This window comes from Sturnus vulgaris, chromosome 17 (assembly GCF_052056855.1).
Source record: "Sturnus vulgaris isolate bStuVul1 chromosome 17, bStuVul1.hap1, whole genome shotgun sequence".
NCBI classification, from domain to species: Eukaryota; Metazoa; Chordata; class Aves; order Passeriformes; family Sturnidae; genus Sturnus; species Sturnus vulgaris.
Window position 1 is genome coordinate 8,838,775 of NC_142259.1, and position 122,460 is coordinate 8,961,234.

Below are 122,460 nucleotides of genomic sequence, written 5' to 3' on the forward strand. Positions count from 1 at the left end.
AATCATAAAGCCCAAGTCCAGATGTCCAGGTCACTGTATTCAGCTGCCTACACACCAGTGCCTGCAAAGCTCTGGATGATGCCAGTAGGGCTGGGAGAGCAGCAGCAGCTCCAGAAGCCCCAATGCTCTCTTAGTCTCCCGGCGGGTTTGTAATTGTGACACACCTTGCTAATTCTGGAAGTGACCCCCAGCTGTGTCTACTTTGTCCTGTTTGGGCAGGTACCCCAGGCTCTGGTACACACCAAAGGCTCCTGGGCTCTGCCCTTGTATGGGATGCATAACACCCAATAGGCAGAAATTAATTTGTGCTCTCCAAAAATAATTGAATACCTTTAAAGAGCTATTGCTGCTTCTTTCCGTGAAGGTTGCAAGGCAGGCACGACACCTGCTAGGCATTTTAAAGCCAGTGTCCATCACTGTGGCTATTTATTACACATCCGCCATATCTAAAGCAGTCAAAAAAAAAAAAAAATCTTAATCTCTGCTGAAAAATGTTCTCAAGGAGCCGCAGGGGTTGGAGCTGTCCCGGATTGCCGAGCTGGCAGGCAGCAGGCAGGCAGGATCCTCCGCTGCTGACTCCTCTATTGAAGCGATGCCTGCACGTTTCCGTGGGAGCCCCGCCACGAGCGGGGCCGGGCTGCGAGCCCATCCCCAGCCCCAGCCCCAGCCCCGTCCCCATCCCCGTCCCCATCCCCAGCCCGTGCTGTGACCCCGCGCCCACCGCCCCGCGCTGCCCGCCCCGGAGCGAGCCGAGCTGCCCGGAGTGATGGGCTGGCAGGAGCCCATGTGATGCTGGGCTAGCGCCGCTCGCTCCCCGTGCCTCTCCCGCTCGCTCGCTCGCTGTCATGGCGACTCCCAATAATGTTACTCCCACCAACTGCAGCTGGTGGCCCATCTCGGCGCTGGAGAACAACGCGGGGAAATCCACGGAGGGGGAGGAAAATCACGACCCGACAGACCCCGCTCTCAAATCCCAGGACAGATTGGTTTTGTACCACTGGACCCAGTCTTTCAGCTCACAAAAGGTAAAGAAAATCGCTCGGCCGGGCTCCCGGGCGAGAATCACGTCCAGGTCCCAGGGCATCCCTTTGCCTCGGGAGGATGGATGCACTCGGGGGAGAGCGAGGGGCTCAGCCCCGTGGCTGGCCGGGGCAGCAACGCGCGGCCAGGCAGATCTTTGTACCTTTTAACAGCATCTGCCTGGGGAGGGGATGGGGATGGCGGCGGGGGGCTCAGCCAAATCTTGTCTTTGCTTTGGGATCACGGCTCGCACCGGGAGCCGCCTCGGCTTTTGTGCTCGCTGCCAGCCCCACACTGGCGTGGCCGGGAGCGCAGACAAAGGCAGAGCCGGGCCCCGGGACCACCCTGGGGCTGCCAGAGGAGAGGCAGCCCCGAGCCAGGCTGGTGCCCAGGACAGGATCCCGGACCCCGGCACGCAGCGATGATTCACCCCTCACACTGCAGCAGTGCCCTGGAAATCTATTCCCGGGGTGCCCCAGCTAGAAATCCCGTTTTCCAGACGATAGTAAATGCTCATTTCTCAGCACCGCAGCTGTGTAGCAAACCCAACCTTCTCCCCCGGCCCCAAACCCCCATCATCCCTAAGCCATTAATACCGTATGGAGAATGGGCTATTGGCAGGGGTGGGTGGTGGAACACCAAGTTCCCCGGTGCCAGGGCTCGCCGAGCTCCAGAGCCCAGCGGGAAGGCCGGGGCAGAGGTGCCCGTTCCTGCGTGCAGACACAAAGGAGGGAGGATGCCCAATGCAGCAGGGTGGCTGCACATGGCCCCGCCACCGCCGGCAGCACGGGACTGCCGGGCTCGGGATCCGCACTGCCGGGGGATGCTCGTGCCCGGCTCCCCGCGGAATTCCTCAGGAATGATTTGTCACCCCTGCCTGGGATCCCCCTTTGGGGTGCTGGCAGGGCCCTCCTTGCCCTCAAACGCTGGGGGAGCCTGGGCTGCCTCATGCCCAGCAGCTGCCTCCTTCCTGCCAGGCCTTCAGCTCCTGAACAGGGAAGCACAGGGAGCTTGGGGCTGGATACCCCAGGTGGTACTGGCTGAGGTTTATTTATCAGCCAAGAGGAAAAGGCCAGGAGTGGGTTGCAGTTGAGGAACCCAGCCTTTCTCTTGTTTGACTTTAAAAGAAAAAATTAACTTGCCAGTCCTGTGAATAATTAATGACTAATTCCCTGGGAACTCTGAAGTACTAGCAGAAATGCTTATATACGTTAAATTATATTTTTAGCTGCTGCTAGTTGTATGAAAACAAGTACTTTTCCCTTATTCAGTGGTTCTGTAAATCATGGCTTTCTCACATCCCCCGTGGGCTTTTTTTTTTTTTTTTTTTTGTGTTTGACATACTTAGTTCATAATAGTCAGGTTTTATAACCCAGAAGCCTAAAATTCCATCTCTGAGTGCATATTCAACACCATCTCACGGCACAGAGCAGAGCAGCAGGATCAGCCCTGAGAGCTGGTGATTGGGGTGGGAATGGGGATGGTGTCCCACATCCAGCCTCACTCCTGCCTCCTCCTGCCCCCCTGCAAGGCTGGACTCACCTTTCCCACCCCTGAGATGTGTGGGTGCCACCCCTGCCATGCTGTTGGCAGGCCCAGGGCTGGAGGAGGGCAGTGGCAGGGGAAGGGGGAGGCAGCAGGTTTGACACAAGAGGTGTGGAGGTGCTGGGTGATGCTCTCAAGATAATGTCAGCATGGAGGAGGAGGAGGAGGAATGCAGGGTCACAGGAGCTGCCTGGAACTTCCCATGGAACAGAGCCTTTACCTGCTCAAAATGTGCTGGTAAAGCCAGAGTCCACTCCTGAGAGCAGGACATACCTGAGTCAGCATCCAGGTCTCCTTCAGCCAGACTCACTGGGTACATGTGCAAGGCATAACACTGCTGCAGCCTCTGCTTCGTCCTCTTCCTCCTCCTTTCCTTCCTCAGGTACGTGCTGGGATGCACAGCAGCATCACTTATTCTCCCCCAGCTGGGGAGCTCCTGCCTCCCTTCACGCACTGCTGAGGGATTGGCCCTCAGCCCTCCAGCTCCTCTACCTGTCACACCGGCCACCAGGACCAGGGAGGACGGGCTGTGATTCTGAGAAGACAGGATGGGTTTGGGTATCCCCTCTTTGCCAGGAAAACAAATTCTTTCGTGGCTGCCTGGATTTTGCAGCTGTCCCGTGGCAACAGCTGCTTGGCTTCTGGCAGGGCAAGCAGGTGATCCTGGCATGGCACTGTGTTTGAGTTTGAGGGAAGGGTCTGGGGGTGTGATGGGGTAGGGGGGAGTGCAGACCAGCTCGGTGTGTGCGGCTGAGCCCTTTCTCCCTGGCTGCTTGCCCCAGGTGCGGTTGGTGATCGCAGAGAAGGGGCTGCCCTGCGAGGAGCGGGACGTCAGCATGCCCCTGATGGAGCACAAGGAGCCCTGGTTCATGCGGCTCAACCTGGGCGAGGAGGTGCCTGTCATCATCCACAGGGACAACATCATCAGCGACTACAACCAGATCATCGACTACATGGAGAAGAACTTCACGGGAGGTAATGCAAGGCTGGGCTGTGCCTCAGACGAAATTCGTGTCCAGTCCAGATTCTGTTTGCTAAATGAATCCACTTTTTCCTCTAAAGTTTCATCTTAACCCCAGAAGATCAGCAAGCCACCTCTCTCCAGACTTCTATGCTTTCCCATAAAATTGAAGAATTTCCAGCAGAAATCCCCTGCTGAATGGCTTTGAGGGGTGTGGTACCTGAGTCCCCTTTTTTCTGTCCTGGAAGTCACACTTCCAAACCAGACAATTTCTCGCAGTCCTCATGGTGCATGGTGGCATTTCACCAGAGTCCCCACTGGGGCACAGCCCATGGGAACACTTCTGGCTTCGGGCACATTTGTGCTTTGGTAATTGTATAAAGGGGCATAAGGGCCTCTGCAGAGAAGGTGGGTTTAAGGCGTGTGCTGCCCCTCTCCCTGCTTCCTCAAGGACTCCTGGGCCATGGGCAGGGGACCCTGCTGTCCCTGCTGCTGCTGTGCCTCAGAGAAAACAGTCTCCTTAAAGCCAAAAACAGTGAGCAGTGCTGAGGACCATGGGAGGATGATGTGACACAAACCCAGAGGAAGGGACAGCCAGGAGACGGAAGCTCATATTCCCCCTGGAGCAGGGCTGCAGGCAATGGCCTGCTGAGCCCAGCACCCCGGGATGCTGAGACAGAGCTCAAAGTCAGCTTTGCTCAGCAGCTGCGATGAGCAGCCTCTCCCTGGCACCTCACATCCCTTCACCCTCATTCCCCCATTCCTGGGGGCTGCTGGGCTGGGACACCCACTGGGCAGGCTTCAAAGCTGAGCAGGGATCTTGGGCTTTGCCATCACGATGTTCACCCCAGCATCCATTCCCTTGCCACAGAGATATCAAAAACATCTCAAAATAGCTCCCAAAGCAAGGGCGCCTTGCCAGCTCAGCTGCTGTCCTCTCCCGGCCCCGCCACTGTGCTGCTGCTCCGTGCAGGCACACAGCTCCCGCACCACTGGGGCAGCACGGAGAATCCCACACCAGCAGCAGGTCCTGGGGAATAGCAGCTGCTTTCCTGCCTGGCAGCAGCCCCAGCACCAAGGGACATCAGGGAGTGTCAGTCTCTGCACCACTTCACCTGGTCTCTGCGAAGGGCAGGTGGTCTGACATATGTGACAACAGGCTGTCCCCAGCAGGAGGGGGACACAGAGCTGTCCGAGCACTGGGAAACTCCTGCCGTTGAGATTTTCCAGCCAGGTGCAGTTTCTTACCTCTTTGCTGAGAAATGGAGAGGGGAAGTTCCAGGAAAGAGGGCCCAGAGCATCACTCCCTGCTCCATGCTCTGCTCCATCCTATCACCCAGCCATGCAGCTGCCAAAAGCATTACCAGGATGTGGCAGCCCTGGTCTGAGGGGGAATCAGCCTCCCTGCAGAAATGTGTAGAGTTTGAAAAGGCCTTTACAAGGTATTTTTACTGAGCTATGTTTTCCCCTAGGCTAAGAGCATGGTCTTTATCAGCTGCTTACACACACTGGGGGCCAGCTATCAGTAAAGGGTGGTGTGTGGAGAAATGTTTTCCTTCCTCCAAAATAGCAGTGAATAATGCCAATAAGCCACATTTGAGGGTGTTTCTCACTAGGACACTGCCCAGCAATGCCCAGAAACCACTGATGAGTTGACCAGGGCAATATTTCTTCCAGACAAGAGTGTCCTCCCATGTCTGCACCCCCTTGCACAGCCATAGAGTTTAACTGCAGCCCTTCTGTGCAGGTTGCTGTGGCATGTAAAGACAAGTCAAGCCATCCCAATGAAAAACTTCCCTGGAACGTGCTGAAGAACGTGGGCTGGTGGCCAGCACTCCACTATTTCATTTGGTTGCTCCATCTTCCTGTGGGATGGGGCAGTCCCTCTGGGTGTGCTGTTCCCAGTCTCAGCCCCAGCCTGTCAGGTGCTGGCCAGGAGCCCTGTGGAAGGAGCACACAAACTATAGGACCGTTGTTGTTTCATTCATCTGGTCACTTTTCTCGGGTGGAAAATCCCCACTTGGAGAGCTGGAGCCCAGGCAGCGACCAGCCCAAGGCAGGGAGGAGCCACCAAAAGCTCCCTTTTCTCAGGGGACAGTGCCACTGATGCCTCTCAGTGAGAACAACCCTGTGGAGTCTTCCAGGAGGGACAGTCCAGGTCAGAGCCATGAAATTTCCAGTATAGGAGGTACCAAAATTTGGCTGTTTCTCATCCAGCCATGGGCATCAGCAGACGTGACAATGGCAAGGCAAGATCCCTGCCAGGTGGGCATTGCCATGCCTGCAGCCCAGCTCCTGCCACCAGCAGCAGGGCTGGGCACAGCACAGCTGTCACTTCAGGCCCTGAAACAAGGGCCTGCACTGGTCACATCTGCCAAAGCCCTTCTGCCAACTGACCTAACTCAGGTGAGGCACTGGCACACAGAGAGCCCAGTGCTGCAGACAGGATGTGGACAACAGTGGTGGATTTACTCACTACCTGTGAGCTGCTTTCTGCAGTCACTATAAACATTTATGATTCCTTAAAAAACTGGGAGAGTTAAAAAACTTGGGGGAGACAAGAGCAACGTTTTGCTGCTTCTGTCACCTGCCATGTATTTTGAGCTGAAAGTGTAATAAAAGGCACAATGCAAACGGCCATCCATGGAAAGTGAATAAAACCCAGCAAGGCAGGAAGGAGCAGAGCCAGTCAGGGCAAGGGATGTTCCTGCAGCTGAGACACTGGCTGAGCATGGAGGGAAGATACACTAGGCTCCTTTGGTCATCTACTCCAATTGCCCATTTTTGTGATTTTCAAGGAAGCCCAAGAGAATGAGGTACCTCACTGACACGGGAGTAAAGAATATGTAACTCAGAAGATCCTAAACTCAAATCCCCATCTTTTAGCTCTTTCCTGCAGACCAGGAAGATTTTTCTCCCATTCTAAGAGGTGTGAGATTAGAGTGTACAAATTCAGAGGCTGTGGGGCTGGGTAATGACATCCAGTGACACTGCCCTGTGACCCTGTGGGTTTGCCCATCTCGGGGCACGGGCTGGCTGCGCTCCTGGTGGGGATGGGCAGCAGGGAAGGAGGGCGCAGAGAGTGACAGATTTGGGTGAATGCTCTGCCTGAGCCAGCCCTGCTATCTCAGCAGGGTTGCACGCTGCTGTCCAGAGCAGCCTACAGAGGCGCTAACGCGTGTTTGTGCCCTCGCAGGTGCTGCTAACACCTTTGCCTTTGCCCTGCAGAGAACGTGCCGCAGCTGATCCCCGAGCCGGGCAGCCTGCTGCACTCGCGGGTGCTGCAGTACCGGGAGCTGCTGGACTCGCTGCCCATGGATGCCTACACGCACGGCTGCATCCTGCACCCCGAGCTCACCACCGACTCCATGATCCCAAAGTACGCCACCACTGAGATCCGCAGTAAGTCACCTTCCCAGCGGGGCTGCCCAGGGCTCCCCGGCTCCTTCGGGCTCCACAGCCCAGCCAGCCACCCTGCTCCTGCTCATCTCCCCTTTCGACCAAAGCAGGCAGGGACAGAGCTGGGAAAGGGCAAAGCACAGCTGATCTGGGAATTGCAGGCATCCTAGAGAGACTTCCTAACTCCCATGGGCCATGCATGCTCCTCCTCAGCTGGGGAACAAGAATTTGCCCCTCTCCCTCCAATAACTCTAAGGGCAAAGGCAGGAGAGTGCAGCCAGATTGAGTTGCAGGCAGTGGATGAATCGGCATAAGTCTGTGTACCTGACCTTCAAGTGCTCATGAAACATTGACGATGCTTAATATAACTCAATGGCAGGGATTGCTCCAGGAGAGAATTCCTCGCCAGAAAAGTGACCTTGTCAGGAGGGTATTGTCAGGTCCCAGGTCTCTCCCTTCCTTTAGGCTCTGGCCCCAAGCTGAGCCCATAGAAAACGCTGTTTCCACTCCCATCCTTTCAGTTGCCTGGCTCCCAGATGGTCCTGCTGAGGTGGGGTGCACTTGTGCCCAGAGAGAAATAGTTCCTGAGGTGTAGCTTGTGGCCTGCCCTGCCTCTGTTGACACCTGTCACAGAGAGCTTTCCCCATGTCTCCAAGTGTCACCTCCACCCCCAGACCTTGGGCTGATGTAGGCTAGAGCCCATCCCTTCCCCAAAGGGTGCTGCTGTGATGGCTTCAGCCCCACCTGCTTCACATCACCTCCCCAGCACTCTGCCAAGGTCCTAAAAGCATGTCCTTGTCCAAACCTCGTCACTGGTGGCATTTTCCCCAAGCCATTAGAGGGGTACAAGCAGGTCCATGTGCTGGTCCATGTCCTCCCCAGCACATCTTCTGCACTCAGGCAGTGGCTCAGCTGCCCTGTTGCAGTGGGTGCTGAGGGAAATCCATGTAGTTGTGTCCCAAGGAGAGGGTGAACCAAGGTTCCAGGTTCTCCCAAGGGGAATGAAATCAGGATGATATCCAGGTTTCCATCTGAGTTGCAGCCCCAGGAGAGTTGGTTGGCAGCCTTAGCAAGTGCAAGCTCATGGCAGAGAACAGGGAATTTCAGCATTTTATGGCAGTGCACAGCCTGCTGCTGGCTCCCACCCCAGCCAGCCCTGGCACCTCCTGCACCAGCACACTGGCAGAGCCAAGGCCCCCCTTGCTGGAGGGAACAAGGAGGGAAAGACAGATGGTCCCTGGCAGGAAGGCATTAGCCCAACTTTGGGTAATTTATGCTACCCCTCTGGATTTCTTTCTTTCACTCTGCTCCTTTCCCTCCTTTAGCTCCCTTGCACAAAGCCCTTCCCATCCTCCCTATGCCCAAGAGAGGCAGAAGGGTGAGCATCTCTTCCCATGCTCCTGATGGGCTCTACACCGTGGAATTACATCCCCAGGCACCAAAACAGGACGGGACAGCTTCAGCCAGGAGGGAGCACTCCCCCCTGTGCCCTCCCTGCCCCACTGCTCTGAATGTACACCCAGGTGTGGGCAGCCAGCTCAGACATCCCAAAGTTCATCCTGCTGGGGATGGAGCTGCAGGAGCCAGGTTATGGGCAAGCTCAGGGCTGTTCTTAAAGCAGTAAGAAACAGAGAACTTCCAGCAGCTCTAGTATGAATCCAGCAGGGGAAATGAAGAGCTGAAAATCCCAGGCTGGGACTTACCACAGGGAAGGGGATTGGGCATACCTTGGAGCCAGCACTGCCCTGTGTGAGTGAATGGGATGGCTGATGGAGCCATATGCCCTCAGATGTGGAAGCACAGCAGCACAAACCATGAATTTGTCCCGTTTTAGCTCTCTGGAGTTTTTTTCTTGGTGCTACAGCAGGATGAGGTGCTTTGCTATCAGACACCCATCACCCAGTCTCTCTGTCTGTCTCCCCCCAGGACATTTAGCTAATGCCACCACGGATCTGATGAAGCTGGACCATGAAGAGGAGCCACAGCTATCTGAGCCTTACCTCTCCAAGCAGAAGAAGCTCATGGTGAGTGGGTCAAAGCCACACACATCCCTGGTGCTGGGGAAACATGACCTTAAAACCTGCCGTGGGCACCTGATGCTTTGTGTCCCTGCATCCATTTATTCCCCATTTTAACCATGCTCTCTACCCAGGCCAAGATCCTGGAGCACGATAATGTGAACTACTTGAAGAAGATCCTTGGAGAACTTGGGATGGTGCTAGACCAGATTGAGGCTGAGCTGGAGAAAAGGAAATTGGAATACCAAGGTAGGCACTGGGCTGTGTTTATGGGGTGCTTTTCCACACGAGGCTGAGGTGCAACACCTCAAAGCCAAAAGCTTTGTACCTGATGAGCAACTCCCATGGAGCAACCACTGGTGGGTCTGGGGCTGCCACTGGGCTCTCCTGGTTTTGTGTTCAATGATGTTGTTGCAGCCATGGTCTTTACTAACCTCTGGCAAACCACCCCTGCACCCCTTGCCACAGGGGATAGCAGGACTCCTGTCCTCATGGGTGCTCTTTAGGAGCCCCAGAGTCATCCCAGGGTGATGTGCCCTCTGCCCCAGCAAGGGACTGAGAGTGACTGATGCTCTGTCTGGTTTAGGAAGGAGCAGGCTGGCCCCAGGCACTTGCACCATGAGGAGCTGAAAGTGCAGAGGTGGAGACACGTGCCACAGCCAAGCCCCCTCACATCACCAGGCTGTGGCACATCTCAGTGGAGCATGGGCAGGGAAACCCAGGAATTTGAGGGGCTTTGGAGGGGAGAGCCTTCACAGAACCTGCGTCACATGCCCGCAGGAGGGAGAGAGGGACACCAGCCATCCCTGACATCAAATACCTGGTGCTGGGAGCCTGCCAAGAGCAGCCCTGGCAGTCAGGGGTGCCTGGGCACAGCTGGGCAGCATTTGTCCTGCCATCACCCCTGGATGACGCCGTCCTCCTCTCTTCCCCACTGCTGGCAGGGCTCAGAACCCCGGTCCTGGGAGGGCTGCCAGCACCACGGTGTCAGATGCAGAGCAGAGGCCAGACCCAGTTAGAAGGGAATGGTCACAGCTGCCCCTGCCCTCGGGGCCAGCCTCAGCCCTGGGGAGCTGTGCGTCACTCTCGGGGCCACACCGGCAGCTCTCCGAGGTGCCAAGGTCGAGCCCTGCAGGGCATCGGGCTGGGCATTTACCAAGAGCCCTGATGTGCTCACAGTGGCATCCTGTCTTGCCCTAATTTCCCCTAACACCCTCATTAACCGGTGTGAGGGCTGGGACAGCAGAATTCAGCCTAATGAGGTGCCCTGGGAGGACATCCCAGGTGCCTGGAGAGAGGGATCCCTGCTGTGCTGCTGCCAGCGCCCAGGTGCTCCAACGCCTTCAGTCCCTGCATGCCACTCCTGCCCTCTGCTCCAGAGCCCCAAACCCCCACACTGTGCCCATGGCCTGGTCAGGATCTCAGCAGTGGGCATGATCACCACTTTGGCAACTTCCCAGGAGCTGCAGTGCAGCTGCTCCACTCCCACGCAGCCCAGGCTGCCGGCGGTGCAGGCGGGAGGAGGCTGCGAGGAGACCCCTGCCACAGGCACCCCATTGTGCTGGGACAGGCTGATCCCAGCTGGGCTGCCCAAAGGCAAGAGCTGCCTTTGTCTGTGCTTTTACCCCACTCGGGGCTGGGCAGCCACATCAGGGGTCAGACCTGGGCAGGGGTAGGGGTGGGTCGCAGCTCTCTCCCGAAGTCTCCATCCTCACATGTGCTTTCTCCTTCACCTGCAGCAGTGCCTGGGCATCTGCCTCACTCCTGCTCCCCTCACCTCTCTGCAGAAGCACTCACAGCATCCCCACCACACCCAAGAAGCTCTGGCTGCAGCACCCCCACAAGTCATTAGTCACTGAAAATATTTATTGACTAATTAGGCACAGGCAATCTGTCCACTCGGGCAGTGCCTCCAGCAGGATTTGGCAGGTTGCCAAGCGGCTACAAATGAGGGTTGCTAATTGCCCATAATTGCCCCGGCCTGGTAATGCAGGCAGCCCTGCAGCAGCAGTGCTGCACTGGGTGCCGTACCAGAGCCTCTCTTCTCTTTCCTGATACAATAGCCACAGGACAATGAAGAGCCCCAGAATGAGGAATCTGGAGCAAAGCTGTCTGAGGGTGGATTTTTGTGTCCCTTCTGATGTTCTTTACCTGCACCTTCTTTCATCTCCCTCAGCTCCATCCCAGCCCAGCTCCTTGGTATTGAAAGGGCACACTGGGGGAGTGCTTAACAATATCCTGGCCTGAAACTGCTTTTTCCAGCCTAACAGCAGCTTGGTTTATTTTTGGATGTCTCTCTAGTGGGGTTATTTCCAGGATCACCCATTATCAGGGGCTGTCAGCCCTTCAGTGTCTTTCTTCATGTCCTGCACTCACACTGAGCTCTGTCTCCCCAAAAGCCTGGTTGTTGGTGCAGATGTGCTGCTGGTTTTGGTGTCCTGGAGCAGGGTCCATAGTACAGGAGAGAGAACAAAGGCAGAACCTCCCCAACAGCACACAAGGGAGAGCAGCCAGGCCATCCAGCAAATGGTTTTGATTCCTGAGGATTTCTCACATCCCTAAAATAGGCCAAGTTGACGTGACACTCCTGAAACGGCTCCTGGTGCAGCCAAGGGCAGACACTGCTGCTCTCCCCGAGCCCTGACACAGCAGAAGGGGTCACTACACAGCATCTTCCTTTAAGGGGGGCAAAGGGCTCTTTTCCAGGGGCCTCCTGGGTACAGGAGGGTGTCATTTCCTGCTGCTCTTGACTTGGGGAGAGGCAGCAGAACCACTTTGCAGCCAGTAATTCGTATATTCACACAGGCTATAAATTATTATCTCATATTCCCAGCTTTTGGCACCCCCTACCCTCCATCACATAAGCTGGTAGATGTGCTCTGAGCTCCTGGCCCATCAAAGAACTGGAGAAAAACACCCAGATCTAATACAAATGCTCCTGCCTATGTGCACCTTTAGAGCAAGATTTTAGGTGCCCACCCAAGGGATTCTTACCTTTGCTCTGTCTCTCTCTCTCTCTCCAGGACAGAAGTGTGAACTTTGGCTCTGTGGATGCGTCTTTACTCTGGCTGATGTCTTGTTAGGAGCCACCCTGCACCGCCTCAAGTTTCTGGGACTCTCTAAGAAATATTGGGAAGATGGCAGCAGACCTAACCTACAGTCCTTCTTTGACAGGATACAGAAACGCTTTGCCTTCAGGAAAGTTTTGGGAGACATACACACCACGCTCCTCTCTGCAGTGGTACCCAACGCCTTCAGGCTGGTCAAGAGGAAACCTCCCTCCTTCCTTGGAGCCTCCTTCCTGATGGGATCTCTGGGGGGAATGGGATATTTTGCTTATTGGTACTTAAAGAAAAAATACATCTAGTGCTGACTGCTTGGTGTTTAGTTTGGTGTCTCTGTGCTGTGTGAAATTATGATGAAGCCTCAGTAACTGTAATGAAATTTGAAGCAAGGTAATGAATAATTATATTGTTTAATGTAACATTCCATAGTCTAGAAGTAGAAACCTATACTGCAAGGAAATAAGACGACAACAACAACAACAACAACAAAGCGTCAACTTGTAAATGCCTTTTTTAGGTTTAAGTATTCAACTCCAAGGAGAGGCTCAAGGGTTCACGGTCTGAGCTGTGCCCCCCGGGAAGTGGCACTGCCTCCAGCACCAGCCAGCTCCAGTGGGACAGACAGGAATCCCAGGAGGCTTCCCAACACCCGAGTTGACTAATGGGACTTGGATACTTGGTCCTGTGCGTTTTTGTTTCCAAATTGTTCACTGGCCACATTTCACACATGCAGGTAGTGGGGACTTTCTTCTTCTAGAAGGTGTTGTGTTGTCGTGCTCAGAGGCTTTCCTGGGAGCAGGGTGCTGTAGCTGGTCACAGTCAAGGTGGATTTCTGTTCTTCAAGTATCCATTTTAAAAATTATTTTCTTTAAAAGGAACATTTTTTATTGAGCTGCTCTTAGAATGTATCCACTTTCTACGTCTGGTTTTGGTGGGCTTTTTTTTAAAGAATTTAATGTCTGTCTTTAACTGCCGCACTTTTTCCTTGAGATAAATAATTTTGACTTTCATCCTGAATTCTGGCACATGAAGGAGATTATTGTTTTAAGCCTTTTGGCTCTGTCTCTTGCGTTTTCTTTCACGGATCTGCAAAGCATCTTTCACCAACTGAGCATATTTGGACTCTGAAAAAGTACAACCATTTTCAGAACTTTTCAGCACTTTCCTGAAGGCGCTTTGGCTTTCTTCCATCGGGGGCTCTTTCCTGTCATTTCCTCGCTGTGTGTTTTCTTAGGGACACTTTGCACAGAATCACGTTGATGACTTTCTTGTGCCTTTTGCATGCTGGAAAGAATAACGGGCCTCACTGCTACTCATGCTTTGGAAACTGAGATCCTCAATAAACCATATGGGAGGAGTAATGGCTTCACCTCTCTAAATGTGTTCCACATCCTTCTGGTCCTAGTGCAAGGCATGCCTGAGGGCAGTGGGATGTGCAGGTGGTTTGTGCATTGGCTCATGTACTGCACTGGTATAAAACTGGCATGGAAATTATATGTATTCCTCTTCCAACCACTAATTTCTGTCAGTGCTCAGCCTGCTGGTTTTCCAGGCACTCCAGTGATCCCCGGGAGCCATGCTGCACCTTGGGGCTTGAGAACGTATGCCAAGTGTAGCTGAAATAATAGGAATTGCATTTGCCTCCGATTCAAAAGTTATCTTTATGTATTTGAAAGCAGCAAGCTTCCCCAGGACTTTTTGATACAACCTGGCAGCCACAGAATTGGGAATATTTAGCAGGAATTACAGGGGATGAGCTCATAGGGAGTGCAAAACGCACACATTTATAGAGTGCTTGTCATAGGCTTCCGGAATACAGCAAGCTGTGTTGCTGCAGAGGCTCTGTGTCACCCCTGTTACCCACCCTGTGGTTGGGGCCACATTTAAAATTGGTGTGTGAGAGCCTAAATCCACCACGTGCACACCTGGCTCCTGCAGCTGAGGCTGCTGAGGGAATCCTTGCAGACACTCATTCTCCCAAAAGCATTCAGTATTTGCTTTGTGGAATCCATGGCTTCAGAAGAAATAGTTATTTTCCTTCTTTCTGAAGAGGGAGGCAGAAGGGTGCCCTGAGCTCCTCCCTTTTGCTGAATCTGAAAGGTGTAAGAAAATGAACTATGAATTATCCTCTCTTTGGTCATTAGCTGGTGATAAATCCCCTAGAAAGTTTTATAAAGATACACCAACATGAAACCCTTACTGGGATTTCACCCTTTTCCCTTTGTGATCCTACACACACATTCCCCAGTGATCTCCAAAAGCTGATGAAATGCACACACCACATGTAGAAAGGAATATTAATGGGCTACAAGGCCAGGAAACCCAGAGGGAAGGAGAACAAATATTTCCTCCATTCCTAGGATTTCAGCCCAAGAATGATGCAGAAGGAAGCTGCTTAGCAAGACTGCTGCTGGTTACTTCGCTCCTTAATTTCATTTATTTCTGTATTTTAAAGCACTGAATAAATTTAAAGTCACAGAAAAAATCAGACCTCTAAATGCTGGAGAAAATAGGTGTATGTTTTGTTTGGAGCACACTGTTGAAATGCAGCTGTTACAAGGAAGCCAGGCAGATCCAGCAGCTGGAACAAGGCATGGACAAGGGCTGTCACCAGTGCTGCACTGTGGGCTGCTGGGAAGCCACTGATGCTGTAGTGGTGGATTTTGTACAGGTTCTCAGCTAGAAACAGTCAATAATAAGCCTTTGTTCTGGACAAAATTTTTAAAAATTAAAAAAAAAAAAAATTTGGTGCCACTCCATATCACTAAGCCTTGTTTTCCTGCCCTGGTAATGAAAAAGTACCAGGACTTTGCTCCAGGGAAAAGCAATCGGCGAGAGTGATAAAAGACAATTACTGTGGCAGGCAGAGGCTGGATTGATGTGTGAGATCCCTCAGAACGAATATCAGAGCCCCAGTCAATCCAGATTTGCCCGTTGCTATAAGAAGCCCTGTGGTGATTGCAGGCTGTCATCATAAAAAGTTGCTCTTGCTCCGACTGATCTCAGCCTAATCAGACTTTTTCTGCTCCAGTTGCACTGCAAAGGGGAGTCCACTGCACGACCTGGCCATGAGCCAGGCACTGCCCAGAGCATGTTCTGTACACACAAACAGGAAAATGATGGCAAAAAAATCTGTTTTCTCACTCCAAGACTTTATGCTTTGCTCTCAGCAGGGTGTAGGGTAACAGCAGCACCCAAGGGGAAAGGCTGGAAGGTAAAGCATCTCAGAGGTGCTATTTTATATTTTAGACAAGAGGGAATGGCTCCTGCTGCATCCTGCACCCAACTATCCTGTGTGCCTGACCCAACCCCAGCCAAAATCCTCCTTTACTCTAGAGGTATTTATTTACCCAAGCAAATTTTTATCCTTCTAAATCCCTCTGTTTTAGAGACAAATGTGCTTTGAGGCACCTCAGCGCTTTAAAATCTGTATTTGTGCTGAGATGTGGAACTTGTAATTATCAGAGGGATGAAAATCAGGGGCTTTATGTCAAGTCCAAGCACTCTAAGCACAGCTTCATGACACAGAGTCTTTCCCTCCTGCCTCCCAAGCCTCTTGTTTAACAGGCTTCCAGTGGTCACATTTGCAGAGCTACGGCTTCTGAAATCTATTTTCTCCTAGAGGATTTTCTCCAAAGACTCGATTATGAAAATTGAAACTGTACATGTCAGCCTTATGCTGGCTGGCAGCATTCTCCTTTGCTTGGCAAGGGATGGAGAAGACCTCTCCATGCAGAATAAAGGATTTCAACACCAATCTGGCCAGAGGACAGGGAACACACCACAGAGCCTCTCACAGCTTGCCAAAGAAATTGAGATAGAGCAGCCTAAGAATATCTAGTGACCATTTGGTGGCCCTGCCAGAAATTATTTGCCAAGTGTTCCTCTGTTTTAGAATGAAAAAAAACATCCTTACCACCCTACTGCAATTTCAGAATCCAGGCTATAGAGGGAAGAGGGATGGTGTAAGAGCTGCTCCTTCCTTCCTTTCTGCCGTGAAAGTAAATGAAGGATTTCCCCACATAACACCTAAGAGAAAACATTGAAGCTTGTGAAAATATTTAACATCTGGTTGTGTTTGGTGGCATTCACCAAACATTAGGATCAAAGCCAAAACCACCCAGACTGGATCCACAATGCAGGCAATGACAGCAACTAAATCCCTCAGGTTGCTGAAAGATACACGGGATTAAAATAATGTGGTATAATATGAATATAGTATTTTGAGATGGCTAGGGATAATATAAAATATGATAATATGAGATTAAAAACTAAAAACCCAAAGAAATGGGAAATAATGTACAAGCTAAGAGCTAACAATTGTAACCCCAAACTTGCAATTACCTGTGGTATAGTTGAGGATAAAAGGGTAATTTCTATTCACAGCAAAGCTGCTCTTGCTACAAGTCTGTAGAAAAGCTCCTTCTGCCATGGTGGGACAGAATAAAGTCCCCAGTTCAGCAGCAGTGCCTACGGAAAAGTTCAAGCCCACAGGAGTGAATGAGAGTGAAAACATCTCTCTATGTCATGAATGGGAACAGATTTTGTACGCCTGAAAGGTTTCCCAAAGCATGGCCTCGGTGGCCAAACTGCAGATGTTTCAGACCCAGCCATTTCTACTGAATCTAAAGCTATAAGCAGTAATAAAACCACACAGGAACTTGGATTCTCTGATAAAGCACATTCATGACAAATACATTTCCTGGTTTTTCCCTGGTGCTGATCCCTAAATGTGCCCAAAGGACATTTCGCTATCGTCGTTCTTCATTCTCCTTTTAACTCACTTTCCTCTGGAGGATTAAACAGAGAGAAAACAGCCTGCAGTGAACAGCTCTCAGTGGAAGCAGGAATAGCAGCTCTGCCATAAATAAGGAGGATGAACAATTGCTCTGTCAGAACACAGGTGTCCATCACTGCAGCAGTACCTGTGTGCGGCTGGCCAGGCTCTACCTGCAGAGAGATTATTTCCATTTCCATGCCACTTTGGTGCTGAAGAGCTTCAATAAGCAAAATGTCAACCTCCACCCACTTCTCAGGAGCTCACAGTATTTTTTCTTCCTTTTTGCTCCCTCTGCACAATGACCTTTTTTTCTTTACCCCTCTCTGCTGTCTTAGCCCTTTGCTGGACTCCCTGGTGTCACTCTCCTGTCACAGACAGCAGGCAATATGTGACCATCTCTCAGAGACATTCCTGTTGTCAGGAGTCCCTGGGTTGTCAGGTTCTGCATCAGTGAACACATCACCTCCAGTTCCCCCTTTCTGCTGAGAAAGGAAGGAGATGGAATCTTGCTAAAAACCTCTTAACAAACAGCACAGATCAATGACTTCTAAAACATTCCTTTAAAAATAACAGCATCCATCCCCCTACTTGCATTGCCTCCCTTCTCAGCTCTTTCCTACCAGCACCTCATCTCTCCTGCGACCTAAATCCTTTTTAGCTCCAGGAGAGTTATCCAAATAAAGCTACTTTGCAATCAGAACAGTGTAACCAGGTTCGAGGGTGCTGTGTAATGCTGCAGGCAGTTCTTGACACAGAACCAAGTATCCTGCATAGTTAAGTGCTCTTTTGCACACGCTCTTTACATCACAAGGCCATGTCACTCCACCACCAACCTCCTGAACAATCTTCTATTTTTGCTTACCAGAAGCAATTTCTTTTCATTCCATGCCCTTGGATCCATGCACTACCCAACAGCAAGGTTTTTTTTGTTTTTTTTCTTGGCCACAAGAAAAAACAAAAAAACAAAAAACCCCCAAAATCTCTGAAAATAACAAAGAAAAATCTCCAGTAAACAAAATAAACCAAAAAAAACACCAGTAAAATTTTTTCTCCTAACTTCCAAACTATGACAATCAAAAGAAAAAATACATATCTTCTTAAAAACCTCAAAGCTCTATCACTCCCATTCTTCTAAAACTGGATCAGGTCAGGCTATGACAAAGCTGAAGCAACAGAGCTGTGGTCTAGAGTGATGCTGTACCAAGTCCACAGCAGCTCTGTGCTCGTTCCCATCACCTGCAAAAAATCTAGAGAGGGCAGGGTGCCATTCCCAACAGCACAATTCCCTTAGGTGTGGGAACAATTCACACGTTTGGATAAGGCCAACAGGCTCTGTGGGCTGAGCATCATCCTTATTTTCCACTCCTTTTGCATGGCTTTCTCCATCACAGTGGGCTGTTGTGAGGCTCAGCCTGTTCAGCTGGATTTTCCTCGGGATGAGTCACACAGGCGTTCAGCCTGTCACAGAGATGGTCACACCACGGGTGACATCTCGGCACAGTCCCCATGAGACGGGGAGCTCTGCAGGCAGGGCAGGATGCAGGGAAGGCATTTCAGAAGAGCTGACATTTACACTGAGGATATGCCTCGTTCCTGCTCTGACATCAACCGTGACTGAGGGAATAATACACAGCCCACACCTGCAAAGCTAACCCGGGCTGGACATGGGAAAAGGCTGCGGAGATGTGAGAAAAAAGTAATTGCATTTATTCTTGTTGCACATTTTCCTTTCCTCAGCCTTCACCACTGGAGAGATGCTCAGTTCTGCCACAGATCTCCTGCCACTGCACACATTGTCAGACAGAGCACAACAGGGAAAGGACATTTTTCCAAGTGCTGCTTTCCCGTGATATCCAACCCTCCTGAAAGGCTGGTAAAACTCTTCCCTTACTGCTTATTTTCTGTGCCATCTTTCAGTCCCTAAGCTTTACAGAGGAGTTATTTGGCTTGTTACAAGCACATGGCATTGTCTTTTGTTTTGTTATGGACAGGGGGTAGTTTAAAAATAACTAACCTTTCAGACTAAATATCACAATTACATAATTGCCTGAGATTTCATGGACTGCACTCAATCTTGATAGCCATTTCCATGTCTGCATTTTTAGCTTTTAAACCTTATGCTCTCATTCCGTATTTCATTTAAGCACTAAGGCACTCTTCCCATATCCAAATTAATTATTTCCTGCTAAGCACCTGGGTGAAAGAACCCTCCACTGAAGTGAGCACTCGGTCCCCAAGAGGACAAAGGTAACTCATAATGCATCGAGTTCTGCTGTCACATCACCCTTTTCCTTCCCTGAGCTCAAGCACATCAGGTGCAGTTCTGCTTCAATGAGTAAGCCATGTGCTTTTCTCCAGGTTTTCCACCAGTACAGTGACAGAGCAGTTCTGTTTAACAACAGTTAAACAGCAGTTCAGAGTCACAGCCTTTTTGTGTCTATTAATTACTTTCATCTCAAGCTTTGCAAAATGCCTCAAAGAAGGGAAAGCAAAATACTGAGAGAGAGTGCACATCCAGCAGAGGTGAAGAGCATTTATTACTAATCTGTGCTCCAGGAGGAGAGATGAAACTATGAAAAGAAATAATCCCAGGAAACAGGTTTCTGAGCAAAAGGAGATAACACAAGGTGATCAAAGAGCTGGAAAAGGCTGATTGCAGAGAAGCTGCAGGGAGCTGCCTTAAGTATCCTTATCTGAGGGACATTAAGCTACAGAGGAAAAATCAGACACTATTTCATGAAGTGACCATAGACTTGTGTTCACAACTAAAAACTGATTTCCCAAAATATTTTAACATATCTCAGCAGTTTCTTCCATTAAAGTGCACCCCAGGGCATAACTGGGTGTTTCTCACTTTGTCACCAATTGCCATACAGCAAAAGAGAAAACGGGATTCTTTTTTTGCAGCCACCCACAACCCAAGTTTCAGCACACACAAATAAATTGGGAAGCCAGGAATATCATTTAGCACCAGTGAAGCATTCATGGATCACGTTTTGAACAAACCTTGAGGAAGAATCAAACCCTGGGTTCAGACATGTTTAAAGTCTGAACTGCTCACATGGCTCTTACGAAAACCTCAACTTTCCTGTTTGCCTGATCTCGCCTCCAGTGATGCAAACATTTGAAAGAGTCCCAGGTAAGTGAAGAGTCAAGTGAATCCTAAGGCAGTTTCTCTTCCCACTGTGCTCTACCTGTTCCCAGCAGAGGAAAATGTTTAAGGCATCAAGAGCTGCCTTGGTGACAGTCAGGTCAAATGCTGCTTCTGTGAAAGAATTGTTAAACAGGGCCCACAAAACAGGCCAAACACAGGCAATGAAAGATCAGCAGACAGATGTTAAAATATGTTACTAAGATGTTGGAGCCAAAAATTCCCTAGGTAATTCTACAGACAGAAAGACAGCTCTGTAAGAACAACAGGAATACTTTAATGCAGGAAAAGCAAAAAAAAATCCCCACCCCAACACTTGAAACAAACCAGTAATACCTGTTGACAGCTGATTTGAGCCTTTGGCACAGGATACCAAATCCAACTGCTCCCAGCACTGTTTCTCTTTGGCTGCAAATCTGTTGTGGAGAGGCTGAGACTTTTATTTTAATTATAAGATTTGGGTGAGAAAAGGAAGTCAGGTAAATGTGATGGCAAATATGTGAACAAGAAATTTGCAACCTTTAGTTTCCAGCTGAAGTACAAGGAAGCAGATTCCTACTCTGGAGTCAAAAAGCACAAATAAAGGTCTGGAGCACAAGGGAACCTTCTGAGCCCAGAGCTGGCCCATGGTGTCTGGGCACTGAGAAAGACCCCAAGATTTCCAAACCCCCAAGCAGTACTACAGCCCATAGGAGTTGTCCTGTACATTTCAATGAGTTAGGCTTCCCCTCTGCTACAATAAACCAACGTCCATGCCAAAAAATGAACTGCTTGGTGTAACAGGCACACATTGGGAAACTTGCTTTAGTCAGCTGTGGGTTTTGTTTTGTTTCTTTTTAAACCCTGCACTCCTGAGAACCCGTGCTCTGTTAACCCTTTCAAACAGTGCAGAACTTCCAGTGCCAGTCTGATCAGACACCTCAGTGGTCACACAAACTCTGGGGGGGCTGGGTCATCCAAGGAAGTGAAGAGCAACAATGGATCTTTACAGACATCAGGAACAGATTCTCAAAGACACAAACACTGATAAAGTTTTCAAATGTTTTTCTTTCATTGTTTAAATAGGAGAATAACCATATCCTACATTATTTCCATTAAAAAAATAATCTGCATGACACGGGTTAAAGTGTATAGAAATATCCACAGATTGCACAAAACATTTGTGAAAATGAACACCGTTTCAGCAAGTCAGTTGGTTTAAGTAAACAGCATTTCCTGTTCCAAGGGCTCGTCTATACAGCAAAGTTACATAAAGATAACCTAAAATAGGAACTTAATGAAATTAATCATAAAACCTTCTGAGTATATAATCCTTTTTCATGGTGAAAGTGGCTGGCGGTCTAGCTTAGCTCTATTGGGAGTAGGCTTAAATTACATCAAAAGAGTATCTGCAAATAAATTTGCATTGTTTAAACAAATTTAGTTAAACCCAATATGAGTTAATCAGTGCAATTTTCAAAGAGTCAGCTTAAAAGGCAATTTAATACAAAACCAAGAGGAGCTTGACAGAAAATACATAACCCCCTGGACTCTCAGCTTCTGAGAGGTGATTTGTTCTTCCTAAGGACACACAGCTCCCATTTGCCACCAAATTCAGTGGGAATTCCAGTGAATTTAGCTCTCCTCACAGGCAGACCTGGCCTTTGATTGAGCTGGCAAAACTTGCCAGGATTCCCTGATGGAGCATCACAGTCTGCACCTAGAAAAAGTCACTCTGAGTCCATGACCTCACTGTGGGGTCAGTGCCTTGCCCACAGACCTTCCTGGCTGTCCTGTCATCCCTGTCAAACACACTTCATGCAACTGCATCATGAATGAGCCTTCATGAAATTATAAAAAGCTTTTTGAGATAAAATCTACACTAAACAATCTGACTGATAGGAGCAGCAAACCCACCTCACCCCTATTCATTATCTAATAGTAGTGTTTTATTCAGTAGTGGGTTTCCAGCCACATCAAAAGTGGCCACAGTTCTATGTGCAATCAAAATTAAATAGCTTACTGGTATCACAAGAATAAATATTGCTTCAAGCACACTCTGCTTTGCAGCTCCCAGGATAAACAATACATTTCACTCATTACCAAGCAGACTATTTGGGAAATAGCAGGATAAGCTAGCTTGTTCAGAACACCAGAATTCCACTGTTGCTCTAGAAGAAAGAATAAACCCAAGGAATTTGTTGTTGCAAAGCGTGCAATGGATTACATTTTTTAAAAATGAAAAACTCCAATCCTCATACTAGACCTTTTAGCAAAACAGAAAGGAGTTTGGGTTTTTTAGTGTTAAGAATAAAATGATGAAATATTATTAAATCTACTTCACCTAAGGAGAAAATTAAGGCTTGTTTTTTCAAGAGTTTCCTCTTTGGAGGCAGGCAGGAATTTAGAGTCACAGTCTGCTTAAGACATTGCAGTTCAGATTTACTCTGTTGCAGAAGGTGCAGGCAGCTACGAGGCATTTCTGGGAAGTTAGTGTTTTTAACATTTGAGAACATGAGATGTTCCAGTTTCACAACAGAACTGCTTTCACAAGAATTGATATTTTTGCAATGCATAGCAGCACTGTGATTATTAGAACTTTCCCATAAGGCAATCAAATAGGAACATTGAAAAAATCATGAGGTCTGGATCATCCACAATATCTTGACATAATTCAAAAAGGAAGAGGAAGAATTAACTGAGATAAATCACACTCCTAAAGATCAACGGCCTCTTTTAGCCTTGGGTCTGCTTCTCCATTTATTAGTAAGAGAAACAGATTCAGCTTCTGATTTCTTTGCTGGCAATCCCAGTTGTCAGCTCCTAAATAAGAGCAGACCTCTTCCAATACTGATTATTTTTCTTCTCCCAGGGAAGAAGCTCATTACCACCTGTCAGCCAATGGCTAGTACAGATCTGGTTTCCTCCAACCCATCACCTTGTTCCTTACAGTGGAAATACAGTAACCATTCCTACATTCAACTACTCCAGTACTGAAAGCAAAATCTAAAACATTTCAAACCTTGTTTTATCTGCTATAGCTGTATTTCTTTGAACTTGAAGGTATATTTGGAAGAGGTAGTCCAGGAGAAAAGGGCTTTAAATACCAAAACCTGTACGTCCCGTACCAAGCTGACAGACCTATCAGCACACCGAGAAGCTTTTGGCTGAAGTCATGGAAATACAGGGCAGTACAGAGGAACATGAACACCCAGATCCCGGTGAGGAAACACAGGGAAACAAGCAGGACGTTGATCACCACACGCAGCTTGGAGCTGTGCTCTATGGACAGCGCCTCCAGCACTGCCACCTCCTCCAGGATCATCATGGCACAGTAGGACAGCAGGAAGCAGTGCCCCGAGATGTCGAAGCCGTTCCAGACGCCGCTGTCCTGCAGGCACTCGTGCTTGGAGGCGTAGAGCCGGGGGGGCTGGCTGGCTTTGCCCTGCAGGGAGCACTCCCCAGTGAGGTTCTCCACGTAGAGGAAGAGCCCGGTGCACAGGTACCACACGGCCGTGCCCACCAGCAGCGCGCCCAGGCGCCGCAGCACCAGCAGCGCGCTCTTGGTGCGGCCGTACAGGAATTTGCTCCGGGCCAGCTCGTACGTGGTGAGGGTGATGAAGGGCAGCAGCAGCCACAGCGTCCAAGCCCAGGCCAACTTCACGAAGTATCTGCCAGAGGAAAGGTAAAGGAGACACGAGCAGGGGTGAAATGCCACAGCAGCGATGGAGTTAAGTGCTCAAGGTCAGTGTTAAGAACCATGTAAATTAAGAGATTTGTGCCCTCCCCTCAAAATACAGCTTAGCTACAATCTTAACCCTCTCCCCAGTACTTCCCTCAAGCCCAAAACCTGAATAGTTCCTCAGCCAGGTACTTGTTCCCAAGGCAGCGCTGCCTTGGACCCTCATTCATTGCATCAGACTTTCAGTTCAGTTTTGCAATCACTTTCACCCTACAAACCAGCTCAACTCTGCCCTGCTCAAAATGCAGCTGCAAAGAATGTATTTTTAGCTTGCCACCCTGACCACAGTAACCCCTTCTCTGACTCTTCCACCATCTCAATTATTCTTGCTTACAAAGCCTTTCACAAGCTCAACCTCTTAAGACAGCCAGAAGGGCTGGCTCTTTCCTCTCATCAGCCCATGAAGCCTTTCCTCTCTCATGTCCTTCTAAATAAATGAAGCAGCACCATGTGTCTGTTCCTTTGTTGTCCCTTCAATCGATGAGAGCCTTCTTTCAGAATACAGAAATCCTACCATCTCTAAATTCACTCTCTGCCCTGAAAACTTTTGCTTCGATGCCCATAAAATCTTGAAACCTTGTTGATAGCTTGTTTAACAAAACACAGTATCGTGTAACTCATTCTCTTTTCACATCTTAAACTGGAGCACATGTAAGCGAATTTATTAACGAGTTAAGGAGGCCACAGTCCAGGATCTTGCTTCTCCCATCAGCATCTTCCAATGGAGCTTGCTTCCTATCAGCTGGTGGGAGAGGAGAATTGTGCAGCCCCTTTGTTACCCAGAGTCCAGCTTGAAAACAGAGACAGCTGAGCTCTGCTCTGTGGCTGAGCTATGGACAGACACACACAGTCATCTTTTAATATTCACCTGAGCATTAAAGGCAAAGCTAAACCAGTCTAGAGTTCTGCATCTTCCTTATGACCCTAACAAACCTGTCAGGGCCTTGCCCAGGGTTTTGAGGAGTACCTCCTTCACTCTTTAATTTTACAGAAGTGATGCCTGTGTGGCAACTACAGCTGCTACCATGGAACAGTAATTGAAAATAAACCCCTCATTTTGTTTAAAAGCAAAAAAGGCTACCAAGGTTACTGCTGACAAACCAGGAGGCAAGTAATTTTCAGGGAAAAAATACTTGTTTCAGGAACTGTCAGAACAGATCACCTTCCTCTGTTTAAAAGGCAGAACTGAACTATGCTTTTACTGTAAGATCAATTTCTCTCCAAGTGTTTCCTGTCAGTGCTCTTTCAATCACACTAAAAGCAGCTCCTTTCACACGTCACCATATGACAAATTTGAATCAGTAAAGTCCAGAGTTTCCCAAGTGACAGAGGAAAACAGCAATTCAGTTTTATTTTCAGACCTGTAGATAGACAGCACACGAGCTCTAGCCCAGCTCACTGCTTCCTTCAAAATGCTTGAACTAGTTTCACAGAATGACTAAGGCACTTAGATCACTGCCCAAGTGCTAGAAAGGGATGGCAGCCACTCTGCCTTTAGGAAATATGCTACAAGACTTATTTTTCTTCAGGTGGGTTTTACATCAGCTCAGTAACTACCACAGCATCACAGAATATGCTGAGTTGGAAGGGACCCACGAGGATCGGGGAGTTCAGCTCCTGGCCCTGCACAGGACAGCCCAGGAGTCACACTGTGTGCCTGAGAGCACCAAAATCCTGCCAAAATGTCAAAATGCTGAGCTCTGCCAGCCTTGGTGCTGTTACCGCTGCCCTGGGGAGCCTGTTCAGTGCTCAGCTACCCTCTGGATGAAGAACCTTTTGCTAATATCCAGCCTAACCCTCCCTGACACAGCTTCAGGCCATGCCCTCGGGTCCTGTCAGCGGCTGCCAGAGAAACTGAAATCAGTTTACTCAAATACGAGGAATCTGCGAGGTTAAGAAGAAAAAAACCCAACAACCCTCATTTTTTCCCCTTCCAATAAAGACTGAGCAACAAACTCTCGATATTCTGAAACCTTTGAGTAACGAACAGGAAATCTCATCATTGGAAGCACCAGCCCCCGGCCCAGCGCGGCACACGCGGCCAGCACCGGCCCCGGCCCCCTGGCCCGCCCGGCCCGGCCCGGCCCGCTCCGGTCCCGTCCCTCCCGTTCCCAGCAGCCGGGCCCCCCCGCCCCTGCTCACACGTTGAGCGGGTTGCGCTTGTTCTGCAGCGGCGTGTCGGGCACCAGGTCGCTGTCCTTGAGCGCGGAGCCGAGCACGGCCATGGCGAGCAGCAGCACGGGCAGGCGGCGGCGCACCCGCCCGCGGGCCAGCGCGGCCCGCAGCCAGCGCCCGCTGCGCTCCAGCCGCTCCATGGCCGCCGCCACAGCGCCCGGCACGGCCCGGCCCGGCACGGTACGGCACGGAACGGAACAGCACGGCAAGGCTCGGCTCCACTGCGCGGCCCCGCCCGCGCCGCCGCCCGCGGGAGCGCGCCCCCGCGCGGACACCGCCAGCACCGCCCCCGAAGCGCGGCCCCGCGCCCCCTGCTGGGAGCCCGCGGGAGCGCGCCCGCCGCGCTGCGGGGCCGGGCGAGCGGAGCCGCCCACAGGGACCCATCCACAGGGACCCATCCACAGGGACCCATCCACAGGGATCCATCCACAGGGATCCATCCACAAGGATCCATCCACAGGGATCTATTGACAGGGGTCCATCCTCAGGGATCCATCCACAGGGATCTACTGACAGGGATCCATCCACAGGGATCCATCCACAGGGATCTGTTGACAGGGATCCACCCACAGGGATCCATTCCTCAGGGATCTACTGACAGGGATCCATCCATAGGGATCCATTGTCAGGGATCCATTCTCATAGAACCATCCACAGGGATCCATCCTAAGGAGGCCATCCTCAGAAATCTATTCACAGTGATACATCCACAGAGGTCCATCCATAGGCATCCATCCCGATGGAGCCATCCCCAGGGATCCATCCACAGTGATACAGGGATCTATCCTCAGGGATCTATTGACAGACATCCATCCTCAGGGATTTATTGACAGGAATCTATTGACAGGGATCCATCCACAGAGATCCAGCCTCAGGAATCCATCCACAAGCATCCATCCTCATGGGGCAATCCAAATGGATCCATCCACATGGATTCAACCACAGAGATCCATCCACAGGGATCTGCAAGGATTCATCATCCACACAGATACATATGGATCCATTTGCAAGGAGCCATCCACAAAGATCCATCCACATTGATCCGCAGTGATCCATCCACACAGAGCCGTCCACACAGATCCACATGGATCCATCCTCATGGATCTGGATGGATCCATCCACATGGATCCACACAGACCACTCCCCACAGACCCATCTACACAGATCACCACCAGGGATCCATCCACACAAATTATCCACATGGATCCATCTGCAGCACCTGGAGGTGTGTCCATGTCACAGGAATAAAGCTGTGCTCAGAAATGTCCGTTTCCCACCCTTGCCTGTCAAAATGAGAACACTCACAGGCTTTTGTATCTCTCCACAGATGTGCACAATTCTCCCATAGCAGTGTCAGAAGAGATGCTCCAAGGGCTCATGGGCTGCAGCATCAGTGCCATGGAATCACAGACTCTCAGAAACACTGAATATTCCGAGTTGTAGGGATCCATAAGGATCACTGAGTCCAGCATTCAGCCCTGCACAGCACAGCCCTGAGAGTCACACCATGTGCCCAAGAGCATTGGGCCTTCACTAAACTATGTCCCCAAATGCCACATCTGCACATCTTTTAAATTCCTTCAGTAACTGTGGCCCCTCCACTTTCTGCCAGTGGTTGTAACACTTTTGGTGAAGAATCTCCAATCTTAACCTCCCCATGTGCAATTTGAGGCTGTTTTCTCTGGCCCTACAAAAGAGCAAGCACTACTTTTAAGTAGGGTACCAGTATGTCTGAAAAGAGGGTCTTACCATGATATTAATGAGAAAATCTGAGAATTTTCTCCATCAGTAGAATTACTTTAATTTTTCCTAGGGCTTAAGAAGGAGGGAGAAAGTATTTCTGGAGCTGTTAAGGCTCCCATGCCATGTTTATGGCTGAAAGTAGTGTTCAAACACTGGCCGTCGTTTTGGTATTTGAGACCTAGTTCATCTATTGAACAGCTGCCACTGTCATTTCAGCTTAGTTTTTAAAATATAAAAAAAAAGCATCAGCAAGAAGAGAAATGGCTCAATGAACAAAGAGCCTTTATTCATCCCAGTGGCCTCAGTAAGAAAAATGTGAGAGTGTTGGGGGGGAGGAAAAGCAGACCCTATCTGAGACAGGATGGGAAAGTATTTCTTGCCAGAGCATTTCAAAGCTGTTTTGCCATCATCGTCAGCAAATCTATGACAACATCTGGGCTGAGAGAGCAGAACAACACATCAAAGCAGCCCTAGCAGATAAGGAGGGTTTTGGCTAAGGAGGTTATCCAGGGTAAATGGCATTTGGCAATTTATTAGCTGTTGTTTTTAATAAGACTGCCACGGCCACGTCTAGCGCTCCCAGCCCCAGCATTGCACCCCGAATTAGAAACGACAGGCAGCTGCGCTCACTCAAACGAGTGAGGATAAGAGGGGCTGGGAGCAGGTTTCACAGAGTCCCTCATTGTCTGCCTAAATCCCCTCTGCCTTTGAAACCTCGCCTCCTCTGCTTCCCAGGTTTGGGGCTGTGATGTGCAGACTGTTTGCAGTGCCGGCGCTGGAGGTGGGAGCTGCTCGGCTGGCTGCTAATGAAGCGTGCTGTGCTGTCTGCCACACGCAGGGGCATTTCGTAAGCCTGGCACCTGCTCCACATGAATGCAGTTGATGGCATGGGCTGGAAATGTTGTCTGTCCTCTGCCCAGCTTGAAATGTCTGAGGATTATCTCTGTAAATCATGGATTCTCGCAAGTGCGGTGAGCAAAGCTCAGCTGGGTCCAGGTGTTCTGCAGATTTAGAGAAAATCTCTTACTTCAGGCCATGTATTTGCTGCCATGAGCACCAAGCCAAGGCCAGTAGACCTTCTGAGGAGCCGACTGCCATACCTCTGTAAAGAATCAGAGAAGCGGAATTTAGGTCTTTCAAAACAGCAGATAAAGCTTTAATTCATTAACAAGGACTAAGGTTTGTTCTAAGGGAATTGCAGAAAGTTCCTAAAAAGCTCTCATGGATACTTGGTCAAGGTGTGACAGGTATAAACCACACTAAACTGAATTAATTTGTAGGTACAGATGTGGCTTTTGCCTTAACTTCTTCCTTAACCTCACCAAATCCCTGCCTGATTGAAGCTGAAATTTTTCAGACTATCTGATTTTAAAAACTGGTTTGGGAGTAATTTCTTTTTCTGGTTTAATTTGAACCAAGGCTTCCAACAAATTGCTTCACTTTGAGAAATCTCATTTTGCCTCTAAAATCCACAGGGACAGATCCATTAGGAGCTGTAAAACAACATCCAGAGCTGAAGAGGGGTTGGTAAGCCTTGTCCCTTCATGCCCAGTCACCCAGTGCTTAGGACACTTATTTGGACAGGTAATGGGGAGGTCCCAGCTCCCTGAGCAGAGATCTGAAACAGCATCCAACAGAGCTGAAAAAAGCATCCTCACTCATGAGCTGTGGCAGGCTAGGGGGAAAGCTTTCCTATTCATAGCGTTCATGTGATATCAACTATTAATTAGAGAAAGAACAATGACACTAGGAGTTGTTATTATTTTAAACAATTAAGTTGCTTAGAAATTTTACTTGTTTTCGTGATTCTGTTAATTATCTGCTAATCATTTTGGGTGCAAATAAGTCTGTCTCATTGATGTGAGACTACAGTGTGGATGCCTTCTGCAGAACTGAGGCTCCTCATCCAGTTTTAATGTAGTGGAAAGATAGTCTTAGCAGCCCTTTCCAAAAGCCCAGGGCAACTGTTCACCTAATTTGCATGCTTAAAATTAGCTGTGGAGAAATTCAGACCTTCTTGCAAGACAGCAGCATTTTGCTCAAGTGCTGTATTTGTGATCTGCTGACACCTCGATGCTGAGAAAATGATGCTGCACTGAGGTCCCAGCCTCACTCCTCAGTGTCCTGCTCACAAGTTCTTCCTGCTGATTGCTTAAAAATATTGCAGGCTAGAAAGTGGCAAGATTGTTACTGAAAAGATGATTATGCCTTAAAGGCATCACAAGATGAGTTACTGGAGTTTAATGCTTCATCCCTTTCACAAAGCTTTGCAGGATGTTCAGCCATCATGAGTGTCCCAGCCAGGGAGTGTCCTGACATTTAAAAAACTTGGCAAAGGTTTGCTGTGGAACAGGACCAAGTAATTTGAACTGAAATCTCAGCTCAAACAGCAAAACTAAGCTCTTGACTGTGCTAAATAATAATCACTTTATTTTACGAGATTCCTGGGTTAACTGCTCTATATTGTGGCCAAGGAAGGATGCTATTAGGAGAAGGAGAGAAAATGACACAATTTTCTTTTACCTAACTCGAGCAATGGTTCTTCTCTGACCCACATTTGGGGTAAGGTGGGTTCTCACAGCCCCACCAGCCCCAGAGGGAAGGTGTGCTCCAGGAGCACAGGGTGGGTGCCCATCCCAGCATCCAGCCTCGATGCTGGGGTTGGCAGAGCCATCAGCCTGTGTCCACACACTCGGTGGGGATGAGCTACCCCAGTGGTAACAACCCCTTTGGATCTGGGAGATCTTCCCAGCTCATCCTCCCCCCTCCCAGCAATTCCCACAGCCTGCCAGCACCTGCTAAACCATCCCTGCCTGCCCAGGGCCCCTCCCTGGGGGAGCCAGGTGCTCATTCCTGCCGAGCCTCCCCTGCTCTCTGTTTTCCTTGGTGAGCACTGCTCACATCTCCATGATTGATTGTGTTTGAGTTTGATCCTGGAGTGTCCTGGGATGTTTGCATGAGAGGTGCTACATAAGCATAATTTGGGCTGTATTTTCTTTGCCTAATGGGAGCTTAAGCTTGAAGTTAAGATAGTTTTGGCCCTTTGCTGAGACATTGTCCATCAATCTCAGTGCTTTGAGCTCTGCAGCCTTCTCTATTCACTGCTGGCTTAGAAAAGGAGATTAAAAAAATAATATCGTGCTTTGTTCCCTTGTGTCAGTGATGCCTTTGAAATGCAGCCCAGGGTGGAGGCACAGCAGCCTTTCTCTCACGCTGGCCTGGATCTCTGGTGTCTGATGGGAAGGGATGCTCTTCCTACCAGCCCCAGACTTGCCATCGGTCCAGGCAGAACCAAGGCTGAGCTGTGAGGGCATAATGTGTTGTTTACAGTGGAGATGCTGAGCTGGGAAACAGAAGGGAGGCATTGGTAACTCATCACCTGTGTGGCTGCCCAAATAAATGGGAAAGGTCTTTCCCTGTCCTGAAACCCCAGGAGTTTTAGAAAAAGGTGTGGAAATTAACCCCAGGGAATTTAGACAGACTGAACTCGGCTGGACCCAGCCTGGAAACCTCTGCAGATCACACATTTTCCCCCCAACTCTCCTCAAGTGAATAGGAAGGGTATGATCTGAGCTGTAGGGAATTTGCAGCAGGTTTGGTGGTTACATCCAAAGATCAAAATATTTTGGTATATGGGGCAAAGCATAAGAAAGAATCAATTCAGTTTTCAGTGGTGCAAACTTTATTAATGCTAAAAATTAATACCTCTTGCTACAAAATATTTACATTTCTTGTTTGGCACAGCCAGATCACAGCAGAGCAGACTAATGACAGGGTTTGATTTACAGGAGAGAATGGTCTTGTGACAAGCATTAGGAGCTGAGTTTAATTTGTGGCTCTGACAAACTCCCTCCCCAGCCACAGACCCTTAGGCTCTGTGACCCCACACCCTGGGCAGAGTATGGGAGAGATTCTCTTCTTCTCCTTCCTAAATGTCTTTCAGAGATAATGGTGAGGTTGCAGAGGGCTGTAATAACGGTCTGAAGAGCCTAAAATGAGCAGAGTTCACAAAGATGTAAAATAGCTACTCTGTCTAGAATACAGATTAAGGAGCCCATTAGCAGATGAAGTGGGGGTGAGATTACATGTGAAAATATATATAATTTATGTGATTAAGAGTACATGTACTTGGGCATTAAAAGGTCTTAATTACTCATGTTTATGTCTAATTGCCTAACTCCTTGAGCAGCTGTGGTGGCTGCACTTGCAGCTCCTTGATGAAATACTCCCTTTTCCCCCACAACACATAATTCACACCTTCTGTGTTTGCCAAAGAACTCCTCACCCCCACACCTATGCATTTGAATCAATTTGATTGTCGATGTGTTGTCTTTCGGGGTAGCTGCTGAGAAGGTTTTCCCTGTAAACTGAGTGGGCAATGCTCTCCCAGCAGCAGCTACTGGGAATTAACTCCTGCCCAGACCTTCCTGTTAGCCATGCACTAAAAGCCTTATTTATTGTTCCCATTTATTCCTTTTCTATAAGGATTATCGAGCACAGACTAAAGATCACATAAAGCTCAATGACAACTTCCACAAAACCATTTGCTGGGTAGCCCTCAACTTACTATACCAAAATATTGCGTTTTAAAAATTTATTTTTAGATTAAGAAACTACCATTTATTGCAACTGATCAAATATGGGAAGAAAAGGGCCTGTGCTTATTAATTCAAATTCAGAAATATGAACTTTTCAAACTTCACTGGTGCATTTTTAGCTCATATATTTGCAGGAAAGAATCAGAGTGTAAAATTTGGAAGTGACTTTGTGTTGATTAGCTGCAGGACCACAGTTCACAGTCCCGGTTTCTTGACTGGATACCAGGTACAGCCAGCCACAAAACATGAGCTATTTCAGTCCAATATATAATTACAAATATTTAAGTATAAATCTAAAATATATACATACATAATATTTAATCTGCACTTTACTGGCTTGGATAATGATAAAAGTGTTGGCTGGAAAAGTGATTTGGATTTTCCCTGACCACAATGACCATTGAAATGCTCTGCAGACAAAAAAATAATAATTACAAAGATGTTCAAAGGGTGTGCTGAAGAGCCAGTGCACTCAATTCTGTCACGAGCTTAATTTGGATGCCCAATATTACAAATTATTATTTTTAAAACTTATTTGTTCAGTTTTTTACCCATGCATTCCCTGCGTTCGGTGGGCTCAACATCTCTGCTAACCTTGCCATGGCCTTTCACCACAGGGCTGCCTCACATCTCAACCTTTGGCAGGATAAACCAGGATGCCCCATGGAATTTTTTGGCGTGGTCAACAACCATGGGTGGCATCTGAAAGACAAGAGGGGCAGGAAGGCACTGAGGCCAGAGGATGTGTCAGTGTGAGGGTGCTGAGCAATGCCCAGCTCAGCCATGCCCAGGGTGAGGGCAGGGAAGGAATGAATTTGCCTCCAGAAGAAGCTCAGATCTGTTCTGGTGCCTGGCCTCCAGTTTTTCCACACTTTTTCCCATCCAGGACTCTTCTCTTTATCATCTGCAGGATTTTTGGAGCCCCATGAACAGAAGAACTGCCAGTAGGCTTAAATGCTCCCAAAGATCAGATTAAGCTTGAAGTGTCTGTTCTTGAGCTTCTGAACCTTCTCCAAGGCATCTCGTGGCATTTTACTGTCAGGCACGAGGGGCTGCAGGACCAGTACTGGTCCATTACAGTCTGGCCCAGATTTTCAGTGTGAGGGGGACCAGCCTGGCTGCTCTTGGCTTCCACCAAGGAAGCACATCCCAGTCTGGCAGGCACACAGCATCTCCCAAAATACAGCAACTCAGCCTGCACCTCACCAAGTGGAAGGAAGGTGTGGAGGGTGGTGAACAATGCACAGAGATCAGCCCCTGTCACAACAGCTGAGGAGGAGGAGGAGGTAGGTGATGAATGTTGTGCTCCTCCTGCTGAGACTCTACTTGTTCTGAGAACAAACAACTTTTTTTTTTCCCTCCTTTAGCTTCAATTCTGGTGAAAAATAAAATTAAAGCCAAATCCTAGTACTTTAACTAAATCAGAACATTTACCAACTTCACTTAAAGAAACAGGATTCTTTTCACAAGTGTTTATTTGTACAGTTCAAACAAGATATTTTTTTAAAATATAAGCCCACCACAGATGCGCAACTCAGCCCAATCTCTGTTAACCACTTGGTTAGGAACAAAAACACATGTGTAACATGTTCTGTCTCTTTGCTGGAACAAGGCCTTTCTTTGGGCTGATTAATTAATATACAACCGGCAAAGCAAATCTTGCTCTGGGGTGGGAAGATGAGCAGGACCCTGTGAGATGATGGAAAATGCCAGGACTGCACCTGGTGCCCAAGGAGGAGGATGGGGGATGCATTTGCCTCCTTTCAGAGGAGTTTTTGCACGCTGGGGAGAGCTCGATCCTCCCAAGACGTCAGCGCTGCTGGGGCTTTGAACTGCACTTCAAAGCTGGGGCTGGAGGAGGTTTCTGTAAACCCAGAGAAACAGGTAAATATTTGTCAGAGTCAATTAACCCCCCTGATCACCTCAACGGGCATCTGTGCGAGACGGCTGGAGGGGTTTCAGCAGGCACAGAGGGGAGCCTTGTTGATTTACTGAGCCACTTCGGGAGGTGGGCAGACACAAAACACTGCGGAGCACGGCCCATGAACTCCTGCAACACCTCATCCTTTCCATCACTGGAGCCGGCAGAGGGGAAAATCCTTCTCTTGTCTGGGGAGAAGACCAGTCCTGCTCCCAGCAGTGCTGCTGTGGCTTTGTAACAGCTTCATTGATGCCAGTTACTCCAGATGGGCATCAGCTGCTCACAGAACACGAGAGCACATTGTATGTCCCACCTGCTGCTGCAGGTTCAGCCGTGAACACTGAGTCACCTATTCCAGGAGACACACCATCATATTTCCATGAATTTATTTCATACTTCCGTGAATTTATTGAGTTCTGGTTTCTGATGCCCCACCAAGCCATCGCAGGGGGACTCAGGGTGTTTTGGAAAGAGGCTTTGCTGGACCACTCTGCCCATGGGGTCTGTAGTGCAGCAGCCAGTGGAGGGGGAGATGCAGACACCAAACCACCCACCAACACTCCCAGGCTTCCTTCTGCTTATCAGCACAGCATGAAAATGCAACTTAAATAAGAAAAAGGGAAGGGGGAAAGTAGAAACAGCTGAGCACCAGATGAGACAAATGCAGATGGATGGGGCTAGGCTAATTCCTCACCTCCCTGCCCAAACCTGATCCTGCACCTTCACTGCTCTGACATGGCCCCTGGGGCACTGCCACCCTCTCTTTCTCTCGGCTAGAAACCCTCAACTGGATGTTAAAAACACGAAAGGAAGTGCAGGGGCTGTAACGGGGTCCCCTGAAGGTGTCTTTGAAGGACGCGGGCTGGGAAAATGCCGGGGGAGGCTCTGGGGGTGCCCCCTCCCCTGCCTGGGGCACGGTCCTGGCACACGGCTCTCACCTGCCCTGGTTTCAGCGCTGGGGAGCACAGGAGGGGCCCGGCAGCATCAGCTCGGCAGCAGCACACGGGGCAGAACCGCAGAGCCAGAACCCCTGAACCGGGACAGAACCGCAGAGCCAGGGACAGAACCGCAGAGCGGGGACAGAACCCCCAGAATCGGGACAGAACCGCAGAGCCGGGGCAGAACCGCGCTCCGCCTGTGCCGGGGGTGCGGAGCCGGGCCGGGGCCGTGCCAGAGGCAGCAGCCGGCTCGCTGTGCTCAGTGTTTGCTGCCCGGGATGTTGGCCCCGGGGCAGGTGGGCTCTGTCCTTCCTCCACCGAGCACCGAGCCCGCCCTGGCAGGTGCCTGTGCGGGGCTGGCACCGGTACATCTGCTGGCACCGGCAGGGCTGGGTTGTGCCATGCTGGCTTGTGCAGGATGGTTCAGTCTTGCAGCAGCGAGGAGGATGAGACAGCACGAACCTTATCAGCCTTGGTCCTCACGGGCCACCACAAGCCCAGGTCCCTGTGGGATGTGTGCTCCTGGCACCGGGGTGTGCCCAGCTCTGCTGCTTTTCCTCCCCATTGCTCGTGGCTCACAGGCAAGGTCAGACCGATGTGGGTGTGTCAGCACAAGCCACTGTCAGGCCTCTGGGTCATGGTGTGGACACAGCCTAAGTGATGGACAGAGATGCCAGCGAGCTGCAGGGATCCTCCTTTCTGCTCCTTCTGTCCTTCAAAGGCTGGACACAGGGACAGTGGAGCTGCCAGCACTCACACCAACCTCAGAGCAGTTATCTTCAGATGAGGTGTCCCACTTCCAGGGTTTTCTGGGATTCACATGTCAGCATGCCCCTGGTCAGGAAAGAAAGACCCTCCCTTCCGAGAGAGAGGTAGAGATAATTGCTCCCATTTTGCAGAGCATCCCAAGAGTCTCAATTTCTGCTTTTCCAGATTTTTTCCAGCTTTGAGCAAAGTGGTTCTTGCAAACTTCTCAGCCTCCATGGCTGAACCTGAGAAATTTCATGTCTAGGCAGAGAGAAATCTAATAGCTTGGATCCAGCCATCTGGATGTGGGAAAGCCTGGAAGTCCCACCAGAAAAGGGAGATTTCTTGGCAAAGATTCACAATACATCTTTATGGGAGAGTGGAGGGGAAATACAAAATGTCCATCAAACTTCTCACTTTCTGTAGGCAGAAGTCAGGAAGCCCCAGGATGTGCAGGTACACAAAAAGATTTTAAAAGTGAGGAAAAATATCATAGGCTCTTTTCAGCTTCAGTGCCAGGAACTGGCAGATGTCACAGAAATCCTGCATTGTCCTGCCCTGCTCACCTGGAAAATTGTCCTCACCTGCTCACCTCATCGAAAATTGATTACTGCATTGCAATTAAGAGTGAATGTCTACCCCACAAGAGAGTTCCTGGCCTGCAGGTGATGCAGGCTCTGATGCAGGACAGGTCGCAGGCACCCCTCAGAGCCCTCTGGTAGATGTGATCAATCAATATGGGAGAGTATGGACAGAGAAATATGTATGGAGAGTGGTTTGCTCAATGTCATTCAGGAGATGGAAAGCTTCCGGATTTCATCCCTGTGTCACCTGTCAGGTGCTCGCTCTGCTTCAGCACTGCTGGGGAGAGCTGACCTGCTGCTGGTTCCCAGCCTTGAGAAGAAATGTTAATACACCCAGAGCCTCTGTAGGCACATCCTTCCTGCCCAAAGCTCCTGAATCACCTCTGGATGTCCCTAGAGCTTCTGTGCTCTGTTTTTCCTTCTGCACCACCGTCCTGCGCTCACCAGAGCCTGCTCTTAAATCCCCCCAGGCTTTGAATGATCATCACCCACCTAAGCTGCATCTCCTCCTTCCTGCCCCAGGGAGGACTTACACCCATCCCAACATCCCACGGCATGAAAAAACACTGCAAACATCGCCCTCTTCCTTCAGAGGCAGGGAAGAAAAGCAGCATCTCTTTTAGCCCCAGTCATTTAATCTGAGCCAAACAAACAGTGGCAGCGTTTTTCTACAGTGAAAACATTTTTCAGCTGGAGACAAGGAACCTTGCACTGGTGGGATGGTCAGAGGGTGTTTGTTGGTGCCCCAGTGGAGTTCTGGGCATGTGAGCAGTGGGGCCACCCCAAGAAGAGGAGCAATGGGAACAAGACCTCCCTGTGCAGCCACTGCCTGTGAACCAGTGCCAAGTGCTCAGTTTCTATCTTAATTTTGGTCTTGGAAAAAAAGGGAATGGAGTGAATACACAGGGGCTGCAGTCAAGCTGTGGCACACCCCCGTCCAAGCAAGTAAATTACACGGTGAGGCTGCCAGGATGTCCTGACTTCACTTCCCTGGGTCTGGGCTTTTGAGGCTGGGATCCACTAGCCCCAGTCCAGCAGCTGATCCAGCCCTTTGCTGGAGCCACAGCACCCCCAGCCATTACACAGGTAGCACTTACTGTGTCAGATGATGAGAAAAGACATGATCTCAGCTCACCCCAGATGATGAATTTTGTGCAGGCTAGTGAGATGGGAAATTCCCACCAGGACTCCTGGGTGTGAGCGATGGGTTTCCCACCACTGAGCCTGGGAAACAATAATGCAGAAAGCTGGCAGCAGCACAGTAAAAACCCCACGAGCACTTTGTTTCCAGGGCTGTTGGTTCTGGCACGTGTCCATGGACACAGCTGGATGTGGGCTGCACCTGTGTGGGTGTGCAGTGGGGATGGGGTGGTGGGCACAGCACTGCTGTGGGGCAGGGGGTCTCAGGACCCAGCCTGGTTGCAGCTGCTGAGGTCACAGCTGAGGTTCAGCTCCAAGGTTTGGGTCTGTCTTGGTCTCAGCTGGCTTGGGGTGTGATGGGTCCCTCTTCCCACTGAGCTGAGAGTTTCTCCTCACCTTGGCAGTGTGCAGTGAGACCATCACACACCCACAGCACCAGGCTAAACAACCATTTACTAGCTAGCAGCAAATTAACTATCTTCCAAATCGTGCTGAGAGGAGCTTCCATGTTATTTAAGTGAATTTCTAAACTTAGCCCCGTTACTCTAAAAAAAATACCTTTGCGAGCAACTACTGTCCACAGAGCTTGACTTCAGAGATGTTTATTTCTAGAGCTAGTGGAAAAATTTCTCACCTTTCAAAGGTTCCAAATATATCTTGGTGCTGGCTGGAGCCGTTGGCCATCAGAGATTCCTCGCAGGCAGTCGCAGGCTGGTGGTGGGGCCACAGCTCTGACAGTGCCACTGGAGTTGTGGGGAGAGGTGAGGGGCTGGAACCCTCCCCAGCTTGACCTCTTCACCAAGGAGTTCACAGAGGATCATGTCAGCCTTGAGGGACACCTTAGTTAATACCCCAAAACAAGTAGTTTTTACTTCAGGACTCAGAAGCATTAGTCCTGGCCAGTTGCATCACTAAAATGAGCTAATTGCAGTGCCCGGGTCACTTTTGGAGAGGGGTCAGGAGCCAGGCTGAGGGCAAGGCTGCTCTGAGCTGCCCTGCTGAGCCCAGCCTGGGTGGTCAGACCCACATGTGCAGGCTCCTGCCCACACTCTCGACTGCTGGCTCCCTACACCATCACTATATATAAAATGGGAAAGGTTTTTTTCACCTTAGCAAATATACAAACAGAAACTGTGGGTTATGAGAGGACATTGCACCTGAAGCAGAGGGATGTGCTGGGCATCGTAGGAAAGGTTCCAGAAGAACTCCTGTCCTTGTTGATGGTCACCTCTTCCGTGTGAGATTTGACAGTAGCTCTGCCTCCAAGGTTCAGCTTAGCTCAGTAAGGGATTCAGCATTTACAAGGAACTGCTCCTAAGAAGGAAGAAGGATGACTTGGGAGTCTTCACACTTCAGGACTGATCTCAGTTTTGTTACACCTCAATGGGTGTTTCACTCCTGAAAGATCACAAAAGAAAGTACAGGAGCTCAGCCTGGGTTTACTCAAGTCACAAGACATGGAGATCAAATCTTCCAACCTCCAAGTCAGAAGGAAGATCTCCCTTCATGATGTGTTAGGAGGAACCAAGCTCTGGATATGCTGGACCTCTACAAGGCTCCAGAAATGCAAAAATCCACCAAAAGCCCCACTTTCCTTCCCTGCCAGGGTGGGCACCAAGATAGTTGGAACTCTTGTTGATGTTTTGGGGTGGGGCTGGGGGAAAGGAACATCTTTTAGCAAAGATGGAAAATGAACCTTTCTGTCAGTTGATAGGAGAGGAATATTTTACTCGAGCAACAGTTTGTGCATTGCCTGGGGAAGGTTTTGTTCAGACAGGAGCTTGGTTTCATTCTATTTTACCCCAGTAAAGAGAAGGCTCCTGCTATGGAAATCCACATCAACCTGCTCCAGGCATCAGGACGCTCAGGGACCACAGCAGATCCTGACATCAGCAAAGGGCAGTCCTGTATGGGCTCATCTGCCACCTTGGAATGTGGGTGATGGGTGATGCCCAAAGCCAACAGATGGGAGAAATAAATGACAGAGAAATCCTGCAAGTCCCATTATGTCTTATTCTGGAGCGAGCTGCTGTCTGTTGGTCATAAAAGCATCAGAAGGTGTCTCTGCCAAGAGAGTGCTTGAAACCAATGATTTATCTTTTTTGTTCCCCCTGATGCTCATTAAAATGGGGAATTTGCCTGCTGCTGCTGTATCCAGCTGAATGCATGTGCTTCTTGGCTCCCAGCAAGGTCCTCGCTGCAGATACCGTGTGCTTTGGCAGCCGGGCCAGTCTGGGCTGCAGGATATTACGCCTGGCAGGGACACAAACCCCTTCCAGTTCCTGGAATTTGGATTGTCTCGCGGAGTGCTGATTAAGCAGTGCTTTCAATCTGCACCCAAGACAAAACCCTCGCCTTGCCTCTGCACAGAGGCTCAGCTGCTGCGTGGCAGAGGGAGCTGCGGTGGGTTCACTCTCTCCGAGTCCCCAGGGAGACAAAATCTCAGGAAAAAATCCCAGATTAAAAGCTTTGCAGTTTACAGTGTTGGATGAGCATTTGCTGCTCAGGGCTCTGTCTTTTGTGAAATAATAGATCATTAAAAACCACCCTCTCCATAGCACAGCCCCAGTGTCCTTACCTCAGTGTGCACTTGGCAGCAGCTGCACCTCCCAGTCTGCCCAGTTAAGATCACTGCTGCATGTCCCCATCTGCCTTTTTAATCTGCTGGGAATGAAACTGCCTTTACCAGCCTCACTAATGAGAGATTTGATATCTGGGGCTGAGTGGAGGGAGGCAGCACCAGTGCCTGCCCTCGCGGTGCAGCATGAAGCGCTGTCCTGCCACTGGCCCTGGAGCTGTCACACCTGTGTCCATAGATGAACAAGAAAAAGGGGTGTCTGCAGGACTGGCAAACGGGGGATGGCATTTTTCCCAGCACCTGTGGAGAGGTGACTGGTGTTTTGGGGTGATCTGGTGCTGGAAGGTGGAGCTGAGCTGGTTAGACCCCTACAACCGGCAGCCTGGAAAGTCAGAGGGGTATGGGAGCAGCCCTGACACCCTGGCAATCCCAGTGCCATCCACAGCACAACACAGTCCCCCACAGGATACCCAGCCCTGCTGATTCATGGGGTGCTGCTGCTCTCTGCAATGAGGGATCCCCTAGTGGGGCCAGAGATGCCTCAGCTGCGTTTTCCCTGTCTCCTCACTGGCACAGCCATCATCTCACCTGCTGGGTGGGGAATGGATGGAAATACTCCTCTGGCACACATCTCAGCAGCTCCCCAGGGCCCACAGCATCTTGAGTTGCTTTATGAGAAAGACAAATATACAAAGGAGTCTCTTGTTGGAGGCTCCCAGCAGGATGAAGCTGTATTGATACAGCACATCAGCTCAGCACCTGGGTGTTACTCCTGCTCCATGCTCCCTGAGCTCCTGGGCAGCTTCTGCTGCACAGCAGGTCTCTGGGGCAGCTGAGTGCAGCCAGCCAGGCTCTGGGACATGCTGTCAGACCCTGCACAGGCAGGAGTTATGGGTCCGGGATCCTCAGTTTTTGTCCCAGTCAGAGCTGTGGGGATGAGAAGCAGTGACCTGCAGCTGCTGTGGGAGTGCTCTCCTCCCTGCACTGCATCTCTGTGCCCTTGCCAGCTCAGGAGCAGGAGTTTGGCTTTGATGGTCCTCTTCATGCAACTGAAGAGCCAGATCCTGGCTCCAAACCTGCCTGTGTTGAACCCAAAGGCAGTGAGGTACAGGGGAACCAGCACTTTGCTTACCTGGGGCACTGTAGCACGGGGGGATGAGAGCAGAGAGCCCTGGTCACACATGACCACATATGCTGGGAGGAAGATGTGACAGACATTGCAAGCAGCCCCTCCAGCTGGCCAGGTGTCTCTGTGACCTGCAATAACTTAGTTGTCCCCTGGCATCGTGACTGTGTGGGATGCTGTAGGGGAACACACCTCCACACACACTGCAGGATATGGCTTTCAGATGCTACAGCCATTTCCCCTCCCTGGGGACAGACACATGCACACAGTGGAAGGAGCATAGCCCACTGCTTTCCCCTGACATAACCCTGGTTGGGCACTGCCAGCTCAGGTCAGTGGTGGGGCCATGGGCAGAGTCCCTGTGGGCTGTGACAAGCCCCAGTCCTTGTGGCAGTGCCCAGCCCAGCAAGTGGCTTCATCTATAACGGGGACAGCTGCTGACCCAGGGACGTGTGTGGCCACCAGGTCCCCTCCCAGCCCATAAAGGGACATCTCTGCCATCTGCTAAGCTTGCACCAAAGTGGGGTGACCTGGGGCTCCTGGCGAGTCCCAGCCCTGCTGCTTCCTTAAGGGGCAAACCTGGATTCACCGACCCGGATTCGCTTCTCTGTCCCAGCGAGACCCTAGCTAGGGAGCGAGCAGCAAAGTGATGCCTTTGGGAATCTCTCGCTGTCGATAGCCTGAACAAATCCCCAGGCAGCAGCGAGGAGCAGCCCCTGTGCCCGCCGAGGCATCGAGCCGTGCCCTGCCCGCTCCCCCCGGCCCGAGCGGGGCTCCGTGTGCCTGCGTGAGCCCGTGTGCGCGGAGGCATCCACCAGCCTATAAATCTCCTGGCAGGGCTCTTTCCAAACTTCAGCACGCTCCTCGGGGGAAGAGTTAAGATGCAGCTTGTGCGTCAGCGCCCGCAGCGGGCTGCCCGCCGGGGCTGAGCCGAGCCGAGCCGAGCCGAGCCGAGCCGAGCCGAGCCGAGCCGAGCCTGCCGCATCTGCCCCAGCAGGTTGTTCCCGGAGGTCAATCCCAGCGCTGCCGCCGCCGCTCCCAGCTCAGCGCTCACGGTACGTGCTCCCGGGAAGGGCTGGCAGGGATGCTAGGAGGTGCATCGGCTGACGGATGAGGGGATATTCCAGCGGTTTTTCTCTCTCTCTCTCCTTTTTTTTTTTTTTTTTTTTTTAATAAAATACTATGCTATTCCAATGGCTGTTTTTCTTTTCCGAGATAAGAGTCATTAGGATTTCTCCACAATGCTTTTAAGTCTTGCCGTGCGTTTCTTTATCTGTGTGAGATTTGTATATGTGCTGGGGATATATCCAAAAATCCAGACTCCTGGGAAGTTACAGGGCAGGCAGCTGAAGTGACTCTCAGCATATTCCTAACCATCCCCTGTGCCACAGGTACGTCCCATAAGTGAAAAAATGAAGGAGACTTTCTACTGATTTTATCTTTTTTAAAAACAAACATGAAAACTGAATCCCCAGGCATCTCCCTGACAGTTCTGGGGGATTTGCTCTGATAAATAAGGTTATTAAAGATATTAATTTTAAATATTATTATTTTTAATAGGAAAAAAAAATTATTATTAACAGAGGGGGAAAAAGGAAGAAAATTTGTTTCCACCTTATTTTGGGAAGTGGTGCTTGCCTGGTGTTTGCAATCCTGAGTGGTGCCTGTGTTGTTTCCTCTCCTAGATCTGCACACCAGCAGCAGGGACCAGCAATCCCCCTTGTCCTCGCTTAACTCCGTGCAGGAGCAGAAATCTGCCGGCTGATCCCAGCGGGCATGGCTGTGCTCCACCTGCACCTGTACCTCACGGCCTTGGGCTGCTGGGTGACACAGCTGTCCAGCTCCTTCCTGCTGCCCAACGCCACCGAGCTGCTGTCCCCGCCCGGGGGCACGGCCGCGGGGCTGCCGTGGGGAGAGGGGGTCCCGCGGGGCCGGCGAAAGCGACACCTCTCTGCCCACGACATGAGCGTCATCCTGGATTTCCACAACCAAGTGCGGGCACAGGTGTCCCCCCCCGCTGCCAACATGGAATATATGGTGAGTGGGCTGTGGCAGGGGAGTTTTGGGGCCACAGCTCTGGTAGGCTCAAGGGGTTCACCTCTGATGTGGGAGCCCCAGCCTAGTAGGGATGTCGGGGTGCTGGGTGGGTTCCTGGCTGAACACGTGCCCTGGGGGATTTTTTGTGCCCCAGGGGCTGAGCAGACCCATGCAGCCTCTGCGCAGGTGGGATGGAGTCCCAGCACAGAAACGTTTCCCCATGAGGGCAGATTTAGGATCTGTGGACCTCTGTCTGGGACATCCAGGACGTGGCTACAGACATGAAAAGCTCAGATCCCAACCCAAAGCCCGGGATGGAGCCTCTCCTCTGATTGCATCTGTGAGGGATGATCCCATCACAATCTCCAGGGTCCCTTTTGAGTGTTCCAAGTGGTGCCAGCTCCCAGGAGAAGAAATGTGCAGGAGTGAGTCAAGGAGAGGAAGCACAGCCTTGACAGGTTGGGTGACTCTAGATGAGGGTCACCCTGGGCGGAGTTTTCCTAAGGTTCTGCCCACCCTGCCTGGAGCTCCTAACCTAGCCCTAAAGTTCCTCCAAGAGGAGCTATTTCCATCCTACACAGGGCAAAACCTCAGGGCTGGAGGTGCCACATGCTGCTGTGCTCCCAGGAAGGGGACCAGAGCTCTGAGGGAGCAGCTGGGTGGTCCCTGGATGTGGCTTTGGAGAAGCACACAGCATCCCAGCTTGCTGGGTACCAGAGCAGGTCAGACATGCCCGGGAGCATCCTGCACTGCTTCTTGCTTGCCCTAAATTCCTGCCTTCCAAAATAACTCACACAGGCGTTCAGGATGGGTGAGGAAGCTTTAAATAATGCATGAAGGAACCAGCTGTGCTCACCGGTTAGGCTGTGGCCCGGGCTGCACTGAGGGCTGGGGACAGCTGTGAGCTGTAGCAGCAGCATAGGGCTGCAGGGTTTCACCCCTGTGCTCAGCTCCACCTTGTGCAGGAGCTCGTACCTGGAGGGAATCACACACACAGGGCATCCCTGCTCTGCAATGTTGTGTGTCCAGGAGCTGTGGTGGCAGCTGGGGAGGTTCATTGTTCCTGGACATGCTGCTGTGCTTCCTTCCCCTGGGCTTTTCTAGCCTGATGTATGGGTCATATTTTTTGGACACTCAGTGCTCCAGAAAGCAGGGATGCTCAGAAAGCTCCCACAGCACAAAGGAGCAGGTTTCTCCTCTTCCCTGCTCTGGGAAGCCAAAACTCCTGCCTGCCCTTTTCCTTTCCTGTGGCCAGGTGTGGGATGAGCGGCTGGCCAGGGCAGCGGAGGCGTGGGCTGCACGCTGCCTGTGGGACCACGGCCCCCCCGAGCTGATGAAGTATGTGGGACAGAACCTCTCCATCCAATCGGGCAGGTGAGTGCCCTGCAGTCACACTGAGCTCCTGGAAAACCCCAGAGCCCGCAATGCTGGAGGAGGAGCAGCAGCAGCCCCTCAGTCAAGGAGCAGAGGGGCTCTGAGCTGGCATTGCACAGGAGTGAGATAGAGCTGAGAGGCACATCAAGGATCCCGGGGTGGAGCACGAGGGCTCAGTTCTTGCAGAAGAGTAAATGCAGGAAAGCAGAGGTGCCTGCTGCTCCTTTGGGAAGTACACCATTATTCCCCTCTCTGCCAGGCACCTGGACCAGGGGGATATGGGTCCTGGTTCTCCTCCACGTGGCTTAGCTCTCAGGTGTCTCGATCCTCTGGTCTCGAGCACAAGTGGGCTTGGCACAAGGATGTCATTACCCCCTTTTTCCCAGGAATGCTTGTTCCCAAGGGGCTCTGGCTCCAAACCATTTCTCTCCTCCACTTCCTCAGTGTGGAGCTTTCCCTTCCTTTCCTTTGCCCACGACTTCTGGTGTGGAGGAGATCCACCTCACCTGCAGCACCGTTGCAGGTACCGCTCTGTCATGGACATGGTGAAATCCTGGCACCAGGAGAAGCAGCACTACTCCTTCCCCCACCCCCGCGAGTGCAACCCCCGCTGCCCCTCCAAATGCAGCGGCTCCGTCTGCAGCCACTACACGCAGGTGAGCACTGCAGCCCCCCGGCATCCAGGGGCAAAGGGGGGCCTTGTGCAGCTCACAGCTGTTCTCTTGATCCAGGATCAAACCCTGGCAGCTGCCAGCTTCAGATCAGGCAGCGGTCCTGGCAGCTGGCACTGTGTCTGCTGGAGGGATGCTGGCAATGCTCTCCCACCCGGGGCATTTCCAGCATTTGGGCTGTTGCAGGAAGGTCTCAGGGGCTCACAACCCACTGGAGGAGCAGCTGGTACCTTCTGGACAGTTGACAAGGAAGTTTCCATTTTTAAAAAAGCTTTTTTCCCCCTCTTTTGGCTTTTGTCTCCTCACTGCACCTCTGGAAACTTAAAGGTGGTGAAGAGAAAAAAAAAAAACCCACTTTGTACGTTTGCCAAGCATGAATCCTTTTGTCTGTAATGGAACAGCTTCATAGCACCCTGCTGTTTCTGGCTCCATGGGAATGCAGCCCCTTCAACCCCTGGCACATCCCCACACAGCCTGGCCAGCACAAGGTGGAAAACTCTGCTGTTTCTCTGCCTGGCAGCAGAGCTGTGCCAGCCACTAATTACCTCTTCTTCATAGCTCCAACCTTTACCTGAGCATCTGCATCCCCATGTGGCTCATCCATGGGGATACTCAGGGATGCTCTCAGTTGCAAAAGGGCAATACAGACTTTTTATGGAAAAGATTTAACCTGGAGAGGCTTTAGGAAGAGCTTTTGTCTTTGCTTGACTTCCCTGTGTGCAGGGTAGGCTGCTGGCCATGATTCTGTGTGAGGTTTAGGAACTAATTTAGGTGAATTGGAGCAGTGACTCAGACTCTGCTGCTCATGGATGTGAGCTTTGCAAGGCAATCCCGTGTAGGGCAGTGCAGATTTCAGGCAGGAGAGGGAGAACAAAAAGTCACCGTCTGGTAACAAAGCACTGCCTGTGATGGGACAGCATCCAGCCAAAGAGATTGGGGCAGTTGGGATGCAATTCCCTGGTGGGACAAAGCCCTGGACTGGCATCCTGGGGCTATCAGCTGAGGGTTGTCTGGGTGGATGGACACCAACAGTGTCTGTTCTCTGTCCTGGCACAGATGGTGTGGGCAACCTCCAGCCGCTTGGGCTGTGCCCTGGGCACCTGTGCCAACGTGCGGGTGTGGGGCAGCACGTGGCGTCACGCCATCCTCCTCGTCTGCAACTACGCCATCAAGTAAGTGACTGGGGGAGAGCCCCCCGTGCCATCCTCCCTCCCCACGCCAGTGTCAGCAGCAGGCTGATGATGCTCAGAGGTGATGCCCTCCTCTCTTTTTAGGGGCAACTGGCTGGGTGAAGCGCCCTACAAGGTGGGGCGGCCATGCTCAGCCTGCCCGCCCTCCTACGGCGGGGGCTGCTCCAACAACATGTGTTTCACCGGAGTCAAATCCAACCAAGTCAGCTGGTTCTAGGGCTGCGGGAGCCCCAGGAGGAGCCCCGGGAATGGAGATGGGGTGAACAAGAATTATTTATAACACTGACCCCCCGGCAGCCTGGCTGTCCAACCTGCTTCATCCCTAATGCCATGTAGGAAAATGCTTTTCTAACACACCTCTCCAGCAGTGCTGTCTGGCTGCTTCCCACTTTGGGAACTAGGGACAGTTTTCTGAAATAGGGATGGTTTAGGGGTGCATGGAGGGAGTGGGGCTGGCTGCCATGGTCCCTGCTCTGCAGACTCGGGGGGCTTTCCCCACTGCCCCCCCGGTGCTAAGGCAGAGGCTGGTGGGTGTGAATACTAAGATGTTCCCCTCGTGGTGAGCAGCTGGATAAGTGGGGAGCCCCGAGCATGCTCCTGCTTCACAGCAGCCCCTCTGACAATGGGGCCCCCAGCTCTGAGCCCCCCAATAAAGCAGCCTGGAGACCCCCATGCTTGTGTTGGTTCTCCCTCATTCGCAGCCTGAAGCCTCGGGGTAGCACCGAGCCGGTGCCTTTGCTCTGGTTTTGGGGGTAAGCAGCAAAGAGGCTGCAGATGCCCTCGGTGGGGCCACGGGCTATGGGCACAGGAGATGCCTGGGCGCTTTGCTCCATCGTGTGGGAGAAGCCAGCACTGCTGGGACACGGGGTGATGATGACGCTGAAGGGCCACAAACTCCCTGCCCCGTCCAGGCTGTCCCACACCTCCCACTACTGTACCTCGCTCCCCGTGCCACTGAGCACCCCATTATCCACATCCCCTCTCTAGAACCTCTCAGCACTCAGCAGACTCAGGGATTCCTGAATTACAAGTCTTTGGATTTGAGCATCCAGCTGTGGATTCCTGTGCTGCAGCCCTCTGCATCCAGCAGCACTCTCCCCACGGCATGCTCCCTTGGGCTTTTTCATTCAGAGGAGCAGATATCCTTAATTTTTGCCCCCTCAGGGCTGCAGGGTTGCAATAGCTGAGATGTTAGGGGGATCCTGAGACTGGCAAGGATTCCTCTGTGTTCCTCCAGCCTGGCCTCTTCCTGAGATGTACAGGAGATATGGAAGGCTCTGTGCTGATGGATAGTAATTTTTTCAGCTTCAGCTCTGGATTCCCCATGTACTTGGTGTCCTCTCAGCAACACTTCTTGCATACGGCCCTGCTGGCTTCATCACAGCCCCTGGTAGCCCAGACTGCTCCTGTCATGGAGCCCCAGTGGCACAGGGGCTGCCACAGCCTCATGGGGAGGTTGGGGAGACCATCTGCACATCTGCCACCGTGAGGTCCTGGATGCAGCAGTCCCAGGGGGAGCACAGATAACCATAAGTGGCTGTGGCACCTCGTGAGTACCCCTGGTTTGGGGAGCAGAGAGAGACAGGGAGGAGCTGCAAGCACCCTGTGCCCAGTCCTATGCTCAGGGTATCACCTTGCATCCCACCACAGCATCCTCACAGCTCCCCATTCCCAAGCAACCTCTCTGGTTTGGCACCAGGGGGACAAGCCCCAGCTCATGGCCTGGGCATTCTGCCCCTCTTGCCTCAGCCAGGTTCTGCTCTGCCCTTGCCAGTCCCTCCACTTGTCCCATAGCCCCTGGCCCCCTGTGTTTGTCCTTCTCTGTATACAGGCTCAGACCTGGTTTTCCCATCTTGGGTGACACAAAACCCAGCAGCACCTGGGCCACTGCAGAGTTGGATCTGGCCACCCCTACTCCCCGTGACCAAGGGTGAACCCCAGCCTGGCACCTGCCCCAGCCTTGACACCATCTGGAAGCGGGAGCCCCAAAAGAGTCCAGTAAAAGCCGTGTTTGAGTTTCTAGCTTGGCAGCAGTTACTATAGCTACAGCAACGGCACCTTGCAGATTGGTTTCCATAAGAGCTTGGTTACTATTTAACATCTCCACCCACATTAGCCCTGATTAAGCGAATCAATAAGATAACAGGAGAGGCAGGTTTCCTCGCCCTGCCTCTCTGCGCTCCCTCCTGCCTTCACCTAGTTCCTTAGTGAGAGACATTTTTATTTATTTATTTAGATTTCTTTTTGATTCCTCTACTTCCTCTGGTTTTCGCCCCAAGTCCCCATAGCAGTAGCCGGCGAGACATGGTCAATGTAAGCACCCAGCTAAGCGCTAAGATGGAGGCTCCATATGGTGAGTACAGCGTTCCCATCGCCCGCGCTGCCGGCCTGGCGTCGCTCCTGGCGGGGAGCGGGGCTGGGAGCGGCCAGCAGCCCCCAGCCCCCAGCCCTGCCGTGCTCCCCGCCGGCTCAGCCACCTGCAAAGGCTGCAGATGGAGGCAGGAGAAGGGTTCTGCTTGGTTTTGCTGTGATGTAAATTCCTCTGTGTGTGTTTTCTCTCTTTCACTCTGCTTGACCCAAAGAGGAAGGCACGTGCCCGAGGGAGCAGAGCGGCCCCACGTGCTGGCAGAGGGGCTGCTGCTGCTGGGCTGGCAGCAGAAGTGGCAGCACTTTAGAGGAGGTGAAGTGCTGCCCTAGGACACACAGCCAGCCCCAGTGCACAGGCTGCAGGTGGCCCGTGGCATGCCCGGGCTGTGAGTGGGCACAGCGGGCACAGCGCCGTGCTCCTGCCGGCGTTACGGCTGGGCAGCTTTCCCAGCCTGGACAAGCAGCAGCCTCCAGCCCCTGCGGGGCACAGCATCAGGTGGCACAATGCTGCCTGGGCACCTGGCCACAGCGAGATGCCTGCCAGGCCTGTGCTCCTGGAGTGGCACAGTGGGCACCAGCCTGGAGCAGCCCCGTGTTGTGCTTCTTGGCTGTGCCAGATGGCAACTGCCAACAAATGCACGTGGGCCCTGGGGGAGAGGTGCCCCTGCCCTCAGGGTTATCCTCAGGATGGGTCAGCTGTGCCTGTGTTGCAGCATCCCCACATGGATGGTTTGGTCCCGTGTGTTCTGGGAGCCCTGGTTCCCTGGGCATGGCCAGGCTGTGGAGTGAGGTCCCAGCAGTTGAGGTCTCACAGCTAGGAGGTTCTCCATCACATCCTCATGGCTCTCCAGCACTTCCTTGTGGCTCTCCATCAGATCCTCGTGGCTCTCCATCAGATCCTCATGGCTCTCCATCACTCTCAAGGGCTCTCCATCATGGGGCTCTCCATCATACTACCTTGCCTTTCCTCACTCTATTTTTCATGCCCTGCTCCTCTTCTCTTTCACAAGCGTGCAGCCCCAGCCCAGCCCAGCCTCCAGGTACTGTGTGTGCAAACTCAGGTCCCAGCAGGGCTTGTGGGACTCCCAGTCCTTCTTGGACTTTGCTCATAGCTTCTCTTTGGGTGGTTGCTTCCCTTGATCCAGGCTCCCACGGGTGTCACCTCCAGCCCTAATTCTTGTCTGTTGTGGCATTCATGCTGCCTTGTGCCTCCTTGCCCCACCCCCCAGCACTTTAGTACCCTGCAGATCACTTTATTTCAGGTCACATCACCCCGTGGTGAGCCATGGCCAGACACAGGGCATATCAGCATAGGTCCATGGCCTATGGCAATGTGCAGGAATTGTAGAGGATCTGCTGTAGTGTCACTGGGCTGGGCTGGAGCAGGCAGTTGTGATTAAGCACTTATGGAATGCTGAGTTTTAGCCTGCTTTTATCAGACTGCTCATTTGTGCATCCCCAGCCCGCAGGAGCCAGGTTTCTGGAGGAGCTCTGTTCACTGCTGGCTCTGAGCTGCAGGAGCCAGCAGCAGGAAAATGCCCAGAAAACTGTCCAGGTTTTGGCTGCTTAGTGCAAGTTGTGTCTTTGTGTCCAGCTGCTTGGACAAAGTGCAAGGAGCCATTTGGTGAAGAACACATGTGAGCTGGTGAAACGAAGGACTGATACCTCTGAGATGTGCAGAGGGCTGGATCCTGGAGCAAGAATTGGCCCAGAAGGAGCCAGTGCTGAGCATCCTCCAGGCTGAAGCCCTTGCTGCTGGTGGGAGATGGCTCCTGACCCACCCAGCCCACAGGGACCGACTTGCACCTCATCTGCAGGAAAAGGGGAGGTCCAAGGGATGTTCCCATCAGCCTGGGAGACCTGGTGGTCCAGGCACGTCCAGGGTGTCTGCATCCAGCTGTGCCCCAGGGTGTAAAGCCAACCTCATTTCTGCAGTGAGCAGAAATGGCTTTGCCCAACACATGCAATACAAGGAGCTGAACAAACTCTTTAATCACTTAGGATGAAGTTATTCTGCCCACTTGCAGCTGGCTCTAATGTGAGCAGCCACTTGCCAGCCCTGGCACATCAGTGACCTTAAACACAGGCGGGTAAACATTTCTGACAGTAATTTTCAAAAATTATTTTTATTAATTATGATTTTTGAAGTTGCATTTGTTTTAATTTTTCAGTCTGAGAGTCAGTAACTGAGCCACGTGCTGAGCTTGGGCAAGTGCAGGCAGAGCCAGGTGCTGTGGGGTGGATGGGGAGGAATCACTGCCCATCCCACCTGTGGCCACTCTCCCCATCTGCTCCCAAACAAAAGCAGGCTCTGGCCGACGCTCACTGTAAGCTTGGGGCCAGGCAAGGGGAAGACAGAAATAATAGGAATAAAAAAGCGAGATGGGCCTCCCACACTAAAGTGAGAGGAAACTCAGAGTGTTGGCAAAAGGAGGGGAGTCCTCATAAATAAAACGGGTGTAAAAGTTATCCAAATAGAGGTGAGGAAGGGCTGGTGGGATGGGGGACTGGGCAGTGCCTGGCTTCCTCAGCAGCTCTGTAGGGTTGGGCTGGGGCTGGGCAGCAGAGTGGGACACAGCAGCTGGGATGCACCATCCTGCAGATGGCAAAGTGGTGTCCAAACCCTTTCCAGGGTCACTGGGAAGTTTATTCTCTTGCAGAGCAGTGGGGGAGCTCACACAGCAGTGTGAGCCCCAGCCATGCCCACTGTGGTGTCCTTGCAGCAGCTCCAGCCCTCAGCAGGACAGGCCATGGAGCTGGCATGCCTGATGGAGGCACACCAGGGTCCTCCGGAGGATCCTTCAGCCTTGGAGAAGGCCACAGAGTTATTTTTGCTTTCTTTTTATAGATTGAAAGATTTTTCTGATTTTTCCCTTCTCCCCATCTATTTTATGAGATTCAGGACTTCAGCATCCATCTGAAGTCAGGGATATATTCTAATGGGGAAGTTTGGCACTGGCATTCAGCCTTGGCACAGTAAGCAAGTCTGGCTTCTCTTGGCAGTGGTGGCATCAGTAAGAGCATCCCCCCAGTGCAGATATTGCAACCCTCCCCATCCATCCCTGTCCCAGACTGTCACCAGCATTTTCCCTGAAGCACCTTGGGGGCACTTATTTCCCTCCCATCGGACCTGTGCTTGTGTAAAGGACTTGGAGGATGTCCTGCCAGGCAGTGACAAAGCTGGCTGTCCCTGCACCCTGGGCGGGTCCCTGCAGGAGAAGGGAGTGATGCTGCAGCTCTGGAGAGATGTGGAGCTGGAGACACATTCAAAATCCTCACCAGCACCTGCTGAGGACAGGCTGTGAGCTGGAAAGGGCTCCACTGGTGCTAAATCCCTGCAGGAAGCTGTAAATAGGTGTGAGAGAAGGTGGAGGATGGAGAGAGGGCAAGGGGAACATCTTCTACTGGGACTGAGGAAGGGATGAGTCCCTTGATCCACCTTTATCCTTCCACTGAGACTTGGGCACAATTTGGGCAATTGGTCTCAATCCCACTGCAGGCAGCACCACTCCATATTTTGGATCTTCTCAGAGCTGGGGATCCCCAGGGCTGGTGGTTACAGCAGGGACCAGCACAAGGTCAGGGCTGGCCCTGATCAGTAAAGCAGCTTTGGAAAACAGCTGAAAAATGTGAGACGTCACTGCTGCTCAGGAGCTCTGGTCAGATGTGGGGAGTAGTTTCAACTGAGGAACAAAAGAGTGGGCCAATTTTCTGAGTATTTTTAATTTTCACTGCCAAATGCATCGGATTTTTTACAGGTTTCCTCTAGATGTGACCTGAACTGAGCTTTTCCTCCTCAACTGCTCATGTCAGCTGCTCTTTAATTCCTCTGTTTACTCCTTGTTCTTTGTATCCATGACCTGGCAGCCATCAGGGACTGATGGGTTTTAGGACACCTGGCACAGCCCCTTCCTTGTCCCCAGTCTGGCCATCCCTGCTGGATGTTGGGGTGGCTGTAACACTGGTGCTGGCAAGGTCAGCACTTTCCAGTGCCTGAGCAGGGTATTGGAGCAGCCAGGAATAAGCACAGGTATTTGCTGGGATGCAAAAGGGATAATCACTGTGCTAGCAACTTGGCCTGCTCCCAAGAGCTGTTTGCTGGTGAAGGTTTCCTTGGGGAAGAGCTGGGGATGCTGCTCAGTGTCACAGGGTGTCTGCACTTACCCACACGGCTGTGACTTCTCCCACCTCATTCCAGCCATTTATGGGGTCAGCAGCACACCCTCAACTTTGGCTTTGCTTGAAACACAACAGTATTTTTATAGGGGGAGTGAGCCCAGAGGGCTGCTGTCAGCAGGAAATGAGCTCCAGCTCTGGAAGGTGAGCAGCAAGTGGCTCAGGAAGGCTTCAGGAGTGTCTGAGAGATGTTCTGAGCTCAGCAGGGCAGGTGTAGGTCTCCCAGTCATACCCTGTTAGTCATCTGCTGACATTTCTTAAATTGAATTAAAAAACATTTACTTAGCATGAGTGCAAAGGGGTGGTGAGTGATGGTGGTCCCACAGACAGCAAGGGCTGGGTGAGCTTCTTTTACATACAGCAGTATTTCCAGCAGTGAGGGACAGCAGCACACAGGGCAGAGCCAAGGGGTACATCAGGGGATGTCTGCAAGTATCTCTGCTGGCAGGCTTGGGGTTAGAACAGGGCAAAGACTGCAGAAAAACATCCATGACTGTTTGTGTTCAAGCTACTTCTCTGTTTGCTTTCCTCAAATATTCAAGCAAACAAGGCTCCTGGCAGAAATGTGTGTGGAAATGGCAAATGTTGCAGAATTTTCATGGAAGGCGAATTTCAAGGTAGCAGTTGTGTGGTGAATCTGGGGCTGAGGGCTCTGCTCTCCTGTCCTGGGCAGAGGCACTGGGGCCTCTGAGCAAAGCTGGGGCCCAGAAACAATTACTCCCAGGAACAGCTCCTGTCTAAGCTTCAGCCTAAGCATCACCAGAGATTACTCAGCAAATCCCTTCAGGAAATACACGTCTCAAAAAATAAAGGTAGGCTCAGGATGCTGTACCAAAGGGGTGGGAGGGGCAGCTCATGCAGAGCATGAAAATGCACCAGCAGTCAAGGAGCAAACAGACCCTGGCTCTGTGAGGCTGGACCAGACTTTGTATCTCAAAATCCTGCAGTCACCAGAGGGATTCCAGCTGCATCCTCACGGTAATGGAGCTCTGGTGCTGAGAGACAGATGGGCACCGTCCCTGTGAGCTCAAGCCCTCTGAGCCTCCAGCACCAAGGTGTCCCTGAGGGCAGAACTGCTGCTGGAAGCTCCTGCTGGGAAGAGGATTGGAGGTAGGGAATGGGGTATAGTGTGTGCCTCCATCATAGGTGACCAGGCATAGCCCACATCTTCTGTGACAATGCTCTGGGAGCATCTTCTCCTTCTCTGCACATCCAAGTTGGTTTGACAGCCTGATTTTCACCACAGCCCTGCAGACCTCACACCTTGCTCACTCCACTCCAGACTTCCCAGGACAGCTCCTTCCCTGCAGCTTTGCTCACCCCTCTGTCAGGGTGGGTGGCTCATCTCCTGGCACTGAGCACAGGGAACCCAAACCCCCCAACCACAGCCACCAGCAGCCACCTTTCACCTGCCTCTGCACCAGAAACCTGTCCCAGCCATGGGTGTGTGTGAGATTTTATAGGTGATAAACCCTGGGAAAGTGGGAAACACAAGGAGAGAAGCACACTCAGCTTCCTGGCATGGCCCAACGCACTGGTTAGGAGAGCCAATGTCAACAGATAGACCCGAAGGAAGGAGCAAAACCAAATACATGGGCACTTCTCAGAACAAGAGCTGTAAAACCTGCACAAACCTGAACAAGTGCCACAACACCAGTTTATATGGTCAGAATCAACAGTTGAGCCCACTCAACATGTTTGCCGACACACAAACAACAGCCACCGTGCTGGGTTTATGGCCCAGTGCCCTTCATGGAGGCAGAGCCCAGCTCCTCCTGCTCCACTCAGCCACTTCCCTCCTCCTCTGCTCCCAAGGGATGCTGATCATTTTGCCACACTTAATACCCCATGATAAAAGGCTGCTGCTGCTCCTCTGCAGCATTCCAGCCTGCCCTGGCTTCCATCCAGCTGGACAATGCCTGCATCCTTTCCATCAGGTGGGCTGGCAGCATCCACCCCAGAACCCTGGTAAAAAGCAGCAGCTCAGCATGGGAAGAGGATTCACTGGTGCTAACACCACTCAAGGAATCTTGCCATGGGCTGTGGGGCTGGGCATGGTGTCAGGGCAGCACTGGGGGGCTCAGCAGAAGGTGTAAAATAACAACTGCTGCAGGTCCCTATACAGCTCAGCAGCCTCTGACCTGCAGTCACTGCACCTTGAGCAGGTCCTGTGCCTCAGGTGGACGTGGCCCAGCAGGGAAGAATGGACAAAGCACTGATGGATGCCTGAGGGAAGCAGCTCATGCAGGCCAAAGGCAGCAACAGGAAATGAAGAGTGGAATAAGAAGGCAGGAGGGACAAGGGGACAAACAGCCAGGCTTCAGATCCACAGCCCTGGTACTCCCCTGCCTAGAGTCTGCTGCCACCAAGGTGGTGGGACCCAGGTGGTGGAAGCAGAGCCAAGTGCTGCCTGTGGCTCATCCATGGGTGTGTGCCTGAAGACTGCCATTGTCTGGGAGAAACGTCTGTTGACTTGGGTGTGTTTCCTGTTACAGCCACTAAAACCTGTGTGGCAACACAGGGGTGCAGGGAGGTGTCATGGGGTTATACACAGTTCAGTCCCAGTCTTGCCTTTGATGCTGCTCCCTGCTCCACATGGGAACGTTGGGCATCAGCCCCTGTTGCCAGCACAGCCCTCCCTGGGCACAGAGCTGCTGGTCACTCCCCATTCCTGACCCACCAGGAGCATTCTGGAAGATTCTGACTGTGGGCACTCCAAATTAACTCAAGGTCAAGCAGGGCTGAGTGGAAGCAGAAGCTTGTGGAGCCAGGACAGGAATGGTTTAGGAATGGTTTTGCTCCATTAGAATGGTTCCTTCAAGGTGGTGCTTGGGGCCTGATGTCAGGAGGCAGGAATGAGCTCTCTTCTCCTTGGCACAGCAAAAGCAGACATGGGCTTGGCAGGAACACAGTCAAGCAAGGAGAAAGGAAAATGCAGGGAAATGAGTGTTTCAGATGGGTTTATCCCTGAGTTGGTTCTTCTGGACTCAGAGGCTGATGAGACCTGGCCCTAGTCAGGTCACAGCCATGCAGCCCAAGGCTGAATTCAGAGGTGCCCAGGTCTCCCTTTCAGCACTTCAGTCACTCAGTGCCTGAAACCTTAGTGAAGTGCCACTCTAGTCCTTTCTAGGATTTGCTTTTTCCATTATAAACAGGGCCACACTTGCCAGAACACACTTCTTGGAGAGGAGGAAACTCTGGATGCTCAGCAGCCTCCCTGCTCTCCTCTGGACTGAGCCACCCTGCACTGTGATGTCAGTTGGGAGGGGAGACCAAGGTTGTTGCTCAAGGATATGGTGTTCTGGCTATTTATATAGAAACACTTTAAAGCAAAAGCAGTCAGCTTCTCCCTGAGAAGCCAGACCCACCCTGCTGTTAGACACACCCAGGCACATTTTCTGGATCTACCTCCAGGGCTGCACATATGGCCAGGTACCCCCTGCCCTAAAGAAGCCCAGTGGCAGGCCAGGGACCGGGCTGGGGGACCTCAGAAAGGTGGCCCAGAAGGCAGCGGGCATTGCTGCAGGCACTGGCAGCAGGGCACAGACCCAGAGCCACCTTATAATTTTCCTCCGGGCAGTGGCCAGAACCCTTTAAAACCTGCGGCTCTGCGGCACAAACTCCTGCTCCCCACCAAATCTCATTGTGACCAGCATTAAGGGATTAGCCTGTCCCTGCCCCTGCACCACATGCAGCTCCTGGGCATGGCTCGTGTCCCGCTGCCCACGGGGGGCTCGCCGGCTGCACGGCCCCGTCCAGGGCCGAGACTTCCCTAGCTCTGCCCACGGAGCTGAGCGCCCCTGGAAGATGAATGGCAGCAGATACGACCTGTTCCAGGAAACACCAGGTACCCCCCTGCTCCCCCAGCACCTGCAGCAGGGAGAGAAGCAGCTGCATAACCAGTGCTGCAGAGTTTATGTGAATGAAGGGCATTGACAGGGCCTCCAGTGTGGATTTGGAGCTGCCAAAATATGCTTGTTCCCACTGGTATTGCTGGTCCCCCATGGGACCCCCATGTCTCTGGTTTCTGTTTTGCTTCGTGCAGGATGAACATACCAGGTCTGTGGGTGGTGGTGGCTCATGTCCCCAGCTTGGTTCTGGGGCTCAAGAGAGAGATACCCCAACATGGGCAGCATGGTGGGTGCTGTGACTCCTATGGGAAGAGCTGGTAGAGTCAGGCTGGCATCCCATGGACACCCCAGTGATTGCCTGTGCTGTCTGAGATATGATTCAGTCATTCTCTGGTCAGTTCCCAGTGCCTGGCATTGCTGCCCTGGGGACAGACCCTGCCACTTGCAGCACAGCCCCTGCTCCTGAGCCAGATCTGCAGCGGGACTTCCCAGACCTCATAATGAAAGCTTAGAAGCAACTAAGAGAAAAATACTTCCAGTGCAAACTTTACTTGTTGCACAGAGTCCTTACCAGAAAGGTTTTTAGTGTTCCCCTCTGTGGCCCCCTCCAGCCAGCTCTGTGCTCAGCCCCTCAGCCCCAGCACCCACAGGGACCTCAGTGTGGAGCCTCAGGAGGTTGGGTGGGCTTAGGATGCACCAAACTTGTCCAAGTTCCTGCAGATCACTGCCAGCACCGTGAGGAACTTGGACATGTTTGGTGCTTCCTGAGTCCTGGACCCCTGTGCTTCACAGAACCTCGCCCCAAAACACCCCAGCAGCCTCCATTCCACTCTGGGACTCAGCAAAAATTGAGCTGCTCCTCTTGCTTGAGGAATTCCTCCCAAGCAGGGCTTGTGCTGGTGGTGGGGTTTGTGCTTCCTGGGCTAGCCTGCACACCCAGTCACCATCCCACAGGACGAGCTCCCCATGCCAGTGGGGAGTCACAAGCTGGGGGCTGCTCCCAGCAGTACCTGAGCTCTTTATCAGCTGGCAATTGATTTAGGAAAGTTCATGGCTTCAGTGTCTCATGATACGTTTACTAGAAGTAGTTCATTTCCTCAAATGATGTAGTTTATGATCATAATATATTTTAATTTCTTTATGACACAAGAGGCCAATGGCACCAGGACTTGCAGGAATGTGAAGGGACACACAATAGTGTTATCCAGTGCTGCAGACCTAGGTGGAATACTCATGGTCTGATTAGCAGTTTCCCATCTTTGTGAGCTGGGAGCCAAACATTGGCCCTGCAGTGTCCTGGCCATGGGTTTCTGGAACTGTAGGGACAGGTGATCCCCTGCCCTTGATGGCCCCCATGCAACAAATCTTGCATGTAGAAGGCTCCCATGTTCCCATACCTTGCTTTTTGCTGTGTTTTTGTTTCTCTGGCAGGGGACAGGAGGGTTGTGTCATACAGGAGGGTGTGTGGTGGGTGTACAGCTGCTGTGGACATGGAGCTCCTGAGTGTTGTCTGGTTCTTACTCACCCCTTGCTGGGCTCTGGTGATTGAGGACATTGGGGACACGACAGGTTATTCAGGCACTCTGCACACTCCTGCAGAGAAAAAAGCATTTTGCACTAACTGTTTCCTTCTGTTTCCAGAAACTAGAATCTCCCAAATTTTAACTCACCATCCCTTTGTGTTTGGTTTTTTTCCATACCCAGCCTACCTTTCCCAATTCAGACCTGCCAGTGCTCCCACCTGCAGCAGCCTCCCTCCTTCCTTGTGCTCCCTCCCTCAGGCACACATGGCCTTGTCCTGAGATGTTCCCCCAAGTTCAGCTCCCCAGCTGGAGCTGACTTGTTGGGTCCAGGAAGATGTTTTATGGCCTTGAGGTGCCTTTGATTTGCCCTCCTCCAGGGCCATGGGCTCAGACTGTCCCTGACACCCTTGCCCTGTTGCAGCTCTCCCTCCACCCCTCAGCAGCCCTGCAATCTTTTGCCTTAATTTTGAGGGAGGGCTGATCCCGACAGCCCCAGCAGCCACTGGAGGTCACTTCGAGGCATGGCTTGCTGATGCACCCAGCTTTACAAAAAAGATACTAAAAAAAAAAAAAAAGGTAAAACTTGATGTGTAACCACTGTTGATTTTGGCTGTTCACCTCCTTCACCTATTGCTCCACAGCTGGAACGATTCAGGGGCTGTTTCATGTGTGTATAATGAATGTATAAAGTCAATGAAACATAAAAGCCCTGCAAACAGCTGGCAGGGCTGAAGGGAGACACTCACTTGCCTGCCTGTGAGCTCAGTAGGGATCCTTTTCCTTGGAAGCTTCAGGATTACTTCAGGCTCAAAGGACTCATATCTACCTACTAAACAAATTCTCCCCAGGTCCAGAGCGGGCTGCTGAGATCCCTGCCACACTAAATGTGTGAGCTGGCGAGGCATGGAGAGCAATAGGTGTCTCTTGCTGGCAGCAAACCCTCTCTGCAGTGCTGCTGCTTCCCTGAGGCTCTTGCTCCCCCATTGAAATGGGGCTTAAACCACTGGATTTCATCCAGTGTAGTCAGTGAACCTGGAACAGCACATGGCAAAGTCAGAGCTTTTCTGGACTTCCTCCCAAACAGGCAGGAGAGTGTTCAGCAGCAAAGTGTCCGGGTCTCTGCTGGTCAGGGTTTGGAGGGAGTGCAGGGCTTGTGGTGTAGGGTTTTAAGGGGGGAAGTGGGATCAGTGATGGGAGCTGTAGCTTGGGCCAAGTTGCAGCCTGTGGTGTAAAGGAAGAAGATGAATCTATTCCCCTTCCTCTCTTGGGTGATTGTGTGATTTTGTATGAACACAGAGCAGACAGATTTCCAGAGTCACAACTACAAAACTGCAGTCCCCAGAGCCAGGTGCTGCTTTTAGGGGCTGCAGTGCAGGAAGAGTGATGGCAAATACACATCAGCAAATGCCCTGGCATTTTCAAGTACAGCCACCCTTCTGGGAACAGCCCAAATTTACTGTCCTTGCATAATAACAGCTCCCAGGAGAAATAATAATTACTTCCTCAAGAGTTCAGAGCCCTTGTAAGGAAGGATAATAAACCCCTTTCTAGTCCTGGGATGAAAGGCAAGCACAGTGTTATCACCAGAGCAGTATGTGCTGAAATGGTCTGTCTGTCCCCATGTTTGCAGTTCTTTCCCTACCACTTTTGCAGAGCAGCTATTTATTTTAGCTCCAATAATTGCCTCCAGGCCCAACATCATCCCAGTTTCAGCTGAAATGCACATGTTGCTTTTGGAAAAGAGTTTGGGCAGAGTCTTATACCTTCCTTAAAGTAACTCCTCCCCATGGCCAAAAGCTGCCTCGATTCTCCAAATGGGGATTTTGTGGTCTGGGACAATATTGGTTGGCTTGGCTTCTTTTTGATAACTTTGGTCAGAAACAGCCTAAGGTTGCAATGAAGCTGCCTCTGTCACCCTGCCACCACATGTCACATGCTCATCAGTGACAGTGTCTGGGGTCTGCTGAGGGATTGTTTGTCCTGGGCATTGCCCCCAGCTCCAAACTGCAAATCTGCCCCAGCAACAGGCCCTTGCTTCAGCCCTGGGGAAAGTAAATCACCAAGAGTGATTGCTGTTGAACAAGATGATAAAATTGATTGCATCTTCCCCAGGCAAGGTCTGGCACATGGCTGTGGTCTCCTCCTGCCTCTCATTGCTGGATCTTTCCAATCCACCTCCCTGAATGGAGCTGGTGGCTCATTTTCACCTCCACAAAGTGTTTTGCTGGGGCAGGGATGAGCAGTGTGCAGCTGGCAAGGGGCAAACAGACCCTAAACAACCTCTGCTGAATCATCTGTTTTCCTGGAGGCTTCCCACAGCTTCTGGGGACATTCTGGGGAGGGACATGGGAGCAGACCCCCATCTGTGTGTCTGTCATATGACTGCCCAAAGCAGAGGCAAAGATCTGCCCCCTGAGCTGGGGGCTTGTGCAGCTGCACTGACCTGCAGCCCCCCCAGCCCTAAAAAATTCCTTGGAGCTGCTTATTAACACACTGACAACTCTGCTCTGGAGTCACAGCACGCCGAGGTAGAAGGCAGGAGGGTTTGACAGTATGGCCTAAATACCCCTGTTTACAAAAAGTCTGACAAAACACAAGCCCTTGGCTTTATCTTTCCCATTTGGAAATAGTCACCGAGCAAATATACTCAAGGCATGAAAGGAGGGGGGTTTATATTGACTTTAGAAAAAGCTGTTCTTTAAAAACAGTGAAAAAAGCTCATCCTCGAGCTGTGCAGACTGGCTGCAAGACCCAAAAGTCCTGTGTAGGGGCTTAAAGCATGCCTGCTAATCTGTAGCAGTTCTATGTGAACAAGTCATGCAGTAAACTGCTCTCTGTTAATTTTTTAATGCAGAATAAACAGGTCAAGAAATGATTAGCATGAGAATAAGTTGAGCTTAATTGGGAGAATCAGAAAAGATGAGAGGGAAGAGGCAAATTGGAGTTATCAGTTAACCATACAGAGTGGCTCTGCCTGCACAAGCTCATGTTCCCTCTTGTTTTTCATCCCCTCTGAAGCTGCTTTTTTTTTTCCCCCTTCCCTTACTTAAATGTTGAGCTAAAATTGCTGGTACAAGCACAATGAAAGCCCTTGTTTCTCCTTCTCATTTTCTCTCTGCAATGGCTGGCCAAATGAATCGCAGGTGATAAGGCTCCTACCTGGTTACTCCTGAGATTCTTCCCAGAAAGGAAGCTGCTGACATTAAGTGCAAAATCCACTTTGTGCAAGTACCAGTGCTGTGCTCCAGTGCAAAATTTTCAGCATGATCCTGGGAGATCCAAAGACTGAGCAGACACGTCCGTGGGCAAGGGGAAGAGCAGTCCTCGGGACTGCTTGAAGTGGAGTTTGGTCAGTGGTCGAAGATCTATATTCTCAGATAGGCAGGACTTTGTCCACAAACTGGAATTTGAAATTTCAAAGGGGAAAAAAAAAAAAGGCAGAAAGGACCTTTGCATGTGTGGAGATGACTATGCTGGTGACGTTCCCCTGGGACTTTTGTTCTTTGTCATGAAACTTGGGCTTCCTGCTTGCCCACAGCTCGCTCTGAAATGGAGATGGGCTGAGCAGGGCCCTGACCGTGTCCAGGGCCTTGCTGCTCTGGAGAGCTTCACACCTGAGCCCACCTCTGCTTCGTGTGCTTGTGGGCAAAAAAAGGAAAAAAAAAGTGAAATATTACAGGTCTCCAGTGGCCTTGGAGCTGCGAGTGACACGGGAGCAGAGCTCTGGAGTCAGCACTGCCAGGGCCAGCGATGGCATTGCCCAGGAAAGCTGAGGGTGCTCCTGCTGGCTCTGGACACTGGCTTTTCTGACGGGCATTTCTTAAGAGTGCAGAGCTGTGAGAGAGAAAAGCAAAGGGCAGGAGGGCCCCTGGTCATGGTCCATGCTCAGAAGTCTGCAGGCAGCCCCAGACCGGGGTGCCTGGTTGATCCACTGGCAGGCAGGGCTGTGTCCTGCATCAGGCAGGGGAGATGGGCCAGCAGGAACATAACACACACAGAGGCATCAAAAAGATGGGGCCAGGCTCCTCACAGGGTGCATGGCTGGAGATCAAGGGGCATAAAAACCGGAGAGAGGTTCAGACAGTGTCTAATCATGAGGACAGTCAAGCACCCACTGGCTGCTGAGGCTGCTCTGCATCCTTGGAGGTGTTCAAGACCCAGCTGGATAAAGCTGAAAGGGAGCCATGCTGCTTTCAGCTGGCCCTGCTTCCAGCAGGAGCCTAGAGCAGAGACTCTGAGGTCCCTTCCAACATCAATTCTCCCCTGATCCTACAACATCCTGTTCAAGAAGCAACAGAGAAGCAAACCTTGAGAGGAGCCTGCTCACCTGCTTGACATGCAGAGTAGGTGACTGCATCCTTACCAAAAAATGCCCTATTAAATACTCTGTTCCTGATCCTTACCTATTGAGAAGCACAGATCTTATTTTCAGGGAATTCCCTTTAGGTTTGCATAAATTTGCCAGATGGAGACATATAGATAAGGCAGAATTAGTGCCATGATGTACCAGTGTGGGAAAGGATTTACTGCTCAACAGATAAAAATTAAATAATCACTTGGCACAGAACAGATCGTGCTCCAGAGCTGTCATGGTGTCCTTTGCAACCATGTCCTGACATAAGAAACAGTGGGTGGAGCATTCAGAAAATGGGGACAGGAGAGAGGAGCAGATCTGGCAGCTGAACTTCCCCAGAGCAGCTAGTCTGGGAACAGCCTTCACCTACCAAGGGGTGAAAAAAACTCATAGTCTTCCAGCTATGAGTTGTCTCTCTGTGGAACAAAAATGGCAAAACATCTTCTGTAGCCAGAAGTGCTTGGAACAACCCCACGAGCAACTGCTGAATTGAACATCTCCCACCTAAAACAGCTACAGAGCTGTGGGGTCCTTTTGGCCAGTACAAGCCATGACTGCATTGGCAAGCTGTCCCAAAACTCACCAGACAAGGATGCCAGGGGGGAACAAGGCAGAAGCCACCAGGGGAGGCATCATCACCAGCAACAGTGCCCAGGGAGCAGCCAGTGCATTTCCATCAGAGCCCATCTCCAGGGCAGAGGAAGTGCGTGGTGTCCTTGGCTGGTCCGGCCCTCAACCTCCACACCAACATGAGGGATTTGGGAGGGGGCACTGATGACCCACAGAGGACACTGGCAGTGAGAAAACAACACAACCCTGGGCGGAAAACACCACGTCCCATTGACAGCCCTGGCCTCGTGAGCCACCTAAGGCTCTCCAAACTTCCCCCGCTCCTTATCTGCCGCTCTCCCGCACACGCTGCCTCTCTGATTTCTATTCCTGGCCCTTTTAATCCTTCCTGCCTGGGAAGTAAACGGCCTTTGCAGCCTCCTTGCTCAGCAGGCTATTGAAGAAAAAGGTTTGTTTTGCTGAGCAGGGCAGAACAAGCCCTGCTTTTACGATATTTTACTAGACGCTGTGACAAATCCTGCACATATTTGACCTGGTGTCTGCAGCATTTATCTAATCAAAGGGATCACCGTGGCCTGGCTGGGATTGGGATGGAGGTCCCTGGGATGAGGCTATGGAGGGGGTCAGGCTTTACTCTTGCATCTCCATCCCAGTCTGCACATAATAAAACCAATTTTTGGCAAGGACTGTATCTGCCTAGAGAAAGAGCCACCAGCTCATGAGCTCTGGCTTGTCCCTCAGGAGCACTGACCTAATGACTGTTTCCCCTGCAGCAAAGGATCATTTATCACCATTCCCAAGTGACAAAGCAGGGGCTCTCCTCGTGCTCAGATTCTCTCCTGCAGACCTGTAGCCTCAGGGTAGAAGAGCTGTTCAGAAGTGCTATGTAGGTCATGGTTTTTGGGGGGGCAAAGGGCTGCTTAACAATTCCATGCGCTCCTAAAATGTGAATAGAAAATCATCACTAGCATAACTGCCTAAAGGCATGTATTGGTGTGGAGCCAGAGACCTTGGATTCGTGTTGTGGCAGTGATGGCACTGTGGCCAGGGCAGCTTGTGGTGCCAGTGGGGTTGGGGCTGCATTGGGGTGCCTGGGAAGAACAAACACAAGGCTCTGGGAGCCCAGATCAGCAGAGTGTGGACTCAGTTGCTGCTGGTTGCGAAACCACGGGGCTGTTTTCAATGCAGAGCAAACTGATACCAAATCATTAATTGCTGGTTCTCTTGCACCATGCAGCCGGTGCCATTCTGAGATCGATTAAATTCCCACTCAATGATCTCGCAATTGCACTGAAAACTCTCAGTTCTGGCTGAAGTGGAGGAGTGATGTGCCATAGGGAGCTGGGGAGGAGAGCACAGGCAGCTCTGCTCCCACTGCCCAGCCCCAGCAGGGTCAGACCCAAGGTCTGGGCGAGGCACAGACCCACTGTTGGTGCTGACAGCAGACAGGGCACCCAAAGGAAAACTGCTGCTGCTCTGCTGTAATATGTCTCATGAAACTTTTATGACATATCAGCCAAAACCCACGGCTGGGGGTGTCCAGCACAGAGTGATTTCAGCTGTGGGACAGGAGCCACCCTGGCAATTCCCAGGGTGTCTGTGCCTCCCCTCGGCCCCAGTCAGTTTGGGCATGGCTGCAGAATGGGATCTGTTTATAGGGCATCCAGCCCCCTGTAAAACTTTGTTTATAGGGAAGTAAAAGGAGTAATACATTTTACTTTACATAGCAACGTGTAAATTTCCAGGCGGGATCTGACCTTCTCTGACCGTGAGGGAGAGAAAAGGAGGAGTGGAAAGGATGGAGGGAATAAGAGAAGAGAAAAGCAGGGGTGTAGGCAACCAGTGGTGAGGAGAGGAAGGCAATGACAGAAGTGGAGAAGAACCTTGTTCTCCTGGTAGGGCTTTTTCCAAATTTCCCACCCCAGGTATAAGTAAGAGCAACACCAGCAGCTCAGCATCAAGGTCAATAGCCTTTGGTGAGTGCCTGCACCCAGGAGCCAGAATCAGAAACGCCTTGAGATTCAATAATAAACAGTCAACAAGAATCACTGCTGCTCCACCAGAAAACAAAAGAGGAAAAAAAAAAAAACAGCTTAGTATTCAGCAATGGGTGAGATGATTAAAGATTAACCCCCTGCCTCCTGCCTCCACCCCTCTGGGAGTATAGGCCTTGAGGCTCAGCAAATCCTTTCAGAGAAATATCTGAATTAAAAGACAACAGGTAGGGGACGCAGTGAAGGCAGAGGGAGGCAGGAGGGCCAATAGCCTGGGCCAAGGGAATCGGTACAATCTGGCCCGTGTTTGCCGAGGATAATGCGCCTTTCCAAAGCCCTCATAGACATGGAGATGGCAGATTACAGCGCAGCGCTAGACCCCGCATACACCACCCTGGAGTTTGAGAACATGCAGGTCCTGGCCATGGGCAATGGTAAGTCCCCTCTGTCTTCTCCCCTCTGCTGGGTGGGATGAGCCAGGGGCTGTAGGAAGAGAAGTTCCCTGGGGTGGCCACAAAAATGTTCCTGGGGAAGGGAGATGGGGAGCTCGCAGGGGGGTTTCTGTTTCCCCAGGGGAAAACGGAGAGGGGAGAGCAGAGCTGTGTTTGGTACAGGTGGGATGGTGTCCTGCAGCCCAGAGCCCTTGGGAACAGGCACACACAGGAGCTGGGTGGAATGAGAGGTCCCTTGCAGACATTCTGCCCAGGGAATGGGGCTGGGGCTGAACATGGTGGGGGTCTCCCAGACCCCGGCCAAAAGTTCCTGTGTGAAGTGCTGGTTCACCAGACAGACAGCTCACCCTGTGTCTCCAGAGCCGAGAGCCAGTGCCTGGAGCAGACAGGCATTTAGCACCTGGTAGGGGTGCAAATCACTGTCAGAAGTGATTTAGGCACTGCCGATGTAGCTGCTGTGGCCACAGCCCTTCCCCAGTGTGGTGCTGGGGTGGCGGGTGGCATCTCCTTTCCTGGCTCAGCCCCCAGAGAGAGGGACAAGGGGACCTTGAGGAGACAGACAAATGTTTCCATCTCTTCAGGAGTGTAGCATCACACCTAACCCTCCAGAATTCACAATGTTGGCCCACCCATTTGGGGACCAAAGAGTCTGGGTGATTAAATGCTCAGAGATAACAAGAGATTCCTCTCCAAGTCCCCCCTAAAGTCTCTTTAAATATGAGGTTAATGACTAAACAAAGCCACAGAAAGTCGCCCTCCGAGCCCTCTCCTCCCCATGTGCTGTGTCACCTCTGCTGGGCACCTCTGTCCCAGAAGGGCTGTGCTGGCTGTGTGGGCTCTTCCATCACAGCCTATGTGGGTTTTCCCTATGTTATGGCTCTGCTCTGTCAGGGATGTAACACTGTGGTGCCAAAGTGGCTCTGCTGTGCAAAAACCCCCCACCACAGCCCCTTCTCCACTCCTGGGGGCTGGTCCTATCCATTCAGGTGCCTGAAGTCACCCCCTTTGGCTCTGCTGATATCCACCTGCACAGCCTGGGCAAGCTCAGGCTCCCTCTCTGTGCCCCTCTCCCATCCAGCAAGCATCTGCACAAGGGGTTGTGCTTTGCCCACCCCAGGACTCCATGGAGCAGAGGGGCAGGATAATTTCCTGTGACAAGATCCAGTGTGCTGTGACACTCCAGGGGTGGATGAGTCAGCTGGGGCAGGCAGCACCAACTCCTCTCTCCTGGGCCCAGCTCCAGGACAGGGACAGCTCTTGCTTGCAGGGCTGTTTTGGCACTGCAGCAGCTGCCCTGGAGGACACACCTCTTGCAGGACCTCCACCTGCAGAACCTGTGCCTCTTTTATTGGCCAAGGACTGCATCAGAGCCCAGGCACTGCCCTGCACAACTCTGCAGCTCCAGCTCCAGGGCAGCTGCTCAGCAGGGACCCAGTTTGCCTCTCACAGGCAAAATGCATCCCGTGTTCAGACAGGCTCAGTGACCTCTTGAGCAGCTCCTGTCCTAACACAAGGCTCAGCTGCGAGGTCTCAATGTCAGATTTTTTCTTTCTTCCATTTACCTTAACTCCAACACTTGGTTGCAGCAGCCAAAGCCCACATTTTTGGCACATATTTGGCAAAATAAACTTAATTGGAAAATTATCCATTAGGCAATAATTTCATTGTTGTTGACTATTAGACTGAGATGTTGCAATTTCTTCGATAAGAGTGCCAGGTTTTCCTGTTCTATGTTCATCTGATTACAGCATGATAGTTTGCTAAAAAGGGATTTATCTGGGCTGTCACAGATATATAAGTAATGGGATTAGAGGCAGATCAGCTCTTCCTCTCACATCTAAGTCCTATGTTTAGCTGAAACTGGGAATTTGACTTTCCTGCAGGAGTGACCTGCATCCAGCTGAGCCCGGGGGATATGTATGGAGGAAGGATGTTTTCAGAAGCAAGCTGCTCACAGGAACAAGAGACAGCCAGGATAGCCTTGGGAAAGCTCAGGGCTTTGGGAGTGGAGACAGGCTTTGATCTGGTATTGCTGTAGCTGTGAGACAGGGCATGCCAGGCAGGGACACAGAGAGGCAGCAAAATGACTCACAAGGAAATACAGGAGGGACACGAGGAATTGGAAGGATAGAAAGCAGGCAGGGAAATGAAAGATGCTGACAGAGGTAGGGAGGGCTCAAGAACCCCTGTGCTCACTCACTGCTGGTTCTGTGCCAGTTACTCCTGATGAGGGGTGGTATGAGCAGGATGTGCAGCACCTGCTGAAATATTCCTTTCTCTGCAAAATAGGAGATAAAAATGCAGCCCTGCCCCAGCCAGACCTGCCTTGGCCCCCCCAGCACCCACAGCTGGGCTACCATGGGGGCCCAGCTGGGACCAGCCCTTCTGCTGTCCCAGCTGTGGCACTTCAAGAGTGAGCCTTAACTGAGTCCCTACAAAAACCCAGAAATCAGGGGCCAGTAGACTCAAGCATTAAAAATCCCAGCAGGTTTCTATGGCTTTGTAGATCCTGGGTATGATTTGAGACTGGCATTTCCACTGAGGGAGGGGGATGTGCCTGTGCTGACACAGAAAAACATCCATGGGAGGGGACAATTAGATCAACTGAATTAAGGGCTGATCCCTTCAGCCTTGAGGGTTTGTTTGGCTTGCTGGAGGGGTTTAGTGTGGCCCTTGTATGGTTTTTAGCCTTTTAGATGTCCTTTCCTCCAGAGGCTGCTGCAATTCCCTATTCTCTAAAAAAAGCCCTGCAAGTCCCAGCCTGCCTTGGTCTGTAAGGACTGCAAGACAAATCAATGTCCACTGGGATCCTACCAGACTCTGGAAGATACCAAGCCTACAGCCTTCTCCATGCCAGAGTGACACCTTTTTTCTTTAATCAGTCCTTCCTTGCATGGGTAGCCTTTGCCCACATGAGTTTTCCAGCTGAAATCATTTGAGTTTGTTATTGACCTAAAATCTTGTTTTCCCAAAGAAGGGCTGTGCAGGCTGGAGCTCCATGCTTGGAGAAGGGAACTGCTCACCTCATCTGCTCAGGGCTGTCTTGGGCTCTTTCAGTGCTGTAACACAAACACCTCCCTAATAAATAAGCTGCTCACCCTGAGCTGTAATACCTCAGCTTTAACTCGGCATCAGCTTTTTTTCTGGCCACACTGCTGTAGCCCAAAGTGTCTGCAAAACCCCGAGGAATTTTGGCTCTGCCCTGTGACTCCTGCAAATGGGCTTGCAGGAAATTGCAAATTGCTGCAGCCAGGCCTTTGGGAAGAGGGCTCTTACCATGGAATACAGGAAGTTTTAGTGCACCCAAAATGCAATTACTTAAGCACTGAGAGCTTACACACTCTCTCCTTACACACCTCTCTGACCGGCCCGTGCCACACAGCCAGGCTGCAGCTGCCTGGTTTCTCCAAGAGTCCCTGACTGGTAGCTGAGTTAGCAAATGTTGGCTGGCTTGTCTCACTGCCTTCGTCTTGCCGTGTCCTTCCCCAAGCAGACACGTCCCCATCAGAAGCAGCCAGCCTGAACAGCTCCAGCAGCATTGGGGTGAGCACGCTGTGTGCCATCTGCGGGGACCGCGCCACGGGCAAGCACTACGGGGCCTCCAGCTGTGATGGCTGCAAAGGCTTCTTCAGGAGGAGTGTCCGCAAGAACCACATGTACTCCTGCAGGTGAGGACAGAGGGCACAGACACCCATGGCCCAGACAGAACAGCCCCTCAGAGCTCCATGGCAAAGCCCTCAAAGCAGCCTTCATCCTCTTCATCCTCCTTTTTCCCTGACCTAACCCCTCGGCTGGGAGGGGCCAGTGACTGCCCTGACTTTGGGATTGCCTTCCACTGATCGCTGGGTGAACACCTTGGGAGGTCTTGCCCCATTCTTTAGGGCCAAGCACATGTTCTTGCAAATGTGTATGGCCAACCATGGATGTGGCCAGCAAGCAGCAAGATGCCAGGGGAGAAACCCCATTTCAGGGATTTAGCACCTCACTGCTCAGTGCCCTGAGTGCAGCACAAACCTCACCCACTCCCTGGGGGCAATTCTTCTCCATCACGAGATGGATGTGTGCCTGCCATCCAGCTACAGTACTGTCACTGCCTGTTACATGACACAAGAACACCATGAGGGGCAGCACAACATGCACCTTTCTGAGGATGAGGCACTCGTGTGGCTCCTGAAACTCACCCACTGCACTCGTGCCATTGGTGGTAGCCCATGGCTGTCCTGTGCCATCAGCACCTGTGACCTGCTTGCTGCTGGCTTTGAGCAACTCACATGTAAAGAGTCACAGAGGAAACTGAAGAATCCTCAGTTTACAGTGTCTAAATCCCTTGGGCTTTTTGAGTCAGTTACTCTTGATAACCTGACAACCACCTGGAGAGCATGAAGAGTAACATGACTCTAAAACCTGAATGATAGAAGGAAGCCCCAGTTTTCTGAGTGCCTGTGCATCACAGCACATCATCATTTGCACTCTGGGTTATTTAAGGTGGCTGCCCAGGGAGCCCCCTTCCCACAACTCCATCAAAAAACCCAAGGTGTCCAGTTCTTTGGAAGCTGAGGCTTTTAAATGCATGACGAATATTTTAAAAGCTGCTTTCAGGCATCCATTTGGGCAAATCATAGCTTGGGGGCTTTAAAAAGCACAGTAGAAGAAAGCCTTTCCAAAATCTACAGAATTCAGCATGGCTGGGAGCCCTTCTCCAGCTCTGTACTCTTTTGTCCTTACTCTGCAAGCTGAATCAATCTGCTGTAAATTAGACCAAATTTGCAAGTGAAATTCATGCTGCAAGTGGCCACCAGGCTTGTGAGTCACACACATGGGAGATCAGTGTTTTCCCCACCATGTGGAGAGGATTTGGTGACACAAGCCTGGAGGGAAGGAGCTGGTTACTTCCCAAGTCCTCTCTGAAGTGCAAGTGGCAGCAGAGCAGTTTGCACACCAGCTATGCTGTCCAGAGGTCAGAAACAGCCTCTGGGAATCCCAGACACAGTCCTGGAGAGATGCAGGGACTTAAACTGACTTCTTAACCTCACAAATGGGCTACTACATCCTTCCACCTCTCTTTTAAATTCAGAATAAAGGCATTCTTCCTTCCATTCTACTGGGATCTAACCACGGCAGCTTCCAAGTTGGTTCTGACCCTCCTAGATCGCTCTTTTAACTTCCCTGGGATTTGTTAGCCCACTATAGGCATCCTATCCCTAATAGTTACCAAGTAAGACCAGCAGCTTGAGCTCCTGCATGTGACTCAGTTCTACTCTGTCCTTATGGAACATCCAGAGGTGGAGGGGAGAGCTGAGATGGTCAGTGCAAAAAAGAAACCATAGGCTAAAATCACAGACTGGTGCTCCTTTCTCAGGGTGAGCCTCTGGGCTCTGAGCATGTCTTGGAGCTCTGTCTTATCCTGCCTTCAGGCTCAGTCTTGCTGCTCCTCACACCTTTCTTTCTTGCTCCCCAGGTTTAACAGGCAGTGTGTGGTAGACAAAGACAAAAGAAACCAGTGCCGGTACTGCAGGCTTAAGAAGTGCTTCCGAGCAGGAATGAAGAAGGAAGGTGGGTGACTGTGGCTTTCCCCCAGCAGCAGTCCCTCACCTTGGCTGTGTGTTTGAGGGATCCCTTGCAGTCCAAGGCTGGTCCCTGCCAGGTGCACACCTGCCCAGCCACCTTAGCCCCGACTTCTCTCCACAGTGCTCACCTGGGCACAGATCCTGATCCCAAACACAGCGGGATTTAGGGAGACTGCATGCCTGCACCTCAGAACTGCCCACACATCACACCCAGGGCTCTTTAGCTCACACTGACACACACATCACCTGGGGTCCCACACAGCCAGTCCATTGCAGGGGTTTGGGAATGCTTCTCCACATCACTGAGGAGCAGAAACTTCAAAGAAGGCCTGTAAATTTGGAAAGACTTTGGTAAAACTGCTCCAACTGCTGTTGTCCCAGAGTGACCACAAAACCCACACCTGGATGGGCGAGTCCAGCAAAAGTCACATTGACATTTTGCACCTGTTTTTCCTGATGGATGTATAGGTTCTTGCTGACCCTCTGAGAGAAGCAGTGAGTTTAATTTAGTTTCAGCCACAGCAGAAAGGATCCAGAGTAAAGTGGAGCATTTTTGACTACCTAACTGTATGAGAAGAGTAGAGATATCCCTACATGGTCCATGCTATCCCCTCAGCTTCCCTCCCTCTCTGCAGCCCTTACAGGTCCCCATGTCAGGATTGTCCCCTTGTTTAGCCCCGTTTTGAGAAGTGGCAGGAAAACTTGGTGGCCATGGTGGTGGTTAGTGAAAGGACAAACTGCCAGGAGCAGAGGCATCCCACAGAGCTCACCCCACTCATGTCTGCAAAGGGACAATGGGAGGCATTTGGCCCTGTTATTCCATGCAAGGAAATTAAAGCCCATGCTCCTCCCAGTTCACACAGCTTCAAGGAGAAACTTTGGAGTAAAAGGGTCCTTGAAGACAACAGAGAAGTACCAGTGGTACATTGGTGGCTGCAGGAAGACCTATGAGCAGGAATATTTATTCCCCATAAAAGGGGGTGAGGTATCACAAGCAACTTTTCTTGACTTTTCCTGAAGAATATAGGAATCCTCCTCTCCATGCAGCTCATCCCCTGCCCAGAGCTGTGCTGTTGTCTGTTAATATTCAATAGAAGTTACATTAGGTGCATGACCAGCTAATACTGAGCAAACATTTGGAAAACATCATGGCATGACTGAACTCGGGGGCCTGCCACTGATAACAAGCAGCATAACCTTGAGAGCTCCTATTTACAGCCGCTGACTGCAGGGCTTTTCTCCTGGCCCAGCCTCCTTATTGCTTTTTATCAGGCACATTTATACATCGAGAACGTATCAATGCAGAGAGCCACCAGCCTAAGGCAGGCACTTGCTGTTCCCCCTGCCATGGATCAATAACTTATTTGTGCAGATGGCTTTGAGTGGCGTGGCCAGGGTGAGTTATGGCCAGCCCAGGCCTCGTGACAGACAGAGCAGGCAAATCCTCCCCCTCAAAGCTCTCAAGACTAGACCAAACAGGGAGGCACAATGGGGTCAAACCTGTCCTGGGATGCTTTTACAATAAGGTGTGAGAGAGCTCTTTTGCTCTGGGTGGATAAGCAGGAGCAGTTCTGCACTTCCTTCCTTATTGTAGTTGAGACAAGTTTTCCAACTACACCTCCCCAGTGCAACAGCTTCCTGAATGGAGCTCACAGGAGTCATGTGGGCAAGGAAAACTTGTAGATATTCCTCCATTTCACACATCAGCCTTGGGCTGCATACATGAGCATGGCCACCATTTCAAACCCCATATCATGAAATCAAAAAACTCAGATCCTTTGCCAGGAAATTTTCCCCACTGAGCTCTACAGGTGTTTGGGTTCTGAATCAACCCCATCCCTGGAAAGTCTAATAAAGCAAATAAGAAATCAGATCCACCAGATGCAGTCAGCTCTCGCTGCCATCCCATCACAAACCAGACACAGCTGCACCTCCTCCCTGCCTGGCAGGGAAGCTGGGAAACTGCAGCTAAGGAAGGGGAATGCCAAAAGTCTGTGCTAGTTTTCAGTGTGCACTGCCATGAACGACCTGCAGCTCAGCCAAAATCCTCTCTTGCAGCTGTACAAAATGAACGGGACCGAATCAGCACCCGCAGGTCAAGTTACGAGGACAGCAGCTTGCCCTCCATCAATGCCCTCCTGCACGCAGAAGCCCTGGCACAGCAGGTACCTCTTCTTTCTTCTTCAGCAAATACAAAAGCATCAGGCACTAGCTGGCTTGTAGAGACAGCTGAGTATTTAATAGCTGAGTCTTCAAATTATCACCTCTTTTCTAAGTTTCTTATCTGCCAACTCAACGCTGATTTTTCAAAAATAATCTGTTACCCAAAAGCATCCCTTTAAATCTCCTTACTCCAGGACTCAGTTATAACAATATGCAATGATTTGTTCTGCTTTAACGGGACACAGGAAGGCTGGAGAGCCCGATGGAAGAAAATAGAGCAGAATCATTGCAATCTAAAGAGCTGTGGCTTCCTAAGCCCACGAGGGGCTGGCCTTGTATGAGCAGCCTCCCTTCCCCATGAGCTGTTAGGAACTTTGGATTCCTGCACAATTTCATGAGGAATCAGTTTCCTGCTTGTTTTATGCACATACCTTTTCCAGTGCTTGCTTGAAATTCCCTGTTTCCACTCTCACACTGCCAAGATTAATTTCCTAGAGTGTTCACATTGAAAAGATGACTCTGATTTAAGAGACTGGACACTGTAAATGGTGTACACAGCTCAGCACTCTCTGGGAGGACACAGGACAGGATGGGCACACAGCCTGGGGGGAAGGTTTGTGTGTGAGAACAGGTGATGAGGATGGAGCTGTGCTGGAGGCAGGAGCTGCCACTCTTCATGGGAGCTGGGAAGAAGAGCACTGTGTCCTGGGGAAGATGAACAGGGGGTTGAGTGGGCAGTCCATGCTGCTTCAAGGGTCACCCTACCCTGAAGGCTGCCCTGGGAGTTGCTCCAGGACAGGATGTGCTCTGCTCTGGGCTCCACATTAGGCTCAGGCTGTAAGATCACTTCCCCAAGGAGGGGATATGGCAGAAGGACCATGGGCCAATCTTGTACACAAAAAGCACATCCAATCTCATCCCACATCTCATCTTGCCCTATGCAGGCCCTAATATATTTACATACCCTATAAAAATGAGATTGATGCTGCTCCCAGAGGTGTGAGATAACGGGGTCTCAAGTCACCAAATCTACAAGGGAAAGACATTTCTGGGGCTCAGAGCCCTGCAGTGCCATCCCATGTAAGCAGGGTCTGCTGATAAAAACTACAAGCATGGGCAAATCCAGGGGAGTTCCTGCTCTCCCACAGAGCACAGAGAGACTCATTAAACTAGTCAGGCTCCAGCACGGTAATTGGTAACTTTTATGTGCCTGGCTAATTAGAACAAGATACTGCTGAGGAGCTGCTTTCTCCAAGATCTAGGGTCACTCACTCAGAGGTCTTTATTTATTTGCTAAGCCTTCCGGGCCCTCTGATTAGGGTAATACATGGTGAGATTTTTACAATCTTATTTATTCAATAATAGCTGGTGAGCTGGAAAGCCTCCAGGTAATACAACCTGAGGAAAAAAATGTAGGTGGCATTTGAATTCCATTTCCTTGGGGAGACTGGCAGGGTCCAAGCTGAAAATGCTGGCAGGAATAGGACAGGAAGAGCTGATGTTGTACAAGAGCACAGAGGGCAGGCAGAGGGCAGTGATGGGGTTGAGTTAATTGCTTACAGAAGCATGAGGATAAAGTAGTGACTAAGGGCAAATTTTTGGATGACTTGGGTGAGCAGCTATGCATGAGAACCAGGCAGGAGGTTGGGTGCTTGGTTTGGGGGAGATGTTCTGTCCAGCTCTGGGTGACAGTACTTGCAGAGTTGTCAGGTTTATCCTTTGCAAATGAACTGGCAATCACAAATAATTCGCCGTGTAACAAATGTGACCTGTGTTGTGGGCATGTTTGCACTTGCCCAGTTTTGCCAAATGGACCTAAAAGCCAGTGGGAGGTGGGAGACTCTTATCTTTAAAGTCTGTCTTTAGCTATTTAAAGTGAATGATGTCAAATGCTAATGACCTAGTGCTCACAGAGAGCAATGTCAGACCTGGAAAGCTGTGGCCTGGTGTGCTCATGATGGCTCAGGACAGGAGCAGAGCCTGCTTGCCTCCTGTGGAAAGCAGACACAGCAGCTCTGGCCAAGCAGGGTGGAAGGGGTTCTCTGCACTTTGGTGGGACCAAACAGCTTGTGCAGCAGCACTGGGTGGACGTGCTCTTTCTGCTGGTGAGGCTGACTGCCACACAAGCCCCTCTGTTCCCTCCTGGATCTTGACTGAGCACATTTGTTCAGTGGGAGGAAGATCCTGGCTTCAGGAATGTTTCTTCTGTGCTTTCCAGTCTATTCAAGGCATTACAGTTTATCAAGATGATCCACAGCCTCTGTTCTGCAGCGTTTCACGTTCACAGATTCCCCAAGCTGATCTCAGTTTAAAGGAGTCTTGTTGGGTCAGCTAATCTGGGAGCTGGGTGTGTGCAATAGAAAAATATAATTGTAATTTCTGGACTCTGCATCAACACAACCCGTGGGCTGGGGATTTTCTTCTCTGTGGCACTGAAAGCTGAAGGATCTCTTCTCTCTGTCCAGATATCATCCCCAGTTCCTGTGCTCAACGGAGACATCCGAGGGAAGAAGATTGCCAATATTTCCGACGTGTGTGAGTCCATGAAGCAGCAGCTGCTGGTGCTGGTGGAGTGGGCCAAGTACATCCCTCCCTTCTGTGAGCTGCCCCTGGATGACCAGGCAAGTCCCCCTATCCACCCCTCTGCCCTGTAAACACAGCAGGGATCCAAAGGCAGCTGAGACCTTCAAAGAAAATGCTCATTGTGCACTCTGTTATCCTGACTGCTGCAGCTGATTGGGAACAGCATCCATACAATGCCAGCACAAGCCAGGCATCCATACAATGCCAGCACGGGCCACTTGCATGTGCCACTAATCAGCCATGAGCACAGACAGATAACACTGAGCTTGAATTAGGTCATTATCAGATGAGCATTTTGGGGTCAGCCAGTCATTTATTAATTATGGTTTGCGCAGCACTTTGGAAACCTGAAGTGCTACACAAATGCTTGAGGTAATCAGAATGAGCAGGAGAGATTTCTGGCCTAAGGTCTGCCCAAAACTTAAAAGCTGCTGTCTCTTGCTGCTTAGTGCCTAGGAGTATGTTTGTATCCATGCTCCTAGCATGAAATTCGGAAGCTGAACACTAGTTTGCTCCTAAGGCAGTAGAAAATCTTTTTCCAGGATTAAAAAGCAAGAATATATTTGCATATAACAGAAACTACTAAAATGGCATTTATGGGTTCCCTAATGAAGGTAAGCATGGTGGGTTTGGTGTCCTCTGTAGAACTGCACAGCAGGATCTCAGGCAGCCTCACAGAGGCACAAGGAGAGGCCTCCCATGGAAGTCTAAATTTCAGAGGTCGGCAACAAGTGTGGAAGGACATGATGTGTGCTCAGCTTTGAGCAGCACACGTGGCTGGGCCAGCACTTCTGGCAGGGCAGCACATGTAGCACACAACCTGCCACAGGTAGGAAGGTGTTTCCAGTGTACAGTCACAAAACCAGCATGTGTTCTCTTCAGCTAGGACCAGTCTCCAGCCCTATTGACCTAGAGGTAATTTTTATATAATGAAGAAAAGGATATCTAGCTGAGAGTATCCAGCTGATCAAAACCCCCTAAATCCTAAATCTGAGCTCTTTAGTTACCACCCAGCAGCACCTAGAGCTCTGGGGAATTCAGTGTTCTTAAAATAGGAGCATGTTTCCTTATTTCCTATTGTGTGCAAGAGCTAAATCGTTTAAAATTTTAAGAAATCTGTTATATTGGTAAGGAAAATACAATTTGTAACTTATGGAGACCAAAATGGACTCCAATGGCAAATGCCATTACACAGCAAACAGGCTGCACAGACCTGGGGCAGCTCTGCACAACCCATCCCATCCTTGTGCCATTTGGAACAGAGGCTCTAAACCTGGCCAATAACTCTGCAAACTACAGCAACTTCCACATGAGCTCATTTCACAGTTGTGGGGCTGCAAAATTCCTCAAAAGAGAAAACAAAACCTAAAGATGGCACAGTTTGAACCCTGCTTTCCCATAAGAGAGAGGCTGCTCCACAGGCAGGAAATAGATCTCCTTTTCTGGCAAAGATCATACCAACCCCTCCTCCTTCTGCACCAAAGTGTCAAAAACTACCATGTTTGGTGGGGCAAAGCCATTTCATCTCAAAGTTCAAGTTCTGCTTTGTTGTGTTACAACTGATTATTTATCCTCGTTCACAATGGAACAATGTATTTCAGGTTCATCACTGTAAGAACAAATACCAAATGAGATGGTTTGGCCTTCTTGAAATAATTCACTTTAACCCTGCTCAAACAAGGAAATTTTATGGACGCAAAAAAAGGTGGTTAGAATCGGAACTTCCTTGAATTTGCAATAGGCAGGAAATTCCTTGGTGAGAGCTTCATTCCCCCCTGGGACTGGCAGTTTTTTCCTTGTCAAAGTTTTGTCAGGTAGGAAAGCTCAGTTTTGTGCAGCTCTGGTAATTCCAAGCAGCTCAGCTAACATATCCACCCATGTTTGGACAGCGATAGAGGGAGGCTAGATTTGGGCATCTAGATAAAGATTCCCCAGTATCATGTGTGCACAGTCTTTTTGCAAGGATCTCTACTCTGTTTATTTTGCATAACCTTTTTTACCATCTGGGGAGGGGAAAAAAAAAACCTTTCCTAGACATCAGCATCTTTCCTAAGCAGAGCTCTGTTCTATAGGTGACACATTCTCCTGGCATTTGTGGTAGGGTAGGACTTCTCTTGACTTTGACAGATGCTGAAGATGGGGGACCATTCCCATCAGGACATACTTTTCAGTATTTCTCTATTAATGTTTAATGATTGTTTTCTCCAGCAGAAGCTCCTGGCTGGACATTAAGAAGCCTCTGTGTCAGGATGTCCAATCGTTAACTTCTCTTTCTGCCTAAATCTCTGAAATTTTTAACTGAAGGAGGGCAAAAGATTCAGAACATTCTCAGGAGCCACTGGAGGGTGTAAAGTGAAACACTTCAATCATTAACATCAGGGGAGAAAAACATCCCTTTGGCTTCCCTGTCCCCAGTTCCTGTGGCTGTGGAGGGGATGCATGGCCAGGGGGTGGCCCAGGGTGTGATGGCTCCCCATGGGAGGTCCTGGGACACTCTAGCATGGTCTTGCTCATGACATGTGCCCTGAATATGGGGTATTTCAGGAACTGTCTACTATCTGCTGGTTCTGCTGGATTTATAACTGATTTAGCACAGACCCTTTTTTGTCTCTTTCTCTGCCTATAACTGAAGAGGGGCCCTCACTCCCCATCCTTGAGTGCAGTACAGGAATGCTGAGCTTTCCCTCTTGCTTACATGAAATCACAGCTTTGTCTCAGTCTCTGTATCACCCAAATAACTTTTCCCTGTCCTTGCAGGTAGCACTGCTACGTGCACACGCCGGGGAGCATCTGTTATTGGGAGCTGCCAAGAGGTCCATGGTGTTCAAGGATGTCTTGCTGCTAGGTAAAAATTGCACTTCTGCTCCCAGCCCATCTGCTTCTGTGACACTTCCCTGCTGGGGTGAAGGAGAGGGTGGTTTAGTGTTTGTGGACATCCTTCTTGCAGGGTGGTGGCTTGAGCTGTTCTGTACTTTTTACCAAGACCAGCATGACCTTTGGGTGCAGCTAAGCCTGGCTGACATTGACATCAAGGCCACAACGTGTGGCAAAGTTGGGGATTGTATGAACATTCATAGTTCACCCTAGGTTTGTGTAAGCAGGCTGTGGTGGGATTGAGAAAAAAGCTCTTTTTCCTTGGTCAGCTTTTCCTCACTTGAGTGGCTCCTGTGTAATGTGAAGCTGCTCTGGCAACACAGATCAAAATTTGTGGTGCTCTGAGACAGGGTAGGGGCTGAAGGAGGAACTTCTTAATTCCCCCACCCCCAAAATTATCTCAGCGTTAGTTACTTGCCTTTTGAACTCCTTGTCACCCCAGGTAAGTCTTGAGCAATGACAAAGTGACAGTCTCTGTTCTGCTTGTCTGAAGGAAATGATCACATCATCCCACGGAACTGCCCCGAGCTGGTGGAGGTGAATCGTGTGGCCATCCGCATCCTGGACGAGCTGGTCCTGCCCTTCCAGGAGCTGCAGATAGATGACAACGAATATGCCTGCTTGAAAGCCATCATCTTCTTTGACCCAGGTATGCCCCATCAGAGAGGCTAGTCTGGATTATGCTGACTAACACCAGTCCTGAGTGGTGGAAATGCTGCCTGGTCTCCTATCTGGGCCAACCTGTTCTTAGAGAGGGAGGGAAAAAGTCAGTCTGAGAAGAGAAAAATTGTCCATCACAGCACACGATGGGGAAGCAGAGGCAGCTCACCTCAGGCTGTGCCCAGACTGTGCTGTCAGTGACAGGTAGCTCCAGGGAAGCAGCCTGGAGAGTTTGCTGTGTGTGTTGTTGCAGATGCCAAGGGGCTGAGTGACCCGTCCAAGATCAAGCGGATGCGGTACCAGGTGCAGGTGAGCCTGGAGGATTACATCAATGACCGGCAGTACGACTCGCGGGGCCGCTTCGGGGAGCTGCTGCTGCTGCTGCCCGTGCTGCAGAGCATCACCTGGCAGATGATCGAGCAGATCCAGTTCGTCAAGCTCTTTGGCATGGCTAAGATTGACAACCTGCTGCAGGAGATGCTGCTGGGAGGTGAGTATTGAGGGTCTGACAAGAGGCCTCTCAGCACTCCCTGATTATTGTCCCCTTGAGACCCTCCTTACTCACTGCTGCCTATCTAGAAGAGTTAGACATAGCCAGTCTGCAGGTCAGCCCTTGACTCAAAAATCATTTCCCCTGTCCAGGACAGGGGTAACCACTGTCTTCTCACCTAAAGAGATGCATTAGCTGTTCCTCTGTTTACAGAGAGGCATCCCCAGCCCTCTGCACACAGACAAGCTTTGCTGTGCACCCCCCAGACTCCTACCTGGCAGCCATTCCACCAATCCTCCTCTGTCAGAAGGGACTCATCAAAACAAAAAGGTCTGAAAGCTCAGGTTGAAAGAACATCCTAGATTTTCTAGTGGGAGCATCCAATGGGACAAAACAAAATGAGAAGTTCCCACTGTGCTGTTCTTCATGTGGAGGTGTGACTAAGGAATATAATCCTGTATAAGAGGACATGCAGGCAGGGGTTAGTTAGATCAAGACATCCATGGAAGAAAAAGGGAAGGGTGTGCTCCAGTCACCTGTACACAAACTGATCATGCACAAAGCCTTGGACCCTTGGGTGCAGTGGGTCTGCCCGTCTGAACTGTCTCCTTCTGCCATTGTGGCAATTAATTCCTTTTGCACTACTGTTCTTAGGCTCATCGAGTGAAACGCCGCACGCCCACCACCCCCTGCACCCCCATCTGATCCAGGAGAACCTGGGAACAAACGTCATTGTGGCCAACACAATGCCTCCTCAGATGCACAACGGGCAGATGTGTGAGTATATCCAGAGAGACAGAGAGCTCCCAGGAGCTCTCCAGTGTGCCTGTGGAGATAGTTTCTGCCTTGCAAGGAAATCTGCAAGCAAGACAAAGTCTCTGGTAATGAGCGTGTGAGAAATTCCTATGCAGAAAGGAGGGAAAGACAAACAGAGAGGTGGGTTAGGTTAGATTAGATTAGGCCAGACTAACTGATTCAACAAGATCCTCCTTGGCAGACTGTAACTTTTACATAGCCCTTAAGGGATGAATGATCCTATCCAGAGCTTAGTGAAATCAGTGGAAAGGCTCCCCTTCCCTTGAGTGGTTCAGACATACCTCAGTTTGTCCTCTGCAAAAAACACAGGAGGATCTGACCCACCACATGGGGCCACCACTGGGGACCTTGTGCTGAGATGACCTTGGCTGACCAAAACTGTGGCTAGTACAAGTCAAAACATCAGCAGCTCCCCTTATTTGATGTTGGTTATTGTGGTTCTCCTGGGGCATCACACCATGCCTGCGTGTCTGGGCTGCCCCACAGCAAACACACAAGCCCTTAAGAGCCTCTGCTGTGCTGACATCTGAACCCTTCATCTGAGGACAGATCCCAGTGCTGTCAGGTTTTTTTAAGAGGCCCTCTTTTAATTTGGTTTCTCTCTCTGCAGCTACTCCAGAAACTCCACAGCCTTCTCCACCCGCGGGCTCAGGATCAGAGCAGTACAAGCTGCTGCCTGGAGCCATTGCAACCGTGGCAAAGCAGCCCACGTCCATCCCACAGCCTGCCATCACAAAACAGGAGGTCATCTAGCAACCCCCAGCCCAGCCAGCCTCCTTCAGAACACCGTGTGGGAGAAAAGCCCAAACTGACTCTGCCACTGTGAAAAAAGAAGCCATCCACAGGTCCCTGGGCACGAACACACGGACTTGCTTATTGGACTGGCCACCACCAGAAGCTGTCTTCCTGCAGCTACGGACAGCACACGCCATGGGCAGCCCCAGAGTTCCAGAACTACGGCTGAAGCCTTGCTGAAAGCCTCAGTCCTTGTAAGGAGGGTCAGATTCCTGCCTCCCTCTGTGGGGAGGTCACAGTGACTGGCTGGGGACAGGCTGTTGCCCTACTGCCACCTCAGCACTGGTTCAGCACACTGCAGACCCTGTGAACAAGCAATTCCCTGTGCTCTGGGAGTGGAGGGAGCAATTCCCTCCCACAGCCCTGCCAGCCCCCCTGACAGTCCCCAGTCCAGCCAGACTTGGTGGAGGTGGAAACTCCCCCAGGAGCATCACAGCAGGTGAAGCACATGGGGTTTGCCCAGGCAGCACTGCCAAAACTGCTCCTCAGCCTTGGCTAGTCCCAGGTCTTTGTGTGCTGTCACCCTCCAGCACACCAAGCCCCCAGCCAGATCTAACAAATCTTTTCAGCTGATGCTGGGGCAAAGTCTGGCCCACCAAGATACTCCACTGCTTGGATCCCTCTGCCTCTTGAGGGTTTTTGATATTTCTGTGCCATGCCTGCCCTCTCACCACAATGTTCAGAGAGGCGACCACTGCCAAGCCCTTCCTACCACTCACTGCCTCCCTTGAGGGACCATGGCATTCCAGTGATTTCAGCTCATGGGATGGGGTCACCCCTTTACAGGCTGGCAGCACTGCCCAAAATACCACTGGCCCAACTACTGCTTCTCAGCAGTCAAAAGAAGACCACTGGATGCCTGTTTGGAAGGAAGTGGGGGAAAGATGTAGAAAGGGGAGAGACCTATGAGGTGAGAAGAGCTTGAGCCTCACAGATTGGACCAAGGTCTTGAGCTTTCTAAGTGCTGGGAGCATTGGGACCCAGGATCTCAGTTCAGGCCCAACTTTAATGCTAAGATGTGCCACACAATCTACTTCTCCAGTGCAGTGCCACTCCTTCAGCTTAGAGTGAGTGGCTGATAACAGATTTATAGGTCTTCATAACATGATAAGATTTCGTTATGACTCCTTCAGACCTCTGAGTGTTCGAGAGCACCAACCTCAAAAAACACAATTCTTCGAGAAAAGTGACAGAGGTCAAGCAATAACCCTGTCTCACCCAAGCCTCTTGGGTCTGCCCCAGCCTTGGGTCTGCCCACCCTGTCCTGCTCCCTCCTGCCCCTGTCCCTGTCCCTCTGTGCCTGCCTGTGCCAAAACCCAGCCAATCTGACCTTTGGTTTACAGCTGAAACCAGGAGAGGAGCCCTCCCCAGAGCCCTGCACCACTGCAGGCCTGAGTCACTGCTGGCCCCTGGGGAGGATGAGGATGGTGGAGCCATGGCTGCCAAGAGGTCTCTGGTGGGGACAAATCTGAGCCAGCTCAGCCAGAGGAGCTGCAGGTCTGTCCTTGATTTTCAATGCCAAAATGAAACACCTCGTGCTGGTGTCAGAGGTATTGTCTGGTCTCAATGCTGGTGGCATCGTACCAAGTAATTTATTGCAATGATGAATCCAATCATTTTCTGTAAATTATTTTGTAAATCACATTGATTATTTATAATTGGGAGATTAAATGCAAAAAAAACCCCCAACCCTGTAATAACCAGGCTGTCTTTTCCAACCACAGCAACCTTTCTTCCTGTACGTAGACATAATTGTGAGGAATCCTTCTTGGTCCATTTGCACCAAGTATTCCTCAATATTGTACATTATTTTTTGCTGGTTTCTGCCTTCCAATGGAAACAGAAGAATATTTCTTCACAAGAGTTTGTATTCATAAAAAGAAAAAAGAAAAAAAAAAGAAAAATAAACGCAAAAATATTTTCTAACTTTTCCCAGACAGATGGATTTCTTTCTTCTGGGAGGATTTATTTTAAATCAAGGGGCTAACCTCCCTGTTGGTCTGAGCACAAAGCATATGTGTATGGAGAAAAAAAGCCCAAACAAGTGTTTGATGCTGTTGCCAGCTGTCACTATTTCCTGGCAAGCCAAATGCTAGCTGATGTCTGTCCTGAAGCCACGTGTGCTGGAATCATAAGATTGAATGACAATCCCAATTTTCATTAAAAGAAAAACAAACATGAAGAATAAATATTTGCTTTCATGATTCCGGGGAGCTTAAAGGCTTGAAGTAACCACATTCTGAAAGCCAAGCAAAGGATGATAAAATATGTTATTCACATTTCAAACATGTTCCTTTTTATGTCCCTCTTGTATTTCAAAGGTAATTTCTAAGCACTTTGGGGTGGGTGATTGTCCTTTGTTTCTAACACAGCCACCCTACTGCTGGCAGCAGGTGGGAGCCAGACTGAGCCTGTGGGGCACAGTAAGATGATCAAGTGAAAATCAATTTACCACTGGCTGTAAAGGTGAAGAAATATACTGGCAATTAGAGAAGGCTCTTAATGACCACAGGAACCTGTTCTCAGCTGTAGCATGCCCAGGAAGAGAACAGGAAGAGGGGAGAGAGGTATAGCTGGCTGTAAAAATTAGGTCTCTGGGAAGGAACAACATCCAGCATTTTCAGCTCTGGTCACAAGGAGTTGGCCCTCATGTTCCCCCATCTCCTGCCTCTGATGACAATTGAGGTGGGCAGCCTCGTCCTAGGTACAAGGGATGAGAAGCAGCCCAATTTCCCATCCCATTAACACATCCAGTGGCTTTCCAGTCATGCTGGTGAAAACTGTCAGCCTGGATGACATGCAGGGATGAGTCCAGACTGTTTGAGGACTGTGTGGAGACAGCATTTAGAGCCTGTCTCCACTCTGAGTCCAAGACCTGGGAGAGCAGGACAGATCTCAAATAACCTGCCCTCAGTGCCTGTGCACCTGCGATGATCCAGAGCCCCAGCACCACTGCTGAATGCCTGAACAAGGGAACCAAAGGCAGTTCCAGCCAGGGACAGGACTGAGTGGTTTGTCCAGTCATGAGAAAGAAAAGGAGTTAGTTCATTCTATTTAATGTGGAATAAAAAATCCCTGGGACTCCTCTCCTGTGATTCAGGGTTGTTTTTATCTGGGTATATGCCCTAAAAATTCCATATATGTAATATCAAATCTTTGAAGCAATAAATTCTCCTGGACTCCTTCCACGAACTGCTCTATCAAGGTTACCCTTTACCTGGTTAATCTTAAATCAGTGCAGTTCCTACAGGAGATTTCTTATTGCTGAATTCAGCTCACTTAGGAAAAAACCCCCATGAACTGTCCCAGAAGCAACCTTGTCCTTAATTGACATCCTCGATCCCAATTCTCACCTCTTCTGTCACTCCAGCCTGGAATCATCCTGAAACACTGGTCTTGCCACTCGTGGGCTGTGTTTTATCCTGCTGGGTTCCCTGGAGCCTACAGGCCATGTCCCATGTCACAGGAGATGGCTGCTCTGAGGATTGCCCTTCGACACACAACTTCCCTTACATTGTTTTTGAACACAAGACCTCAGCCTAGGGATGATTTCCTGGAGAGCACTATCTCCAGGAATCTTTTAATGATGTCCAAGCAAAGATCTGTGAAAGTGGTATTTTTAGGTCCTTTGGCCACTATGAAATGCATTCTTTTCATATTCCTTATATAACTTCCATCTGAAAGAGCCAGCAGGCTATGGAGCCTTTTCCACAGCTTTCATATCTTAGTGGGAAGGGGGGAGAAAAAAGGCAAACAAGTTTTATGGCCTGCATATCATCTCTGACAAAAGCAATTATTGCTGTTATTAAACTTCCAAGTGCACACACAGGCACAGATAGTCATGAACACCAAGAGGCAGCAGGGACAGCTCAGCAACGTGGCACTGCTGAGCCAGGCAATTCCATGTGCCAGGCTGGCCAGTTCCCTCTGGGCTTAATGCAAATATAACCAACCAACTGGGGAACTCAGGCCACACACTACACAAGTCCTTTCCACTCAGAGAGGCTGGAGGAGGAATGGTAAGGTGTGGGTATGTCTAAAATCCCTCTCCTCATTCCGATTTGAGGTGTGACCCTGACAATCATAAACACACCTAGCACCTGAAAAGTTCCCAGTTAGGACAATAAAAATGGCAATGTATTGTCAGCTTCGTTATGTGAGAGTGAGCAGGAGAGTTTGGCACAAACAACTCTGCAGTCATGACCTGCAGTTCAGTGTCCTGTGAGAGAGAACAGAGTGCTCCCAGTACAAACCCAGGGGAAGAAGAGCTCTTAGTCTAACCTGGGTCAGGGAAAGAAAGTGGTTTGGGAACTGTATTTCCTAGGCTTACTCTGGCTTTGGGTCTGGAGTGATGCCAGGCTTGCCTAATCATGACCAAAATCTTCCAGAGGCCTGAGGGCACCCCTAACCTGGAGTTTAGTCATGGGTTACACAAAGCCCTGGGCTCTGCTGCCAGGCTCCACCAGCCCCTCACATCTGGTGGCTCTGCCTGGCTGGAACCTGCAGTCCCTTGGGACCCCATGGATTCACAAAGACCAGGTACCCCTTGTGAGCCAGGGGGACCCCACACCAGAGGAGAGATCTGGGGGAGCTGTTGTGATTCTCCAGCTCCTCCTAGAAACTGCTCCAGGTGCAAGAAACAGCACAAGAGCGGCCTGAGGGAATGCCTGGATAGACAGCCATCATAGAAAGCATCCCAAGTCAGACAGGAATTCCTCTCTGCTGCTGCCAACCCAGGTGTCAGCACTGGCTGGAACATGACATGTTCCCCCTCACTGACCGGGAAAGTCATTACAATAAAGTAACTCATAATACTCAGTTCCTTTCCAGGACTCTCCAAAACGTCACTGTGCCTTAAAAACACTTTTAAATTAATCCTGCTGATGGGTCACTTACCATTAACCACTGACACAGAGCACACTGGCTCATGTATATCCTGGAACCCACTCAGAGCTGATTTGCAGGGACAAGCCACTGAGAAAAAAGCTCGAGGCAGAAGCAGCAAAGAGAAACCTTAGTGCCAAACCCAAAATGCCTGGCTCAGACCTACAGCACTTCCAGCACAGATAAAGGATAACCATTGGGATCCTCGCTTCTGAGTGGGTTTTAGCTCTCTCCTAACTGTATTCTAAGGCTGGGATTAGAGTGGCACTTTCTCATCTGCAAGAGCACACAGGAGACCTGCTGTGCTGCATGCCCATTGAAGAGGCAGTGGAGACAGCTCCAGCATTCCAGGCTCTTAATTTTCCACTGAAATCCTACTGTTTCTTACATGCAGCTCCTCCCCTCACAGTCCACCATGCAGCTGCATTCCTTCACCCCAAGGATGTGCAGAGATATCATTCAGGGGTTACTTTAAAGCCCAGCCCTGCTTCATTCCTTCCCACTGATATGTGGGCTCCTGATGAATCCCAGGCTGAAAGCCCCAAGAGCTGGAGCACCCAGTCCAACCCAGCAATGCTCCTCTCATTCTGCCCCTGGAAAGCATCCTCCACCATTTACCCACTGGTTTCTTGCAGGAGCAAACCTGAGTGTTTCTACTGCTCTGACAGCTGCAGCCTGTGCCTGGGAGGGTCCCTGGGCAGCCCCATCACAGCCCCTTTCAAGGGTTAATCCTGCCAGGGACCATTCTGCCTCGGAGACAGCTGCTCTCCTTCCAGTGTGCAAGAGCACCATGAAATGCAGTGAAAGGAAATTTTCAGTTCAGAGCAAACTGGGCATTGGACTTAGATGATCTTTAAAGGTTCCTTCCAACCTAAGTTATTCTGTGATTCTATAAAATTAAACTACAGAAATCCTGTAATATTTAAAACATTCAGAGGTCTTGCCAAGCACATTCCTCACCAAGCTTTTGCAAAAACATTGCTCATCTTGAAGCTGGTAAAGCCAAGGAGAGGGGAAGTCTTCCCTCAAAGCCTGGGCTGGGTAAGGCTCTGTGTCTGTCCCTCCACACAGTGGATTTTCTGGGGTCTATCAGCACCTTAGCACAGCTTTATGTGCCTGGGTGGTGGTGCCTGCCTGTGGACAGCTGCTTTGGCAGCAGATGCTAAGGATTTGTGTGCATGTGCACATTAGTGCCTGTTTCCATAGTCGTGCATGTGAGCCTGGCCTGCCCTCTGTGCATGGGGATGGCATGAGCAGAGCAGGGATGGTCCCCTGCAGTGTGTGCTGCTCCCAGCTGAGGCTCCCACCTGTGATATCCCCTCCTCACACCTCCATACACAGGGTGATAGCAGGCATGGAAGCCTGTCCTGGAGGATGCACACTTCCAGGCTTTGAGTGGAATATTTATGGTCATTTAGGGCATATTTTCTTAGTCACTTCATCCTCTGAGCACAGAGGAATAGCTGTTGGATTGTATCACGGCCAGGCACCATGTCTGGAGCCTGGAATGGCCCTGCCTGGGGTGATTAGTAGGGACTGCTGCTCCCCTACAGCCCTTCCCATTCTGCTGCACTGGTGCAGGAGAAGCAGCTCAGGTTTGAGATGGAAGCCCTCACACTCAGGCAGACCTTGTCCAGCACTGCAGCATGAGTGGCTCTCTGCTCTGATGCTACAGAACCCAAAAGTATTCTGTAGTTTGTGGGGCCCAGAGATTCCACCTGCAACCCAAGGACCAGAGCCCCTCCTGGACTGAACTGCTCACAGATTATCTTTATTACAGGACTGTTACGTTTGCACAGTTTAGTGATTTAATATCAGTTTAAAGCCTTCTCTGTGAGCAGTGCTGTTTGAAGTCATGCTCTTGCTTTTCAGCCTCAGCTTGCCAAGACTGTAAAACGTTTATTGCTAATGGTGGAAAACCTTAAAGAAGCCAAGATAACTTTCCCAGGCTAGGTATTAAGACTGGGATTGGATAAGTAAATAAGTGAAGAGTATTACACGGACTTCATTAAATATCAACCAACACCAACAGCCACTCATTTATAACACAACGGCAGAGCACGGGAGCACCCAGGAGCGGAGCTGAGAAAGGAATGAATCACATGTGATAGGAGAGATGAACATGAGGAGGGCGGGATTCCCCACGGGGCTCCAGGTGTGGTTCCCAAGGTCACAACACAATTCCTGATGAAAACTCCTGCAAAGACTGTAGGTTTGGACCTGATGGAGTGGCAGAGTTGGTGGGGTTCATCTCCTCTCAGCTGGGGAGGGTTGTGGGCATGTAGTGCTGCATGTCCTTCTCCCTTCTGATGCAGTGCACAAGGACAATTCTCCTCCCTAGGAAGGAGAATTTAAATTTTAGGCTACAGCTATCACATCTCCTGGGACTGTCAGTTCCTGGATGTTTGTTTTCAGGTTTTAGCTTTACTTCCTTATATACAGGTTCTGCCTTTACTGGTTTCTAGTCACAGGATGCCAACACCCAGAAGAGTCAATTACAGAAGCTCTTACTACAGTTCCTGTGCCAGTATTTTCAAACTCCCCCAACAACTTGGCCTGATGCTTGAATCCCTTCAGTTGCATTGACCACCCACTGCTCTCCATGAGTTCAACATTCCCCACATAAGAAAAGCTGAGGTAAGGCAGTCACTTCATGTGGGGGCCATCCCCAGATTATATTTCACTCCCAGCTCTTCCTCATTATTCAATATCTTCACTTCTATTTTCCTTCACCATTCTCTCTCACCTGCTCTTGCATTTATTTTAATTTCATTTTCCATATCTCTCAATTGATTGTCACTGATTCTCCCTTATTTCCTGCCCTTCTTGTTCCCCAGAACAGAGCTTCATTCACATGTCACCCCTTTCAAACATCCCTGCTCACTTCTAACATCCTGTTGGAGCAGCCATTAACCAGTCAGGACTGGACTGTCACCTCCCTACTAAATTTTCCTCCCTTGTTTGAGAGGTGCAAATTCCAAGCAGATTTTGCAACCTTTAGCATAAATTCCTGTTTGCAACTCCAGTATTTCTCAGCTGTTTGGTGTTTTGAAGCTTTTTCTCAGCTCAGCACTTAGGTGATCCTGGTGCTCAGGTGATTCAGGAAATTCTGTCATCCCTTCAGCTGGGAGGCCACAGATCCATCTCCACAGCACACACCTGGGACTGCAGGTCCCACCTGGCTGCTTCTGTCACACTTGTGCTGCAGGTCGCTGTGCCCAGGATCTGTACGAATGGAAATGGGAGCAATGCAAAATCTCTTGTCCTCCTGAGGTCCCTTCCAACTTCACTTATCCCACAAATCTACTGGAACGGGCATGGAGCAACATCACAAACAGGTCCAGTTTAGTAAGATCCGAACTGGACCCAGCTTCAGGCACCAGCTTGCCATGTTGCACGCAGGTCTGGGCTTGGCCATGAGCACAGGCTGGAATGGATGTATTGCCCTTCCCTGGAACAGCTCTCTGCAGGTGGACACCGTGACATTCCATTTGTTTCCATGCTGGCATGTCTCTTACCACGTACAGTGTCACTGAAACATTTTCTACTTTGGAAGGGTGAACCCTTGCAGAGAAAAAAATCAGAGCTGAACCTTGTAAGCTGCAGAAGGGCCTCGATTCCCACTGCGGATTCCTGGGATTCTCACTCTTTGTGAACTATCTTTGACTCCCTCTCCTGGCTGAGAGCACGGGTTACAGCGAGAGACAAGAGCACAAACCACTGTGCCCTAGGGACAGCGCCTGGCAGATGCTGATGCGCCTGCAATCAACCTCTGTGACCTGTGGGGTTAAATGTGGCATTTCGCCCTCCCCAGCAATCCCCGGTGAACCCTTTTTAATGCAGCAAACCTGGGAGTGACCATCTTTTATATTACAAACTCCATGCAGACAGGTCAGGCACCACCACCTGACCTCCTGTGGGATAATATGGTTTTCTGTCCTGCCATAAAACCGAACCAGAGCCAAACTACCCCAAAATTCTCCTTTTATGACCATTTAGTCCTTCTGTTGTGGTTTAAATTCAGGATACAGCCGGGACCTCTCCGACCCTGCTTCCATCCAGCTGTGCTTTGAGTCTGTCCTAGCTCTGGTCCCTGATCCCACACCAGCTCGGGCTGGCAGGGACAGGCTCTGCAGATGCTGCTGTGACCCCGTTCTCGGCTGCCTTTCCCCTCTGTTCAGGTCACTGCTGCCTCACAGGTACCAGCCTGGCCACAGCAGGGGGACAAAGGCCATGCTCTGGTTGGGAAAGGCTCTGGGAATGCATAAATATATATAAAATATATAGGACCTATATGTTTTTATATATGTTTGTGTGTGAATATATATATATAAATAAATATCTAATATAAATATATATATTTATATATATAATATATATAAATATATATTATATAAATATATATAAATAAAATGTATTTTGCATATGTGATTATATAAAAATTGCATGTAATCTACAAAACATAGGTAAATGTATTTGCTGTATGCTATATAATTACATATATTATATAGCAATATCATCATATACACATAACATACATATATCCATGCGTTAAGTATTTAAATGTAAATGTATATATATAGATGCATATATACACAATCACATATATATACATAATAAAAATGTATTTTATACACAATATATTCTATACATATAAAATGTATTTTATAAGTGTAAAATGTATTTAGAAATGTGTTCTATAAAATATTATATATGCATGTGTGTAGATTTGTGTGTAAATGTATATATGTACATAAACATATACATATATATACACAGATACACATACAGATATATATAAAAAAATATATAATAATAAAATATATATGTATATATGTGTGTCTATAGATATAAAATTCTGCCATGGTGGCTCATGGCTGGAGGCAGTGGCCTGCCGTTGTTACGGAGGATGAGGTGGGACCGAAGGCCACATGTCCCTCGGGAAGCGTCCCCGGGCCTCGCTCTCGCTGCACGGAGCGGATCCCGGAGATGGCGGAACCGCGATTTTGGGCCCCAGGCCGAACGGCACCGGCTCCGCCCGCCGGAGCTCGGGCCCCGCCCCGGGGCCATGGCGCAGGCGCGGCGGGGACGTCACTTCCGGGCGGCCGGGGCCGTTCCGGGGCGGCGGGGCCCGGACGCGGCTGTTCCGGTAGGGGCGGGCTGTGAGCCCGGGAGCTCCGAGACGGGCGGGCTGTGAGCCCGGGAGCTGCGGGGTTCGGGAGCTCCGGTACAGGTGGGCTGCGGGGCCCGGGGGCTCCGGTACAGGTGGGCTGTGGGGCCCGAGGGGCTGCGGGGCCCGGGAGCCGCGGTGCGGGCGGGATGTGAGGCCGGGGCTGAGGGGCTGCGCGGGGTCTGGCCGTCCCTGGCAGCCTCCTCGCTCCTGTGGCCGGGCGGCCGCTCTGGTGCTCGGGGGTCGGGTGCTGCCCAGCCCCGGCTGTACCCCGGTGAAACGCGGGGGCCGTCCCGAGCAGCTGGGGAAGGTGAGGTGGGAGCGAGGCACTGAGAGGTGTGACAGTGCAGGAGGAAGGTGGCTATGGGTGACAGTGTCCCTGTGGCAGGCGGTTCCGTGCGATAGCCGGGAGCGGTGTGATGTGCTGTGAGCGACTCTGAATGTGAACAGCTCAGCAAAATAAAGCCATGTTTCCCTGCCAGTCCCAGGTCCAGCTACAGGAATCATGATTTTCTAATTTTTACTCATCTCTAGCCACTTGTGACTGGATTTGGAATTTCAGCTCCCAGGTCAGACATGTTGGCATCACACTGAAAGGTTTAAAACTAGATTAAGCCAGCCTCAGTACCCATGCAGTGCTGGCATAAGAGTCTGCAATTTTCTTACCTGTTCATCCAGTCTGTGCACTGCAGCCATTTCTTATATTCCCGAGTGCTGCACCTCCTGAATTGCTCAAAACATTCCCCTGGGCAGAAGTGTTGGTAAGTGCATGTGTCTGCCAGAGAAGTTAAGGAAGACTCCTGGCTGTCTGAACTTAGATGGGGGAGCTTCTCACAAGAGGGTGTAATTCGACCAAATGTGAGAATCATGACAAACTGGGATGTTTGCTTTGCTTTAGTTCCCACTGGACATAGGAAATAAATGTTAAGGCAAATCAAACCCTGTATTTTGTTGCGAAGCTGTGTAATTCTGTATTTTAACTTTATTTGGTTAGGTTTCATCCAAGGCAGCATTCTACCTGCTAGGTAGGATAAAGAGATTAGAGTAACTTGCACTTTCTAATCCTGGTAGGAGAATTAAAATGAACCGTGTGCCTTGACTGTAGCGCTGGTTCTTGGAAAGGCCATGCCTTTAGTTAGGAAACAGAGGGATACAGATAATAAATATCTAAACAGTCGATGTGGTTATTAATTCTGTGGGTTTGTTTGTCACGTGCAGCACTTATTTCTTGACAGGTTCCTGGTACATTATGTCAGGAGAGAGTGACTGCACCAGGACAAGTCCGTCAGCAGGGTCTCCATCAGACAACGAGCTCCTGCCAGACCGGCCAAAGTATGTTTGTACCCTGTCTCCTGATCTTGTTACCAAAGCCCGGGAGGAGCTCCAGGAGAAACCTGAATGGAGGCTCCGTGACGTGCAGGCACTCCGAGATATGGTGTGCAAGGACTATCCTTCCCTGGGGACGTGCCTGGATGATGCTTTTTTGCTAAGGTTCCTCCGAGCCAGGAAGTTTGATTATGATCGAGCACTTCAGCTCCTGGTGAACTACCACACCTGCAGGAGGACCTGGCCAGAGGTGTTCAGTAACCTGAAGCCATCTGCAATAAAGCCTGTCCTGGAGTCAGGCTTTGTCACTGTGCTGCCTCACCGGGACCCACAGGGACGCCACGTCGTCTGCATCCGCCCAGGTACTCAGTCCCGAGTGTCCCTGTCCCCGTCCTCCAGGTGTGTCCGGGCCAAAAGCTCTTCCCTGCACTCCTGTGAACAGTGCTGACTTGCACAGAGTATTTGGGCTCTCTCAAATTTGAAAAGGCGCCTGGGGAAGGGACATGCTGGTCCTTAGCCAGCATTATTCCATTTCCTTTCCCTGTGTCAGCAATAACTGTGGTCACACCACAATGAAAATGCAGTGAGGTGGGTCGATGAAATATAGGGTGATTAAAGAAAAATTAATATGCAGTCACTCAAATTGAATCAGGGCTGCTGGCCTACCCTTAGAAGCTTGTAATTTGTTTTTACAATAAACAGAGAGAAGCCTATAGCTCTGACTCCTATGTAAATAATCAATCTTTAATGTGCTTTGGTGCTGCCAGGCTTGCTGTAAATTTCTCTTCATTCATTCTCCTCTTTTCCATTTACCTGCCTTCTTTCTGAGCTGAAACTGCTATTAATGAGCTGTGCTGGGTGGAGAATGGGGTTCTTAAAACCATTACCTTTGCTCCCTGAAGTAAACATGAGTTGCCATTTACCTCTTGCTTAAGAAAAGCTGCTCTGAACTAGAACTGTGGCTATACAGACTAACTTTTGAGTCCAGAAAAACAGAAAATCAGTTTTTTGGAATGTGTATTGTTAGCTTATGTTCACTCTCCAACTTACCATCCCTGTCTTGTAACCTCAGACAGATGGACTCCCAGTAATTACCCGATTACTGAGAACATTCGTGCCATATACTTAACCTTAGAAAAACTCATTCAGTCCGAAGAGACCCAGGTGAATGGAATTGTAATCCTGGCAGACTACAAAGGAGTCAGCTTATCTAAGGCGTCTCATTTTGGTCCTTTTGTAGCCAAAAAAGTGATTGGAATTCTTCAGGTAAGACCTGAACTGGTGGGAAAATAAGCTTATCCATTGTAAATGATTGCTTCTGTGTGCAGAGTTATTGACTATGTCACCACAAACTTCATCATCTTGGCTTTCACTAGCAGAGTTAAGTCTCTTCCCAACCAGTTTCTCACACCCTTACAGCCAACTTACCTCACTTGCCCCTTTTTTTGATTTCTGCGTCCCTAAAACTAAATTTGCATTAGAAATGCAAACTTTGAGTTGGAACAGGCAAAAGCAGTTCTGCTAGGTAGTGGTAAGGAAGAAAGAGAGAATTACAGTTAGACAGGAGACAGTGAGGAAGTTGTCTGATATTGAAATGTTTCCTGTCAGCCAAGATGGAGCCATGGGGCAAGCACAGGTTCCACTCAAGTGCTGCTGCAAAAATTTTAAGAGGACTTTTGAATGGGTGTGATTTGAGGAGGATTTCCATCCATGCCCTGAAGGCAGAGGCTTCTTTAGCACAGGGACAGCAAAAGAGACAGTGATGAAAACATTTCTGCCTGGTTGTCTAGAAGGAAAGTGTTGGAGAGCAAGTTAGAGCAAGGGTGTAAACACAGTGAAGCTGGACAAAATGGGAAGGGGAAGGGACTCAGGAGTAGCCTGGCCAAAGTGGGAGGAAAGTCTGATGATTTCACTTGATGATGATACATCAAGTGAGATGAGAAAACTTCTCTTGAGTGGGTTCATTCCATCATTACTGTTGTTCTGGACTGAGTTGGTTAGGTCCTTTATTGTATGCATGGGGATCAGGAAGGATAGGGTGAATCAGGGGAGTGTATGGAGATGAGATTGGTGAGTTAAGGAAGGCCTTTATAAGAACTCACTCCTTTACATTATGATCTAAATGTGTCATTTAACTGTAAGCCTATGTTTAATTAGTACAAATAAAACCATGGGTTCCTGCAATTCCTGCTGGAAGATATTCATAAAAGAATAGCTGGACTTGGGGAAGGACATAAAGACATGGTGGAATATAAATGTGTTGCATCAACCTTGCTGAGCTGCAGCTCCTGTAAAGTTGAGGTAATTCACTGATGTTCCTGTGGAGAAAAATACTCCAGCAGTGCCTGTTGTCTGCTTTTCACTCCAAGAATTGACTGATTTGTATATGTAGAGCTCGTTAGAGAGGAAAGAAACTTCAATGAGTCCTTAATTGCTGATCATGAGCTTTTGCCTATGAAAAATATTTCTGCAAATAAACTTCTGCAGCAAAAATCCAATAATAAGCTGTTGTTTTAAACTGTCCTGTATGGGAAACAGAGTGTCCTAGTGTCCAGTGTGTCCTAGATTCCTTCTTCACATAAAAATACATTTTATAGTATCTTGGGCACCAAATCTTGCAGCTGGACACACTGTTAGAAGCAGCCTGCTCTGGCACTGAGTGTGGTGCACTCGTCAGGAGCTGCAGACATCACTTTGTGACTGCATCCTTACCAAGGCTGGGAATACCCAAAGGACAGGGTTGTCTAAGTGTTTTTGTCAAGGGAAATAAGCATCAACATTAGAAATGAGGATTTACTGCCAGCAGGATATTTGTTGATGGAGGGTTTTCTTGTCCCTTGACTTGGCTTTTATGCTCACAGTTGTCATCCTAGGACTTCTGTCTGTAACAAGTTGAATTTCTGTTTTTGTATTGGTGTATGTTGGTACCTCAGATTAAAGTTGGGGAGCTGGTGGGTTGTGCTGGCAGTCAGTCTCAGGAAATTTTAGAAAGAGAAAGATGGCAAATGTGTCTTAAACTGCATTATAAAAATCTTCTTTACTCTTCAGGATGGATTCCCTATTCGAATAAAGGCTGTTAACATAATAAATGAGCCTCGTATATTCAAAGGCATTTTTGCAATCATCAAGCCTTTTCTGAAGGAAAAGATCGCAAACAGGGTAAGGATTTGTTTGATTTTAACATTAATATTAATGTTTGTAAGTTTCTTGCTTGGCCACTCTTAAATAAAGGAAAATTATAATACTTGACAGCTAGAAAAATGTTAGTACCGTTTTACTTTCTGCTTTAATTTTTAAAAATATGTCTGTTGGGAAAATTCTCTGTGAGACAGAAACTTTGAGGAATTCAATATTGGCATAATACTAATATGGAACTTTAGTACATACACTCAATATTCAGGACATTATCCCTGTGGTTGGATTATCTGGGCGAGTAACACTTTGTTCATGAGGTGGTGTCACAGGAAAAATGTGTTGCCCCTTCCTTGCTTTTTCCCCTAATGTGTGGCACCAGTGTCCTCTCCACAGGACTGTGCTTGCCAAGGGTGACGTTTTTGTGCACAAGGAAAAGTACTTTCAATCCCATGAGTGAATTTGGGGATGAACTGAATTTGGAAGCTCAGCCCAGGCACATATCAAGTCTCTCTTGCTGGGATTTAATCTGCACGAGGTGTGGATTGTCTCAAGATTTTCTTACACTGGTGTGTCTGACTGCAGCTGCCCACTGCTCTGTGCTGCCACTTGCCCATGAACACATCACTTCTTAAAGTTGTTCTTTAGCTCAAAATAAGCTTGTTAGCTGACTGTTACAGCAATTTGCTATAAAGTGTTTGGTGTGCGCTTTTAAAGCTCTTTTGCTTTCTTCTTCAGTTTTTTCTTCATGGCTGTGATCTGAATTCCCTTCACCAAAACATTCCTCCAGTGATCCTTCCTGAAGAGTATGGTGGCACTGCAGGCAAGCTGGACATCTCTGCCTGGAATGAGCTGCTGCTGGCCTCTGAAGAGGACTTCCTGCATGATTTCTCAGAGCTGGTGCTCCCCTGTGACAGCTCTCCCCACGACCTGCTAGTGAGTGGGGATGCTGATGAAAAGCAGTGTGATGATTCCCTGCGAGGGATGAAACCTCAGCTCTATTACTGTTACTAACAAACCACTGGAGGGAAGTTTTCCAGCACAGTTAAGATCTGCTCTGCTAGGTGATATTGGGAACTCTGCCTTACTCCTAAACCTGCAGTTTAGGGACAGACTGCTGAGGCACTTTACACTGTAGAACCAAAGGAAGCTGGAGAGGGCACAATGGGGGCAGGGCAGAGTTCAGGAAGGGTAAAAGCAAAGAGCCCAAGTTATGTAAAGACTTGAGGCTCATCAACCTCTGTGTGAGTGGTGCAAACTGGCCTATTCTTTCTAACGATAAAGGGAAAAATTATTGCAGATATGGAAGCTTGACAATTTCTTGTCCCTACCCCACACAGGTGAAAAGTGAGGATAATTTACGAGCTTTGTGATTATCTGGTCCTTTCCCCTTCTGCCAACACTAGTAATCCAAATCAAGAAAATGGCTTTTGAACCCTGCCAAATATAATTCTGTAGTGAAGATTGCCTAAAACCGTCAAAGTCTAACTTGGCCTATGGTCTGTCATGTGCTTCAGATTGTGAGTTGGTGTTTCTGAAATATCTCAGTGAATATTTGTTTCAAATGAATACAGAAAAAAATTTACTCATGAATACCTGTATGGAGATCATCTCTTAAACTTCCTCACAGCTGGAAGAACTGTGACAGATGGATTAACTACCATAACATCTATACCAAGGTTTATACAGCAGATGCAATCTTCATTTTCAGTAAACAGCAAGTTTTTCAGATCATTTACTAATAAATTATTTTAATTGGACAACAGCTTCAAATAATGAGGTTCAGGACCAAATAAAAGAAAGCTGTGTCAGCCACCTTCCCCCATTGACAGTTCTTTTCTGGTTGAGATAAGGAGTTGGGTAAGTACCTCACACGCAGGATGTGTGAGGTTTTGTAGCAGTGGGCATGTGATGTACAGAAGGCAATACTTCATGTAAGATAGCAAGGTGCTGCTTTAGCTTGTTATTTCGGGCTGAATTTGAGTTCTAAGTCTGTGAAACCAAATGCAGACAGGCTTTTTAAAAGCACATTCTTAAATTTCCTGATATTGTAGCATTTTGTTCACTGTGCTTGTCAGCTCTTCTCTGAAATGTTACAACTTGGTTTTTAACTTTGTTGACTTCTTTTGTCTTTGGTTGTCATACTCCTGTATGAAGTTAGACTTGAATCATCTCTGTGATATTTATCCATAACTGGTATGCCTGTGCTTCTAGGTCTTTGTTTAGAGACAGAACTAACATTGATGTCGAACCAGGGTAAGATACCTCTGTCTGAATAAGCTGTTCCCACTTCCCAAGTTCATTTTGTTTAATGGTCTTGAATTAGAACTTAACTCTCAGCACACTCTTTGCACACATTTTTCTGCACTATAATGGTGTGGAGATGGTAGACCTCAATAGGACGAGGAAAGCACAGTCTATTACTTCAAGGTGAAATAATTCACTGTTTGGTGGAAAAGAACATCCCTTCTAATTGGGAACTTATCACTAGAGCACTTTCTCTGGATGAAATCTTGATTTAGTGCCAAATGTGATTATGGGCACCAGTTAAGTTTCTGTAAATATAAAACTAAATTATCTTGAGGATCTCAGACGTTCATTTTTCAAAGTGCCAAACTCTGTTTTGAATGTCTTTCTTCCTCTCAGCCCCCTTGCAGCATGACTGCACTGCCAAAAGGAGACTCCTCTAGGACTGTAACAACTTCCTGACCTGGCAGCAGGCCTCATCCTGGAACTAAGGGGTGGCAAATGCCATACCTGTCATCCCAACATTATAAAAATGAAAATTTGAAAAGGGGTAAAACCGTGAAGCTTTTTTTCTTTTCTGGGTGGCAGTTCAGAATCTGTAGGAGCAGAAAACTCATCACATGAACAATTGTAGATTAAAGGTGGGAAGATTAATGTTCCTCAGTGAAAGCATCTCGTTTTTCTTATTTATAGAAGTCAATTGTAACTCTTCTTTGATAGCTATTACCTTTAGTGCAGGGAAAAAACAAACTACCATTTTAATCTACTTAAAATTAAGGTAAAAGAATACTGCTAGGCAGCTCCTCCTTTGTGTCAGAATATGTTCTGTGTTTTGCAGAAATTAATTCAGTTTTTTGACACTTAGAAGCCAGTAGCAAACAGCACCAGGACTTCGACAGGTAAGTGGCTGCCCACACTGCTGAACTGCTAGAAAAGAGAGTGGTGCCTCTGTTGTTTTAGTGCCTCTTAATTCCAGTCACAATGTACAACTGAAGAAAACAGAATGGACCATTTTACCTAGAGATGAAGACCTGGCTAATTGTCTTTCCTTAATTATGTTGCAGGATTAGAAGTGGGGGTATATTGACTATAGAAACAGCTATTTTCATCCCTTTATGTAATTACTGGAGAGGGAAGTTGGATATTCAAAATTCAATTTAGTGTCCTTCAGAAAGAAATAAATCTAGTGGTGTTCAGCAGAAGGCTGAGGAACCTCTACCAAACTCACCCTTTTTCAGGCTTTTTTATTTTCTTGCATGCCTTTAATAGTAGGCAGACAAGATCCACTTCACCCTCTTCTTTCCTCTGCTTACTAAGAATAAAGAATATGATTTAGACATAATAAATGTGCTGGGTTTGGCTGGAGTAGAATTTTCTTCACAGAAGTCTGTGTGGCACTGTGAGTGAGCAGCCACGCTGCTGGCTGGCGTTAAACTACAGTTGCCAGTACTGAAAAGTGCCAGTCTCGTGCCTCCAGAACTTCTTTTTCTTAAAGCTGGCTCCTGGGCAGTGGATGTCAGGATGCTGAATTAAGCCAGGCTTTATCAAGCACCTTTTATTTCTAATTTCTGTTCCTTGGCTTCAGAACTCAGCCAGGAGTTGCAGCTTCACTGAGCTGTGTCTCTAGCCCTGAGGTCTCTCTGACCAGTGCTTGGCATGTCTTACAGAAAGCACAGCTCTGGCTTCTATGTGCCTGGCTACAGAGCTGAGAATGTTCTTTTAGCTTTAGCACTTAGTAGCAAATAAATCAGTTTGTTTCCAGAATTTCTTGTGTCAGCATTTGGAAAAATAAACATTTGTGTCAAGTATGGCATCTCCTTAACCTGCAAGTTAAGAGAATAGCTAGGAAAAGCTTACAGGAGGGGGTGGGGTTTTTTGGGGGCATTTTTACAGCACTTTTTTCCTTCTTCCCACTTGAAATAACTTTGTTTTCCATGGTTATATGTCTTTCCCAGTACATAAGCCATCCCTGCCAAATCCAACACATAAGGAAGGATACTTGAACTGCATTGGCAGTAGGTGGCACAAAAGGTAGCTGCAAATTGTACATAGAAGTACTTGAATTTATACTCTTGCAAATGGGTGTTATAAGCCCTGAGGTATTTTCAGGAACTGGCTGAAGTATCATTTTTGTTAAATCTCATTTTGGCATGAGTTAACGATTGTGTTATTCAAATATTGATTTTGCCTTCTGTTACATGTGGGCTTAGAGGTGTTGGGTGGTTAAGTGTACATCTTACTTTGATAAAATTTATTTTTATATTGCATTTTATAAAACAAAGTCGTCAAAAATGTGTAAGTTTATGATGCATGACTAGGTGATTAAACACATTGTAATAGCTGCTCATTTGATATTTTCAATACAGTTGTCTGTGTCATGTTGGGATTTTTTACTGTAAATGTCAATAACAACACACAAGTTCCACATTTACAGACAGCTGTTACTGCACATAATCAATCACCACAGCATTGCATTACCAAAAGGTGTAACTTTCTGCTGGAAAACAGAAATTTATTTGAACTGAGCAACTTCAAGGAACAGGATTTGACATTCACAGACTCAGAGGGAAGATTCTGTTTGTATCAAGAGAAATATGTCACTTAGTATTTACTGCACAGAGAGACCCAGTCACATCCACCTGGACACTGCAGCAGCTGATCAGTGCAGGTGGGATTTTCCACTGGAGAAGTAACTGCTGGTTCTAAACACTTCAACAGAGCTGGGCCACTTTCAGTAGTTAAGTCTGCTTTATTCAAATGAGTTTACAGTGCAAATGCCTTAGAGCCAATAATAATAATAATACCATGTATGTTACTTTTATTTATTAAGTGTATTGGACAACTGAAATCAATCAATAAGCTCTGTTTTTCCAACACAATCATAAAAGTTGATTAAGCTACTCATACACTTACCACTCTATTTGGCAAACATCCTAAAAAAGAAGTTACCATAGAAATGGCCTCTTTAAAAGGGCAAGCTTGTCTTAAAAAGAATTAAGAGTTAACCAGTTTTTCAACTTCAGAGTTCTGTTCTTTTGGTGAGGAATAAGGGTGCTTTTTGCCACAACACAAAGTTAAGTAATTCAAATAAATTTTTCCTGTAAATAAACTTTAGCAGTGGAATGTTGAAATCAAGCAGCATGGCTTACACTTCCAAAAACTGAAGCATGAGCATAGTAGTGCATTATGCTGATTATAATTGTTCTTTAAAATATATTACTTCATATTTAACTAAATGTTAACTTCTATTCAGTAGGAGGTCGTGGCTTTTGGACAGAATAGATAATTTCTTTTGTGCTTGACAGCACAGCTGTAGTGAATTTTAAAATGCATAAAATGTGTAGTAAGATAACCCTGGTAAAGGTTAGAATAGATAACTGATAATTCTGATGCTGCATCAAGCATTATGCAGTATATAATTTTAATACCAATATAAGAAACAGTAACTGAAGCAATAAGTGAACATTTTGGCTTTCAGCAAAGAGTTCCTCATTTTTGTCAGCTCAGACAGGTGCAGGAATTTAACTGAAGTCTCTATTAGTAAGGACAAGAGGAGCCACTAAGGTCCAAAGATAGAGAAGCAGACAAACCCAGCTGGAGGTTATCTTCACCCACACGGCTGGCCACTTACTTGTCATGGTTTTGAAATCTGCATCAGGGCTAAAAAGTAAAGAAGTCCATTAATAGACACAGAAAGCACCTCCCACTGTTCCTTGGTACCCTCTCATATGAATCCGAGGTGAAGACAATCCTTTGGGACACTCTAATGCAAGACCCTTTGTGAGAGCATATTGAGACAACTAAACCAGCACTTTCCTTTGGCTCCTTCACAGCTGTTGTTCTTAGAACCCAGTTTTCAAGCCTGCTTGCCCATGCTGATGTACTGCTGTTCAAGGAAGTATTTGCATGACTCCTGATGGCTAATGATCTCCAAGTGTATTTGCTAATTTATACAATGTCCTGGGAGCAGTGCATCTGAGCTGCAGCAGCACAGGCTCTGTCCAAGTGTTTCCAACAGATGAAGGAAATCACATCTCTGATAAATAGCACACATGGCTGTCCCTGCAATCCTTCCTAGGATGAAGAGCCATTAGCAGCAGGCTGGCTTCTAACAAACTTTGCAGGAGGCCACCTGGAAGGAACTCCATGTGTATCCTTCCTGCTACTCGTCCAGCTGAAGAATGGCAGCCACACTTGCAGCTCTGAAGTAGTGCCCTGGAACCACAGCTGCTGATGGTGCTGTGCTGCCTTCTCACACCTCAATTCAGTAACACTGAATTGAGAAGACACAACTCTAATGCAACGGGCACAGGGACAGCACCTTCATTTGGCAGGAGCAGCCCACAGGGCAGAGTCTGCCATGCACATGGGAACACTGGCACACAGACCCTCACTTCCCATCTGCTCTTACCTGTACCAGTTTGTGAGTGTCATCATGATGTAGAGAGAGGCAAGGAAGAGCATGAAGTGGAAGAAGGTGTAGCTGTACTGAACCCCATCCTTCTCGTTGTCCGTGACACGGCGCACGTCTCCCTCCTCAGCAGCCCCACTGCCTGTCCCCACAGCCTCCTCCAGCATGGCAGTGTCACTGCCAGACAGGGTCAGCTTGTTCACCTGGCTGTTACTTGAAGAGCGGATGCTGCAGTGTAACCCAAAGAAAAACGTGGTTAAAAACTCCTTTTACAGTCAGCTATGTTTGCTAATAAAGCAAGCAATGGAATGTCTGGGACTAGCAAATAATACTTTTTAAAATCCTTCTGTTTCCAAATGGGAATTCCTCCAACTGTTTTCATCCAAGCTTTTGTTAACCTAATTAAACAGCGTTCCTTGTCCAAAGATCACAGAAAGGTGTGGTTTGGAAGGGACCCTAAAGATTACCTTGTTCCAACCCACCTCCTGAGGGCAGGGACACATTACACTATGCCAAGTTACTCAGAGCTCCATCCAGCCTGGCCTTGAACATTTCCAGGGATGGGGCACCCCCAACTTCTCTGGACAACCATTCCAGTGCCTCACCACCCTCCAAGTAAAGAATTTTTTCCTAATATCTAATCTAAACTTACTCTTACAGTTTTAATCCATGCCCCTGTAAAGTCTCTCTCCTTTTCCTTGTAGGCTCCCTTTAGACACTGGAATTAGGTCACCATTAGAAAGGAAATCCTTCCTTTCTCCAGGCTGAACAAACCCAGTTCTCTCAGCCTTTCCTCACAGGAGAGCTACTCCATCTCTCTAATCATCTTGTAACACATGTTTTTCTGTTATCTGGATTGGGCTTACAAGGCTTATCCTCATGCACAAAGCAAAACACAGGTTTATGAGCCACATCTGGCCTCACGCCTGAGACAGCAGCTGGATGTGAATAACTGTAAGTACATTTTGCACTAGACCCAGATTCAAACAGAAGAGGCAGACAAATCCCAATTCTTTATGTCTGGATAGCAGTGCAGATCTTACCTGGAATACAAGAGGCAAAGGACAAAGATAACCAGTCCAACAACACTCTGGGCATCCCACCACTGCAGGGACTTGGGGGGAGCAGGAGTGGCAGGTGGGACAGTGGCATTGGCTGGAACAGCTGTGGGTGCAGCTATCTGGGTGATGATGTTCAGCAAACTTGGGTTACAGTTTCTTTCTGAAAAGGATTTCAAGGCAGATTAGAGGGATGAGCATTGCCAGCATTTAGCTAAGAAAAGATGACAGGTAAACTTGCAATTTTTCATTCCCTGTGACTGCTGATCTCTTCAATTCTCCAGAGGCAGAAATTGCCTGCAATATTTCTCCTGACTGTGAGCTAGACAAGAGTATAATAAATAAATAACATCAGAATGCCCTGACACTGTTTCTTTCTTCCCCCCTTACAAACACCTCAGTTTAGTTCTGCAAAGAGGCAATTTGATGGTTTCAGTTAAGTCAGCTTTTCAGCCCCACCGGATTTGATCTGGACAGATCAGCAATTCCCACAGAGTGATCTGTAATAACCACCAGCACCTTCTGCTTTCACACCCGAATATGTGACTCAAGACAGCGTGTTGCTTACCAGGCTCGTTGGACATGGCTGCCCATGTGAGGTACATGGTGTAGAGAGTGATGACAGAGGACTGCAGCAGGCCAGAGCGAGGCTGATGTTCCTGTTCCAAAGCAGAAGAGCAAGCCAAGGTCAAAAGGGCAAGTTTTAACTAGAGTTGGATAGTTTTACCCCACTGCCACGGATGAAACAATTACTACCATGAAAATCATTTCTGTAGAAATGCATTAGGCTTTGTTCTATGTTCAAAAGACTGGAAGAAACTCCTCAGAGTTACATAATTCATGCAAAAGCAATTCAAACACAGACAGAATAAGCAAACCAAATGCATTTTTTTTGTGCCCGAGACTCAGTTATGAGCTCTTACTGAGTTAATCTCAACATTTTCAAACAATTCTGTAAATGTCAATCTAGCACGTGATCTGAGCAATACCAGTTCAGAACCCAGTAACATGCAACTTTCCTCTTGTATTTAATAAGCTTACCCCTAATTTCAAACCCACAGTATTAAGCATGTAAATCTCCAGCTATGATTTCTCTGTTCTGCCAGGGCCTTCACCACTAAAATCATGCCAGCAATTCTCCATATGGAAACAAACTCCAAAACCATGCTAGCTCAAAAAAGCCACGCTTCAGAAAATGTGTCACTATGTAGTGCAATGGTTTCAGAGCAAGATTTTTTTTTTTAAGTTCCTAACTGGCATAGCTATGATAGCCAAGTCTTATGTCTGACTGGACTGATACTACATCCTTCTCACTTCCCTGCTTTGTATGTCAGAAGAAAGCACAGAAAAGTAATACCTGAACTTTTGGAAGGATAGAAACAATGGAGACAGCAATACACAGGATCATGTTAAAGCTTATGAAGAACTTGTTCTCAGTGCACTCATCAGGCTTCGTGTAGAAAACGTAGAAGAGAACAACAAAAATCAGGGACAAGGCATAGAACAAGCTTGTACAGGACAACAGAGCTGGAAGAAAACAAATTTTTTGCATTACACATACAGTTTTAATAGTATATCTAAAGTGACTTCCTGTCCAGCTAACACTGCAATAAGACAGTCTCTCTTCCTCACCTGGCAGTCTGGATCACAAAACCAGACTAAGTAGAATGCATTTTTGTAAGGTATGGCTACATTTCTGCTTGGGCTTACTAAGCAGCATGGCTCAGAGGAAGGCAGTGCTGCCATCAGGGGAACAGGACTTGCCTTTCAGCAGCAGTTTAATTAGTTTAACTGGTATCAGGCCACAGTGGCATAATGAGAGAGTGCTTTATGCACACTTCTCATGGACATTTATCTGCCCTGGATTTCTGTGCTTGAGGTCACCCATTTTTGTTTCCACTCAGTTCTTTGTAAGAGGCTACAAAATGCCGTTGCAGCATTTTTAGCTATGAGCTAAGAACCGCAACAATTAGCACTTTGTAATTAGTGGCCAGCTGGGGAGCAGGCACCAAGGCACACTCAGTGTGGTGTTGCAGCCACTGTCACAGACATGATTGAGCTCCTGGGGACACAGCAGGGGAGGTGCAGAGCAAAGCTCAGGTTTGGAGAGAACCAGGCTCCAAGCTCTGCACACGCCCTGCAAACCAGACTCTTAGATGTGCTACTATAATAAGTGTAAAATATTTTGCATTTTATTGAACAAGAAAAAGGAAATGCTGCTGGTATTAATTTCAGGTGCTTACAGCAGTGACTCAGGGACACTGTGAAGTTTAATTCTAGGTATGTCTGCAAACCAGTAAATGATATTCTGCAGGGTACTGGCTAATACATACAAATCCTTTTGGATTAGGTTAAGATTCCTACCTGCATACCAGCATTTAGAATTCCCCTCTTCCATTTTCTCAACCCAGCTCTCATTCCAAGAGTGAGCAAAATCCACAAGTAGAACCAACTGGATAAGAATGAAACAGAAGGCTCCAGAAACACCAATCCAAAACCAAGCTAGAAAAGGATGCAAGAAAAAAAAAGGTTAGCTTTCATCATGTGCATGCTACCTCCGTTTAAAAACAAAAAAGTTCCTAATTATACTGCAGACAAATAATGGAAAAAACTGATACTGTAATTAGAAATGCAGATGCTGTTAATCACTTTGGCCTCAATCTGGCAGGAGCATGGAAGGAGCCCCAGCTATTCAGGGATGCAGGCAACGCTGGTCAAGCTGAGCATGGGAATGTTTAGCCCGACATGTTTTCACAATGAAGGCAACATCTAACATGTGGCATCTTTGTGTACATAAGTGCCATCATGCTGTATTTCTTTGAGGGTCAACAACCCTTCTAAGCTCCTCTGATGTGGCCAGACAGTAGAAGCTTCCCACACAGATTTTTCAGAGACTCTAGGGAAGTAATTAGCACTTGTCAGTGTCCTGAGCTGCCCCCAGTCTAGTGTCAGAAGACTCAGCTCAGTAATGACTGTCTCATGAAGCAGAAAATTATTAATAACCAAAACCTATGCAGTTGAAAAGGGATTTCTTATTGCCGTAACTTCAGCTGGTCATCAAAATACTGGATGAACCAAGGTACTCCAACAAAGATGGGTAGAAACCACATCTTCTACAAGAGAACTTTCACTATTGTCTAATAAATCTGTGAAAAGGTTTGAGCTTCTACAAGTCAGAATTCCAAGATGAAAATTGACTGTACCTCTTGTGAAAGGCCCTTCAGGTATATAAAAGGCTCCAACCATGATGGCCACAATGGCAGCTATTTTGAAGAACCAGAACCTTTAAAAGAAGATAGAAGTCGTAAATATTGGTCTTACTCTACACACAGTCAGTTCACACGCAGTAGTCACATGCCACATGACCTGTAAGCAGCTTGGTCCTGCTCCAACCAGGGCTTTTGATCACATGATCCTGCTGACCAGGGAGCTTGAGGATTTCCCATCCCTGGAAGTGCCCAAGGCCAGGCTGGATGGGGCTCTGAGCAATCTGGTCTAGTGGAAGGTGTCCCTGCCCACAGCAGGGGGTTGGAAGTGAATGATCTTAAAGGTCTTTTCCAACTCAAACCATTCTATAATTCGATGATTCTGTGCTCTCCAAAAGGTCCCTTTCCAATTAAATGACTCTATGATGATTCAATCATCTAGCCCAAAACTAACTCAGTTAAATCAGGGAACTGGAAATCAGAAACCAGTTTCTGCTGGCTGAGTCAGACTGGCCTTGAGAATGACCCAATGAGTGCCAGAGGCAGCACAAGTTAGGAGCTATAAACTAGCTGCAATCTGACATCTCTGGAAACACAGAGCACTGCCCTTTTGGTTACCCCACCTCAGAGTGGCACCCTCAACCAGGATGAACATCTTACATAATTAGGAAGCTTTTAAGGAGACCAAAGCACTACTCTGCATTGGGTCCAAAAGAAACCCGAGGCTGTCTTTGTATGCATAAAGGAATTTCCACTGTGCTCAGCAGAGAAGCTGAAGGAGGAAAGCAGCTGGAAGGGCAGCCAGCTGGCTCACACATACCCATTGTGTATGGAAGCTCTCGGGTCGTTACTGGTTTTCACCTCTATCATGAGAAGGGAGAGGAGGAAGAAGAACACGGCCATGGCAAAGCTGACACGATAGACAGCTCTGTATCCCACAAACACATCACAGCTGACAAACCCATCCAAGTGGGGGATCTGGGTGTGAAGCCCATCGTCACAAAATCCAGGTATCTGGGTAAAGACACATTTCACTGTGAATTTACGACTGCATTTGCAATTACATTTTCTAACTGTTATATCTCCTGTAACAGCCAAGGCTTTCAGTCAACAAACTTCTGAGTGATCAGAGAACAAAAGATCTTGTGCTCAGACCTTATTATCATCTATCTCTCCCCATGTCAACACTTTTCACCCAGGAAGATTAAGATACCACAGCAGCAGGCCTCTGATAACAACTGTCTCCAGGTCTGGTCAGATTTCAGACACCAGGCATGTACTAAAAAGGAACATTCACTGAATTTGCTGTTTCCACCAGAAGCCATTCAGTACACACAGCCTCTTAACTCAAGAACAAGGACATTTGGGTGTTTGTGTCTCACACACAATCCATTCCAAGGGAAGAAAATCAATAGTCACTGGCACAAGTCATAGCGTCTAAAACAGTCAGAAAGAGGTTTTTTCCCTCCATACCTTTTTCAGCTGCTCTTCCATGCCTGGTGCCAGCATAATGCAGGCAAGCACAGTACTGAGCAGGAGGAGGAAGGCATAGATAAGCCGTGTCACTGTAGAATTCTTGCTGTTGGGGCAACATCGGCACAATAAACAAGACGCACCGCTGCACAGACAGGGAATCTGAAGGGCAGAGACAGGAATAGTAAGGGCATTCCCCTCGCAGCTGACACCGGCACGTTAGGCGACACCGAGGGGAAAACCCGAACCCCATTTGGCAACACTGCACCGACGGAGCGCACGGATAAACCGCTAATCGGCGCTTCTGACTGACAGCGTGTTTGCGAACGCTCGGAGATAACCGGGTTTATCGGCCTGGGCGGGCCCCGTCGCCAGGCACCCGCTCGGCCCGGGTGGGCCCCGCGGCCCCGGGAAGGACAGGGACGGCTCCAGCCGGGCACGGCTCTGCTGCGAGGGGCTGGGGCCGACACTGCGCCCGCGGGCACTCAGCGTGCTCCCCCTCCCCTGGCCCGACCCGAGCCGCCAGCGGAGGCACCGCTGCGGGCGGGGCCCGCTCCCCGGGATGGAGGGGGAGGTTCGGGGTGTGAAGGGGCAGGTTTGGGAGGGAGGAGAGCCCCGCACTCACCCAGCTGGCCAGCGAGCAGACCCCCAGCACGGCCCCCATGGCGCCGCCACCGCCCCTCCGCCCGCTTCCGGCTTCCGCCCACAGCCCGCCGCACCAGGGGGCGGTGCCAGCCAGCCCCGGCCACAGCCGCCGCCGCCCATTGGCTGTTTCCCAGCCCGGAGGTGGCCGCCCGCCAATGAGAAGGCGCGATGCAGCCGCGCGCCAGGGGGAGGAGCGGGAGAGTCGACAAAGGGCAGGGGCAGGGCGATGTTGTTTATCAACACTCCTTCCGCCTTCGACAGGGGAGGGAGGGCGCTGATTGGTAGGAAGGGCAGCGAGTGGGCGGTTCCTACAGCGTGACAGCCAATGAGTGAGGCCGCTGGGCAGTCCGGGAGCCGTTCCATATCTGCCCGCGGCCGCTGGGGGCGCTCAGCGGTGCCTGGGCGCGCAGCCGTTGCCATGGCACCGGGGCGGCACCGGGCTCCCCCGGGCTGCCCTGCCCCGCCCGCCATTGTGACCGAGCACACCGCGTTTCCCTTCCCCTGGGCACCCACAAGGCGCCCTGGGGCTGCTCTTGGTCCGGGTAACGCTGAGCCCTCGGGCGGCACGGGCGTGGCCCGGCGCGGTGAGCGGCGTCACGGCCGTGTGATTGGCACTCGCGTCACCGCTGACCTCACCGGCGGCACTGCTTCACCGGCATGCTGGAGGAAGCGAGCGGGCAGCGTTCTGCCGCTTCATGTAGAGCCTGTATGGATCGTGGTGCCGGCAATGGCCGTGGCCCAGGGGCTGGCGACACTGCTGTCACCTGCCCTGCCAAGGGCCGCCGACCTGCTCAGCCTCTCGAAGCCCTTTGACCGGGGCAGAATCTGTAACTCATTCCCACGCCTGAGCGATCGTGGTAACACACACAAGTGCTGTGTCCCATCACATGGAATGTTCCAGGTTGGAAGGGATCCATCAGGATCATCGAGTCCAACTCGTAGCCCTGCACAGGACAACCCCGAGAATGCCACCATGGGCCTGAGAGTGTTGTCCAAACACTCCTGGAGCTCTGGCAGGCTGGGGCTGTGAGCACTGCCCTGGGGAGCGTGTTCCAGCCTATCCTTCCACCTTTGGATGAAGAACCTTTTCCTGGCATCACTTTGCTGCCCCTCTTTTCTTTTATGGCTTGCTGAGCACTGAAGGGTGTATGAATTTTGGCCTGTGTAGTTAAATGGAACTCCGGGTGGAAGTGGGAAAGCTCAGGAGCTTTTCAGAGGTGGAGTTTCTCAAAGAGGCACTTCTGCAGCAGTTCACAGCAGGCTCAGGTCATACTTGGAACGTGTACAGTTGCAAAAGCTACAGATGTGCTCCTTTAACGTGGAAGAAGAGGAAAGTAGAGAAGCCAGGTGAAAGGAGTTGTTTTACAGCTGCCCAGAGCACAGGGGCCGCCCTGGGTCTGGATTCCCAGCACACTGCACAGATTGCAGCCTGGAGGAGTTGGAGAGGGACTACTGAGTGATTTCACTCCTCCTCACAAAAGTCTGGGAGCAACTGAACTGGATGAGACCTGGCTGTGATGATGTAACAGCACAAGGATTTGGCAAAAGTTTGCACAGAGGTTTGGAAAAGCAATTTGCATTGGTTATAATTGGCATTAGTGTTGCAAAATATCACAGAACCAACCAGCTGGGGTTACAGGATGTTTTCTGGCTGTAGCAGTTCCAGCTATTGCACATCACTTTACACTCTGTCAGACCCTTCACTGTCCAAAAAAACTGCTTCCAACACAGAAAGGCACTAATAATCAGAATGACAGCTTTACTGCCATCTAAAATTGCCAAGAAATGACAAAGAGCATCCAGTAAACCTGCCACTTATTTTCCACAGCAGTTTTAACAGTCAGAATATATGAACACTATGTTAACAGTATCATCTCTTGCAATCAGCCTTATTCATGAGGACATACAGGCTTCTTTCAGAAAAAGGTCACTCCATAAATCATTGAAACTGTGCTTCTTTCAGATAATAGATGAGCCTTTACTTTATTGCTAATGTATTTTTATTACCCTTCTGGTTGCACCAGCTGGATCTCTAAGAAAGCTTTTGCCATATCCCTGCTCCTTCACTGTTTGTTCCAATGAATATATGCAGAATAAAGGCACAATCACAAATTCTGTGTTCCCAGTAATCCTGGGAAAATGATTCAAATATATTGCAATATTGTGTATTAGTAATGCAGTGGTGAAACTCATCTAAATCTTGAACCTGTAAATGTTTTCTTCTCAGGAAATTTATGAGACAAATAGTTTTGGTAAGTCCTGGTGATCCTCCACTGGGTTATGCTGGGCAGAGACAAGGGATGCAGATAAGAAGCTTTTTCCTTCCACTGTCCACGTAACAAGAGATTTCCAAGTGCTCATTTTACTTCTCAGCATAAACCCCCTCTGATTCTGCATCACATCACCTAAACCCCTACATGTTTAACAGGAGATAAGGGTGAAGTCAGCCTAGGGACTGACAGCTCTGGGAACGAGACAGGATATGGCAGGAGGTTATCCTGGTTTGTACAAAAATACCCTGCTCTGGTTTGTTAATCAGCTCTGACAGCAGAATGAAATGGTGCATCCTTTCTGTATCTATACATTACATCCCATACATATGAGAGTTGAAATGCCTAGAATAAACCCCTTGGAATTAGGTAATATATAAAGGAAATGTGTCAGATTTAGTCATTTGAAAGCAGTTCTCTGCAGTTCCTTTGTGCAACTGAGCTCATAAAAAAATGTCACTCAAGCTTGTGCGTTAGTGCTATTCTTGTTACTCTCAAGGGTCTCCTTTCTGTGATAACAAAAACGCAGAATTTTTCGTGATGTTCCCCTGAGTATTTGAGGGTTCCTGCTTTTCATGGGCTATGTTTTTGCAGGTAATAGATCACACAGACACATTATAATTGAATAATCCTTTGACCATCCAGAATCTTTCAGTCAGGCAATGGGAACTGCAAATTGGAATGGCTGTGACAAACTGTCTGCAAAAATTAAAAAAAAATATATAATCAGACATTGTCTGTGTTTCTACAGTAGCATTGGCTTGACTCATATACAGGTCTAAACATCTTACTGTCCTCTAGTCTGCATAAACTTCCAAGTTTAAATGTATCAGCATCACATTTCTAATATAATCCTCTTAATTATTGGACTTCTGTAAAGTGTTTAGCTTTAAGATACATTTACATCTGTGCTTTGATTTGAGCTCCAGAACATAAAGAATTGCAGTTTTCTTGGGACAACTGCTTCTCCAGCAGTTCAGTCCAGAATTTGAGTTGAGCTCTGCCCAACCATGCAGATTTTAACCAGTGCTTTAAGAACAGCTGTCAAAGCCCTTACCCATGAGGAGCTAAGTCATGAGATAATGGGCAAAGTACTGCTATGGCTGGCACCACCAGTGGGTTTAATTAGTCTTTAAACAATCAGAGTTAACAGCTTCTACAAAATCACGATGTACCAGCAGGGTAGGAAGTCCTGCCACGTATAAATATTATTAAGTTTGTGGATGACTTTGGCTGGTGTGTGATCTCACCGTGTGCTGTGCTGTGTGTGCAGGGGCTCGCTCAGCACTGCCATGCAGAGACCAGGGCCAGCTCTCTGCTGCCATTCCCTGGGGACACGCAGGTGAGTGGTGCCAGTGGCCTGGCTCATCTCTGCCTTCACACTCACGACCTCCTGATGTGACACCAAGCAAAATCAACCTAGTCCATGCCCTCCAGTCTCCAAATGCACAGGCTGCTTTCTCTGCAGTCCTTTGCTCATGATTTTATAAATCTCTTCTTCCCTTGACTGCGTGCTCTGTGACTGTATTAGCACCTGCCTCTGCACTTCTCAGGTCTCTATTTTCCTATCATGTCATGGATACGTGAGTCATCTTATTTGTGATCTGCTGAGCTGAGTGAGACTCATAGTAGAGTTGTGTGCTTCAAGGCCATTAGTAACGCAGCTAAAACTTGCATAATATATTCTTCTGTGTCTAAATCCCTGAGAGATTGAGTAACTGTTTTCTTTTTCACCCCAAGTGACTATGCAACTGGATGAGTCACTGCTGTTATGATAGAGGAATTGTAATCTCTCTGTCTTTCCAGTTCTGTTTGGCCAGAAATTTATTTTATAGGACACCTTTGTTCAATCTCCTCTAAGTCTTTATATGTCACCAGAGACCTTTTCACTCTCTTCAGTTCACTTAAGATCATGTGCTCTGGTCTGGAAACTGCATTAGTTTAGGTTATTGTTGAAACAGATGGAGAAAAATATTCACCTTAATCTAATACCCTGGAATGATATTACTGAGCTCTTTCATCTCATTATTTATGGAAGTATTAGTGAGACTTAAATGTATTGATAAGTATTGAAATAAAATTAAATAAAATCTTATATTAAAAACCCGATAACAATAAAACAAACAGAGATAGATTGGAGGGAATATTTTGCAAAAAAGATTTGTAGTGACATCTGTGAACGAACCATGGAAGGCACTAGCAAAAGATGGCTGGTAAAAAGGAGGAGGGAGTGAACAGTTTCATGCTAGGTGAATGTGGTATCCTGCAAACACACGGGGTGCAGGATTTGACCCAGACAGGGCTGGCACCATTGGCTCAGCCCCAGTCCTGTGCTGATGTGAGCTGCTTGTGCCTGTCCCAGGAGGAGCCTTGGAGCCAGAGGCATTGCTGGAGCTGGCACCTTCCCCCATCCCAGCTCAGCAGAGCCAGCATCAACCCCTGCTCCCCTGGCAGAGCTGAGCTGGGCTCACCTTTGGTGCTGGAGCACCTCAGGCTGTGCAGGGCGTTGAGGACCATGCTTTTAAGTAGCCCCTTCAGGAATGGGCACCCACAAAGCAAGCCAATATTCCACTTGAGCATTGCCAGAGCCCACTTATAAATGTTGCAGAGTTTATAGTTTCAAATGGTATCATGCCTTTTCCTTGTTTGATATATTATCTTTTCATTAAGGCAGGATTTATTTCCCCTGTTTCTGTCACCCCCATCTCTCCCCTGAGAGCCTGCACTGAAATCCAGCTGGCCAGCCTTTGTGTATCAGCAGAACAGCTTCTACTGAAACAACAGTGGGAGGAAAAGTCAGGAGTTTCTTGATTTAATCCTGCCTTGAGCAGCGAGGAGTTGTGTGGCTTTAGGTGAGCCACAGGACTGTGTGAGTCAATATGTAATGTGAGAAAATGAGCATATCCCAGAGTCATGGCAGACTCTGTTCATTCATCTTTAAATGGAGCTTAAAATCCAATGCGTGCCTGACCCATTTTTTTTCTTGCACTAAAAAGAGCAATACAGAATCATACTGGCCATGATAATTTCTCTTAGCTGAAGATTTTTTCCCCTTCTTTTCCATTGTCCCCCCCACTGCTGCTTTCCAAGATGCTCTGAAGCCAGTGAAATAGTTCTTTCTCATAAATCTTTTAAATCATGTAAATCCTCCCAGCGTACCAGCTGACATTTCAGATGTTGCATTTTTGCATTTGTGCCAAGAAGCTTTGAGCATGTTACAGTTGCTTATGTTGTTATATTTTTTTTAAAGAAGGCAAAACAATTCCTTCCTCTTGTGTCTCCAGCAGAGACTGTTTCTCCTTGAGAAAGGAGTTCACATGATCATATAGATGCGTCAGATAAATCCCTTCCCACGTTTGATATTTGCTAAGTTGAATGATTGTTATTCCAAAGCCATAGCTGGGATGGTTGTGTGATTTAACATCTCCAGAGAAATTTTTTTCTTCTATTCACAAGCTTTAAAGAAATAGTCTAAAAACTAAAACCTTCAGCTTAGAAAGACTCCGTAACCAAACACTCTCAGCCATGTTATCTTCACAAATGTTTTTCCCTGTTTGTTTGTTTAAAGTTGGCCAAGAGTTCCAGAAATACTTTTAAGATTACCAAAATGGGCATCCAGCTCAGAAAGGAACTCTGTATTTAGAAACTCTGAAATACTACTGGGGGGTGGCTGTTCTGTTAACTCTTTTCTGGTTGTTCTGAACCTCTGTGGCATTGGGGAATGACTCATGACATTCTTCTTTATCTAACTGTTTTTCCCATCCTAGATGATTTAGAAGCAGAAGTGCTCGGGAAGTCTAATAATACAATGCCATGCTAGTCACATCTCTGTGTTCAACAGGGTTGTTGCCCAAGAGGGTGTAAATCAAGAGTTTGCAGAAGGCAGCGCAGGGCAGGAGCTGACAAGGCTCAGCACTCACAGCCTCCGTGTGCACTGCAGAAACAGCCACAATCTTAATCCTGGAAGGGAAGGAAGGGGAAGGACTGAGGGCTGAGTATTGGTTTATCAGGGCATCTCACAAGCAGCTTCCTGCTGCAGAACCCACTTGAGCAAAGGGAGCTGCGGTGCACGCAGCCAGTTTAGAGTGCACGTTAAGTGTGTCGTGCTCCTGCCAACCCGAGCGTGTCCGTAGGAAACAAAAGCAGGTCACTGTGCTCAGCGTGACGTACACAGGTGTTTCAGTGGCAGAAGCAGAGTCATTTCCCCCTGTTACAAATAATAGTTCGGTTCTGGATTTGTTGGCTTTTTGAGATAATGGCAGAAGTTTCTTCAGACTCTACAGCTCGACTTAAAATTGGTAATTAAAAGGTGTGCTGGTATAACTGTATTTCCTACCTTGTTTTCCCAGAAGCCCAATGCCTGGACAGGCCCACGGTACAATTTTTGTGGATATTTTCTTTTCAAAGCTGTTTTATTTCAAACATGTATTTTGTATTATTACAGTCTCAAACAATTTGATGCAAGATCCATCGAAGCAATGCCCCTGTGCGTTTCAGTGTATGCTACACTACCAGTGGGTTCTGGCTGAGAAATAGTGCCTGCAATAACTGAGCTCTCCCTGCAGCCAGTGAAGGTGGACAGACAGGATGAATTACTCTCTGATACCTGATCTACCACCGTTCCCTTAGTCCTGATCTCTATTTACTGTCACGGGAACTTTGATGTCTTATTTTTAGATGAGCTTTTGTGGTTTTAAAATTAAAGTCTGATTGTAGCTGGGTATTAGTTTCAGTGAAAAAAATAAATGTGGAAAAGCTGACACATGCTGGTCAGCAAGAAACATGCTGGGCACTGGGAATCTCAACTCAATTACCTGTCTGTAGGGTTTCAAATTTACTTAGTGTTTTATGGTTAGGCACCAGCTGATGTGAAGATGTTGCTTAACTGAAGAGTCATTATTTACCATTAATAAAACTGATACCATGACAAATTCCTTATGGCGTAGATGTGCTATCATATCTTGGCAACGGTAGCAGAAGGAATTATTCTGCCTGGCTTGCAGGCTTGTCTTCATTGTAAAAAGAAAAATAATGAGGCTGTAATTACCCAGCTTGGAACTAAACGAACCCAGCTGAAAGTGCTGAATGATTAAAGATGACTCCTAACTGCTTCCCAGTTGTGGCTTGTTTGGATACCATCACTGACAGTGCCAGCTCCTGGCTCTCCCTGGGCTGGATCCATGGCCAGCAGGCACAGCTCAGTTGTTTGGACTGTGGTGGTGTCCTACTTTGAAGCACCGTGGAACAAATAGTGGTAAATATTCCACGAGCCTTGCCAAAAATGACCTGCTTACACGAGGAAGTCAGCATGCAGCAAATTGGGATGAAATTCAGAGCACACAAACCCCCCCATGTTATTTATTGGGGTAAAGAAGCCTATGATGTATCATGTAGTGGTTTACTCTAAAACAGCAATTATTTTGCATGTGGGATCACACATTTCTCCCTCCAACATCCAACATTTCGATATCAAATCTATCAGGTTTCTCTAATTTTGCATCTTAATAGATTTAAGAGTTTGTTTCTTTTCTCTTGTGCAAATAAAGATGGGAAAAACAGATCTGTTATTCGGTTAATTCTAGTTCTCAGTTTCATAAAATATCTTGTTAACCAGTAACACAACAACTAGCAGACTTACTCCTCAAATTGGTTTAGATACTGAAAAGCTGGTGACTTTTTGTCTTCAGGACAGAAGTGGTGTTTCTGGTGGAGCTCTTGGAGAGATGGGGTGAGCTCCCCTGTGATGAAGAGGCATAAAAGAATGTTTCCGGGTTCCCAGCTGGCTATATTCGTGTTCAACTCATCCTTGAAGACAGCTGAGATTTAATTATATTATTAATGATAAATTACAGTGCCTGGAGACTTGGATAAATAATAATCAAAAGGCCTCTTAGCCACAATAAAGTGGGTTTTCCCTCCTGGCCACTCAGTTTGAGCCCTCGTTCTTGCAGGAAAGCAGGTAGTGCTACAGTGGAGCACACACCTCTTGTCTGACCTGCAACATCTCCTGCTGGTTGCCATAGAGATGGAGAGCTGAGGCCCTTTTGTGAAACAATTCTGCACTGCCAGTGCCTGTTGGGTACCACATCCCCCTTGTCAGCAGCTGGGTCCCTGGAGCTGGACATGTGCAGGTGCCCAGTGTGTTGTAGAGGTTTCTCCCTGGAATCCTGCCTGTGCAGGATGGGCAGCACATCAAAGGGGGTTCAAACAGAGCAGTCTGTCTGTCCATACAGAAATAACAGCACAACTGTCACACTGATGGCTTGCTGCATACCTGGCAGGTCACATCACTGCCACCACCGTTGTGTGAGTGAGGAGCCACTGGGCACCACAGCAATTTGGGCAAAGGCTGCTTTGGGTGGTGACTGGCATTTATTTCTCACTCACAGGGCAAGGAACCAGCCCAAACACGGACTTTTAGATCAAATACAACTGAAAGTTTCTGGCCCAAGACAACCTGGATGGTGACTTCTGTTAAAGGATCTTCTGCAAGACCTTCCTATGAGATATCTAACTTGGGACTGTGTGGAGCTAGGGTTTTAACATATAGCCCAAGAAAGCTGATGTCTATTTAAATGCTATTGCTAGATTGTTCTTGCAATGGATAATCTGAATAAAGACCCTTGATACTTTATCAGCCCAAGTTTTACAAAGCTGAAAACAATTGCTTCTGAGATGTTATAAAAAGAAACTATTTAATCTACAAAAGTGAGTGGCAGCACGGAACTCTATGAAACATTTAACTCTGTCTCCAAAAAGCCATGATCCTGCATAAAAGTGAATATTTTACACCTGTCCAAAAAAACCCAGCCCAGCTTTGGGAGAAAGTAAGAATCTGAAACAAATACAATGAACTAAGAGAGCAAGAAGAAACCTTTGAAAATTGGAAATCCTGGAATAACCATAAGGGAATAGTCATGTCATAAACAACAGTACAGAAAATACTTCTCAAAGCAGCAGGGAGTGAGACTGGCCATGATTAGGTGAGGAAGGTCTGTCTGCTGGCACAGACCCACGAGAGCATTGGGCCATCCATCTGTGATGGCCATGGAGGAGCTGCCAGTAACAGAACAGACAAGGTTAATATTCTGGGCTGGGTGAAAGTCTGTCTCTGCACTGGTTATTTAGCTCTCAAAATCACAGTGATGCTGCACCTCCTGACCTCAGGGTCTGTGGCCTTGGGAAGAGCTGGAGTAGATAAATAGGACCATGTCTAAGGGCATGGGATAACACAGGACACAGAAACAGCCTTGCTGGGCTCATCCTGGCTGTTGCAGTGGTCAGCTGCTTCACAAGAATTCATCTGGTTACACAAACTCCCTTAATCAACCAACATAGACAGCAAGGAAACTTAATAAGAGGTTAGGCTGAATTTTTTCCCAACCGTAGGTAGAGTGTGTATGGTGAAGCCTGAAAATTGCAGTCCTTTGAGTCACACAGAGGATTAATAACACGAGCTGGATCCCTCACTGTTCCAGAGAAGGAGTCTTCTTTCAGACTTTGTGGAATAAAGTCATATAAAAGCCCATTTAGCTGAGAGTATAAGTTAGAATCAAAATATTTACTTGTCTGCTGCACATGGGCAATAGGAATCCTTGTCTGGTTGCCAACCACCGGTGAACAATCAGCTGTTGGCTGGGAGGCTCTGGCATGTATTAAACACTGACAGAGATGACTATTTGCTTCTCATTTATCAGCAAACCCCTTTGCTCTTCAAAAGAGGTTGGCACAGCTGCCAACACAGCCTGCTCTTTGATTCCTTCCAGCTACATTCTCTGTCACTATCAGAGAGACAAAGGGAAGAAGTACCTGTTTGTGGACCTCAGGACATCTCCTGCTTCCCTGCCAGTGGCACCTGAGCAGTCAGTCATGATCAGCTTAAGCAATACCTCTCCTGCTGCACCTACTCATCCTGAAAATCATTTTTCTGTAGATCTGACCCTTCCTAGCAAGCAGGATGAACCTATTTAATTAATACTTGAATGTTCTTCCCCCCTCTGAACACATCCTGAGCTGACAGAGATATTATTCACACCGTGTCCCAGACAAGAAAGCTTTTACCACAAGGGATGATTTTCTGATGAAGCATGTGCTGGATGTGTGACCTTTGTGGGTTTACACTGGAGAAGCTTCTGGAGTCTTTTAGACAAACAAACCCCTGACCAAGCAGGATTTATGCGTGTTTTGTAGCCTTTTGCCCTGAACCATCTGCAGCTCTTGCTCCTAATAGCAGCAGGTAAAGTGCTTCTTACAGAGAGTGTGTGAGGGACTTTGGAATGGGCTGTGGGACCCCTTGGGAAAAACGGGGTGTAGGCAGTCTGTCACTGCCTGGGGACTCGGGCTTGCCATGAGATCTGAGTTGGAGATCTGCTTGTATTTATGCAGCTGCAAAGAGGTAATTGTCAAGTGACTTCTTTTTTTTGCTATCAAGTGACTTCTTTTGCAAGAACTTTTGGACAGAAGGGATTTTGCAGAAATGAAAGATGAGAGGGTGCATGTCCATGATGGGACTATTAAACACAAAATTCATTTATTTTCTAAACTGAAGGCATTCCCTAGGGAAAACTGGGGGAAAAAAAGTTGAGGCTGATACTCCCACGTATCTAGTTGGGACAAACCTTTTGGAGGTGTTTGGCACAGAGGCAGAGGTGATAAGGTCAGTGGAATGAAGTGGCCAGGAAGGGGGGAAGGGATGAGCTCATGGAGTGAAATTGCCCAGAAGCAAAGCACAGCCACTCACTTTGCAATGAAAAGCTTTATCATCTCTGCACAGATTAGTGCAACTAAAAATAGCTTCAGCTCAAAGTAAACAGTTTTCTGAGTGTGCTCTGCCCTGCTGGAATGCCAGCCCTGCACAGAGCCACTGTTGCAGCAGCCACAACTGTGTCCCCATGGTCCCAGTGCCCAGAGGGGCTCCCCACAGCCTTGCTCAAACTCCTCAACCCTGCCCTTTAATAGGGGAGACCCTGGAGGGGGGTCTCTAATGAGTTTAGCCTCATTACAAGATTTTTTGTGTTTCACTTGTTGAACCTTTCTGGATGAGCAACTTCTATAAAAACAAAATGGGTCTGAACATTGGGTAATTCATTCAGACATCCCAACACCCACTCTCTCTTCCCTAATCAAGAGCAAACTGTGTCCCTCCCTTGACAGCAAAAAGAGTGGCTTGTCACTAAAGCTGCTTTTATTTGTTGGTTTCTCTTCTCGTGAATCTCCAAGTGAAGCTGTTATTTGATGGCTTAAGATATCCACTCTTGTCTTGGGGAGCCCAGCACATCAGTGAAATATGTTCCGTAGGGGTTTTTTGGATCAAAAATAGATTATTTAAAGTATTTATTTTATGGGAGGAAGTCTGGAAAAAAAACAGGTTGTCCCGTTTTTTCCATGCATATCTTGTGCCATTTCACATTTCCTTGCAATCTTGATGACATCAAGTGACACGGAGACCTCGGTGCCTGGGAAATGCAGCGGGAAGCTGCTCTTACGTGAGGAGGCTGTGTGCTACATCAGCGGCTGCACAGCGCTGCTCCGACCCTGGCAGCACGGGCTGCTCGGGGAAGCGAGGCTTAGGCTGCAAAAACATTGGGGTCAGAGGCAGGTCAGACCCTTCTGAAGTGACAGCCTGTCTCCTTGGGCTCCAGGAGTGTCCTTTGTGCTGGTGGTTTTCCTTGCTGGGGCAAGCGTGCAGCCCAGCACAGTTCTGCTTCAGGGCTGGGCTTCTTCACATTGCACCCTTGGGGATGCTCTCACCTAATTTTGACATTTGCCCTCTGAGATTGCTTTGGTTATGTCCCTCTCCCAGCTAAAGGTTAACAGTCAACCTGCAGGGCAGCTTCTTGCTCTTCCCTGAGCCGTGCTCTCCTCTGAGCCGTGCTCTCCCATCTGTGTAGCCCCAGAGTAACGAAGGTGGCACCCACAGCACGGGCTGCCAGCCAGAACATCACCATCCTTTCCCTGGAGATTGCTCTCTGCATCCCACTCTGTGGCACAGAACTCAAAACTTCAGAGTTCACTGCAGACCAGCTGCAAGGCCAAAAGCAGCAGAGCCAGTTGTCCAGAGTGGTAATGGCATCACCATCGATTTTGGACTATGCAGAACAGAACAGTATGAGGTACATGGATACAACAACCTCACCAAAGACAAACGTGTGAGTAAAGCAGGAGCCACTAAAGGCTGATTGTGGCTGCAGCTGAGTCAGTGAGCTCAAGGCTGTGACACCATGCGTCACACAAGGTGAGCCACGCCAGGCAGCTCTAACCTCTGCCCATCACCTCCACATCGATGTTTTATGGTGGACAAGCAAAGGAAAGATGGTGAGCGTGAGCATCAGCCAGGAGCTAGGGTGTGTTATTGTAAAATGTCAGCCTTTGCTTAAGAACGGGAAGACTGAATACATTGAAAGTCATGCGTTTTTATCCTAATACATTAAGATTTCAGGCAAATTTTTTGGCATCTTGGGACTGCCACTCCTTCTCCTGCTTGTGAAAAAAAAAATAGTCTGTAGAAAAACTGAAACTGCATTTTTTTTACTTTAAAAGAGTTTTGATGGAAAATGTTTGACTAGTCCCTGTAGGGGATGGTGTTAGATGAGAAAGCCACTGTAAGGACACACAGGTGGGTGCAGAAAAGGAGGCACTTTGTGGCAGATGCTTGGGGGGGCTTGCTTCCAGGACCACACACAGGACTGGGAGCTTTGAGCAAGACAAGTCATGTCTTAATTTAGAAGTACATACCCTGAGCTCCTGGCTTTCCAAAGGACTTGGCTGCTGCCATTGTTCTTTGTTGTCTGTTCTGTAATGGTACTGGCCACATTCTGCCAAGGAAATGCGTGGCTAACTGGTGTAGCACTCACATCCTTACCAGACTTGGCCTCCAAACCCTGCGGTCCCAGTGTTAGTGTGAAGCTGTAACCTTCTGGAT

The 122,460-nt window shown here is 49.2% G+C and overlaps 6 protein-coding genes and 1 long non-coding RNA gene across 10 annotated transcripts; 4 read left to right on the forward strand and 3 right to left on the reverse strand.

The window, feature by feature from the left end:
• The first annotated feature begins 516 nt into the window (after nucleotides 1-516).
• On the forward strand, nucleotides 517-13,369 carry GDAP1L1 (ganglioside induced differentiation associated protein 1 like 1). The gene is made up of 6 exons (XM_014888936.2): nucleotides 517-1,025; nucleotides 3,348-3,540; nucleotides 6,755-6,928; nucleotides 8,852-8,949; nucleotides 9,078-9,192; nucleotides 11,967-13,369. Exons 1-6 carry the CDS (start codon nucleotides 846-848, stop codon nucleotides 12,308-12,310), a joined length of 1,104 nt encoding a protein of 367 aa, XP_014744422.1. The 5' UTR covers nucleotides 517-845; the 3' UTR covers nucleotides 12,311-13,369.
• LOC148221821 (uncharacterized) lies at nucleotides 13,357-16,480 on the reverse strand. The gene is made up of 3 exons (XR_015807341.1): nucleotides 16,353-16,480; nucleotides 15,925-16,037; nucleotides 13,357-14,101 (listed from the first exon to the last, which is right to left on the reverse strand). It is a non-coding gene; the product is annotated as an uncharacterized LOC148221821 (long non-coding RNA).
• Nucleotides 16,481-20,966: 4,486 nt separating this feature from the next.
• On the reverse strand, nucleotides 20,967-26,046 carry FITM2 (fat storage inducing transmembrane protein 2). Its single transcript, XM_014888990.2, has 2 exons — nucleotides 25,803-26,046; nucleotides 20,967-23,589 (listed from the first exon to the last, which is right to left on the reverse strand). The coding sequence occupies exons 1-2, from the start codon at nucleotides 25,973-25,975 to the stop codon at nucleotides 22,947-22,949; spliced, it is 816 nt and encodes a 271-aa protein (XP_014744476.1). The 5' UTR covers nucleotides 25,976-26,046; the 3' UTR covers nucleotides 20,967-22,946.
• A 16,874-nt stretch (nucleotides 26,047-42,920) lies between these two features.
• On the forward strand, nucleotides 42,921-47,154 carry R3HDML (R3H domain containing like). The gene is made up of 5 exons (XM_014888941.2): nucleotides 42,921-43,247; nucleotides 44,503-44,621; nucleotides 45,145-45,277; nucleotides 46,349-46,464; nucleotides 46,567-47,154. The coding sequence occupies exons 1-5, from the start codon at nucleotides 42,987-42,989 to the stop codon at nucleotides 46,697-46,699; spliced, it is 762 nt and encodes a 253-aa protein (XP_014744427.1). The 5' UTR covers nucleotides 42,921-42,986; the 3' UTR covers nucleotides 46,700-47,154.
• Nucleotides 47,155-48,613: 1,459 nt separating this feature from the next.
• On the forward strand, nucleotides 48,614-83,906 carry HNF4A (hepatocyte nuclear factor 4 alpha). 3 transcript variants are annotated; one of them, XM_088175012.1, is made up of 10 exons: nucleotides 48,614-48,835; nucleotides 69,263-69,437; nucleotides 71,228-71,322; nucleotides 73,395-73,501; nucleotides 75,965-76,124; nucleotides 78,844-78,927; nucleotides 79,450-79,605; nucleotides 79,870-80,106; nucleotides 80,761-80,883; nucleotides 81,533-83,643. In XM_088175012.1, the coding sequence occupies exons 1-10, from the start codon at nucleotides 48,787-48,789 to the stop codon at nucleotides 81,673-81,675; spliced, it is 1,329 nt and encodes a 442-aa protein (XP_088031138.1). In that variant the 5' UTR covers nucleotides 48,614-48,786; the 3' UTR covers nucleotides 81,676-83,643. The 3 variants fall into 3 exon arrangements, with proteins under 3 accessions (XP_088031138.1, XP_088031136.1, XP_088031137.1); XM_088175010.1 differs by lacking the exon at nucleotides 48,614-48,835 and adding an exon at nucleotides 56,863-65,751 and having other exon boundaries at nucleotides 69,260-69,437; nucleotides 81,533-83,906; XM_088175011.1 differs by lacking the exon at nucleotides 48,614-48,835 and adding an exon at nucleotides 56,864-65,751 and having other exon boundaries at nucleotides 81,533-83,906.
• A 7,786-nt stretch (nucleotides 83,907-91,692) lies between these two features.
• TTPAL (alpha tocopherol transfer protein like) lies at nucleotides 91,693-100,837 on the forward strand. Of its 2 annotated transcripts, none has more exons than XM_088175032.1 (5): nucleotides 91,693-91,834; nucleotides 93,007-93,459; nucleotides 94,170-94,363; nucleotides 96,146-96,256; nucleotides 96,968-100,837. In XM_088175032.1, exons 2-5 carry the CDS (start codon nucleotides 93,021-93,023, stop codon nucleotides 97,241-97,243), a joined length of 1,020 nt encoding a protein of 339 aa, XP_088031158.1. In that variant the 5' UTR covers nucleotides 91,693-91,834; nucleotides 93,007-93,020; the 3' UTR covers nucleotides 97,244-100,837. The 2 variants fall into 2 exon arrangements, with proteins under 2 accessions (XP_088031158.1, XP_088031159.1); XM_088175033.1 differs by having other exon boundaries at nucleotides 91,792-91,866.
• A 368-nt stretch (nucleotides 100,838-101,205) lies between these two features.
• On the reverse strand, nucleotides 101,206-109,405 carry SERINC3 (serine incorporator 3). Its single transcript, XM_014888968.2, has 10 exons — nucleotides 109,250-109,405; nucleotides 108,625-108,786; nucleotides 107,972-108,165; nucleotides 107,149-107,228; nucleotides 106,310-106,447; nucleotides 105,303-105,472; nucleotides 104,514-104,604; nucleotides 103,931-104,108; nucleotides 102,888-103,115; nucleotides 101,206-102,136 (listed from the first exon to the last, which is right to left on the reverse strand). The coding sequence occupies exons 1-10, from the start codon at nucleotides 109,286-109,288 to the stop codon at nucleotides 101,998-102,000; spliced, it is 1,419 nt and encodes a 472-aa protein (XP_014744454.1). The 5' UTR covers nucleotides 109,289-109,405; the 3' UTR covers nucleotides 101,206-101,997.
• Nucleotides 109,406-122,460: the final 13,055 nt, after the last annotated feature.

What these genes read in the sequence shown, in the direction of transcription:
- TTPAL (XM_088175032.1), top strand. Translation starts at nt 93,021, where the DNA reads ATGTCAGGAGAGAGTGACTGCACCAGGACAAGTCCGTCAGCAGGGTCT. An exon ending in AAGTGATTGGAATTCTTCAG is followed by an intron (nt 94,364 to 96,145) that starts GTAAGACCTGAA and finishes TTTACTCTTCAG; the next exon opens with GATGGATTCCCTATTCGAAT. An exon ending in AGGAAAAGATCGCAAACAGG is followed by an intron (nt 96,257 to 96,967) that starts GTAAGGATTTGT and finishes TTTCTTCTTCAG; the next exon opens with TTTTTTCTTCATGGCTGTGA.
- HNF4A (XM_088175010.1), top strand. Translation starts at nt 65,637, where the DNA reads ATGCGCCTTTCCAAAGCCCTCATAGACATGGAGATGGCAGATTACAGC. An exon ending in CATCATCTTCTTTGACCCAG is followed by an intron (nt 79,606 to 79,869) that starts GTATGCCCCATC and finishes GTGTTGTTGCAG; the next exon opens with ATGCCAAGGGGCTGAGTGAC. An exon ending in GATGCACAACGGGCAGATGT is followed by an intron (nt 80,884 to 81,532) that starts GTGAGTATATCC and finishes CTCTCTCTGCAG; the next exon opens with CTACTCCAGAAACTCCACAG.
- R3HDML (XM_014888941.2), top strand. Translation starts at nt 42,987, where the DNA reads ATGGCTGTGCTCCACCTGCACCTGTACCTCACGGCCTTGGGCTGCTGG. An exon ending in CTGCCAACATGGAATATATG is followed by an intron (nt 43,248 to 44,502) that starts GTGAGTGGGCTG and finishes TCCTGTGGCCAG; the next exon opens with GTGTGGGATGAGCGGCTGGC. An exon ending in TCTGCAGCCACTACACGCAG is followed by an intron (nt 45,278 to 46,348) that starts GTGAGCACTGCA and finishes GTCCTGGCACAG; the next exon opens with ATGGTGTGGGCAACCTCCAG.
- FITM2 (XM_014888990.2), bottom strand. Translation starts at nt 25,975, where the DNA reads ATGGAGCGGCTGGAGCGCAGCGGGCGCTGGCTGCGGGCCGCGCTGGCC. An exon ending in AAGCGCAACCCGCTCAACGT is followed by an intron (nt 23,590 to 25,802) that starts GTGAGCAGGGGC and finishes TTCCTCTGGCAG; the next exon opens with ATACTTCGTGAAGTTGGCCT.
- SERINC3 (XM_014888968.2), bottom strand. Translation starts at nt 109,288, where the DNA reads ATGGGGGCCGTGCTGGGGGTCTGCTCGCTGGCCAGCTGG. An exon ending in TGGAAGAGCAGCTGAAAAAG is followed by an intron (nt 108,166 to 108,624) that starts GTATGGAGGGAA and finishes GTCTTTACCCAG; the next exon opens with ATACCTGGATTTTGTGACGA. An exon ending in ACACTCACAAACTGGTACAG is followed by an intron (nt 102,137 to 102,887) that starts GTAAGAGCAGAT and finishes TTTACTTTTTAG; the next exon opens with CCCTGATGCAGATTTCAAAA.
- GDAP1L1 (XM_014888936.2), top strand. Translation starts at nt 846, where the DNA reads ATGGCGACTCCCAATAATGTTACTCCCACCAACTGCAGCTGGTGGCCC. An exon ending in GGAGAAGAACTTCACGGGAG is followed by an intron (nt 3,541 to 6,754) that starts GTAATGCAAGGC and finishes TTTGCCCTGCAG; the next exon opens with AGAACGTGCCGCAGCTGATC. An exon ending in CGCCACCACTGAGATCCGCA is followed by an intron (nt 6,929 to 8,851) that starts GTAAGTCACCTT and finishes GTCTCCCCCCAG; the next exon opens with GACATTTAGCTAATGCCACC.